Below are 144,179 nucleotides of genomic sequence, written 5' to 3'. Positions count from 1 at the left end.
ACCAAAAATTGCATACAATTGAGAAAATAGTTCTTGAATTGGTGTAATTCTTTTTGGTCAAGGATTCAGTTACTCTGACACTATCTGAGATGGAAAGAATCTGCCTTAAAAGCGAGTGATTGTTGTCTTCTACCTACTTTGTTCATCAACACTGCCTCTCAAATATTGGATAGGGAGGGAGTTCCTTGGGTCAGTGATTGCAAACCATAGACTTATGTGACAATAGCCCTGATCACCACAAAAGCAGCTGGAACCGCCCAACTACATGTCAGGCAGGAGGAAAAGCACAATTAATAAAGAATGGAGCCAACATTCAAAGATAATGTACGATTTCATCAACAATGATTATAAAACAAATTCAGAGAAGTTTTGCATGTCATGTGAAACTGATTTCACACAAATGCCTCTTACGTACAGCTGTAGATTGTCTATAGTGACTCATTCACTTCTGGAGGAAACTATTTTCCCAAAGACAGCAAGTTAGGGTTTTGATTTTTTTTTTTTCATTTTTTTGCTAATGAGGAATTTCTCCTGGCTCCTGTGATTAAATAAAGTAATATTTAGAACAATGTTACAGACATGTTTGTGTGTGCTTATGTTTGCTTGTATGAACAGTTTAATTTTTATTCAAGAGATCTGCACTGTGCAGCTAGTTTAGGTGGGCCAGCATTATTTATCAGGTTTTTGTTATTGTTCTTGTCATTTATGAAAAGAATTGCAGCCTCTAATACATTTATTCTTGAAATACATAAACTGAATGGGAGGTACAGATGATCCTTAGGGCTAGAAAAGGCAACCCAATTCCATTACTATTTCCCTCAGAATTAAATAGAATTGGGTCACTATTCAGCAGAATATTGAAGAGTTACAGCAGCAATACTATACTGAGTTTTTAAAGAATAAAATTTAGCTGTGTTAAATGTCTGGAAGCTTTAAAGCACTGCTTTTTTTGGTAAACCCTTCATAACTTTCCAATTACAGTATGTTACTGTGCCCTATGGTATCCCTGTACCCTTCAGTGGTACAAAACAAGATCACCTATCAGTTACCCAAAAGATTGCCTCTTTGCTTATCAAATCATGAGTAATATTACCTCTGATAAAAGAAGTACCATCCATCTCAGCCAAAGAAACCTACAGGGAATTTGTTTCATTCTCTGTATCAGAGAAGAGACTCCTTCTGATAGTTTGCACCTCCTGACCAACAATTACTACTCATAGTAATGATACAGCGTCTTGCTCAGTGGAAATTATTAGGAGTTGTAACCCCAATTGGGAAGTCTTGCTTATTCTCCTAGCTTCATTCTAAGAGCTAAACAGTATGTAATATGCATCATCCAGCTGCCCACTTTTATTTTTTTACTGAGTAAGTTGGAGAAGGGAAAAACATTCCCAATGACCAAAGAAGAGGGAAGCAGTGTTTAAATGATGGCATGGGGAATCAATGGATGAATGGTTTTATAGCCATCCTCCTCTGATGCTCCCAAATGTGGGATTAGTAGCAGTTTCTCTCTGGTTAAATTGGTTTAGTCCTAGTATTGTGCTTTCACATGATATCAATTTGTTACAAAGTATGGCTTAAAAGAACAAGAAAAGCGTGCAAAGTTTGTTCATGCCCAATGTTGGGGGGGGTGTAGCAGTTGTATTTTATTTATTTATTTATTTATTTACAAATATTTATATGCCGCCCAATCCCAAAGGACTCAGGGCGGCGTACAATGGAAAATCGCTCTCTACAACTATTGCATGTCTCTTTACCCAATTTCACATACCTTTTTTTAAAAAGAAAACATTAATCTAGTTGAGATTACTAAATTACATATAGGGAGTATAGTTTCTTGTTAGCAATTACTAACAATATTTTTAAATACAGGTAATTCTCAACTTACGAGCACAATGGAACCCAAAACTTCTACTAAGACAGTTGTTAAGGGAGTTTTGCCCCATTTTAAGATCTTTCTTGCCACGTTGTTAAATGAATCACTGCACTTGTTAAGTTAGTACACAGTCGTTAAGTGAATCTGGCTTCCCCATTGACTTTGCTTGTCAGAAGGTCTTAAAAGGGGATCACATGATCCTGAGACACTGGAACCATCATAAATATGAACCCGTTGCCAAGTGTCTGAATTTTGTTCACATGACCCTGGGGATGCTGCAGTAGTCATGTGAAAAATGGTCATAAGTCACTTTTTTCAGTGCTTTGAACAGTCACTAAATGAATGGTTGTAAGTCGAGAACAACCTGTATTAGCAACTGTAATTCTTTTGTGAGCATCTACCAAACAATTGAAACCATATACAGCTCTGTGCTGGCAGGGTATCACAGCATGCTTAACTTCAACCAAAGACTGAATGGAAAGCAGGCTGGAAGATCTCCAACACTCACAAGGCCCACTTTCCAAAGGGTCTCCAATTAATTAAAAATAAAAGTGAGCTTTGAATAAGCCTTTTATAGAACAAAATATGTACTTAAAAATAATAAAATATAAGTGAACAAACACAACACAACTGACTTCATGGTTTGTTTTGAGAAAGCCTTTAATGATTTTAGCCATGAAGGAATGCCTTGTTCGAGTCACTTGCATGAATGCATTAAGTTCAGATTACAAAGCAGCACTTTCCATTTCTTATATACACAGTGCTGCTTTATCTGCAGCCAACCAGCTCTACAAAAGCCAGTAATAACATTAGGTTTTAAATATGTATATATTTTGTTCAATTGTGTTTTCAAAGAGTGCATTTACAAAATATAGACATTCAGGAATCATTTAATATTTAATATTAAGAAATGCTCTTCAGAAAAGTGACTATTATTATATAATATTCCTTTTCCAATGGTTAGTTTGAGTGACTGAGTTGTGCAACTGACTTTTAATACTCAAAAGTTTTTTTAATGCTCAAGCTTTAAATCAGAGGTAGAGTCATCCTGAAGTTTTGTTCTAAAGGAAATCATATAATGGCTACATATTAATTGAAAACTGATGGTTCCACTGTTTGGTGAGTGGGTATTTTCCTTTTCCCAGGACACTGTTAGTTTTCTGTAGGAGAATATCTCCAAGTCTTCCCATTCTGAACTGATCACAGTATTCAAGATTCTATTATATATTCTACAGATCTGACCAGGTAGGCTTCAGCTTCTGGGAGAATATGCATAAAAATCTTTTTGTGTTGATTTTAATCTTGCAATTGTCTATGTCTGGGCATTAGAAGATGTCAGGGAATTGCGCAGTCGGTGTCCAAGAGCAGTCAGAGATGCTGACACAAACGTGTAGTTTTATATAAATAAATATATTTTACATTTATATTTATAGCAAACAAGATAGTCAGGCACATCACTACATCATGAGGTAAATCACAGAACAGCATACAGAGCACACAGAAGAAAAAAGGCAGAAAAAAAGGAAACTCCCCCTTTACAGCCAGCAACAAATCATAACGTAGATTGCTTCATGCAGCAGCCTGCACTCTCCAACCAATCACATACAACTTTGTATTCTGGCCCATTATACATTTTACTGTTCCAGCTATTATATTAAATATTTTGACAGAAGGCATCCAAGAAAACTCCTTGTGGTTGGACTAGAATGGTCAAGAAAGTGAGTCCATACATACTAACATCACAGTTGTATTTTATTTATAAAATAATCAATCAATAATAAAATAAATATATAAATAAATACATTCTAGAGACTATAACTCTAGAGTATAGTCTGCCAACTTGCTCCAAAATTACCACTGAACTATATTTCTTAATCTTTACAGTGCAAATAATTATTAAATACATTAGGAGTTATTCTACATAGCCATATTAACCAGATTTCAATTGAATTCATCGAATTAAGTCAACATTTAAAAAAAATTGTACTGACCCCATTCTTTGTTTTGATCCCACCTGTGCTGGAGAATGATCTTGACTGCAAGAAAGTAATACATCCAGTCATTCTAGGCTAAAAATATGACATTAAAGAAAGAGTTTTCAGGATTAGGTCGTATTAAATTATTCCACATAAACACTAGGGAACATTTGAAAATATCTTAAGGCCTCTGACGTAAGAAACCCACATGGCCTGCTGTTACGGTTTAAAAATAAAAACTTTCAATTTTCTTGCTCCAAATTTGCCACTTTTCAATTTTTCAATGGACTTGTGAATTTGGTATGTCTCCTAAATGTGCTGCTTTGTGATTTTGATTGGTGATCTGATCAAAAGAAGCTGGAAAGGTGTTCTTTATTTTCAATTCCTCTGTACAACAAACTTAGTGGATTGTGAATTATTTCAGCAACGTTCCTTGAGAATAGTCACATGTGCACAATCAACTGCAATTTCAAGTGAAGCTTAGTGCAAACTGAAAAACAAACCAGTCTTGAAACAATCCATTCTAAGCATTGTCAGTACAGTTTTTCTGTTCTATAAAAGCACTGAATATAGGTCCAGATTTTGTTACCTTTCCATTTAAATAAATACACCATACTTGTGAACAACCCTTTAATTTCATCCTCTTCACCTTTTGAAGGCATTTGGGGCAATTTTTTCCATGTTCAGTTCGATCTATTCAAGAAGCAATACTCATCTGAAAGTATTTAAAAAGAAAAATCTGTCTTTTTAATTCCCCAAAGCAAGCAGGAACCCCCCCCCTTTTTTTGTCATGCTTTTGCTCAGTAATTCTGGCAATGGCTTCCATAGAAGATGAGGTTTTAGTGTTTGTTGTAAATTCCCCAGTTTGGATATATACAAATAAGTCATAATTTACTGGTATTTGGTAAGCTGCCAGGAGGAGGCGTACACACCAATGCTATTTTTTTTAATGAAAGTATATATCAGTGATGGCGAACCTATAGCATGCGTGCCAGAGGTGGCACTCAGAGCCCTCTCTGTGAGCATGCGCGCCGCCTCTGCCAGCAGCTTGCACAAGTCCATTAGCTGCCACCGCTGCCCAGAGCGGCAGCCCCACCCAGCACAAAGAAGGCGAAGCGGCTAGCTAGCAAGCTCAAGTGGAGGTGGTAGAGCATGCCAAAGGGCACCCCCAAGCAGGGAAAGCCAAATCCCCATCGGTGCTATGGTCCCCCAGTCCCAGCTAGGATTGTGTTCCTCCCCCACATTTATGCTGGGCCTTCTGCCCACCGCCCCATCCACTAGAGCAGTGGTTCTTAACCTGGGCGATATTGCCCCCCAGGGGGCGATTTCATTTTTCAGGGGGGCGATGGAATGAAAATGGGCAACATGGGGGCAAAGGAACGAAAAGGGGGCAATATGGGGGCGATGGAGCAAGAAGTTTTGGGGACACTTTTGAGACTTTTTGGTACAGTGAATTGCTGTATATCTGTCATACAAAAAAATCAGATCGCTCACTATTAGTGGATTCAATTGTGTTTTCAAATGTTCCTCCAGCTAGCTTCAGTACAGAACGCCGTACATATGTGAATACGCATCGCTTATCTTCATGCGCGTTGTACAGCAGCCTCTACCCATACAGTGGTCCACCATTGGCCAGAATATGGGAGATATGGGAAAAAGACTGGAAATAAATTATTTGCATTGATATGTCCTGATGGCAATTTTAAAGAAAACAAAAAAAGTGTTTGCATAAATTGAAGAATTATTTCCTATGTTGTGATTGAGAGGTTATGTTGGGGGAGGGGGGTGATGACAACTTCCTCATTGGCTCAAGGGGGCAATTCGTTCAAAAAGGTTAAGAACCACTGCACTAGAGAACCTCTGGATCTCCCCCAACCCTGCCCGGCCCCCATAGGTGTCCCCCCATGAGCAATATCAAGGTGGCCATGCCCACCCCAGTCACACCCATTCAGGCTGCCGTGACAACTGCAGCCATGCCCACCCAGTGGGCCACGCCTACCCAGTGGGCCATGCCCCCATGCCCCGCCTGAGAGCACCACAATGCTAATGCGGCACTTTGCGATAAATAAGTGGGTTTTGGGTTGTGGTTTGCGTACTCAGTCTCTAAAAGGTTCGCCATCACTGGTATATATTAAACTGTCCTATGTAATTTTTCAAGTAGTACCTATCCTTTAAAAGTAATCTTTTAAACTTCAGTTTTCTTCTGGCCATTCTAATCTCAACTTCTCAACATTCACAAACTAAGAAAAATAACAGTAGTAAGACCACAGATATAGAAACTGGTATAAATAAGGACATTTAAAACAGTGGTTCTCCACCTTTTTAATGCCGTGACCCCCAACCGGTCATAAGTCGAGGACTACCCAACTGGTCATAAGTCGAGGACTACCCAACCGGTCGTAAGTCAAGGACTTTCCCTGCCCGAGAGTGCCGCGCATGCGTGGTGCCGCCCCCTGCGCTGGCCGAGGGGTAGCTGGCAAGGAGCAGCGACGGTGCAGGGCAACCACCGGCTGGGCCACCAGCTGGCCCAGCCCAAGGGAGGTAAGGCACCCGCCGGGCCCCATGCGCTCCAGCAACCCTCCTTGCGCCTGCCGGCCTCCCACCTTCCACCCCTTACATTTTTAGTAGTTGCTCAGCAGGGAGGGGTGGAAACTTCCAGACAGCTCGCCTTCACTGCAGACAATTTGCAGCACCGTTTGCAGACTGGGACTTTTGGTGGGCTCAGCAGGGCATAGACAGCCTGGACAATTCCTATTGGCTTTTGAAAGCCAATAGAATTAGACTCTATTCAAAAAAGTCTATTCTATTGGCTTTCAAAAGCCAATAGAATAAAAGGGAGTAGCACAGCTAAGGAAAAGGGGAAAAAATGGCGGACTGCTTGTTTGGCGACCCCCGTGAAATGGTCATTCGACCCCAAATGGGGTCGCGACCCACAGGTTGAGAACCGCTGATTTAGAAGCATAGCCATAGATTCAGGTGCTTAATTCTTAACTTTTGAGATGTACATGTATTGCTATGAACTTTAACAAAAATGTTATAGAGCTTTGTTTTCATTAGTATGATGCACATTCTTATTTCTGTTCACAGTTGGTTCCAGACATGTAGCATAGCCATCCCCAACCTGGTGCCCTCTGAATGTATTGGAATGACAACTTCTTAGAACTTTTAATTTGCATGGCTTTGACCTTAAGTTCTCATTCCAGCATAGAAAACTCACCAAGCTGAGGCTAGGCTAGATTATATCTAGAGGTTTTTCTAATTATATATATTTTATACTTGTTTAGAGTTATATTCTATGTTCTATATTTAGTTTTATTGTGCTTATTGTATATTTTGAATAATAGCGTAGCAAGCAACATGGAGCACTTCCTTCAATAAAAAGACAAGAAATGTTTTCTTTAAATAAATTAAATTTTCAGGGACACTTTATGCAACGGGTCTTACTTCCAAGTAAATGCCTACAGAATTGAAACCTAAATCTGTATCTGTTTACAGGCTGAATAATCTTCCCTGCTGTGGAAAGCCAAAATGAAAACATTCCTTCAGCCTTCTTTCAACATTTATGAAGAATTGCATGACTCACATATGTAAATATATCCTGTCTTCCTATGGAAATGAGATAGGCCACCCTTGCATGGATTCCTTCTGGTAAAAGGGCTATTAATGTATCCAACAAAATACAAATTATAGTTTGTGGCAAAAAAAATTAAAGCACAATATGCAGAGAAGTTTATTTTAATTTTTCCAGATGTATTTCTTCAGATGTCACAAAACAAATTTTGTTCCAACTTTCCTCCAACTACAATGGTTTTTAAGTAATGAATCAAAAACAGTATTATTTGTGAGTAGGAACAGCAGTCTTTAAATTGAGCATTCCCTTGAGGCTAACCCTGTGACTCAAAAAAACAAAAACAAAAACAAAAAACCCTGGGGGTGATTTTGAAGAAGCATTATTCAACTTTTGGGCAGAATGGACTATAGAAAATTTGGCCTGATACTGACAATATGCACAGATAATTGTAAGGCAATAGTCTTAATAAGCATTTAATTGTTATCTTGATTTGGTTTTCATTGATCACATGCACTGTAATTTAGATTTTGGGTTGTTGTTTTTTCATTCTGGAGTATTTTATTTCCAGACATTTATGCTTCTTAAAAACCCTTGGTTAAAGCAGTATTCATGCTACATACCTATACATATATAAGTATAAACAGGCTTTCAAAATTTTCCACTGCGTTTCTGGACCAAACAATTGGTGAGTGTTTGGTTTCTCCAGAGTCACAGCAATGGCAGCAGCAGAATCTTGAAAAAGTCTAGTGTGTGTGTGGGCTGTGGGGATGGGAGGGGTGGGGTGGGGTGGAGAGTTCCCTCAGGATATCTTCTCTTGGGATTTAATTGAAGTCTGAGAAGGCAGGCAGGATGAAGGCTGGGGAGAAGAGATGTTGATTCAAGGAAAGAGAGGCCTTCACACAGCCTCCTTGACCATCTTATAATTAAACTGTGAAAGAACCACAGTCTACTCCTGAGAATTTCTCTGAAATTCTCTTTTGCCTTGAAAGAAAGTCTAAAGCAAATAAGCTTTTTCTTCCACATCAAACTGACTAAAAACTGGTAGGAAAAAATGGAGAATTTGTCTTCCTAGTAATTATGCATAGCGCTTTACATCAACATTTGCATTAGGTAACAATGCAAATTAAAAAATAAAAAATATGGGTTTAGTAGGTTGCCCAAATAAAGGATAAGCTTTTATGCTTCTTAATACTGTTCTTCAGGCTGGCTATTAAGCAAGAGAGAGAGAAAGAGGCATATAGGAGGAAATAGGTATTTCTGGTCATGGTTAAAAAAAGAACACTATGTGCTAATTAACAATCATTAACAGCTGATTATTTAAAATCATGCCTTCATGTTAATGAGCTAAACCCATACCACTGAAAATAAAAAAAATATTTAAGAAGAATCTGAAATACTGTACATGTGTTATGGGTTGCATTGCCTTAGCCCAGTTACTCACTTTGAAATTTGTTCAGTTTTTTTAAATGTACTTCTCTCATAAATTACAAAAGCTCAGTAACATGAGTTTTCATTCTTGCATATATGCTACTCACTTGCATTGTTTCCTTGTCTCATTCTTACAAGGGGATGGAGAGAATTTTGCTTGGCTCACATTTCTAATTCAGATTTCCCAGATTAACAAACCATAATTATACTTTGGATTTTGTGATCAGTTTTCACTTCAGAATTGTTTAAAAAGAGAAAACCTAAACCACCACTGGTTATAATCCTTGATATCTTGTAGCCTTGATATATGCACCTGAGTTCTCTCCAAAACAACAGTATTGTACAGTTATGAGATCAGTACTCTACACTGATGCAGGCACATATTTTTAAAAGGCTTCCATTATAGAAAAGCAATTTTTAATAGTTAAAGGCAATTCAGCTGAAAATCAGTGATGTTTTCATAAGAAAACTTCACAGAACTCCATATGCTTTCTAAGATCCAGATGATCCTTTGAAATTGTGATACAATCTCAATTTCCCTTAAAATGTGGTACCAAATCCATATGTATCAGGAAAAGGATTCCCAAAGAGATTTGAACAGTTCTTTATCACAGTCTATTAAATAAAGAAATCATATTAGTAATAGGGAAATTTTTATGTTCAGAGCAAGTGCACATCTCAGTACCATAGCTTTAAATTATTTATGCAGAGTTTATATAAGCAAAAAATGAGGGGTTTTGTTTAGGCAGAAACATACTTTTGGTTATTGACAATATTTTTGAAATATTTTATTTATGGTTATTTTTGAAAAGGTTAGATGAAGGATATTTTTAAAAAGAGTTAAAAATGAATTTTAATCACTTTATTCAGAATCTTTTTTTTAAAAAAAAAGTCAAAACTACTGCTTGCAATGATGGAAGATTATTGTATCATTCATTATTTGTGATAGCATAGACAGTGACTAAAATGTGCTAGTGGCCCTCATGCTTCATAATGCATGAAGCAAAGGAATGACTGCTGGAGTGGTGCTGTCACATTTTCTTCGTACAGATTTTGCAATGTAATAGTTGGAAGGAGATCTTGGGACTACTTGGGAAGCACTACATTAGAAACGGTCCAGAGCTGGGGTCCTCTCAGTAGGCAAATAACACTTGGTCACTGCTGGTTTTTTTAAAAAAATCTAACGTTATGTTTATTCTAGTTACTACATTTGGCTAGTTGGCCTATTGTGCTAGAAGCTTTTTAGATACTGCTAATTTTAGATTAACATACATATCAATCAGAATAGAGCTAGAAGGGACCTTGGAGGACTTCTAGTCCAACCCCCTGCTCAAGCAGGAAACCCTATAAAATTTGAGACAAGTGGTTGTCCATTCTCTTCTTAAACACATCCAGTGAGGAAGCCCCCACAACTTCTGAAGCCCCCACAACTTCTGAACTTCATATGACATATAATTATGCCATATGAAAATGATATGCTCTAAATTTTTCAATTAAATACATAAATGACAGTCTTCTACAGCAATTTCACATTTGTGTACTAAACACAAATATGTCTTATATTAGGCCTCATATGAGTTTTTTTCAAAGGACATAAGGCTTTAGCATGTTACATCTGTGTTGGATCAGCAATGTTTACATGCTCTACAGCAGTGGTTCTCAACCTTTTTAATGCCGCAACCCCCAACCAGTCGTAAGTCGAGGACTACTCAACTGGTGCAGCACCGTTTGCAGAATGGGACTTTTGGCGGGCTCAGCAGGGCAGAGACAGCCTGGACAATTCCTATTGGCTTTTGAAAGCCAATAGAATTAGACTCTATTCAAGAGAGTCTATTCTATTGGCTTTCAAAAGCCAATAGAATAAAAGGGAGTAGCACAGCTAAGGAACAGGGGAAAAAATGGCGACCCCCATGAAATGGTCGTTCGACCCCAAATGGGGTCCCGACCCACAGGTTGAGAACCACTGCTCTATAGTGTTCTGATCATGCCTTTGCAAAAGAATGTTCCCTGTAACAAGAAATGTATCAAATGCCAAGGAAAGGGAGTTTCCAATGTTTACAGATTATGGAATCATTCGTGTCATTTCTATATGTGTCACCAATACTACACAACTTTAGATACAGTTCTAAAGTTAGGAGGAAATCTCAAAGAAGCCACACATTTCAGTGCCATATAAAGGCATTCACAGCACTGAGGAAGAAACAGCTAAAAGTTTGCATTTGTAACTGTAGAAGTGAAAATAAAAGAGGTTGCAATTCGCAAGTCTCCCTCTCGAAACAGAATTTTCTTTCACAAAAAAATTCTAGAATATAATCAAATGTATTCTTTTAAAAGTTTTCTGCACTTAATTCAATATTTTAAACAATGTATCTTCTTTATCTAATGTACAGGAATATTTTACAAGATCACTATTTTTTGCAGCTTTTCATTTTATAAGCACTGAGTGGAAATTAAGAAATAGGGATATTTATGCAATAACAGAAGTAGATGCGATTTTTCCAACAAACAGCCACCAATGAACAAAAAAGGCATGCAGTGACTGGAGGGGCACAACCACATTTTCTCCCTTTTTAAAAAAATGGATGTGATATGTTTTCCATAGTAAAATAGATTTATTAAGCTTATTGAAAGAAACAGATTTTCGTGCAAATGTTCAGTTACTCCTAGTCTAGTTATACATTGAATCTCTATGTGAATAGAAGAAGATATAACTTTGGTACAAAGTTAAACATGTATTTCCACAACTTTGAACACATACTTGCGATTTGCAGTATGTGTGGTTGGTTATCCATTAAAAAAATTACTAAATTTGACAGGTGCTAAAGTTTGAAGCTCATTTAGTCAATACTTTGCAAAACCTGTTTTGGCAGAAATAACAGTTTCCAAATGTTTCTTATAGTAAGGAAGTTTTTTGTTTTTGTAACTTTTCCCCCACTCTGTTTCTGGAATCTTAGTTCAGAAATATTCTCAGGTCATTTTGCATGAAACTGTATGTTTCAGATCTTCCCTCAGATTTTTAATAATATTCAAATCAGGGGATTGTGAAGGCCATTTAAATATCTTAACTTTGTTTCTATAAATACATGATAGTTGATTTGGAGGTATGTTTTAGATCATTGTCTTGCTGAAATATAAATTCCATTTCCAGAAAATTTTTATTTAATTTTGTACATTCTAGAGGAGGAGTAAATTTCTTAGGGATTCATTGACACATACAATTCCAAACGGGATTATACATGGCTGATATAATTTTAAACAATATCAGTTAAATATTACATTTTATAATTCAGTGGGATGCCTCAGAACTTTAGTGGCAGATTTTCAAGGGATCTGGGGATTACTTAATAAAGGCAAGAAGCTACTTGACCTATGGGCATGCACTAAATCAAAACAACATGTAGCATATGTTTGCTATATGCTAATAATTGCTATATTTACAAAATGTATATGTTTTGAGTTTTTCCAATCCTTATAATCTCTCTCTCTCTCTCTCTCTCTCTCTCTCTCTCTCTCTCTCTCTCTCCCTCCCTCCCTCCCTCCATCATCCATCCATCCATCCATCCATCCATCCATCCATCCATCCATCCATCCATCTATCTATCTATCTATCTATCTATCTATCTATCTATCTATCTATCTATCTATTTTCCAATCACTTGCAGTTTTGAGCAAAGCAATTGCTACTTCAGTATCCCTGATCCGTAAGTAGGTCTGTTATCTTCATTGTGGGTGTGCTGCTTAGTAGTCCCAGCAGGGATATTTTTCTGTAAACATTATATTACAATGAAACAATTAGGCTGAAGCTCATGAGATTACTGTGTTTAATAACATTTGGGAGAAATTTACAATGTAATAGTTTTAGTGCTAGACACGACTTCAATACCTACAGTATATATATGTGTTGAAATATACATGGTATATTTGTTAATTTGGTTTTGAGAATCATGATATAGAATTAAAAGTTGAAGAAAATTAGGCAGAATGAAATCGAGTCACTAATACCGAGTACAATCACCATCTAGTGGTATCACAGCACATCTGTTGCCCTGAGCCGAAAGCTGAAGAATGGCCCAACTAAACTACAGCTAGATGATGATGAGAGAATTCAGAACTAACAAAATGCTTCAATGAATGAAATATCCTTAAGAATGAAGCTCGGATGAAATGCTAGTGGCACGAAGAAAGATTTTCCAGCAGTGCAGAAGCAGTTTGGGATCTGCCTGATTTCAGTATCAGTTTCAGCAGCTAAGTTAGTTTATTTCTGCTTTTTTTTGAAATTGGAATAGACTTGCAGTACAGGTAGTCCTCAAGTTTTGATCACAACTGAGCCCAAAATTTATGTTGCTAAGTGAAACATTCATTAAGTGAATTTGCCCCATTTTATGACTTTGCTTGCCACAGTTGTTAAGTGAATCATTGCATTTGTTAAGTTAGTAACATGGTTGTTAAGTGAATCTGGATTCCCCATTGACTTTCTTGTTAGAAGGTTGCAAAAGCTGATCACATGACCCCAGGACATGGCAACTGTCATAAATATAAACAGTTGCCAAGCATCTGAATTTTGATCATGTGACCATGGGGATGCTGTAACAGTCATAAGTGTGAAAACTAGTAATAAGTCACTTTTTTCAATGCCATTGTAACTTTGAATGGTCACTAAATGAATTGTTTTAAGTCTTTATTTAAGAACTTAAATAAAACAATTATTTTTATTTTCTCATGCTGCTACCTGGGTAACTGTCATCTCCTTTACTATCATCATAGTAGAGCTTCTGTATGCTTTTCATGGTATCAATCTGAAGTTGTTATTCTGAGAACTGCTGACCCACTTAAATCCTTGCAGCAACATGGGAAAAGTACCTACTTGCAAAATGTTTATATGCTATCATCACGACAATTTACAAGAAGCTTTTAAAGCAGGAAAACAGCATTTTGTAGCCTGTAAGCTTCCCCTTAAAGTAACTACTCAGTTGTGCATGTGAATGCTAATTACCAGGGATATGCTCAAAATATGTACGGAAACTAGGGGTGATTGAACTAGTAGTTTATTTTATGTGTTGTAACTGGATGGGGGATTGTTTGTTTGGATTTTGTTTTATCTTCAGTATCAGCAGTGGCTCAGGGAATGATATTGAGTAAATGATATTCTTTTATTTTGTTGATCAGTTGGGTGGATGTTTCTGGATGTTCTCAATGGTTTGTGACTTGCAGAAATGAAGAAGTTTGCAAGCCAGTCAGAAATTACTTTCTAACAGATTAGGAAGTGGAAATGCTAGACAGTGGAAGTCCCCTTGACTAAGTCATCTATATTCAAATTTTAAAATCCCAAACATGATTTAGCTCTAACATGCAGAAGCATAGATCTCCTTCCAAGAAGCCCATAGTATTTCCCATCCAACAGTATCCTCCTAGGAATCTCCATTTATACCTCAAGGCCAGAGAAGAGCAGTTTTCATAGTTATCACAAGCTTGAAAACACTTGAATCTTTTGTAAAGATTGCATGTTTTTCCATTTCACTTTTGGGGTGTTAGTTAGATTAGCAGGTCTGTTGGGGCTGGGATTTACTATAATTTAGTCTAAGTGAATGTTAATCTATTTTAAGAGAGTATTCTAGTGGAGCTTTTTATATTCTTCTGTGGCCTTTGGACTCTGATGAGTTATGCAATACAACTAAACAAATGGAGCAAATGATATTATAAGATTGGAAATAATGCTTTTTGCTTCTTAAATATCAAAAGTTATAGAAGATTAGCTCTGAGTCATTCCATGTTGACAATTAAGCTTAGTGTATGAATATTATTATTATTTTTATTCACTTTAGATTTTTTCCTAACCCAATTATAATAGAGAGGCAGCATAGTAGGACAAATTAGCTTATGAAAGTAGCTGCTGTGATTATACTGACACAAACCAGACTTTAGACTTATTTCAATAAAACATTACTTTATTTTACTTAGATGAATCACATGACCAAAAGCTACCATTTATTTCCAGAAATAATACTAAATCTGCTATGAAATTTGAATTATGGCTTGACAGTTGCAGGGAGCAAAATTGGGAAAGTTTGTCTTAGCCAGAGATGTCACAATCAATCTATTTGTCCTTAAGACACCATCAAAGGAGTCTGTATAGGGTTTTTTTTTTTACAAGAGAAGAATAAAAATAATCCAGGTAGATTAATAATATGCATAAAGAAAGAGCACTCCAAAATAACAAAACTCAGGGAAGAACTTCAAATTTCTCTTCATACAAAGCCATAGTTCTGTTTTCCTGTTTGCTTCTTGGCAAGTCATATGTGATTTAAGAGATTCATCAAGAAGAATTCTCATGGCAAAGGATTGATTTTATGATATCACATGAGAAATAGATGGGCACCAATGTATTTCTTTAGTGAAGCAAGAAGAATTTCTTCAGCGATAGCTTTCACTAGGCAGACTCAGAGACAGAGTAAAGGCAAGTATGGGCACTCTATCTCTGGATGTCTTCAAGCAAATGGTGAATAAGACATTGCTCTTGGATAATTTTAACTGGATTCCTACACTATGCAGGGGTTGAGCTTCATGATCCATATATGTCCTTCCAAGTCTATGATTTTACCTTCCCACAGAGCCATGACTTCCTGAAATGTTATGGAATTTTCTTATGAAGTAATAGGAAATTCATCAACACCCTACTTAATATACTGGGTTTCTTGTAAGAAGGCAGTTAGATTCTCACAGGCTCAAAATTTAAGAGAAAACTTTTACAAAATGTTCTATAGGTGGCACTTGGATCCTAAAAAGTTATCTTGTATGTATCTTAATGTACAGACCAAATGTTGGAGGTGTGGTAGTTCTGATGCAACTTATTTTCATATTTGGTGGACTTGTAAAAATATTAAGGCAGTGGTTTTCAACCTTTCTAATGCCGCGACCCCATAATACAGTTCCCCATGTTGTGGTGACCCCCAACCATTTATACATCACCTGGTGCCAGGGGCGTGGCCAAAGAAAAGGGTAAAAAATGGCGGACAGCCTTGTTTGGCGACCCCCGTGAAATGGTCGGTTGACCCCAAATGGGGTCCCGACCCACAGGTTGAGAACCACTGTATTAAGGCTTTTTGATTATGATTTGGTGGAACATTCAAAATATTTTTAAAAGGAAAATAAAGTTTACTCCTCAACTATTTTTATTAGGGATTTTTGAGGATTTTGATGTTAAAGATACTGTTTTAATGTTGAATTTAATTACAGCAACAAGGTTATTGATCGGTCAATATTGGAAGAAAGTTTCATTGCCTACATTAGAAGAATGGACATTTAAGGTTTCTAACTTAGCAAAAATAGCAAAAATTTCTGCTTATTTAAAGGATCATACACAAGAAAGATATATTATGGTATGGAGAAGATGGATAGATTATATTAAGATTAAATATGGAACGGAAAAGTTCCACTTATTTTATGATTAAAAATAAGTATTATTAATAATATTTTAATTAATTTTTTTATTATATAATAATTGCTTATAAATTGATTTGTTTATAATGTGTTATTAAGGTTTAAAGGGAGTTAAGGGTTAAGTATGATTTTAATTGTTGTATAAACTGTTAAACTTGTTTAGCTTATGATTAATTTATTAGTTAATTTAATTAGATTATGTTTAATATGTTTGAAATACCCTGTATTTGGCTCAGGAAAGTGGGGGGGTGGGGGTAGGGGGAGGGTAAATGGGTTCATTTTGTAATTCTTAATAAAACTTTTTAAATAAAAAAGAAGAAGGCAGTTAGTTTAGGTTTGTAAATGTTTTGTGCATATAAACACTAATCAAAGTATATTAAGAATACAGAGGAATACTTCGTGTGATCACAACTTTACAGCATGATTCAGCATACAAAGATGACATTATGAGAGGTTTTCTGTATGCTTTGCTCCTCCTAGTAAGTTTTATAATAGCTAAAGCTATCCCCAAAGAGTTTTCTCTAGTTAATTTGTACAGCTGTGACCTATGTTACATTTTTCTTAGGAGAATTTCAATGTGGGGGAATATTGTAGGCCTATTTACTTACTTAAATCATGTTGCTTAATTTCATGCTTCTATCGCTTTCTGGTATAAACAATATATGCCAAATCATTGTGGAATTCAAATAGATCTAGTAGGGAAAAGAAAATGGAGAAGGAAAGTATTTATAATAAATTTTTGAAGTCCAAACAACTCTATTGTAATTCTGCATTCTGTGTGACATTGTACAACTTGAAGCATATTTTTGTCAATTTCAGTAATTTGTGCTATTACAAAATTTTCCAAAAATGTGAAAAAGGTTTACCAGAATAATTAAGCTGTCTGCCATCTGCAAAAGATTAAGCACAGAGGTTTCTGAATTCTTCCCTCCCATCCCATCCAAATATACAGTATTTTACTGAATCTTTTCAACAATTCCCCTTGTAACCAACATCCAAATGACATCCACGATTACAAAACTATGCACAGCTAGGACAACACCCCTTGCCAACTTATTTATTGCCATTGTTAAGACTGCCAGACTCCTGTCAACCAATGCTATTTCTTTGGGTACCCTGCTAGACTTCCAGCCAATGTAGCATAATGTAATGTCTCTGGTTTCTAAGATACATAGAGCAGTAGCTGATAGTATTAAATCCATATCATAATTTAAAAAGGAACGCAGTTATTTCAGATAAGCTTCAATGTTTCTCTCCATTTAGCCCAATTATGTATGGTGAGTTAATGGTACTGCCATTACTTACTTCACACCTTATTATATTTTTTCTATTCTCTGTGTACCTTTTGCAATGTATTCAATGGTAGACACTAAAAACATACTTTATTTTAGAAATGAATTACTAGCTGGAAAAGCATTTTGTGTAACATGGCACTTCAGCTTTGCATACTTATGAAAATAGACATGCAATTATAATAAGGTTAATAATATAGTAACTGTTAATAATTATAATAATTTAATAATTTCTCATGAAATTATGAGCTCATTTCTATTGCTACTGTTTCTTCCAGGAGAGTTTCAGTGACCCCTGGCAAGTACAGCATTGTCTTTTTCCACTTCTAGGTTAAGATAAAACCTAAATATGAGGATACCCTGTTATTACCAGTGTAAATGTTTCTCCCAAAGGCATCTACATGTTGTACAAACTAATAATATTCAGTAAGAAGAAAAAAGCAATCAGGCACAATACAATAAAAATGAAAGTATTAAAACAAAATTCCTTTTTCAAAAGCATTCCAAAAGGCAGACTGGTAATGCAATTTGTAGTTGCCACTCCAGAAATGTCGATGTGAACAGGCAGGTTTTCTAAAAGGTGGCCTTAGTAATTTGGGCATCAACATTGAGGCCTGATTTCTGGCTACCCTTCAATGACCCAAATTCATTATGGGGACCATGAGCAGCTGATTTATTATTATTATTATTATTATTATTATTATTATTATTATTATTATTAATAATTTATATTTGTTTGTTTGTTTGTTTTGAGGCAATTTTAGTAATCAGGAAACTGGTTCTTGGTTTCTTTTCATTTCTGGAGCACAGTTAATATTTTGGGGAGGGACATATTTCTCAAAGCCCTAGGATCAATATACTGGCTGCTTCTCTGCCTGTTGTTGCTATTGTTTTTTCTAATCCATTTTTGCTGTAGCAATGTGACTCCAACTTTATTTTCTTTTGTGAACTGACTCAACCAATCCAGGCTCATATAATGAATCTCATGGTGTCAAGATGCCTTTGGTGACCAAGAAAAACTGCTACTGAAGGCAGAATTAAGGGTCCTGTGTTTGTTTGCGTGTTTGTTTTTACCGTCCATCTCACTGATACAGCGACTCTGGGTGGCTTACAATATAATAAAAGGGTTATAAAGATACAAAGTGATTAAAATTAAAAGAATTAAGTACTAAGCTAAAAACTAAAAAAGTTGGGCAACATGGGCCTGGGGAACTTCTCTCTACCCCGTCAACCGTCCCCAACACGTTGCTCAAGTATGGGGGGCCCCAGGCTAGCCAGCAGAACCAGGATTTCAGGCTCTCCCAGAAGAGGTGTAAGGGGAAGGACCTCACTTCTAGCAGGAAAATATTCCAGAGGGCAATAGACACATCAGAAAAGGCTCTTCTCCTGGACCCCACCAGCTGAAATTATTTAGCACAGGGGTTCCCACCCCCTGGGCTGAAGTCTGTTTGGAACCAGGCTGCACAAGCATCAGGCACATTTGCTCAAGTAGCAGGTACATGCACTTGCATACAAATCTCCATTTGCGCAAGCGGTGGGCGCCCGCCACTGGTGCAAATGGAGCTATGCACACTCACCTGCTTGTCCACCACTCACACAGAGCCATCCCCTCTCCCCTCTCACCTCCACTGCCTGAAGTCTGCAAAGCTGGAATGGTTCAGGACCGCCCTTAGCAGACAGAATCCAAAGAGGCCTTTGTTAGAGTGAGTGAGGTAGGCTAGTTCCATTGGAATGAAATACCTCCTCATAGATTGATCATAGACAAACAGACAGAGTCAATTAAATCAATTTTAGATATTAGAGATGAATTAACTTTTCTTTATATTGGTTACTATCTCAATAAACTGTCAAAAAGAAAAGAAATTGGTAATACTGGTTAGAAAATCATATACACTAATAAAATCTACCATCAGCTTTAGGTATTAATACTTTTTGAATTTGTGAGATCTCATATGATTTCAAACAAAGGTATATTTCTCTCTTTGGAAATATAACTTATCTTTATTATCATATTATTTTATTGGCCCCAATAGGTTATAAAATATGTTGTAGGCTGCAAAACCATTTGACATAATCAGTGGTAATTTTATAAACCACAGTATGTGAAATATAGTTTAGTAAATAAGTACTCATGTGAAAAGTAAGTTTAGTAAGGTCACAGATCATTGAAGGAGGAGGGGGTTAACTTTTTTCACTGCTAAAATCATTTTCAGATAATATTTTAGTTAACATTTCTAAAAAAAAAGTATTGGAAGTTGAGCACCCTTTTGTCATCAGACCATGTATGTACATGTATGTAAGGTACATGTATGTAAACTTTATTCATTAAAGACAATGCTTTATTCTTCTTCAGCATTCATCACATTGCAGGGCCCAAAAAAGTCAGTTACATGAGCTTTTAAAGGTTTAACACAGAAAAAATTAAGTTATTGAAACTAAAGGTATAGTCCTACAACTAAGAGAAATAAAAAAAATCTTGCCTGACCAATATATTTTAAAGTAGACACGACACAGAGCCAAGTAACTTGAGACTCTTCAAATCTGTAATTACCATGTTACTGCAGCCGTTTTATATATCTAAGAAACTAAATACTAAGATTTGGCTCAGTGCCACAGAGTTTACAGTGAACTATAAATTAAAAGAGATGGACTATAACAGGGGTGTCAAACTGCTGGACCGCGGGCCGGTTTCATCATACCGAAGCCACGTCCACCCCATTGCTGGCAATGCAAAAATAGTCGCGATACATCGTGTCATGTGATATGGCGAGTTTGACACCCGTGACACAATGCATATCCTTTAGGATTGTCAGGTATTTATTAACAAGTTACTAATTTATTAGTAATAATTTATTAACAAGTTACTAATTAACTCCCTCTCCCAATAAAAGCAGGTGTGCTGAAGAAATCATGAAGATGTCAGTTATCTCTTTTTGGGTGAAAGAAAATTTTTATCGTAATAGCTTTTTAATATGTAAGATGAATTCTAATAATTAATATTCATCCTAGGAATTGTTGTTTCTGCCATGCCCAGCAAGCTGAAATTTATTTTTTACTCAGTTCACTGTAGACCATGACTTACTTCTCATAACATACTTGCGATATTTAGCTTATGACTTTTATGTCACAAAACCCATGATCTGATCAATGACTTCTGTTCAGATGGAAAACATGCAAGGAGATCTTCAGCGCATCAGCCTGAATACAGTTTAAGATAAGTTTTTTTTCCAGCTTCGTCTGCATAGAGAAATATAACATATGGAGTTAGCACAATGGCTGATTGGATTTTGATTGCTCTGAAACATAGCCAAGTTTAAAGTAGAGAGTGCAGCCTGAAAGGAAATGCAGTAGACACTAGACAATTTATTTGTTTCTGAGAAGGGACCTGGCTAACAGGCTGCTTCGAAGGTGGCTAACAAAACCAATATGTTTCCATCTGGAAGCCATATGGGGAACTCAGTCGCTATCTTGAAAATGCTACAGTAGATACAAGTACTTGGAAAACAGATGTTGCAGTTTTCTCAAACTGGACCAAATCAAGAGCATAATGACTGACCAATAGCCCCAATGAAGGCTTGAAACAGTTAACCTGAAAATAAATATATAATAGAATAGCATCAAATCAATGCATTGAAATTTGCAAAGGCAGGCAACCATTATAAAAAAAACATCAAAAAAGATGGTCTTGGGGACTAGCAAAACACTTGTTCATTTCACACGCATTTCAGTTAATGCATCTTCATTTGATTGCCTGGCAGAAAGAGGGAGGAAGGGAGAACTGATCCGTTTTACCCAACGTTGTAATTGAATACTCTAGGACTGAACCTGACAATCCTAAAGGATATGCATTGTGTCACTTCAATTTAGCTGTCATGTCTGGAAGCATCTTTATCCAAAGCTACTTAAAGAGAGCACTGTTTCCATATGAAAAACATAAAAGTGCCATGCTCACAATTAAGTATTTCTCTTGTTTCTCAGTGCATGTTCATGGGCAATTGCATGTCTCAGTACTAGCAGCAAATGGTCAGTATGTAATACCAGTAAGCAGGATCTCCGATAAAAAAAGGAAAATATTCCTAATTTCCTTTTTTTTTAGTCTTTAAAGTTTATATGACATTGTGAAATGCTGCACAAAAAGTGTCCCAAGAATGTAATGCATAATAATTCTACCTTAGCAATCCTGACATCAAGAGAGGCCAGCTTGGAAAGATGATGGAAAATGTGAAGTTTTCATTGCCTGGTGAAGCAGTAGTTGTGAAGGGACTGGCATAATACTTTGAGAATATTGTCCCAAAATGTATGTGTCACCCACCCAGGCTCTGTAAATTGCACAGGGAGAAACAAAAGGAAGAAGTGTGTGGGAAGATTTTAGCATAGCTTGTGCTCTCTGGGGAAGTCTAAGAGTTGAAGTCCATGTAGATAAAGGATTCTCAGATTGGTAAAGACTGATCCAAAGCGTACCAGAAAAATAAAGCTGCAGAAGACATTGTCAAGTCTTATAATTGATGGAGACAAAGACCTCACAACATTAAATTAGTTCAGGGGAACTTCTTTATAAATGTACCTCCCAGATGTTAGTCAAAATAAAACAGAAAAGAAGACAAATTTTATAAATGTTGTCCATGTGGTTTGTCTAATTTATAAATTATTTACAGGTGCATACTCAAATTTATTATCTGTTGCTACTGCCTGGAAAAAAAAAACAAATAGGAACAAAGTACAGAATGAATTGCCTAGTGGATTTCCTACCAGCTAGTTGGGGGGGGGGGAATCACTTATCTTAAACAACAATGCCCTCTTGTGTTTATTATCCAAAAATGTCACATATTTGCAGTAGAAAATCTAGAGTTCTTTAACACATAATGTCATTTGCTTTTTCAATGGAGTAATGGTTATTTGTTTCAAAAAGAAAAAAAAATGAAATGCAGTAGAATCTTATAACATGCAGTTATTATGTACAAAAATAAAGTGCCATAAAACTCTAGTTTCAATTGTATATTAATCTTTAAACTCTTCTGAATCAGTGTTTATATCTGAATTCAAAATTGTTAACAATTTATATATCCACCAAACATGATAAAATGACCATTAATTTTGTTGTTAACAACATAAACATTCTAGAGAATTTCTCTGGTGACATACCAAGGGTACATTATTTTATAAAAAAAATCTCTTTAAAATTATAACATAGTCTAAATTTTAATCCTTTCATCTACATATTTCCCATTGTTCCATGTGTATATTATAACTAAAAACGTTAGCCCCTTTATCATACATTTTTTCATTTGTTCTTTTTCAAATTTCAATAAAAGTTTATACCTTTTATCAATTACATGTTCATTGTTGTTGTTGTTAGTTGCGAAGTCATGTCCGACCCATCGCGACCCCATGGACAATGTTCCTCCAGGCATTCCTGTCCTCTACCATCTTCTGGAGTCCATTTAAGCTCACGCCTACTGCTTCAGTGACTCTATCCAGCCACCTCATTCTCTGTCGTCCCATTCTTCTATTGCCCTCAATCTTTCCAGCATTAGGCTCTTCTCCAGTGAGTCCTTCCTTCTCATTAGGTGGCCAAAGTACTTGAGTTTCAACTTCAGGATCTGGCCTTCTAAAGAGCAGTCAGGGTTGATCTCCTCCAGGACTGACCAGATTGATCGCAGTCCAGGGGATTTGCAGGAGTCTTCTCCAGCACCATAGTTCAAAAGCCTCAATTCTTTTGCGCTTAGCCTTTCTTATGGTCCAACTTTCACAGCCATACATTGCAACTGGGAAAACCATGGCCTTGACTATATGTACTTTTGTTGGCAGGGTGATGTCTCTACTTTTTAGTATGCTGTCTAGATTTGCCATAGCTTTCCTCCCCAGAAGCAAGCATCTTTTAATTTCTTGGCTGCAATCCCCGTCTGTAGTGATCTTGGAGCCCAGGAAGATAAAATCTGTCACTACCTCCATTTCTTCCCCATCTATTTGCCAGGAATTGAGAGGGCTGGATGCCATGATCTTGGTTTTCTTAATGTTGAGTTTCAAGCCAACTTTTGCACTCTCCTTCTTCACCTGCATCAAGAGCTCTTTAGTTCCTCTTCACTTTCTGCCATTAGAGTGGTATCATCTGCATATCTTAGGTTGTTCATATTTCTCCCAGCAATCTTAATTCCAACTTTTGATTCATCTAGTCCTGCGTTTCTCATGATGTGCTCTGCATATAAGTTAAATAGGCAGGACGACAGAATACAGCCTTGCTGGACTCCTTTCCCAATTTTGAACCAATCAGTGGTTCCGTGTCCAGTTCTCACTGTTGCTTCTTGACCCGCATATAGGTTTCTCAAGAGACAAATAAGATAGTCTGGTACTCCCATGTCTTTAAGAACTTGCCACAATTTGTTATGATCCACACAATAAAGGCTTTAGCATAGTCAATGAAGGAAAAGTAGATGTTTTTCTGGAACTCCCTAGCTTTCTGCATGATCCAGTGTATGTTGGCAATTTGATCTCTAGTTCCTCTGCCTCTTCGAAATCCTGCCTGTACTTCTGGTAGTTCTCGATCCACATACTGCTGGAGTCTAGCTTGTAGGATTTTAAGCATAACTTTACTAGCATGTGAAATGAGTGCAATGGTGCGATAGTTTGAACATTCTTTGGCATTGCCTTTCTTTGGAATTGGAATGTAAACTGACCTTTTCCAATCCTGTGGACACTGTTGAGTTTTCCAAATTTGCTGGCAAATTGAGTGTAGCACTTTTACTGCATCGTCTTTTAAGATTTTGAATAGCTGGAATACTGTCACTTCCACTAGCTTTGTTATTGCTCAGCTTTCTTAGGGCCCATTTCACTTCACATTCTAGGACGTCTGGCTCAAAGTCAGTGACCACCCCATCGTGATTATCAGGGACGCTAAGCTCGTTCTTGTATAGTTCTTCTGTGTAATTTTGCCACTTCTTCTTAATCTCTTCTGCCTCTGTTAGGTCCCTGCCATTTTGGTCCTTTATCATGTCCATCTTAGCATGAAACATTCCCTTCATATCTCTAGTTTTCTTGAAGAGATCTCTGGTTCTCCCTATTCTATTGTTTACTCCTAACAGTTTCTTTGCACTGTTCATTTAAGAGGGCATTCTTATCTCTTTTAGCTATTCTCTGAAATTCTGCATTCAATTGGGTGTATCTTTCTCTTTCTCCCTTGTCTTTCACTTCCCTTCTTTCCTCAGCTATTTGAAAAGCTTCCTCAGACAGCCATTTTGTGTTCTTGCATTTCTTTTTCTTTGGGATGGCTTTAGTTGCTACCTCTTGTATAATGTTGCAAATCTCCGTCCATAGTTCCTCAGGCACTCTGTCTATCAGATCTAATTCCTTAAATCTATTTGTCACCTCTATTGTATATTCATCAGGGATATGATTTAGTTTGTACTTGAGTGGCTTAGTGTATTTCCCTACTTTCTTCAATTTAAGCCTAAATTTTTCAATGAGAAGCTCATGATCTGAGCCACAGTCAGCTCCTGGTCTTGTTTTTACTGACTGTATAGAGCTTCTCCATCTTTGGTTGCAGAGCACATAGTCAATCTGATTTCTGTATTGGTGATGTCCATGTGTAGAGCCGTCTCTTGGGTTGCTGGAAAATAGTGTTTGCTATGACCATCATATTCTCTTGACAAAATTCTGTGCCCTGCTTCATTTTGTACTCCAAGGCCAAACCTGCCTGTTATTCCAGTTATCTTTTGGCTTCCTACTTTAGCATTCCAATCCCCCATGATGATAAGGACATCATTTTTTGGTGTCGATTCTATAAGATGCTGTAGGGCTTCATAGAACTGGTCAATTTCATCCTCTTCAGCACCAGTGGTTGGGGCATAGACTTGGACTACTGTGATATTGAATGGTTTGCCTGGGTTCGCACTGAGATCATTCTGTCATTTGGGGGATTGTATCCCAGTATTGTTTTTCCTACTCTTTTATTGACTATGAAGGCTACTCCATTTCTTCTGAGGGATTCTTGCCCACAGTAGTATACCTGATGGTCCTCTGAATTAAATTCACCCATTCCTGTCCATTTTATTTCGCTGGTTCCTAAGATGTCGATGTTCAGTCTTGTCATCTCTTGTTTGACCACGTCCAGTTTGCCTTGATTCATGGATCTTACATTCCAGGTTCCTATGGACATGTTCATTATTTGTATACAATTCTGTTTCAAACTCAGTCTTACAATGTTCAAAACCATAATTTTTTTGTCTATTTTAAATCTAATAATTGTAAACAATAGAACAATGGACAACTATATTTCGCTGCCATTAGTTTTTCCTTCGATTGTATTTTACATTTCCCTTGACAGATTTTAGTAACTTGTGATAAATTAGCCATTTGTGTTTACCTCTTATTTCTTGTCTATAAAATGTTTTTTGTGCCGAGAGCTACTAAGATGTTTTGGGACACAATCTGAATTCATATCTATTCCGTATTCTCAATATGGCATGTTTAACATAGTGATTTTTAAAGTTCATATTACCCTTGACTACCACAAATATCCATGCCACCCAAATCTGAGGTCATGTCCCTCTAACTCGAAGAGCCTTCTAATTCTCATCAACACCTACTCTTTCATCTTCTAAATCAAACAGCAAGCTTCAAAATACAATTTTTGGATGGGGAAGAAAAGTCTTCAGCTCAAGCCTAGAAAAAACACGTGCTTGTGGGTTTCAGCACTCCTAGAATTTTTTTTTTAATTGTAAGAAATACATTTTGCATTTCTTAACTTTTGAACCCATTGTTTCTCCAAAATTGCTCATTCCAGTTTTTCATTCCACAGTTCATATATATAATTACTATTTCATTTTACCTTTTAATTCCTTTAAAAAAATGGATTTTCATTAGACAGCTAAACACAGTAGTAGATTCTCTTGAAGGAAATGGATCTACAGAATTCCCAGGAGCAGTTCTCAATGCAATGCAGAGGCATTGAAGAGAGAAGATAGTCCAAAGCCTGTATCTGAGAAGAGGTAAAGCACTACAACTACTACTGCAAGGCTTTCAGGTTTCTCAAAGTAAGAACTATTGTGTCAGAATTATCTCCTATAAGGAAGGGTGCAGAGGTACATAAGTCCAATAAGTCGTATAGATATATTTAATACTTAATACTCCAATGAACACAAGGCTGTCAATTGGGGTGTGAATTGAATCAAAGAAAAGGTAAAAATTTTACTGCAATGGGACTAAATATGCAAAATCCAGTGGTAATTGCCAAAAAGTAGGGAATTGCAAGGACTAAGTGAAGGAACCATTCCAGCCCTGGAAATACCATTTGGGACCATATACCTCCTGGGCGTATCTAATCCAATCCAAGATACTAAGTAGGGTGAATCAATATATTCATCCTTGTGAACGATGCCGTGATATGGCCTGAGACAATATCTCTAACGTAAACTGATACTAAAAATAAATCAGACCTTAACTTTTGAACAAGAAAAGGTGACTGCTGACTATCCCGACAAATGCAGTACCTATTTTCTTGTCAGGGTGATGGAAAAGAGGCTGCTCATGGTACAGAACAAGTCAGATAAGCCCCTACCATCATGAAATTAATAGCTCGATGAAGACATCAGTGGAACATGGATGTCATGTTCAGAACAATTATTAAATAATGTATCAACAATATAAGGTTATGCTACTCAATATGGATTTTTTTGTTTTCAAACTTGTACATGGGAGTTATGTCAGAGGGCCACTGGAGCTGATTAGGAGGGAGAGAAAAGTCTTTTGGAACAAGTATCTTGAGCTTAGTGAAACAGGAATAAGAATATCCTGGGACAGTCCCTTGCCCAGCAAAATCTGAGACCAAAGTTGAAAAAGATACCAAACTGGTATAATCTGCATGCAAGCTGAGGAATCAAATCCTCAGACTGGAGAACCTCAAGACCCAAGCAGCCTGGAAAGGTTCTACAGATTAGAAAGATGGCAGACCAACTCAAGTGTCAGAGTTTCCAAGATCTCATTCAAACTTGGTTTGTACTGGGTGACCAGTCTCAAGCCTATTGCTTTAGAGAGTCAGCAGTGTTTAAAATCACTGGCGATGTGCTAGAGAGCATGAGAGTTGCTATTATGTATGTGGGAAACTGTTATAGCAGAGTAAAAAATGTTCTATAGGCTCCTACCATGACAATGGGTTCTAGGCAATTATGCTAGCTCAGGAATAATTTACAGTAGCGGCAGGAATGTCTAACCAGGCCCCTCACACTATAGACATAAGGAAGAATAAGCCAGTACTGTATATCAAAAAGGGTTATTTGTTAAAACACGGGTCCTCAACCTTGGCAACTTTAAGACTTGTGGACTTCAACTCCTAGAATTCTGGGAATTGAAGTCCACAAGTCTTAAAGTTGCCAAGATTGAGGACCCGTGTTAAGAAATCAAGAAGATTCAGGCACTGAAGTTAAACCAACCATCTGGTGGTTGAGTACTTGAGCTATCCACCTATTCTGGTTCCCAATTCCATCTTGAACAAATAATTGACTTACATGGAGATGCTCTAATTAAATAGTATAATTACCATTTACAATAAAATAGTACAAAATTACAATAAACTACAATATAATATTTTAATGTTTAAATGTTGTAACCCAGCTAGAATTGTTTTCAGTGAGATGGGCAGCAAATAAATTTAATAAATAAAATAATAAAAATATGTAAATTAGTCTTAATAAATACCCATTGATAGAAATGATGAAAGATGACAGCTATAGCAGGTCACAGGGGATTGTATTGGAAGGGGCTTCCAAATAAATAAAAGCAATACAGGGAATTCTACCAGGTGATTTTTTTTGGAAATGTTAGAATGGTACCTCGATCAGAAAGGCCATCTTGTTCTACATTGTAATTTTCTCTATTAATCCAATCCATTAGTTTCACACAGTGGTGGCTGGCATAATTTACTATTATATTTAATAAATTGATTAGGTGATAAGTTTGCTGGACTGTCTCCATTTTTAAAAAATGATAGCTGACTTCCACTCATTGGATAGCTACATCAAATGGATTTTATGTGTAAAAGGGGTTGCTAGTAGAGGGTGAAATCCATTTGTGTGGATTAAAGAGGATTAAGTAAGAAAACAGTTTCCCATGTTTGCATGCTGGAGCAGCTAAAGCGAGTCAATAACATTTCCACACTGGAAATAAGTAAAGTCTAACTGCATATGTGCAATGGCAGAACAAGATGTTTATTATGCACAGTGGATTGCTTGAATTTAATGCCCCCCATTAGCTTCACAGTACTTCTGAAGTCTTCCAAAGCTTGATACAGTAAATGGGCTATACAGCAATTTACAAAGACACAGATTTATTATAAAGCCAAGAAATGCAAAACTGGCCTTATCAGGTAGTCCATATGGGCCATTGGATTGTATCATATTGGAAGCCTATAAAGAAAAAATGCAATTGTTCTTGGGGCTAGCCAGCTACTACTAGATGTTTGTGCACAAATGCAGTTACCTGTCAGATCAAACCTGGAACAGGACCAATTAATGTATGTGTTATTTCTATGTTCTGTGTATTAGCATGTAGCATTACTTTAGCATGATTGTATACCTTTCAGGTACTACCAGAAGACAGCACAGTCCAAATACTGTTTTCATTCCCTAGTGCTTTTCAAAAAGTTGTTTTTTCTATAGTTTAGACTACAGTCCAATCACAATACATACATCAAGCCATGTATCTCAGTCCTGCCTCTGATGGAAATAGAAAAGGAATGTAAGAACAGAATTTGGACAAACTCAGTTGAAGTCCTGGCTCTTTATACAGGCTTTTGACTGGAATAACTGAAGCCCTTTCTGAGGACTATGTTATTGTTGCCCAGCACTGACATCTTTTGTTCCTTTTATCTTTATTTTGTTCCTTCTGTTTTACTATTATTTTTCTATGTTGTTAGTTTGTGAACTGCAGAGTTGCTGAGTCAAGTTGTGTACAAATTAGGTAGGTAGGTAAATGCAAGTTGTGCAATTGAGAAAAGTGGAGAACTACCCTCATACCCCACAGCCTTTGATCAAATTTGAGATGTTTTGGAATCTGGAAGAAATTCAATTAAATGAAGTAGAAAAATGTTTCCGTTGGAAATTCTATTACTGCAGACATTGGCAATTAATTCAGCCAATATTCTGTTAGGAATTTTGATTTTTGCTGTGTTACACATCTCCTGTCTTATTTTTCTGCATAACTTATGAACTTGGATGTCTAACTCCACAAGCATTATATTTGTATTTCAGGTTGAGTTCAAATGCATTTTTTCCTTTGGTATCTACTTGTGATTAATAATATTCTGAATTCATTCCCTCTAGTATCTGGCAATTCTTAAGAGAAAATTTATTTCATTTATAGCAGATGCACACCATCTTGTGATGAGACCAGAACAATAGATTTTCTTTTTGAATTTAAAATTGCCATGATTTGGTAAACTCTGTACTTTATATTCACTTATAATTAAATGTTCGTACTTTAATACCCAACATTAGAAGGGACAAGTACATTTTATCTTTTCTTTTTAAAAAAGAAGTTTGATTTTTCTTAATCTCAATTGGTCTGTCTCCCAAGGAGGGAAGGCTCTGCACCACATGCCCTTATATTACACAGCCAGAGGACTAAATTATACATTTTTGACATTCTAATCAGCAGGGGCACAATTCAAGTTGTCTGGGCCCTCCCTCTCAATTTAAGGATACTAGGTAATCCCCCCCATCCTCCGCAAACACAGATGGTTGCAGCGCCAAGCTTCTACCCCAACACACACATAACCAGCTGCCATTTCTTCTCTTTCCCCATTTTTTTTCTTTCTCTAAATTACACTACATGGGGGGAGAGGATAAAACGAGTAACTGTTGTGTGTTATTTTCTACAAAACAGCTATCTGCAATCTTGCTTTCCAGGTATACTAAGCTGTAACTCAAGAATTCCCAATGGAAGCTCACTCTTTTAATCTAAGGCAGGGGTCTTCAGATTGCCATGGTTGAGGACCCCTAATCTAAGGCTTAAATAATTACCTTCTTCCAAAGGTTGGGTGGGTGGGTTTTTTTTTTTTTTGAGTATTGGTTAAATAAACTATGGATACAATTTTAAAAAAACTATATGAACATGAAAAGCAATAATCCTTAATTGCTTACAGCGGTAACATATCAGGTGTGAAAAGAAACTATTCAACCAAATCTAGTATTTCACTAAAGTTACCACAACATGGATTTGTCTTCTAATGTCCACAAACAGCAGTTGAAACAAAAGATCTCCTACTCCTTTGATTTTTTCAAGGTAATTTGCAGCCATTACTACAATAATGATGTCATTTGAGAACAGTCTATTTATTGTATGTCATTGGGCAAATTCAGTATCCATTCTAATACCTTAAATGTTTTTGGGTGAAACTATTTAATGTTGTATAAGTTTTCTATAGTATATATAGAACACAAACAGTTAAAATTCAAGATTATTCCAAAATTGCAAATAAAAGTGCATTTTATGAACAGTGCACTTCAGATAAATTACTGAACTTTGGGATTTCTCGTTATCATTTGTTACTTCAGAAATAAAAATACACTTTCAAAAGTTCCTAAATAAACAAATTTAGTACATTCATTTTCACTTTAAATTCAGAAATGTGCAATTTCTTTCTAAAGCACATTTTAAACTTAACATACAAAAATAAAGAATTCTGAATATTAGAATTTGTAGACAACCATCTTATCTGGATAATTTTATTTTGAGAACTCAAAAAAGTGAAAGACAAAACCAACACTCAGGGTTTTGTTTCATAAAATTTATCACATACATAACCCTGAATAAATAGTTCTCAAAATAAAATTTCAGGAGGTCTAAGAGAAAAATAAAACTGGTGTTCTATAAATGAACATATCTAACAACAGAACATCCCCAGAAACAGGTGGTTTAAAGAGCATGCTCTTCTGCAGAAATTCAGCAATAGAACTTTTGTAAAGAAAGTCACTGACATCTTATCATGTGTACGTTTACATAGCATCATGTACTTCCCATTTTTCATGTGCTACAAGAACTGTAATTATTTTATTATTTCAACAATGTCAACTTAAACACCACCAATATGAAGGTGCTTTATTTAGTTAAATCAAGCGGTGGAGTGGTTCAATTGCACTAACAGTCTGAATTATAAATAATTAAATTTGAAGAACTTTAGTAAATATTAAACTTTATCAATAACACCTTAAATATTAGTATTCTACAGAACAGAAGCTTTAATCATTTTAAAGAAAAAGCACAAAACACAAATTTTCACAAAAAAAAAGTAAACACCTGTATCCTAATGATCTTAAATTTACAGCATGGGTGCCATATATTAAAAGGGATATGACAACAAATTTTAATCCACATATTTATAAAACCAATAAGCATTTTTATTATCAGTTCAAGCTGTTTTTCCTCAAATCAATAGCACTGCTCATTTTTACAAGTTGCTATAATATTTGGTAGCCATTTTTCACATTTTTGTTCTTTAAAATTAATAACTATTAAGATTTGTTTATAATATATACTAGTTAATTCTATTCATTACTGATCAATTAAATATTAAACACCGCGGTAGTCAGATTCATCTGGTTCTGAACACACTAATATAGTATGACATAGGTAGTCTCAATCTGCAGCACCATGCTATTTAATCAAACAGCATTAAAGCTGTTATCTAATGTTTATCCCCTCTTGTCACTTACATTAACAAAATATTATTAAAGACAACAGTTCTGCCTTCATAATGAGGCACATTTTGGCATATGTGCACAGATAGGCAAGTGCAAGTCATATTATCAAAACAGAGCTTCCACGTTTAACTTTTTCATAGAAAAATATAAATATATTCCCTGAATTAGAGGAAGAGAAGTTTCAACATAAGTCTAATATCACTAATAAAAGGAAAGCGGGCTAGATCTTCATGTTTCACAATCCTCTTCATCATCTGCATACCTTACAGTTTGCCTGCCCCTATTTCTAGTTCTGATTTTGGAGCGTCGATTTATTCTTTTGTATTTTGTGTAATGCAATTCATCAGAATCATTCTCTTCATTCACTCTTGGCCGCTTCCTTCTCTGAGGTATTCTGGAAGATTCAGAAAAGCCATTTTTATTTGCTGGAGTGGCTTTCCTCTTACTCTTAGTTGTTTTAACGCCTCTATTATTATTACTGGGTTTGGATTCTGTTTGAGTTTCTGAATCAGAAGAAAAATGGGAACTTCTATCAGGTTCAGATTTTGAGCTCTCTGGAATGCCTAGTTGTCTACTCTTCAACAAAGCACTACTTTGTCCCATTTTCTCTCTTTCTCCATTGCGCCTGGTGTTCCTCACTTTTGTAAAATTATATTTCTTTTCCAGTTCAAAGTCTGCAGCAGAGTCACTTGTTACAGTATCTTGACTTGAACTTTTTTGTTCCTCAGATGTAATGCTGCTGGAAGATTCTTCATCAGAATGTATTACTTTGATTTTTTTACATACAGGTTTGATAGAATCTTGTCTTGAGTCATTGCTATGATTGCTCCTCTGTTTTAACACATTTTCTTCTTCAGCATCTAAATATCTTGCTTTTAGCTCTTTACTAGATTGCCTAGTTGAATAAGAGCAAGTCTGATTATTTTTCCCCTTTATTTTACATTCTTTCAGTTCTGTTCCACTATCTGAGAGTGAAAGTAAATCATCCAGTATTTTTCTAGCTGCAACAGAGGCACTGCGGAGTGGAAGTATTCTGTTCTTTTTTCTACAGTATCCAACTTCTGAGCTTGAGAATTCTTCCTTTGCATTACTAATAAGTTTTATTTTGCTTGCAGCCACAGCAGCACTTCGACGTGGAATTTTCTTTCCATTGAGGGTTATAATATTCATTGACATATTATTCAACTCTGTATAACTTTTGTAAGTATTTCTGTTCCTGAGTACTATTGGACTTTGGTTCATCTCTTGAGAAGCTGATTCTGTAGAGAAAGAATTTATGGATAAAATATTGTTATTTATAAAACAAGTTAAAACAAATGATACAATAATTTGATCATAATTAGTCCAGATTGTTATACATTTTGATTTACTGTTCATGAACACTTGCTTGTGTACTCTGCCTAACAGATTAGCTTGGCTTCTCCCTTCACTGTGAAAACATGCTACACTATACTGAAAACTACAACGAAGTTCTAAAATTCAACTACCATTTAGATATTTTTGGTGCTAATATTCTAAGTGATTTTTTGGAACTTCAGTAACCTTAATATAAGAAACATTTTTTAAAAAAAATTCCTCAGTGTAGTTTGCAATTTCTTGCTCTTCCTATTTCATAGCTTTGTATATGAAAATCATATGTGCATTTTGTATTGTACAAACCTTAACTGCTGGCAACTGGCATGTATTTATGATAGTTTCAGTGTCCCAGGGTCATCTGACCACATTTTGCGACCTTTTGACAAGCAAAGTCAATGGGAAAGCCAGATTCACTTAATAACTGTATTAGAAACTTAACCCAATTATAAAATGGGGCAAAGCTCAATAACTGTTTTGCTTAGCAATGGAAATTTTGGGCTCAATTTGTAATCATAAGTCGAGGACTACCTATAAGTCCACTGGAGTTGGGCAGCCAATAAATTTAAATAAGTTTAAAAAACAAAAATTAAAAGAAGCACAAACCCCAATATACAAAAGAGAAAGTAAAAATTTAAAGAATATTAACTATCTATAGCAAAACAGTTACATACTAAACAATATTTAATAATTTCTAGACAAAAAAGGATATTGTAAAATATCAAGAAATCTGCGTCCAACACACTCGAGTTTTCTAATTCGTAGATAAAATTGTGTTTTCCAAAAACAAATAAATTATACATCCCTTGAATTCAATCCTTAATGTAAGGAATATTATATTTATTTTATATAAAATATCATCTACATTATAATTTACACAACGTAACAAAGATAACTTCACATAATCTAATCCAGGAGGTCCCCGACCTGGGGCACCACACCTCGGGGCGTGAAAATGGGCCACCACTGTTCTTCGGGGTATGAAAACGGGATGCCGCCGAGCCTCGGGGTGCGAAAATGGGCTGCCGCCAGACAAGAATGGGGCAGGTTAGTATCATGCAGGTTCTAGCCCTACCCCGTTTGTCGCGCGCATGCTCATGACCCCGCAAACATGCATGAATGCATGTAAAATGCTTCTCCCTCTCTTTCCCTTCGGTCCGCCAATCAAGAAAAGTTGCTGACCTCTGATTTAATCCTTTGATTATCAAAGAAAGGATATTATCAGTATTATAAAAATTACCTTTCTTAATGTCATCTGATTTTTCTTTCTTTTTCTTGGATTGTGTTGTGACATCGCTGCATTTGCTAGCATTGGAATAAGATTCGATTTCCAAATCAGAAGGGCAACTGGAATCTACTCTGGCTTTAGATTTTGAGTTTTTTGAAGATTCCTTGCTATTTGGCAGAGAATCGGTTCCATATCCTTTATGCTGTATTTCAGATTCATTTTTAGATTTTCCTGAAGAGTCTATGGTCTTCTGAAACATGTGCTCCTGTTTAATATTGTCACTGTATTGATCTAATTCAGAATCTGCCTCAGATTCAGAAGTGACTATAGAATTATGTGCAAATACAGGATGTTTATCAGGACCTCTATTGTTTGAGAGTTGGCTTTTCAGACTTTTCTCTAGAATGACATTTAAACTTTTATCACATGCAGTTCTAGGCTTATGCCTATGAGCTTTTTTAATATGCAATATTTTTCTTTCAGCACCTTCAGAATATGAACTATTTGCAGAGTCACTACCATATATCTTGGCAGCTGTGGAAGACTGAATACATTTTCTTCTACAGTACTGTTTCCTTTTTGCTTCACCAGACTGTTGGCTTCCATCTGCTGAGCTATTTAATTGCTTTCTAGTTGTAGAAATAATACCATGATAGTTCAGTTTTCTCTTGTTGGTACTGGCGGTTCTAGTAGTTTTTGAATTGGTGAAGTCTTCCTCATCACTCACAAGACTTAATTTATTAACAGTCACAGTACCGCTTCTAAGGGGCAATTTTCGATAGATGTATTCTGTTTTACAAACTCCTATCTGACCATCACTTTGGTATGGTCTTTTTCTGGTAGATTTGTTGAGCCCATTTGCTTTGACAAGAGAGTCTACAAAGGCACACAGAATAATTACGTTAAAATTACATAATATAAAAGCATTAAAATCTCACAAAAACTGTTGAAATAAACACAGTTTAAATAAATAACCCAGTTGAAGATAATAAAAGTAAGTAAACATCCTTACAGCTACAGCAAAATTTACTCATCATTATTATCAGCTTCAGAAAGTTTCATGATTTGACTGCAAAAACTGTAACAAGATGTATGATGACATTTCAATATGTCAAAGCATTAAATACTAGATTTAGTAGATGGTCAATCAAGGTTATTTGAAGAAATGCTCATTGCAGCATCAAAACATGGCTGCCAATGATATTCATAGGAAGAAAAACTATTGAAGTCTGGGAAAAAAATAATGGATATAAGGGAGATTTGAGTTTTGAGCTTACCTCTGCCAATTCTGGGACACACGAATAAAGGTAAATATATGTGACCTGAGTCGGTCACTGGGACCAGAGGTTTATTCTTCCAAGCTTGCGGGCTCGTGCTGGAGCCCATCCTCAGGGAATTCCTCTTTTTCCAGATGGGCTCCAGCACAAATCTGAAAGCTTGGAAGAATAAACCTCTGGCCCCGATGACCGACTTATACTGGATACTACAATTCTAGGACACTCCATGTCCCACTCTAAGATTCTTCCATTGAACTTTTTAATGGTGTATTTGTTTTAAGTAAGTTCTACTCACACAAATTACTTGTTCTTTCTTGCAGAATTGGTTTTCTAAGCTAATTCAAGCAATCTTTTTTCTCAGACCACACACAATCCCTTGTAACATAACATGTACCCTGCATATGTTAAATATACATTTTCTAACCTGCCTATTGCTAGTTAGCCCAATTTCTTGGCTTTCCTTCTGAATGCCAGTAACTTTCTTCCAGCTTAATCCCCTCAAATTACTTCCTGCGCTACACTGAATTACACCAATTTTCCCATGTGATGCTCAATAAACATTTGATTTTCCTGCTGTTACCTTCAAGCCTCCTTGAAATTAGGCAGTGGGAAAGTCAGTGTAACTCATGTAGAGCAAATAGTAACTGAAGGGATTGGACTGGAAGTAAGTTACTGGAATATAAAAGGGTCAATCTCTTCCTTGTTTATGGGTTGAAGAAGTGAAGGATAAAGTCAGAATTAGGCTAACCCTAACCCTGCACCAGTAATTGCTTTATCATTTTTTAAAAAAATATGCACATCTCAAACAATACGTTAAAATACTTGTTTGATGTGACTAAGGCTGTATTCCTAAAATAAATTAAGGTGGCTAAATTGCACATAAATCCTTAGATTGAGAATACACTGTTGTGCTAAATGACACTAAAAGAAAAATATGGAGCGTGCATAACATTACACCCTTTTATTTCAATACTTCATATAGTTTAAAATACATCACCTTTCCTGATGTCTTTCCTTTTTTGACTTTTTCTTGAGTAGCTGCTATCAGTTCCAGATTCTAAATTAGATGACTCATTTTGGCCAAGTTCTGAATTTTCAGAAAAGATTCTGATCTTTGAAGAAGGAGTCTCATCATCCCTTCCTGACTCCACTCCTTCTTCTGAATCACTCAAAATTTTAGCTTTCCTGAAGCGAAATGATGCCCTTGTAAAAATACGTCTTGGTAAAATTTTACATTCTTGCTCGGAATCTGTCTCAGAGCTGCTGTTGGCATTAATTTTGTATGAAGATGACAACCGATGAACTGTTTTCTGAATGCTCTCATCATCTGATGTATGGTTTTTGGAGTCATCTTCTGAACATTCTGGGCTGTGTTTCATTTTGGGAGATACACGACAAGCAGTTCTTAATAGTTTTTTACACTCTTTAACAGGGTACCTCTTTGGTGTTTTTTTCATCCCACTCTCGGAATGTGAATTACCACTTTCAGATCCACTACTATGCCTTTTTTTAACAGCACAAGATTCAGTTTTAGGAGCTTTTCTTCTGTCAGACTGTTCTTCCAATTCTTTGTCACTTTCAGAATGCATGGAACTTTCTTCTCCATAATCATTTAATAATAACTTTCTGGCTGCAGCAGAAGCATTGCGATGAGGTAGCTTTCTGTTTTTGCTTCTGGTACCACCACTTTCCGAGCTGAAGAAGTCTTCTTCCACATCACTCATCATTCTTAATTTATTAGCTGCTACAGTAGCACTTCTACGTGGTATTTTTCTATACCTACCAAATCTATTGCTCAAAGTTTCATAATGCTCATTTGAATTATCAGTTTTTCTTTCCCATATCCTTTTCCTTGTAGTCCTTTGGCTATCTGCATTCCTTTGTGAAGCTGGACATACAAAGGAATGAATGAATACACACACACAAGAAACATTTTAAAAAATAGTTTTGTCTATTCCTAAACTCTAAATTATGCAAAGCTTTGGGGTTCTAGCCTTAAGTAAATGCAGGTATGTGTTCTTTCATCTTTTATAAGCCATTTGGAAGAATATTTTCCATAGTTACATTTTACTGACAGAATACATGCAGATAAAGATTTCCAATTTGCATTTATATAAATGAAGGGTGAATGGGCTGAGAGAAAAAAGGAGACTGAGAAAGTTGTCCTTAGAGGCAGTTGATGAAATCCCAAAGAGGTGAAAAGCTTTAAAGACTAAAGGCTAATATGAATGAGATGCACTGATGTGGTGAAAGTAAGCATGGGTTGCAAAGCTAGAAAGAGATGTACAGTGAACACCACTAATGTAAGCTAGGTCAGCAGTTGGTTTTACTATGAAATACATTTCTGATTACCAGCAAGAAAGTTTAATCTCATTTCTAGCCAGAACGCAGGTCTTAAGGCTTATACCTGGAGAAAAGTCCCTCCTCACTTCTAAGTTTGCCTTCCAGGAAGAAGTTATGGCTTTCTCATTGCCACATTTTGAGGGCTTGGGAGTAGCATATGAAAACAATGGCAGCTATACACCAACTAATTCAGGGATCCCCAACCCCTGGGCCGCAGCTTGTTTGGAACCAGGCCGCACAAGCGGCACGCAAGTATGATGCCCAGCTCTATTTGCATAAACAGCAGGTGTGGCCCTGGCACCTGTGTGTGCCGCTCACACGGAACTATCTCCTCTCCCCCTGCCAGTCCGCCAAGACGGAAAGGTTGGGGACTGCTGAACTAATTGATACCTTTAAAAGGGCCAGTGATAGGCTAGAACAACAGATTGGAGTAAGAAACTATATGGAATCACACTAACGACCAATCAAAGGAGGAAAAGAATAATTTTCAAAGGTTGCCTTTTGAGTCATTTCCTGCCTTTAATTTCTTTTCTTATGTCTGCATGTCTTCTGTATTTTGTAGAATGCCCTTACTCTATAAAGGAATAGTGTGTTGAGCATGTGCACATGTTTTATTAATAGACCTCTATTTAGTTTTCAAGTGCCAATTGAAAGTAATTACCTTATTAGCTAACTGTTTGAAGTCCAATTTATCACCAGGAATTCTCTTTTAATAAGACATATCTCACATTACATGGGCATTCAATAATGGATGGTGCCATTACATCAGATGATGTTCTTACATGGGCATAAAAATGCCTTTATGTGCACAAGTACAAGGTTGTATTAAGATGTACTTTCATGTAATTACCCCATGATACCCTAGACGGGGCATTTTGGAAAAAAAAAAGATATACAACAATATTTCAGAAAGCTTTTGGAATAGGAATTATGAAATTCCATTATTTTTGCTTTTTTGCATTATTTAATGTAATCTTTTAACATTTTAAAAATTATCTTAGTACACCACCTCCCATTTGGGCTACTGTAATATGTTCTACCTAAGGCTGCTCCTGAAAACCACCCAGAAGCTGCAACTGATCCATAATGCAGCACTATTATTATTATAGTCAAACCATGACACATGTCAAACCACTACTTCATGAACCACAGTGGCTCCCTATAATTATAGCACCTTGAACTCTCAGTGCAATTCAAGATGCTAGTAATTACCTACGGTGTTAAGTCTTCACTACACCAAGCAGATTATTTGTGGGGCTGCTTCTTTTCAATTAGCTTTTTTTCCTCCCATGGGATCTAACATAGCAAGCTACCAAGATTCCCTTTTATGAGTTGGTAGCCATATAATTCAAATAAATAAAAACTTATAACAATGCTTTCATGTTGGGTTTATCATACTTTTTAACAATTCTGATTGTCATGAAGTTGCTCAGGACTTACAGACATGGCATACATATAATATATACCTATTTGTTTTTGCTGATATACTTTACTTCTAGTAATCCTGAAGATACTTTGTTTTTCTCCAGAAGTCCCATTATGTAGTACCGGAGATGACAGAGCGGTGGAACTCTCTTTGCTCTCCTCTGAACTACTCGAAGATGAAGCAGTTGTTGAATGTTCTAACTCACTTTCTGGAAGAGTTAAATGAGATAAAGCTAATCAGAATTGTAAATATTTCTCTCATGTATTTTAACATAATAAGAAGTTGTAGACAGCGTTTGTGGAGTTTTGTATTCTAAAGGATGCTAGATCTTACTCAATGTATTCTGGCCACAGAATAGCCACCAATACTATACGTGTATGTGTGCTGTGTGTGTTTTGGGAGCGACCAGAAAAGGTTTAAAATGATATAGAATAAGAAAGAAAAAAAGACATCAAATTCTACCACACAAAAATCCAACTGTTTAAGAATGATTGCTGCATAAAAGAGCTTTATAAAACCTAAGGTTAACATCTCTCAGACTTCAATAATCAATGTTAACTATAAAAGTTTCTTAAGTTAACTAGATCCCACTCCAAAGCCATTTTAGAAAAATGTGGAACTTATTTGCTCTTTAGTTACTTACATATGAAACATAGGGCTAATAACATTAGGACTCAAAACAGAAATACTGCAATGTAAAATATAGAACGTATTATCCATAACTTTAGCAGAATAAGATGTTGATAAAGCTGTAATATTTTAAAAATAAAATTATCAGTCTTAAAAACACCCCAATACAGGTGATTGTTTTTTCCTACATTTTATTAACAATTGATAGATCTGGAGCAACTTGATTATTTGGAACATTGGTTTATTTTCCCATAATTTAAAGATAATGGGATACTAAATAAATGCAAAATATTACATTTTATGGACGTATAACAGTCACATTGGAAAATGAGAAACATTTCCATGATTTATTTGACATGTGATACTGGCATAGTTCCAGCGCTAGGAGGATATCCCAAGAGATCCTAGAGGTTTTAGCTTTACCTCTCCAAAGTTGGTAATAATTATTCACATATGGACATAAGAAGATATTATGACTTCTGAAGAAGTTATGGCATCCAGGTTATAGAAGGACTATAGTGGGTTACATGTCCCTACAAATGTTTCTGAAAGCAGGGACAGCACTGCCAGGCATTGAGTTCTGGCAGAAAAAAATTTCTGTGGAAAATGAGAGATTACCCCCCCCCCCCTTGCGTTCTGGATAATTTCTCCTTGCAAAGAGATACAGGAACTGAGTTTCTTATAATTGTGTGATGAGTGGCTTGGGAATCAAAGGATTACCATCATGCTCAAACTCATAATGCAGCCTTGATGGACACTTGACTTGCAAAACCCCCTTTTTGGATCTAATAAATTTACAACTTAACAGAGATCTTCTGACCAGCAGGGAAAAAATGGAGATATTCATTGAGTCACCTAATTTTTAGAATTAAGAAGAAAAAAACCCCTATCTTGAAGATTTTAACTTAAAAGAAAAAGTTTAACAAGTCGATATTTAAGACACTTTTAAAACAGATAAAGGAACAATTATTTTAGAAGACTGATTTTTTTTTTCTTTCACAAAAGTACCTATGAAAATAGTAAAGCCAACTAGAAAATTAGACCAGAACTTCATGGGATTGTTGTTTGTTCATTATTAAGTTGTTAGATATATTTTACAAAATTTTCTGTTACAAATCTTTAAGCTTGTAATTAAAGCATTTTTTTTTTTAAAGGACTGAAGAAAATATCTGATGATGCTCTGGTTTTTAAACTCTTCTATTTTTGATGCTTTTCTTGAGGTTGCCATTGTAATATTTATGGCCCCAAAGTAAAATATAAAAGGCCAAAGGATGTTTGCAGAAACATTTGTAGGGATGTCTAACCTACTGTAGTCCTTTCATGCCCTTGAATATCAATAAGGCCACCCAGAGCCTCCAATCTGTGATGTCCTTGGTGCTCTCTGAGCTTAGTTGTTTTCTTGCAGATATTTCATTACCAAATAAGGTGATGTCATCAACTTTAAAAATGTAAATTCATAAAGGATTTTTTTTTCTGTATCATTTTTTTAAAGAAAAAATCTCTCTTTGAAAGAGGCCCACCAATTCCTTAATCTCATCATAAAGCCAAGCAGAGAAGAAAGCAATGTTAATAAAAACTGGGGAGGGAATTAAAAGCAAGTTTTAATTCAGTTCATTTACCTGTTGATAATGTACAACTGTGCGCTACTGCTGTCTTTCTGGTCCGTGTATTTGATCCAAAATACGATGCAGAGGTAGAGTCAGAAGATATTCCAGCAATACTACGAGTACTAGTCGTATACACTTTATGGCTTGTGACACAGGATTTTTTGCCTGATGTATTTTGATTAGAAGAGTTTTCTGTCTCAGACTGAATTTCTGTTTGAGATTTACACTGCTTCTGTTTTGTGTTTCTTAACATACAGAATGAAAACAATATGTAGTTGATTAATGCAATTTATTTTCTAAATGCCTTTGTATTTAATTACAATTACTGTACTGGTTAAGACTTTGGGGTAAGAATGGGGGAACCCAGGCATTATTTATTTATAGCCCACCTTTATTATTTTTATAAATAATTCAAGGTTGCAAACATACCTAATACTTCTCCTCCTCCTATTTTTCCCCACAACAAGAACCCTATTACATGAGTTGGGCTGAGAGAGAGTGACTGGCCCAGTCACCCAACTGGCTTTCATGCCTAAGGTAAGACTAGAATTCATAGTCTCCTGGATTCAAGCCTGGTGCCTTAACTACTAGACCAAACTGGCTCTACATCTTCACTCTTCTATGCAATTTTCTAGGTGATTTTGAATCATTCATGATTTCTCAGTACAACCACAATAAAAGAGAAGAAAGAAAATTTAGAGGGGGAAGTGCTATGTATGTTGTCTTAAACTTTGGACAACAGATAAGATTACTTGTAATAAATAAAATAAAACACCTCAATGAAAATTATATACCGTATTAGATATTAATAATGAAATCATATTAAAATGATGCAATATAATGCACAATATTCTTAAAAGTATTCATTATTTTTAGTTTAATTAAATTTAAACTTTAGAGTTTAAAGATTAACAAATAAAAAAGGAAAATTAGTTATTAATTAAGGAACCTGTTTGAGGTGAATTACAGTTTACTAAAATTTCTGTGGGGAAAAAAAGTAAAGAAGCAGCAGTTTAATTCTGGCAAATTTTGAAATGGGAAGGAGGTTGGATTGAATTATTTCAGAGATCCTTTCCAACTCCATTTGATGCTTATATTCACTATGGAAAACAAAAAATAGCAACAATTAACAAACATGGAAGAAGTAAGCAACCATCACAACCAGGTATCTGTTTGATATGTATTTGTTATGACTGATTTTCCTTCAGTATCCATTCCAATATCTGCAGACGTATTATTAATGCATCCATGGCTATAATTTTTTCACAAAATATTTATAAAGCAGGAAATAGTTTATGATAAAGTACATTCAAAATGAATAGTAGAGATCAAAACTAACTGAATATAAGAATTTACTCCTGTCAGTTATTGGGATTAATAAATACTGCTTAAATAAGTATCAAATCATCTAGTAATGATTCTAAAAGTAATATACATTGACAAATTTACCTCAGTATTTTGGCAGAATGTTGTGCAGATTTATTCAGACTTTGCAACTTTCTGCTGGATCTCTCACTTCTCCATATTCTTTCATTGTGCTTTTGCCCAGTTCTATAGTCAAAGATAATTCTTCTAATTTTTTCCTCAAATAGTGCAGATAATCTCAGTGTCATACTATATATCTAGATTAGGAAATGCAGACTGAATTAATATACTATGAAGGTTATGCAACTGATAAATTAATGATTTTATTTTTAAAAGTATGAATTAATAATATACAACCTATCACTACTCCTTTTCAGTTAAACAACAATAGCAAACAAAAGAAAAGGAGTAACAAAACAGTAAGACATAAAAATTAAATATATGAAATAAGAAAAATAATGAATTTGATTCTTTTCACTTTTATTTTTTCTATTCATAGGTTGATAGGTTTTTATTTTTAGTTCTCTTCACCTAGTTCAACAATTTATTTTCATCAAAATTGCTTGGTTTATTTCTATCTCATTTCTATCTCATCTACCCGTTCTCTTTGACTACATTCATACTAAAATATGAGTATTTTTTCTTCCTCAATGTTTTTTGCAGCAGTAATTATCTTTTAAACTTTTCTTCATCCATAATCTTTTTCACTTTTACTTTCCAAGCACCCATTTTATATCCTATATTAGCATAACTTCACAGAGTTCTATAGAAGGTAATATAGTTATTTTCACTCTGTTATAAGTAATTCACATCCTCTTTCCTTATGCTCACTTGCTATTCATTCTCTTGAAACAGTAATTTATTTTCTAATACCTTTTATATAGAATTTGCACTTTCTCTTCCTGCAGTCATTCAATTAACATTCTATGCAAATTTACCCAAAAGTATGACCTATTCAATTATAGGACATACTTTAAAGGAACTATGCATATGGTAGCACTGGTTACCATATTGAGCACATTACCATATATACTGACATATAAATTCATACATGGAGAATAATAATTTAAAACCAACCATCACATTTTTATCCAAATTATCATTATCAATGTTTCATCTGTAAGAAGCCCTCAAAATTATTGTATGTTTTATTATTCAGAAGTGTCTTATCTGCTGGTAGTACATTTTTAATTGTATTTTGGTTAAAAATTCAAAGGTTGGCTTATCTACAGATGTACCTATCCACAAGTATATATGGGATATATGGTTACTTTAAAAAGTAGTACTGTATACACTCACAGATAAGCAGAACCCAATTTTAGGACTGTATTTTGGCACATTAAATTCTCCACCTATCTGCAAACATGTACAGTGCTTCTTCAGTAAACTATTCTTGTATTTGGGCATTTTATTTCTCAATTTGGCTATAATGAACATCTGCAACAATTTAACCATAACAAATGAATGTTGCCTAAGAAAACTTAGAAAAGTGAATATACTGGAATCAAGTAGTATTTGAAAATATTATCCAAGACATTTTAATTAACACATTCAGCCACATAGTTGAAAGAAACTGCTTATACATTCAGAGCATGTATTAAGGACTTCTTAAAAGTCTTATGCTTATTCTCCTTTAAACTAAATATGTTTTTAAAGTAAAACTATTTACCAATTGTTCCTTAAGTTCTCATAATAGAGTTTTGATTGATTTCACATTTTCAATTATCTTCCAACATGACTTTTGTTTCCTATCCCTCTAACTTTTGCCTAACTGCTAACAATACTTATTTGGTTATTGCAGTAAATAGTATAGAAATGTTACCTTAGACCTTTTGTTTGGGGTATATGCTTTAGCATTGCTAAATATTAGTCTGACATCTTTGCACAGTTCCACTGGAGTATCATAATTTTCAGCTTCTAGTGTTTCCTTTACTGTGGCTAAGTCCATTGGTGTGTCTATAATTTCTCTGTAGTCCTAAATAAAGATAACCAAATGCCTCCATTATTAAAAGGCTGGGGTGGAGTTTCTCATATACAGGTGAAAGCCTGTAGACAGATAGACAAGACAGACACAGAGAGGAAGTGTGCAGACTAAGTTAACTTTAATACACATTTTTAAGGACTAAAAGCAAGCACAACTAGTAGTCATAGGAGTATGTACCTTGGAATGAAGTCTAAGACTGAAATTAGCATGTCTATTATCTCAAATAGCATTCAAATAACTGTGTTATAAGATATAAAAATATATTACCAAACATTGTTTATTAAACTCTAAAATCTTAGTGGATTTTTGCTAATCCAGTATAATTTGTTTTTCTTATTTATATTTTATCATTCCTTTACAAGACTATTTAATAAGTATCATGCTAAAGAAACCCATTTCCTTAGCCCATAAAAATCCAATTTTTAAAAGTGTAATTCTCCTCTTAACTGTGATGATAAAAAGGGAACAAAAACTACAGCAGTTTCTTTCTGAAGATTGAAAAGGCAGAATAAAAAGTGAAAAAAAGAAGAGAGAAAGACGAGTGAGCAAAAGCATCTTGGATATATTTGCAAAAATTTCCAAGCATTTTAATTTCAGATGGTTTAGAATCATGTTCATTAAAATAGCACTAGTATAGTATACTATACTATAGTATAGTATACCAGCAGAAATACAATATTAATACAATACAATACTAATATAATGAAATATATGGACTGTTTTATATCTAATAGGCCCATAAATGCATTTAACTTATGAAGGAGTAGCTGATAACTGTACTTAGATTCTTCAACTATCTTCCAACCAAGGCTTATCTTGGTTCATCTCCAATGGCCTTCCACCAAACTGTTAAAGTTTTCCTTTTCCAGAACAATTTGGGGAGATTCATGCTTCAGACATTACATAATTTTTAACTTGCTGGAAACTGTAAATTAAATTATTTTCAGCAAGTTTTATTCTGATGCTGATAATATTTGTTTTATTAGGATTGTGCTGGGACTCAGAATCAAACATGGAATGCAAATACTCAGTGTGTCCATCTCCATTTCTATAACAAGCTTTGGGGATCACAACATGAAAAAGGCAGTATTGCTGCATGGCAAAAGTGTATTCTTTTTGTTTAAAGTACCCTTTCTGTGCTTAGGAAATACTAGATTCAAGGTTTAGCAACTAACTTGTCATCAAAACATCTATAACTTCATTTGCTTTTTGGCAATGGCAAGATCATGAGAAATTGCAGAAGAGATTATGCATTATGGCTGTACTATGAACCTTATTTAAAAGAGAAAAAGAGACTGCCCATCATCATGGAATGGTAGGCATTCTGTTTACTTTTCCACTTACGAAATAAAATACTGTATTTTCTCTTAGGTGTACTATGATTGAACTAGGGTGCCTTCCGACTTGCCCACCAGAAATTCCTAACTGAACCAAACGTTTTTCTTGTTTTGAATAAGAAAATACAATGGATAAGAGAATGCTTCAAAATGTGGCATGATTGATGTAACTGACTGTAGTTGATCAAAGAATAATTACTTACGGGATACTGCTCCAGATCAACAGGCTGTCTAAAGGGTTCTGAATCCTCACACTGAAAAATTAGATTAACAAGTTCCATACATTGTTTCTTCCATCTGTTTTCATCATAGTGTGATTTTGTGGTATTTTTTCCCTTCAAGGATTGTCTCTTAATTAAAAAAAAAAAAGTAGAATACCCATAAATATTTATGACTTTTAAAAATACAATTACAACAAATGAATTGCATTCAGCCACTTAAAAATACAAAATTACTACCCATTCATAAAGAAAAAAGTTATGGATAGATAAAATTAACTTACTTTCCTAGAAGATGTCCTTGGTTTATACTCATCATCCTAGGAAATGAACCAGATATATTAACCATAAATTTATTTTGAATTAAGGTACCAAACACCATTTTGCTTAATATGTTTACTTGGTTGAATCCAAATTAATTCTTCAATTGTGGAAGACTAAAGCCTAACAACATAGCAATGAAACAAATATTAATAGTTAACTGCAAAATATACAGAAAGAGAGCTTTATTACCGATTCAGTAGCAGCAATGCTGTCTTCATTGGTTGCAGTACACAACTCAAAAATGTTAGGACAATCTGGATTCCTGAAAAATAGAAATGTATTTCAGACACAAAAATATGACTCTTGACTTTATCAGTGTAAGTTTGAAATCTATTTTTCTGAATGCTAACATTTCATGGCTTTTAAAAATAAATAGAAATTGATGTTTTAAAGTGTAACAAAAATGTATAGGTAGTCCTTGACTTACAATCACAATTGGGACTGGAATCCCAATTACTAAGCAAAGCAATCATTAAATGAGATGTCACGTGACTGCTTTGCTAGCAACCACAATCCTGTCTCCTGAGTGCTGTTATGAAAATTACAGGTCATAAAGTTCAATAAGGAGTGCAGAAGTGCCTCAAGGGGAAGGGGTGGCCTGGAATAGACCATGTGCAAGTTAGGGGATGCTGCAATATGGAAGGCTCAGCTGCCTCAGACTGCAAAGCTGCTACATCACAGAAGGTTCAGCTGCCCACCTAGCTCTACAGTGTTTACAACTGCAGGGGCACTGCAACTTCCTCCACCAGCCTATCTCCCCCACCACTATGTTTTTTTAGCTACCCTGCACTCAGCAGCATTCAGTGGCGGCAATGTTGGGGCTGAAGTAGAGGCCCAGGGCCTCTAGCAATACCAGGCCTCTAGTACTAGGCCTCTACTTCAGCTCTAGCACCACCATTACCACTGAAACATGCTGCCTCAAGGCACAGATCACTGGCCTTGGTTGCTTCATACCATTCTCCAAACCAATGTCATGTTCCTTCCATAAGCCTACCTCCTGTTCTTTCTGGAAGTTGGCCTACCATTCTCAGAAATTTCCTACTCTTCCCCAGGCCTCACAAGAATAGGGCACTGGTTTTTAGAAAAGCAGAAGCCCTGTTCTCATGATTCTTCAATGCCTCATTTCCCAAATCATGTTTGCTATTTTGCAAGCCAATGAGGTATCTGAACGATTGAGAGAATGAGCATGGAGACTGGCATGCAGAAAGAATGGGATATGCAGCCTGGAAATGATGGTACCATATGGACATGGAAGCAAACTGGGTCTCAGAAACATGAAGATAAGTATAGTAAATAGTATTATTTTAAGCTAGATTTAATTGGATTTTGTACATCAGAGACACATACAGCAAACAAACCTGGTATCACTATAAACAACAAGCTCATATTTTGCTGTTCTACGGATATATTGCTTACCTTATAAATTCTAAGAGTTGATCAGTGATTTTCTGAGCAGTTTTAGCAATTTTGCTATTGGGTTCATTGAAGGTCCGAGCATTACTTTCAATACATCTTACTTCCCAAATCAATGCAGAAAGTCTCCTAGATTTTTAGCAAACAAATAGTTAAACTTGCAGTCTCTAAAACTGGATCTTTAAGAACAAAAATCAACAATTCATTCTTTTTATACTGGATAAGTATAAAATGATTTGTAAAAGGGGAGGAAAATTTACTGCTTTATCTTTTTTTGCAGCATCTTGCCAGGCTGGATCCTACATGTTAAATTTATTTGATCACTTTGGCCTCTTTTTTTGCACACTATTTTTTCTTTTTTTGTTGTTGTTAGGACTGAATGTATGCTTTTGTTTTGTTTGTTTTTCTGTTTTGTATCTTACTTTTTATGATAAAACAATAAATGATATCAAAAGAAAAAACACAGTGCTGTACTTCCTAAAGGTTTAATTGTACCATGCAAAACTAGTGTTTCATGTATCAGTTTCCTAAGCAATTATAGAAGTTATTTCTTATTTCATCTCTTATTTATTCCAAACTTATACAATGCAAAATTAGTAACAGCAACGTAGATATAATTTTATATATCAGTCTTCCCCAATTGCCAGAGGACATTGATAACCCATCTATCTTCAAGAACAGATGAAATGAAATATCTGAATCTACTATTCCTATCCTAATCAATAAAATAAAGGTGTCCTTAGTATATGACAGAAACTGCACATCACCAAAAGTACCATACCCATAGTGGAGCATGGTGGCAGTGGCTTTATGTTTAGGGGCTGCTTTTCTTCAGCTGGAACTGTGGCTTTAATCAAGGTAAAGGGAATTATGAACAGTTCCAAATATCAGTCAATTTTGACACAAAATCTTCAGGCCTCTGCTCAAATGCTAAAGAGGAATTTCATCTTTCAACATTGACAATGACCCAAAGCTTATCTTCAAATCAAAAAAAGAATTGCTTCACCAGAAAAAGATCAACATTTGGGAATGGCCCAGCTGGAGTCTGGACCTGAATCCAACTGAATCTGTGGAGTGATCTGAAGAGGGCTGTGCATAGGAGATGCCCTTGCAATCTGACAGATTTAAAGCACTTTTGCAAGGAGGCGTGGGCAAAGATTTCCAAGACAAGATGTGCCATGCTGACAGGCCCCTACCCCAAAAGACTGAATTCTATCATGAAATCAAAAGATGTTTCAACAAAGTATTAGTTTAAGGATGTGTACATTTATGTAATTACATTATTGTCCATTTTTTGTTCTTATCCCCCCCCCCCAAATTTCAGTTTATTTTTCAATTGAATGTACAGCTTATATGTTATGTTAAAGGTGAAAAGAGTTTGTGGGCAGGGCATTTGTTGCTCCTCAGTAGAAATAGATGCCAGAATTTTTCAGACTTGCTGCCCAATGTCTTTTTTTCTTATATTATTTTTATTCTATTTTAAAATAAAAATAAACAGAAAGCTAGTATGATGCAATGTAATCATCAGGCTTTTTATTTAAATTTAAATTCAAATTTAGAATTTTTTTTTTATATGATGAGAAGCTAAAGCTTTTTCTAGTTTTTCAAAAAGTAACAAATAGAATGCAATCAGAGGAGACAGAGTGAACAACTTCACCAGTATACCATCTGGTATTATGATACCATGTTTCACCATTTTATGAATACACAAGTTACTCTTTTACAGCAACCATATTTTAAAGAATGTAAGCTCTGAAAATCACATATGTGTTCATCTCCCCACAAAGATTATCAATCATCTGAAGTTTAACTTCAGAGCAATTTTAGAAGCTAGTTCTGTTAACTGGTTTCTAGTACCAAATCAGACTAACCTGTAGAAACGATTCATCAATCTCAGCCGAATAGTCCAAAGATCGGTTGGATAAGCTACTACTGTACTGTACTTTGGATATGTATTCAGATCAACTGGACTAGCAAAAGCTGCTGAAATATCTGTCAAAATAATTATAAAAATAATAAAATAAAAAATAAAAAAGATAAAAATAATTTTAGCTGGTTGAAATAACTAAATGCATTGTCAGTAAATAATGCAGTATTCAGTAAATTGCAAATTAAGTTTATTTTACAAAACCTGTACTACTTATAATACCTGAGCAACTGAATTTAGTGTAAAATACTATATATATGCCTTTATATTGATCAAAACACAGCTATCAAATGTTTAAAACCTTACCAAGTCTCAAAAGTTGATCAATTCCACAAATAATTCGTTCACACTCTTCACTCTGCGATTTCCCCTGCCATTCTCCCTTTTGAGGTTTATACAGTAGTTTTGCCATTTCTTCAGCAGTAACAGAAACACTTGCTCCCAGTTCTTTAGGTTGATCAACTAATTAAAAAAAACATGTAAAAGAGAACAAAAACAAAATGTAGCAAGGTTAGCAATTCATTTTATGCCAAACTGTTATGTCAGAAATTAGTGTCAGGCACAAAGAATCAGACCATTCATAAAATTGCAGCATCGAAGATTTATTCAAACCTATTGTCAAGGTTCCAACTAATGAAGCCACATTAAGAACTCCTAGAGGCTTGAAGTTTCCTCAAAGCACATGTTTATTGGATACATAATATCAGCACGTCAAAAGTGAAACCAACTCTGAAATTTCCTTAGAGATGTAACTAAAAGTAATACTTCCCTCCCCACTATTATGCTACAGATCATGCTGCCCAATAAAAGCAATTGGCGGGCTTCTCAATTCATTTTCGTTCCTCCTTTCAGCACCTGCGGAAGGAGCTTGGTTCCCACAGGACTGCTCGGTGTTTTGTGTAGCAATATAAATACCAATACTACTTTCCCCCTTCTCCCCATCTATGTGGCAACTTAGAACGAAAAAGATGGCTTCAGCCAGGTTTGTTTCAAAAGTTGACACCTATACACAAGGAATCTAGTCAAGTAACAAGACACCTATACACAAGGAATCTAGTCAAGTAACAATCAGTACTATATGGGCACTAGAACAGAAATCAAGAGGGCCAGGACTTGGATTTCTCATGGCAACACAAGGACTCTAAACCAGTGGTTCTCAACCTTTTTAATGCCGCGACCCCCAACCGGTTGTAAGTCGAGGACTACCCAACTGGTCGTAAGTCGAGGACTACCCAACCGATCGTAAGTCGAGGACTGTCCCTGCCCGGGAGCACCGCGCATGCGTGGTGCTATCCCCTGCGCCGGCCGAAGCGTAGCTGGCAAGCAGCAGAGATGGCGCAGGCCAACCACTGGCTGGGCCTTACCACCCAAGGGAGGTAAGGCACCCGCCGGGCCTCACGTGCGCCAGCAACCCTCCCTGCGCCCGCCGGCCTCCCACCTCCCACCCCTGGCCCTCTTTTACTTACATTTTTAGTAGTTGCTCAGCAGGGAGGGGTGGAAACTTCCAGACAGCTCGCCTTTGCTGCAGGCAACTTGCAGCACCATTTGCAGAATGGGACTTTTGGCGGACTCAGCAGGGCAGAGACAGCCTGGACAATTCCTATTGGCTTTTGAAAGCCAATAGAATTAGACTCTATTCAAGAGAGATTATTCTATTGGCTTTCAAAAGCCAATAGAATAAAAGGGAGTAGCATAGCTAAGGAAAAGGGGAAAAAAATGGCGGACTGCATTGTTTGGCGACCCCTGTGAAATGGTCGTTCGACCCCAAATGGGGTCCCGACCCACAGGTTGAGAACCACTGCTCTAAACTGATGACGCTTGTAACTCTGTCCCCCCCCCCGAGCCCTGCCTGCTCTTTTCCTACAGTTAATATTTTACTAACAAAATCATTTCTATTTTTTGCTATCTAAATATTTATCTTCAGAATTTCCCACACTGATTTCTTCAGAGCTAAAAATGGAAATAGTTAAAGTATATTTTTTAAAAATATAATAGCTGCAACAACTGCTATGAAATTCTTTTTTGTTTCTTTTTTTGCACAAGCTGCTTTTGTTCTCTTAGAAAAAATGCTTTAAGTGCCTACTTACTTTCTCTATCAAAAGAAAAGTGGACAAAAGGAATGATTTTGAGTATACATTTGTAACAGAAAAACTTTTTGAAACACACAGAGCACGAAGTAAAAACCAAACAAATTACATTCAACATATTGTTTTAATTCAGTCACTGTGAATGTTGTTTGTCCCAATATATTATGGTCTATGACTTAGCATGTTTTATAAACTCAGCTATTTATAATGCATTCAGTAACTATGTAGAAGGTTAATTTTATCCAAATGCAATTTATGCTTCAAAATTTTCAGTACATCACTTGAGATCAAGAAAATTATGTGTATCTGAGCAAAGTATTATTCAAGCAACATCAAAAGGAATGTATGTGTGATGCTTTTGCTACTGCCTATAATGAGAACAGCCATTAATATGCTTCAGTTATCTTATTTACATTTCTAAGAACAAACAGTGAATACAGGGGATGGCTTTATTAATCAAGGTCATGAAATTAATTATTCATATAAGGCAGATACTACTGTGAAAAAATATTAACATGCTAATTTTTAAAAAAAAAATAGATGGCAAATATATTGAGCTTAGAAAGACACTCTGGTGTTTGCTTATTACAATTTACATGTGCTACACTACCAGAGATTTTAGGCAGCTTATGTTATTAAGGGGTGAGGGGGAGGGGAGAATGGAACCCCGAAGAAGGTTGAAGCCCAGGGTTCTTAAAGTTGGCATGTCCTCAGTAGTGGGAGCCTCTAAAAGCCCTCTTGTTAAGATTTCATTGGACAAGCAGATTCAACTTCCAGAAGTGTGACACAGATACATCATGATCTGCATCATGTAGGGCAGAGGTGTCAAACTGCCAGCCCGCAGCTGGTTGCATCATGCGGAGGCCACACCACCCCAGCTCCGACAATGCAAAAAAAAAAAAAAAAAAAACAAAGTCGCAATACGTCACGACATTTCACATGACGCGGCAAGTTTGACACCGTGATGTAGGTAACCAATAGCACTCTGAACTGTATCTGGAAGTTAAATGATGCCAACTCCTTAGTAGCTAACTGCTACTTAACTACTACTAGCAGTTTTAAACTACTAGTACTAACTGAATAAAGTGACCACTAGGAAAATTATAAACAAATTAGATTAATATACCATTCTCTGGAATTGGTTCCATGTCCCATGGGCTAAGTCGCTCAGTTTCGCCATTGTCCCATCTATTTAACAAATTAGAAAAAAACAGTGAAGATATTTCTATGTAGAAAACATCACATTCTAGATGTAAAATTGCACTATTGTTACATGTTATATGTATATACTAGGTCAGGGATAGGCAACCTTGGCTCTTTTATGACTCATGGACTTCAACTCCCAGAATTCCTGAGTCAGCATAGCTGACTCATGGACTTCAACTTCTGGGAGTTGAAATCCATGAGTCATAAAAGAGCGGAGGTTGCCTACCCCTATACTAGGTAGAATATTTTCTTGTGGGGACAAAATTATAAAAGGAGTTAAAGGTATTTTCATTAATATAAGCATACATCATACCCCTCACTTATATTCTTCACAGGAACCCTGGTGATGCAGTGGTTAGAATGCAGTATTGCAGGCTAACTCTGCTCACGATCTGGAGTTCTATCCTGACAGGCTTAGGGTTGACTCAGCCTTCCATCCTTTCAAAGTCAGCAAAATGAGGACGCAGATTGTTGGGGATTATATGCTGACATTGTAAACCGCTCAGAGTGTGATATAAAGCACTATGAAGTAGTATATACATCTAAGTGCTATTGCTATAGTGCTATTGCTATCAATGGTCCCCAACTCCAATGTGCATGACTCTGATTTGGGTCTAGCAAAAGTTGCATTTTCCCCCACTAACTTTTATTATCTATTTAACATTTTTCAGCATCACATTCTGAAAATCTAAGCCAAGGAGTTTCTTTACAGTTATAATAGACATTATGATCTCTTTAGAGCTACAATGGTCTAACTACAATGGTCTAACTACAATGGTCTAATTATGATCTCATTACATTTTCTGATGTGAGGTAGTCACATCACTGTCATAATCATAGTAGTCACTATATTAAAGAAACTATGAAACTCACTTTCTAGTAAGTGTTTAGAATCAAAACCAAGATTACAAACGTCTGCATAATTCATCCACGGAAACTAGAACTCCTATGTTTATCTTATCTGGCCATCTTTTTTTCTCTCTTTCTAAATATATTCAAAACTTTCTAAAATTTATTTTGCTTTATGTATGGTCATGCAATTTTTTTTGTCTTCAATTCAATTAGGCAAAAAGTAAAAAAAAGCTTCAAGATAGCCAATTTGGTGTAGTGATACCAGGCTAGAATCTAGAAGTGAGTTCTAGTCCTGCCTTAGGCATAGGTCAGCTAAGTAATCTTGGCCCAGTCTCAGCTGTAGAAAACAGGCAATGGCAAACATGTCCAAAAAAAGATAGCAAAAAAGACCCTGCAGGAACTTGTCCAAGCACTCATCAAGAGAGAGCACTGATTCAAAGGCACCTGCAACCCCTCCCCTTTTTTTCATTATAAAAACTAACATGCTTTCATAAAATTATAATTTGCAGTTAAAAGAGACACAAAGTTTTTAAAGTTATCATTAAAACGACCATCCTGAAGCAAACATGTACGTACTTAACACTGTAACACTGAAAAGGGCTATCTGGATATTGTGGTTGATATGGCTCTTGGCTCAAAACAGTTCCAAACCACCAGGCATCATCAATAATTGAACGAAATCGATCATCTGTAAAGAAAAAAATCCCCACAAATATACTGTACTAAAAGTTATCCGACCTCTTCTGTAACAATTTCTATAGTCATTCTAGAATATCTAAAATACTATGCTAAGGAAGACACCATATTTGGTCCTCAGATATTTTTGGAATAGTTTCCATCATCCCTAATCAGGATAGCTAATGATCACTGTAGTTACAGTCTATATTGTACTTCAAGTTGATGCTTCAAATATAATCATAGCAACATAATTTATTTAGTAATCATTAAGCAAAATTGGATAGGTTTAAAGCTGTAAATTATTCGACTATATTATTGGACTATATATCTGTGAGAAGCCTGAGAAACTTTAGTATCTTCTATTTATAGAAAATTGTCATGTTCAAGTATATTTCCTGCATTTTATAAAGTGGGAGCATCCTCAAAAAAAAAAAAAAAAAAAGCTCCAGTTGTTTGATTTGGTTAACAATCCAGTTTTAATACCCCCACTACATCTTTGTCTGGTTAGCAGAAAAGTTTAAAGGCAGATTAGACTGAAACTTTCAGTTTAATTTTTAAAATGAATATACAATGAAACTATAAATAACTAAGTAAGATTTTCAATATGATTATTTCCATAGTAGGGCAAAACCTAACTTACAAGGTTGCCAGTTCCTTTGCCGTGCTTCATCATAGAATTGACGCAACACCAGGAAATCAATAACATCTGGCATATCATGGTATCTAGAAAGATTAAATTTTAGTCAAATGCACAATGACTAGACTGTGGATACAATCATAAAAATAGAATAAGGAAAAAGATACATACTTGAGAGAAAATGATTTGTCTTGAAGCTGTCCTGTAACATGATCCATGAGAGTAAGTTTAAGACAGCATAGTGTAGGAGGTCCAACTTCATAACGTATCCCAACAATTTTTACCAATTCTTGATCCTAACAAATTCACAAACATTTTTGTTAGTATTAATACAAACATTAGCTAAATTATTATAGTTCTTTATATGATAGGTAACTTATGGCATTCCAAATCACACTGAACTTCCTTTCAACGTGCCTGAGGAAGAAACTCCGAAAAATGCTAGTTGTAGTTTAGCAACATTTGAGTGCCATATGTTCTGTGCGAAAGCATGTAAATGATAGGATAAATTGGGCAAAAATGAGCAACAACAAAACATTGCACAATATTAGGACACTATGCAAAGAATGAATTGTGCGCCAATATATGGCATTCACCAGCATTGGCAAGTGACTAGACTTGTCCATGTCAATCGGACAAATTGTTTCTCTTTTAAGTCTTCAATCTTGAATGACTCTGGAGTATTACACATATAGTACATATTGGAGTTTGGCAAGCACTATATGCATTACTCCAGCTAGATCCTCAGCTTGGAAAGCAGCCCAAACTGCCTTGTGTTTTCTATTCTATTCTGGAGCCTTATTCAGGAAAGCCAGAACTTCTTGCAGGGGAAATGTGCAAATGAAAATTTATTTAATTTATTTTTTAAAGAAATGGAATGCAATTTGTGGAGATGTTAGACCATTACTAAGGTGGTAAAATCTAACACAAATGTGCACAGAAGATATACTGTTTTTTCACTGCAGCAACGACTTGCTAAAATCACTGCTGTAGGATCTTTTCCTGAATAATTTGACTTGTTTTTTTACCAAGATTTTCAACATTAGCTGGTTATTTTACAGTATTTATATGAATTTGTTTTATTCTTCTCAGAATTTTCAAACTGGGGTGGATTATCAAAACTTCAGAAATATAATTAATTCTTCCAAGTACAGACTCATGGTGGCATCATCTTACATATTAACATATGCATGCTCACTTTTATCAGTATGACAAATGTGGCATTCAGAGTGGGAAGTGAATGCTGGGTTCTAGGACAAAAAAGAAACCCCATCCATGTATTGTTCGTTTATTTAAAATTAATTATAGTTTAAGAAATAAATAGTAATATTGGTTTATAAGAGGGATAAATGGAAAAATAAAAGTAGACTAAAATATTACGTTTTTTAAACAAAGTAAAAAAATCTGACATGCAATGTGAAAACCATTTAAAGAAAACATGTTTTGAAAAAAGCTAATTTATTGCTTTTTAAGTCATACTTGAGAAATCTACAAACTTAAAAAAGCAACATGGAATGAGAGTAAAACCGGTATGGATCAACTTTGGTGACTCTGTGGATTAATGGAAACCATCCCAACTTCTTGGTAATAATAACTCATAACTCTTCCAAAAACATTTCAGTAACAATCACTTTGATCTCTTGTATCCACTTTATTTGTTGTCTTCCTCTACAGGTAGTCCTTGACTTATGACCACAATTGAGCCCAGAATTTACGTTGCTGAGAAATTTGTTAAGTGAATTTTGCCCTATTTACGACTTTTCTTGCCACATTTGTTAAGTGAATCACTGTAGTTGTTAAATTAGTAACACAACTCTTAAGTGAATCTGGCTTCCTCATTGACTTTGTTGGTCAGAAGGTCACAAAATGGGATCACATGACCCAGGACACTGCAATCATCATAAATATGAACCACTTGTTAAGCATCCAAATGTAAATCATGACATGGGGATGCTGCAATGGTAAATGTAAAAAATGGTCATAAGTCACTTTTTTCAGTACTGTTGTAATTTCAAATGAAATTATGAACTATTATAAGTCGTGGACTACCTGTACTTTCTTTTTCTTCAACCTTGTTTTTCTAATCCACCTTCTACTTTTATCACATGTGCAGAGCATAACTGCTTGGTGACAGAACAGGACTCACTGATTGGTTTTTTCTCAATTTGTGGTACTCTTCATAACTCTTTAATTCTGTACTTCAAATGTTTTTATCTTTTTTTCTCTTGCTCTTTCTCGATGCCCAGCTTTCATAGCAAACTATTACTAATGAAAAGACAACTATTTAACTATTCTGATCTTTGTTGTCACAGAATTGTCCTTATGCATCTGTTCTTTCTGGCTTCTATTGTTGATACTTGAACTTTGCACTACAGGCAGAGATTTAAAGCCAATTCAGATTCAGCACTTCCATATTTTATGTTTATTATTATAACCACCTCTTTTAGTCTCCAAAATGCCGATCAAAGCTATATACCTCCTTAATTTATTCACTGCCAACTGTAAGCTCACTAAACATGGAGGTTAACATTACTATGTTTTCTTAAGATTTAACAAAACCCCACATTTTTCATTTTCCATTTTCGAAGCTATTAGAGAATCTTAAATATGGCATCTTAATCATCTTTCTGGTTTTGAAACCAGCAGCTCCTCATTTACACTTCCCTTCTTTAACATCTATATACTGATTTACTATACAATCAATTCATGACTTTAGAGTGTGTATTGCTGACATTTTGGCCACAATATTTTTCTTATACCTAAATGCCACAAATCCATTCTCACAAGGTATTTTGAGTTCTAAAAATATACTCCTCCAGGGATAACCAGAGCATTTCCAAAATTTATCAAGAGAATTTCCCACCTTAAACATGAAATAAACTTAGTCTGTTCCATAAGGAAATGATAATTTGGAATAATTTTTATTTAAACATCACAAGCAATTTTTTTTCCTGGTAAATAAGGACTGAAATGGAATTGTTACTTTTGATCAGCTAACTGTGAATGTTGCTTTTAAAACTTCTAAAAAGTTACAAAGAATTATAATTTGTCAAAAATAGCAGAAAGACTACATTTAGATAAAATATTTATTATATTCTCTGTTCGGAAAAGGTGCATTGTCTTGAAAAACTTTACAATTTTATACAGGCTAGACTCTGCTTTTTCAGAGACGAAACCAACAATTCAGTTCTAATGAAAACATGATCATCTAACCTTTTGGCTTGTCTGCACTGTATTGAGTGAAGAGGAATTGTCTTGGGCTGCATATAAAATGTATAACATCTTACACTGCTAATGCTGGGATAGGGAAGACTAATAACTAGCAAGGAAAGGAAAACCAAGAGGATTTCTTCTTACTAGTGGTACCCTTCCCTCCACCAGCATTAGCTGCAATACACTGCTAATGCTGGAAGAAGGAAGTCTAGTGACTAACAAATAAAGGAAAATCAAGACCTTTGTCGGCATCTCAGGGAAAGAGGCTGCTTGTGGGATTCTGCCATGTGGTCCAGCAACAGAATGCCCTATCCTCCTTCCATACCCCAACCTTCTGTGCTCTCAAGATCTTTGAAAGGTAAGTAAGTGATCAGTGACCGGGTGGAGAAGCGTGTGGAATTGAGTGAGCTGGCCAAACAGGCCCAGTGAGTATGGGGAACCCATGAGGCAGGATGGGGGAAAAACAGGTGGGGAGCATGCTGCAGATCTTTGCAGAACCCACAGGGGCGCTGCAACAAGATATAATTTTGGGACTGGTTCTTAAGTATCTTTGGGAGGTTTGTCTTAACCATTGCTAAGTAACCTGTCATAAGTCAAGGATTACCCATAGTAATTTTCACTCAGCCATAATTATTAGATTTCACTTTTTTCTGCCTAGTTTATTCTGTTTCAATCATTTACCCTTATTTTTTAACTTGTATTCCCTTGCTTTTATTCTTCTATACTGCTATTAAAGAAATGTGTTAAAAAAATAAGTATTTGATAGAAACAACCAGTACTAAGCTTACCCTAAGCACCATTTTTCTCCAAGGTTCTTTCTGAGGATTCAATTCATAAGTATTGTTCTTTCTTACTGCTTCAACATAAGCTTCATGGCCTTGTCGAAAATAAATTGCCTAATGTAAAGAAGAATGTAAATCAAAAAATGAAAGACATCCGTATATTTATTTTAAGTGAAACATTAGGATGAATTCTGAATAACTGCAATCTAACCCTTTTTATCTGATGTGAGATGGGTATCCTGCAATAGATAATTTTCCATTATTAGGGAGAGTTATTACATGGCCTCGTCTGTAGTTTTAGCTTTTGAATTTAAACCAGATAAACCCATTACAACAACAAAAAAATAAACAGAGGAATTCCTTAACAGGGCCTATCACAAACCCAAGTAAATGCTTTTTTTAAGGTTCTTGGCAATCAATGATTAGCGGTGGGGTTGGGATCACTGTGTCACAACAAAGGAGAATGAATTTTCATAATAAATTTAAATGTTTAGTTCTCAGCGCGATGTGAGATGGAACGTGCACAAACCCATTCTACGGGAAAAGTGGTTGACTCTACTCAGAAAGATCATGCGATAGCTTTCTTCTCCAAAACGCTACTTTTGCAATGGAAATTATATCCAATTTGTAACACTGAGTCAAAATATTTAATGTAATCCATGTAGCAATCTTGCTTCAGAAAGCAGAAAATATGCATGCCACCCACTATAGAATGAATTGTGACAGAAACCCTGGATATCTACCATGATGGTTACTTCTCATTTGCTTTGAAGGCACCCACAAATAAGAGGAAGTCCCCCTATGGCCCAGACAGGCATTGACTCAGTTCTGCATCCTATCATTCCTTCCATGGCAAAACTTTAACCATGTCTTGCTAGCACAGACATCATCCCTCTTTTCAAATTCCATGTCTCATTGAAATTACTTCCAAATGATGATTACTGGTTTAAAATGGAATTACTTCAGCATCACATCTCAGACCTGCAAATTCCTTGCACATTAAGCTTTCTCTTTGATTTTTTTTGCTTTATATTATTTTATATTTGCTTTTATCTTCCTTCTTAAAAATATTTAATAAAATTATATATATTAAAAATATGTGTAGCACTTGGATAACATAATTCTGAGCTCCTGTCAGATGATCTCATCTCAAGAATTCTTAATTGTTTGTGATAACTTGCTGTCCATAAATAGCAGAGTGACAGACAAAGATACTTTGTATCTCTTTCAATCATACACTTTCACTTCCATTATTGGGCTGGGCTGACAAGAGAGTGACTGGGCCAAAATCATTCAGTTGGCTTTTGTTCTTAAGGGAGGCCTAGAACTTAGTTTCTAGGCAATACCTTAACCACTACACCAAATTGGCTCTTATTATGTTTATTATTATCCTATTATTACATTTATGTACTACCCAGAAATGAATCCACTAATATTTCAGATTCAGTTGTTTTTTTATTAAATGCTTCCATAGGTAATGGATGTTTCACAGGTGATTTCATTGTTTGCTTTTTTAAAACATTAATTAAAAATTGTCTCAGCAATTTGTAGATTGTGTTGTAGGTTAATACTCAACATAGTTAATACTAAACAGAAGAATTTTATGGCTTCTTCCCCCACATGTATACATAAAATTGGTTGTTATGCTACTGAATTGATAGCTAAAATACATTCACTATCTGTAGTATATATTAGTATTTTGCCACTGTTTTAGTTCATAAATAAAATGCCAGATTTGATTAAAATATAAAGGTTTTCATGTGTTATTTAGAATTGATCCATTTGACATTTATGTTCCAATTTGAGCATTAATTTTTATTTCTCTCATTATAACATTTAAAAAGGACTGCATTATAAATTAACTAATCCCAACTTTGTATTTTTAAATCTGATTGTAAATGTTGTGGCTTTAAAGCAACACAAATTCTATAAGGTAATAAGAGTACACTAATATAGTATAGCTTGCCACCTATGGACAAACTAAAATTACAAAGCCAAGTTTAAATATTCTACTTTAAAGAAATATACAGTACAATTTTCTCACCTCATCACCCATTTGTGGGACAAAAGGAGATCTTCGGAGTCTGATGTTTGTTATCCAGTCAGAAGATTGAAAATCAGATGACAATGTTTGGTCTGCTGACTGTTGAGAATGAGAAGCATTTATTTGTTGTTATAAAAAATTACTCAAAATAACATTGTGATTGCATACAAACCATTGATTTAAAGATTTATAGCAAAAAATGTTTATTTTCCCAGGTTTACAATGATCAATTCAATAAAATTATGTCTAATCTAGGCTGACTATATGAAGAAAAATATGTTCTACTACACAAAAGATAACACAATTAAGTTCTATTAATTGCATCTACAAATTTTAAGAATATGTGCAAATTTAGTTAACAATATTTATAACATGATACATTTTTACACATTGTTATCCTTCCTTAAAATTTAACTTTATATATAATTTGTGCAAAATATGTACTTTTGCACATACTAGCCTTTAATAAGAATGTGTTAGTTAATATAGATAAAGAAATATAAAGGAATTCAAGTTGAAACTTTTAACTGCCAAAGGTCATCACTAGGGAAAATATATCAATACTCGTGTGTGCTATGTGTGTACAAAATTTAGAGCACTGGTGTAACAGAATAGGTGAAATGCCATTTCTGCATTGTTATGACACCTACATATTTTTAGGGAACCTGGTTGTTAGCTGTAGCCTCCCCATCTGTAATATTGAAACTAATAATTGTTTATCTTATGTTCAGTATCCTTAATCACTGACCTTTCAATGATCATTCAAAGGCACAATGCTTAAAACGAAGACTTACAACTAGTTCTTGAAATTTCAGCCATCGCATGATTTGGGCGCTTGGCAACTGGCATTCATTTTCAACAGGTGTTGTGTTCCATAGTCACTAAATCACCATTTGCAAACTTCAGTGCCAACTGCGAAATCACTTGGGAAGTTGGCAAAAAGTTGCACGTCATTGCCCCATGATGCCATGCTTAACCAGGAGTGATTCACTTAACAAACACAGCCAAAATTGATATCACAGGTCGGTGAGTCATGTGACAGTTCATTTTATGAACAGATTGCTTTAGCAACAGGATTGCTACTGTGTTTCCCGAAAATAAGTACTAGCTTGACTTTTACGTTTGTGCCTAATATAAGCCCTACCCTCAAAATAAGTCTTAGATTGGGGGCAAGGCATACGTGTAAAAATCAAGCTAGGGCAGGGGTGGGGGAGGGAGCTGCCCCACATGCCCCGCACCCGTTTACCTTAAGACTGCTGCAGTCAGGCCTCCCACGCTCTGACACCTGTTGCACTGTTGCCCATGTTCTTCTGTGGCCGCTTGCGGTCAAATGCATTGCACTAGTGTTGCCACTCGCGGCATAGGTGGCGCCGCTCGCATGCAGCACGGTACAACACACCACATAGCCGCCTTCTTTGAGTGGCAGCACTGGCACGATTGGTGTGATAAGCCATATGGCCTCTTGCTGTGAGCAGCAGCACGAGTGCAATGAGCCACACGGCCTCCTGCCATGAGTGGTGGAACCTGCGAGATGCGCCACGTGGCATGCGGCCACAGAAGAACTGACAGTAGTGCAACAGGTGTTGGGGCCTGGGAAACCTGGCTACGGCAGTCCTAAGGTAAGTGGGTAAGACATCCCCCAAAATAAGACCTGGTGCCTCTTTTGGAGGAAAAAAATATATAAAATCAGGTCTTATTTTCAGGGAAACACGGTAGGTCTGCAGTCAGTAATGAGGGCTACTTGTAGTTGCTATAAAAATTAGATAATATACCTGAAATATTTTGAACACATGAAGATGTTGTAGAATTATCAGTTATTTAAATTTCCTGAGTTAAGTTTTAAGACATTTCATTTGCAGGTGTATACTGCTTGTATTAATACCTATATATTAGTTGCAATAAAAACTATTTCTGCATATTTTTAATTATTCAATAGTTGAACTAAGAACAATTAAGTGTTGACTAAATACTGAAAAAAGTCAAATCTCCAAAAAACTGTACAGGTTATCCTTGACTTACAACCACAATTGGGACCAAAATTTCCTTTATAAGTCACTGCAGTTGTAAAGCAAGGCATCACATGACTGGACTGGATTTTATTACCATTTTTTTCCATGGTTGTTAAGCAAACCAACATGATTATTAAATGAATCACATAGTTCCCTATTGACTTTTTTTGTCAGAAACTGGCTAAGATGGTTGCAAACCCTGATTGCTCAACTGGTTGAAAATCTGAGCAGGCTGCCAAGAGTCTGAATTGAGATCATGTGACTGCAAGGTGGGTCATAAATCAGTTTTTCCGAGGCTGTTGTAACTTTGAACTGTAATTAAATGAATGGCCATAAATCGAGAACTACCTGGTATTCCTAAAAATAGGCAAAAATAGATAAAATTCAATACCTCATGTTTTTTCGGTTTATATTTTTTCCGTCTTTTTCTCCTTCTTTTGGGCGGAGAAATTTTTTCTATTGATACTTCATCTTCAGAAGAACTACAATATCTAATGATTTTGCGCTGAGACTTTCTCACAGGAGGATGTAGATTAATTCCTGCATCAGCAATCCAATCAGAATACTGACTTGAGGAATCACTATGAGATAACAACATAATACAGTACAAGTTAAAAACCAAAATATTTATATTGTATTTTCAAATTTTCTGTATTTAGACTAATAATTTAAATTCTGTTATTTGCCATTCAAAGATAAATTGTTTGAAGCTAAGCCTAAATTCTGGGAAATTTTAAACAAAAAGATGTTACAAAATCTATTGTCCTACCGGTAAACTGTATTGTTACATATATGGAATTAGAAGTGAAAAAGCCACAATACTGAACTTTCTACAGGTGAAAAAGTTCTACAAGTAAACTTTCTAAACTCAACTTCACAGTACATTTTAGGCATACTTAGCATACTGAAAACTTAGAAAGGCACCTTGCATTTTCTATTATTGCACTACAGAAACAAATTAGTTTGGAGCTATATAAGACATTTCATTAATGTTGTTGCTAGTTAATAAATACATACACACACACTCACACACTCAAATGAACTAATACCTTTCAACTATTTTAGACTATTATTCCAAAGAGCTGGACAGGATTACTGAGCTGTAGGCAAAGCATTCAGTAGATGCAAGTCTGCGTCAACAGCAGCAGTCAGTAGCAAGTCATGCAAACAACAACACAGCATCTTTTGTAGTTATAAAGATGATATAAATGTTATGTATATAAATTCAAAATTATTCTATTTAAAAAGTCACCACAGAAATTAAAATGCAATACTCCCAAGTTTCAAGTATATGACATATGTATACCTGACAGTGATTTTACCTGGAACTATTACTGTTGGATTTTTTGTCACTCTTCCATTCTTCCTCGTGGGAAGACAAACTCAATCCATCACTTTCTTCTCGTTCCTAGATTAACAAATAGTTTGAGTACTATATCCTAATTTAAATATTCCTTATTACACTGCTAATTTATCACACTATTTATCATTCACTAATGAAATAGAATGGTTTATCATTTTGCTAGCATCTCTTGCCATCCTGAAAACCTCATGTATAATTGAAAAACATAAAATTGTATCATAAAATCATTTAAAAACATCACAACACAAAAATTTTCTATATTCTATTCTATATATATTTTGAAGAGAATATGTATAGAGTATTCATTTTTATATAATTCTTAGGCCAAATTAGAATCACTGAAAAAAATTGGAAGTGACCTTTTAGGCCTTCAAATGCAGGTATTCAGATTAATTTCCACTGAATATACTTAATAAGCCATCTCCTTAAATAACTGATTTCAGAGTCAAACTGTTCTTAGAGTTAGGAATTGTTTCCTAATTAAATAGAATTTTCTTAAGATTGGAAGTAAAAGTATAGACAACATAAAGTCTATTTCTGGTCACTGAGGATGACCCAAAGGGTTAACTCCACTTTACAAATCAGAAGACAGGATTAAGACTTCTTATCCCATGGAGGCATTTCCATCCAAGGAAATCTTAGCTCTGCCTTCTGCTGAGGAAGAGCTTTTCTGTCCTTTCAACTGAGAAGCAATACGTATAGTCCTTGACTTACAAACATTCATTTAGTGGCTGTTTGAAGTTACAATGGCACTGAAAAAAGTGACTTATGATTGTTTTTCACAGTTATGACTGTTGCATACTATTTCCCTAATACCCTATAATGGACAATACATTGCATTTATTTGAATACGTTCTTTTCTCTTATTAAAAATTTATTTGTATTTGTATTTAATTTTATTTATATGCCGCCCAATCCCAAAGGACTCAGGGCGGCGTACAGAGTTAAAACAATCATAAAACAATAAAATAATACAGTCATACCGCGAGTCCGATCATATCCCGCCCCCCCCCCCCGGGGACATCAGCCCCAGGCCTGCCAGAACAGGAGAGTTTTAATGGCTTTCTTAAAGGCCGGCAGGGTGGGAGTAGTTCGAACCTCGGGGGGAAGTTGATTCCACCAGGTCGGAGCTACCACAGAAAAGGCCCTTCCCCAAGGGCCTGCCAGCCGACACTGTCTGGCCGACGGGACCTGAAGGAGGCCCAATCTATGGGACCTCACTGGTCTCTGGGAACTGTGCGGCAGAATGCAGTCCTGTAAGTAACCTGGCCCTATGCCATGAAGGGCTTTAAAGGTGATAACCAACACCTTGAATTGCGTCCGGAGACCCACAGGAAGCCAGTGCAGCTCACGGAGGATAGGTGACATGTGGGCATACCTTGGCGCGCCCACAATCGCTCTCGCGGCTGCGTTCTGAACCAACTGCAGCCTCCGAACGCCCTTCAAGGGTAGCCCCATGTAGAGCGCGTTACAGTAATCCAGTCTTGAGGTGACAAGGGCATGAGTGACTGTGAGTAAAGCCTCTCGGTCCAAATAAGGCCGCAACTGGTGCACTAGGCGAACCTGTGCAAAGGTCCCCCTGGCCACAGCCGATAGATGTTGTTCCAAATTTAGCTGTGAGTCCAGGAGGACACCCAAGTTGCGTGCCTGCACTGAGGGAGGTAAATTTGCCCCCCCCCAGGACTAATGATGGACCATCCAGTTGGCCTTTGGGAGGCAAGACCCAGAGCCACTCGGTCTTGTCAGGTTGAGTCTAAGCCTGTTCACCCCCATCCAGACCCTCACATCTTCCAGGCACCGGCACATCACGTCGACTGCTTCACTGAAAGGACACGGGGTGGAGATATATAATTGGGTATCATCTGCGTACTGATGATACCTCACCCCGTGTCGCTGAATGATCTCACCCAGCGGTTTCATGTAGATGTTAAAAAGGAGGGGGGACAGGACCGAGCCCTGAGGCACCCCATAATCGAGGCGCCTAGGGGTCAATCTCTGTCCGCCCGCCAACACCAACTGCGACCTGTCAGAGAGGTAGGAGGAGAACCACCACAATACGGTGCCGCCCACCCCCACCTCTCCGAGACGACGCAGAAGGATACCATGGTCGATGGTATCGAAAGCCGCTGAGAGGTCAAGAAGCACCAGGATAGAGGAATAACCCCTATCCCGCGCTCGCCAGAGGTCATCGGTCAGTGCAACCAAAGCAGTCTCAGTGCTGTAGCTGGGCCTGAAACCAGATTGAAAAGGGTCCAGATAATTAGTTTCATCCAAGGATCGCAAGAGTTGGGACGCCACCACCTTCTGTACAACCTTCCCCACAAAGGGGAGGTTGGAGATGGGACGAAAGTTCTTCAAAACTGCTGGGTCCAGGGAAGGCTTCTTGAGGAGGGGCCTCATCACCGCTTCCTTTAAAGGTTGCGGGAAAGACCCCTCCATCAATGAGGCATTGATTATCGCCTGGAGCCAGCCTCGTGTCACCTCCCTACTGGCAGAAACCAGCCAGGAGGGGCATGGGTCCAATAAACAGGTGGCGGCATTCATTGCCCTCACGGCCTTGTCCACTTCATCAGGGGTCACAGGCTCAAACTCGCTCCAGATAACATGACTAAGACCAGCCCCTGGCAACTCGGCTGGCACTGCCCAGTCGGAGTCCAGGTCTCTCTGAATCTGAGCGATTTTGTCCGAAAGAAACTGAACAAACTCCTCAGCTCTCCCCTGCAAGGGTTCCTCCGCCTCCTCCACTTTAACAAGGGAGCGGGTCACCCTAAACAAGGCGGCCGGGCGAGATTCTGCGGATGCAATAAGTGCGGAAAAGTGAACACGCTTTGCCACCCTTATCGCCACTAAATAAGTCCTAAGATAGGCTCTTAATAGTGATCGGTCAGATTCAGAGTTACTGGCCCTCCAATGTCGTTCTAGACGTCTCTTGTGGCGCTTCATCTTCTGGAGCTCCTCAGTAAACCAAGGCGCCCTCCGGGGACCACCACCACAGAGAGGTCGCAAAGGCGCAATTCGATCCAGGGCCCCGGATGCCGCCTCATTCCAGGCCGCAACCAGGGACCCGGACGAGTTGTGGACAAGGGAGTCAGGTATTTCCCCAAGCTCCTCCTGGAACCGATCTGGGTCCATTAGGCGCCTGGGGCGGAACCACCTAGTCGGCTCCCTCTCCCTGCGATGGGGGAGTGATGCTCTGAAGTCCAGCCTCAATAGGAAATGATCTGTCCATGACAAGGGCGAGATCTCTATTCCCCTTAATTCCAGATCATGTCTCCATTGCCCCGAGAGAAACACAAGGTCGAGTGTGTGACCACTCCTATGAGTCGGATCCTGAATTACCTGGGTCAGGTCCATGGTTGCCATGGAAGCCATGAACTCCTGAGCCGCCTCTGAGCGATCGCCGAGTGATGGTAGGTTAAAGTCCCCCAGTACTATAAATTTGGGGAACTCCACCGCCAACCCGGCTACTGACTCCAGCAACGCAGGCAGGGCTGTTGCAACGCAGCTGGGAGGTAGGTACGTCAGCAGCAAGCCCAATTGAACCTGTGAACCCAACTTCAATAGGAGGGACTCACACCCAACAACCTCCGGGGCAGGAATCCCACGAGGACTCAAGGACTTCCGAGCGATGACTGCCACTCCCCCACCCCTGCCCTGATGTCGAGGCTGATGAAGCACCACAAACCCATCCGGGCACATCTCCGAGAGGGAAATACCCCCCTCAGGGCCCAGCCAGGTTTCGGTTATACATGCCAGGTCCGCCCCGCTGTTCAATATTAAATCACGGACAAGGGGGGCTTTGCTGACAGCGGACCTGGCATTAAGCAACAGCAGCCTACAATTAGGGCCCTGTACTCCCCTGTCACCAGTACTACAGGATGAGCCTTTTGAGGGGCCGGAACAAGGAATCACTCTAACATAGAGAGTCCTCGTTCCCCAAAGATGGCCTGCCCCTCGGCTCCCGCCATATCTGCCCATCCCAGTCATAACCGGGATGCTCCGACCTTCTCCCCTCCCCGGAATACCCCCACCCTCACCAGCCTTCTCCCTTCCTGACCGGACTAGCTTTCCATACAGACCAAGCCCAAGGGTAAGTCCTGCCCCCCCCCGTACTTTTGCTATTGCACTCAGCAGAGGAGGTACCAGGCTCCGCCCCCGACTCCACCATTCTCATACCCCAAACACTCAATACACATTCACACTCAATTAATATACATAAAAATAAAAATATTCACATTCATACGCCCTAAATACAATAATAAAATTTATATATAACAGGGCCACCATTCATCTACATGCATACACACACCCACAACAAACATTCTCTAAAAAAAATAATATTGCCCCAATGTGGCCGGCTAGGTGATCATTAGGTACTTGTCTTGGGGCAGACCAAAAAGATTGCAAGAATCATTCTACACTCAACACTGGAGGCATAAGTACACTAGTGGGATCCCTTAAAGATGATATTGATATCACTCATGCATTAGACAGATACAAGACTAAAGAGACCAAGATTACGGACATCAGGGACTGGTTTCTTTGGGAAACACAAAGCTTGGTATTAATGAATAGGAAGCTATATTTAAAAGAGACTTTTTGCTGCTGTATTCAAACTACAAACAGCTTTTACTTTCTCTTAATTATACTTCTTTGGATTATTGGAGATTTGATTCTTAAGGAAGGAAAAGTAAGAGTAAATGTGCCATGATAATTGAATGGGTGGTCTAAGAAACTGAAATAATAAACAAATGGGTTTGATGGTAATCAAATGATAATAGAGTTGAGAAAACCTTTTGCTCCCCGTTCAGTTTAATCAAATCTGTCATACCCAATATTTGAGCAAACTTAACAAGCTATATTTACTGGTATCTTATTGTTACTCATGGTCCCAAAGAAAAACAGGATGTGGAGAGCTGTTATGAACTTCAAAGCACTGAACTAATTCATCAGAGTTTGGATGTTAAAAATTAAGATACTGGCATTTAGAACAGAGACTGTTCTTTCCAACTATTTCCTGGCATTAATACGCCTGTCTGATGATACAAGTCTTCACATTCTCATCAGATCATTGCACTCCAAATTTCTCAGGTTTACTTAAAGATTACAATTCAGAAAATCCTGGCATCAAGGAAATGGTTTGTCATAATCTTGGCAAAATTACAAGACATGATAATTGCAGCTCAAGATTTCTGCTGTATTTACAGAGGCAGTTTAATAGTAACTCACTTGAGCCTGATGATCAGCTGTCTATGATGGCGACTGGTGTCAACTAATCTGTTTCAAGAAAATGCTCTTAATAAAAGTCTGCAAGGACCAAATCACCACAGATATCAGCCTTATGGAATGGGGAACTCAGTTCCTTAGAAAATCATCTTGGGTTAGGGAATATGGTCCAAAAAAGAATCATGGCTTCCCTTCATTCAGATGAAGAAAGTATGGCTGTCATTTGAAGTGTTTGTGTCCTTACTATAACACATTTGGTGCATACAATGTTTCCACAAAAATGTACCTAAACAGACAAAGGAAGGGAGAGAGGGAGAAGAGAGTCAAAGAGGCTCCAATTAGAGGTACCTTGTCGCCTTATAGGTGGACACAAATTATATCTGCAGACTGGCTCAGCACATAATTTCTCAAGCAGAATACTAAATCTAGGGATGTTTCAGAAAAGTATGGATAGATGGGAAGGTTCACATTTTACATGGAGGGAGAACAGGAAAGTGACTAAGTTCTTCTCTTAGTTTCAGCAATGTTCTGATGACCTCTTGACCAGAGTCTGCTGCATGAATTGCCATTTGTTTCAATTTTAGCAAGAATGATGTACAACAGAGAATACTAGCCACAAACGATGTTGATCATTCCTCCTTTTTAGCCCAGAAAACTCTATAATTAACATTAGTATAGGTGAAGAGAGTAAGGAAGATGACCTTGCCAGAGTTATACAGGCTCTATTATCTAGTCTAAAGAGGCTAAACCATTTTTAATATCCAGAACATCCAGATGATATTCAGAAACAGCTCTAATACCTCCTTAATTCACTGAAACATAAGTAGAAGGTAGTACAGCATAATCAGATTTGCAAGATTCGATTATTATAGCCAGCCTTAATATGAAGAATTTTAGCCATCCTATGGAGTTGATTTCTTAGTCTGGTCTACCTAGTGAGGCTAATAAGAACCATAGTACCTTCCAGTATGGCCAAATCTTGAACCAGGACCAATTCTGCATTCAAACCAGATGGCAAACCAGATTTCCGGTGATCAAAAAAAACAATTGCATTTATTCTATCTTGCCTTTTCCAACACCAGAAGGTAGACCTGATAGGTCCCATCTACGGAATTTCTAAAGTAGGGAATGGTTACTTATAGAAATCTTAATTCTGCCTTGACTGATTTAACCCTTTCCTGATGGGTCCATTGCCTGGTGACCAGAATGGCACTTTATGTTAAGTCCAACTGCCGCTGAGATACACCATGTATAAAAGTGGTAGTATTATAAAATATCACATTCAAGTATGTCTCTACTAGTCTACAACTTTCAGCCTATTTGAATTTAGTACATCTAAATTAGTTATCAATTGGATTACCTCTACAACAAATTTATCAATACATTTAAATGGCTATGTAATAACTATGATGCATTATCATAAAGTGAATATATAGTTCAACACAGCAAAATGCCTAGTTAAACAATCTATCCTATCTTTAAAGGTAATAGCCTGAACTTCTAGAAATCAAAGTCAAAATTTTTGGTTGTATGAGTCATTAAGGTAAACCAAAATTGCTTACCTGTTCAGTGAATCCAAAACAATCAACCACATCTTCACTGGAAGAATCAGATTGTTCAATGTTGTTCCGTGATTGATATGATGCATATTTACGTCTGAAAAGTCTTCTCTTAGATTGCACCAATGAATCTTCAGAGTCACTCTGAATTAATAACATTTTGAAAAAAAAAAAAATCTCAGGAGTTGAAATAACCATCACTGAAATAATGGATTCAGTTCAATCAGAAAGGAGACATTCTTTGGACACTTGCTTCAAAAATAGTATAATAGACTTAGCTACTGGAAAAGCCAATTATTCACATTATTTGCCATCTTCATGGTTTATGCTGGTTCAGTAAAGTACAGCTCATGGCACGTATTCTTGTTTTCATAACATTTTATTTAAATCTATTTATTCTTAGCTGCAATGACACATAATTTAATATTGCTTAAAGCAGCCAAGCAAGAGATAGATTTGTCTGGGCTTTTAACTGCCATACTTTTCCACATTTAACAAGCTAGGCTTTTTAAATTACATGTGTGTAATTATGCATCTCAAAAGTCAGGGATTTCTTACCTTTTCTGAGGACTGAAACAGCTTCCTTTTCTGCTCTATTGTATACAGCCATTTTTCTTCTTCTCCTTTTGCAATCCTATATTCTTCCTGATTTCTAACAAATTATTTTGAAAACTTGTCAGAAAAAACCCTCAAACATGAAAGGTTACTACTTTATTGCTAAAGTGTATTTCTAAGAGAACTAAGAGAACTTATACAAAAATGGTTCTTTAGTTAATGCTTACCTTAGAGTCATAGTTTATTTGACTAAAAAAAGATGAAAGAAAATCCAACTCCAGAACTTTTCAATTGAGATCATAAAAGATGTTTTTCCTTTTACTGAAAAAACTAGAAAGTGTATCTACAGTAATACAAGTGTTATTACAAAATGTTATCTAAATCAGTCCAAGAGATAAATAAAGCCTAAGAACAACAATATTGTTGTGCCTGTGGTACAAACTAAAATAAAGTAAATGAGCAAAAGTGCTTGTAGTTAATTTCAACAGGTTTTTAGCTTAATGAGTCTGCTCACCTAAATATACTGGATGTTATTTCTGGAACAACTACTCTTCGTCTCCAAGCCTGAATATCTCTTTCTGTAGCAATTTGACTTCTTGGAGCATTTTGGTGCATCTGACGTACACCCTCAACTTGACCACTGCGTCTCAGACCAATATTAGGAGGTGACTGGATATCTGAGCTTAACCTACGGAAATCTTCAAAAAGATGCATGAAAAATAAGTGAACATATATTCTTGGAACAAAAACTTTAGTATCTTCTGCTGGATGATATACCTATTACCACACTCCAGCATTTATTTAATTTTTTTTTTGAAGTTTGTAAACACAAAGATTAAAAAAGCTAATAAAAACTAATACAAATATTTAAAAAGTACAGAGAAAAAGAAGAAATAATAACAAAGACATACAAAGAATAAACTTCTACATTTTTCATCAAGACAAGTACAAACAATTTCAGTAACTTATCTCCTTTTCTAATATTTCAACAAAAATAAGATATGGAAAGAAGAGATCTTATCTATTAAGAGCGTCATTATTCAGTCCTAGTCAAGATCCACATTTGAATCAGCCTCAGTTTCTATTTTATCCTCCCCCAAAAAATTCTTCCTCTTCAATAATCCTTTTTTTTTATTTTTTATAATGAAAGGTAATTTTAAAAGTAATTTTTGAGAATATTGTTCCCAAATAATCTTGAATTCTTCCAGCTATTTTTGCTTCATTCAATGTTAATGCATATCTTCTCCTTTAATTGCAATCTTATTCTTTCCAGTGTCTTCTAGGATCAACCTTCAAAATCTTGTCATGTTTTTTTTCTCCAAATCATCAATATTTTCACACAGGAAGGGTTCATAAAGTTAGTTTCAAAATCATATATTGGGCAGGGGGTTGGACTAGAAAACCTGTGAGGTCCTTTCCAGTCTTATGATTCTGTTATTTCAAGTCTCTCTGGCCCTTTAACCCATTTATAGCTTTCCAAAATCAACTCTATAATCACTTTTTTGCTTTTATTGAAAAATAAGAAATGTTTAAGTCCTTAAACTTCCATAAAACTTTCATCAAGGATAGAATCAGTGCAAATTCATCTAGTATAATGAAACTTGCCTTTCTAAAGGTTCTTGATATCCAAAAAGCTATTAACAAGCAATTTCCAAAAGTGACTAAGAAAGGAAATATGCGAAAACAGTATCCTTTTGAAGGCTTTGAACCTCAACCTGAGCAGATATGTTTTCTCTCAGATCCCAGAGTCTAAAACCCACCAGAGACCATTGTCTTATGGTCTCCTTATGGGGAGTCACTATATGGAGCACTGACAATACTGATTCTTTCTTGCTCTAGAGAAGAATTATGGGGAGCTGATCAATTCAGAATTCATATATTAGCAATTGTTCTGGATAACCTAACATAACCCTCCAGACTTTGCAGTGCCTCATCTAAAAAAGATAAAATGGATTACATTTTATGTGGTATTAGTTAGGATTGCCAGACAGCTATCTGAACAGTATCTGAACATTTGGAGATAATTAAGTATTGTGTACTCAAGTCCAAAAGGCTCTTTTTTCATATGGATGATTTTTTTTTAACTTGCACTATGAATTTTCCCCATATTATTAGTTTAGTATTGAGCTGAGTCTTTGGAATATAACCAGAGCTTAAACAATTCCAGAGAAAAGATTTAAGAAAAAAAGAAAATTTCCAAGAAGTGTAAAGCAATGTTTGAAATACATATATTTTAGTTGCAGAGAGTTTGGATATAACAAGAATATAGTCGGATGATAAAATACATTTAAATAATGAATTAGGATGAAAATAACAAATACAACAAATAATTCATAAAAACCATGCACATAGAACATCTAGAGAACCACTGAAAAAATACCAAGTACAGGGAGTAGTAAAAAGCACACCACAGAATACTATATAAAAGACTGCTATAATAGTTACAACATAAATGTTAAAATTATATAACAAAATACTGCATGAATTAATATGTAGTCCAGTTATTTGGATTAGGAAATAATAAGATCTTAAGATAATAGTCTATAAAGAAAATTTTAAAAAAATGAATTTTGACATTTTAGGATAAAATTTATCATGAAGTGTTTCAAATAAAAAATAAACCCAAAGATCAGAAGGCAAAGAGAAATGCATTGTATAGTGAATCCAACAAATCTGTTCCCCCAAAAAACGAAGTTTTTGAGACAGTTGTGAAATGTCCCCACTCAAATATAATATACTTCCTCTAAATATATCAGCATTAATATTTCTCCCTAAATCTGAGCTATGCTTGAAGACTGGAACAGTCTTTTTATATTTCCTCATAAATATAAAAAATTTCTTTAGCATACTATGTAAATTATGTGCTTTTAAGAATCTACAACATTCTAAAAGTCTTAGATTCATCAAAATGCAAACTGTGCCCCTACTTCTGTTGTTAACCACCATGAATCTCTCAAGATTATTGCAGCCTTGCATTAGCATTATAGCACTTAGATTTATATATCGCTCCATAATGCTTTACAGCACTGAGTAGTTTACAAATGTCAGCATATTGCCCCCAATAATCTGGGTCATTTTATCGATCTCAGAAGATTGAGTCAACTTTCAGCCAGTCACGATCGAACTCCTAGCTGTGAGCAGAGTTAGCATGCAATACTGCATTCTAACCATTGCACCACCATAGCATACAAAACATTGGCGGTTAACAATAGAAATAAATATTCAAAATACTAGCAAATACTCAAGAACCTAGGAAACAGCAAAAAATAATACTTTATTCAAAACTTCAACAAAGTACCAACCTCTTCTAGGTGTTTCTGGTCCATAGTGTGGATTAGCTGAAACAATATCCTGGTCTATGCCAATTCTTTGATCCTGCAATTGTTGTAATTGTCTAATCATGCCATCAAGTATGCTGGGCTCCAAACTCTGCTCATCCTGCTCAGCAGTCTGTTGTCCTATTACTTGTTCTATAACCTCTCCATCACCTTGCAAAAATTAAAAGGAAATATTTATTTCAGCATGAAAAATTTAAATATTGGTCCCATTCTCAATAAAACCTGCCAGTGGTATTACAGACCCATGCAATTAAAAGGGCTCATTTATAGTCTTGAGAAAAGAATTCATCCCTTTTGGATTTTCTGAGCAAGCATCAAATTTTGATACTATTTGTTCATTTATACCCCACTTCCTTTATATATTAGAACTACACAGAATTATAATAATATTCAAATGAATTTTCAATCATCCTGGTCATGATTCTCCCAAAGGTACTTTTTCAAAAGGCAACTGGACTTTCTGGGTTTTTTCTTTGAAAACATTTTGCTTCTTATCCAAGAACTTTCTTCATAATTGGGGCATTGAAATGATATGCCAAAAATTTAAAAAAAAACGGAAAGAAGATGCATTCTTCTTCAAAGAACAAAGAAGCCCAATCTCCTACCCAATACAAAATTTCAAATTAAGACATCCTGCACAAATTACTACATTTGGATGGTAATATATCTGATAGCATGTATCAGATATATAATATCTGGAGGTATACAATTCTCCATAGTGTCAACAAGTACAGCTAATTATAATGGAGCTTGACAACTGTACTTTAGAACAGAGGTCCCCAATCCTTTGGGCACCAGGGACCGGTTCCATGGAGAGGTTTTTCTGAGGACCGGAAGGGGCGTGGTTTTGTGTGCTGCCTGCATCCCACAGATGGGGCTTTGCTTGTTTGTGTGGACTGGTCGCTGGCATGCCGCAGCCTAGTACTGATCCACAGACCGGGGATTGGGGACCCCAGAACTCTCCCTTCATATAAACATTTATTCTGAAAGTTATTCTTGCCTACTGTTAGGAGATAATAATTCAATGTTACTTTCCTCCACCCCTAAGAAAATTGGAAATCTTCAGTGTATAAAGGCTTCTCCATTCTTCTTTCCATAAAAAAATATATATTGGGCAAACGTAGAAAAATATCCTTTTCAAGGCTGGGCAAAAACCATTGAGAAAGTGCAAAGGAAGGTAGGCCAGGAATCAAAACCTTTTTGTTGCCTATGGATATATCTAGAATCTTCATTCTTTTCAATTAATGTTCTCACAAAATGGCTACTTTGGGGAATATGGCAAGACATAAACACAGCCATTTTGCTAAAATGAAAAATGATTAAGTTGCGCCCTTGTCTAAATGAATTTCCTTTAAGAGTAACAGTCTTCATTTTTGTCAAGAGGTAACCAGGCAAATCTTACTACAAAAACAGAATTACCCAAGTAGCTAAAAAAAAACATTGTTAAAAGACACACCTATGAGAGAAATAGTTTTTAATGTGAAAGCAAATTTAAATGAAATTTAATGGAACACAGAAAGTGAGAACTGAACGTTCTTTTGAGATGTACTTCCTTCCTCAAGTAATTTTTTTTAAGCCTCAACTATAATTCCAGCAAAGGAGACAAAATGATAGATATAGAGTGTGCAAAATGTTTCAAGTTAAAATTTTGTGGAATTTCCATCTCATAATTTTGTTGGCTGTTTTACATATTCAGTTTCAAAGTTGGGGCACCACTGGAATCTTCAAACAGCAGTCTGAACATTTAAAATGTAACATTCCACATTTCAGTTTAACAACTGAAACTTAAAAATAAAAGATTTTTCATATCGCTTATTGTACAAAGGAGCTCTAAATTCTGGGGAAATCGATCTTCATTTTTAGAATATGAAATATATATCATAAAGTATAATCAATAGCATCTTTATTGAAAATTCCAAGACTGTCTCAGTAAAAGTATGTTGGTATCTTTCATGCTGGCATAAACATCACAGGAAAAACAATTTTCTAAGTAAATGGAATGATATTATTCCACAGAAGTTTGAAGATAACTTTTGTAAAAATTTTAGAAATTAAGCATAGATTCCAGCTTGTAAAAAAAAAATGAGGGATATAAGGTAGCTTTCCTTTAGCAAACCTATTATGGTGATAGGGAAAACAAAGACAGATTTGCAAATCTAGATAGGGTTTTTCAACCTTTTCACCCATTGTACCACTTTTAGGATATGGCAATATCCGACTACCACCAGTCGCCTAGCAAGGTGTCAAAAACTTGATGACACCCCCCCCAAAAAAGGAAAAAAGTGATAAAGTACAGGTAGTCCTCGACTTACAACAGTTCGCTCAGTGATTGTTCGAAGTTACAATGGCACTGAAAAAAGTGCCCCCCAAGCCACAGCCAAGCAAGACACCTGCCTGCCCACCCGCAGTGCTCTTCCTCCTGTCCGAGGATTTCATTGTTGTGAGCATTTCTGTTGAGGATTGGCAGCGGGGGTGGGGGTGGGGGGTGTCTGATTTTTATTCCCCCCCCTCCGTCTGCTGGATGGTTGCAGCAGGTTTTGGTCACTTCACATGACCCTGGGACACTGTGACCATCATAAATATGAATCAGTTGTCAAGCATCTGAATTTAAATCACAAGACTCTGGAGATGCTGCAACATTCCAGCTGATCCACACTTCTTCTGGGCTTGGCGGAAGTGCCAGGATCAGCGCTGAGCTCCAGCTGGAGCCTGGCGCTGATCCTAGTGCTTCCGCTGAGCCCTGACAGCCCTGCAGCTCCAGCCATCTCTCGCTCAGGCTTGTGTGGTGCTGCCACCGGTTCAGCTCATTCCCCTCCCCCGCTACCACTTTTCTAGGATGATCGCGTACCATCTGCCAGGTGCAAATGTACCACAGGTGGTACCCGTACCACTGGTTGAAAAGCCCTGATCTAGATAAGGCAAATGAAAGTCGTCCTATTTGAACTATCCAAACACAAGTGCAAAATTGTGAGCACTTTAATCCCTGTGCATTTGAAGACCATGGCTTACACCAGTGGTCTCTTCTTTTAGATCTCTATCGTGAGTAAAGATTAATCTAGTTAACTGGCCCTAATCCAATGAAAGCACTAATATTTTATAGCTTGAATATACTAGTACAACTACATTGTGAATGTAATACAAGTACAATTTGAAAACAATATATTTATATAACATTTTATCAGGTTTTACCAATCCCAAAGATAGGATTTGCCATAGATTTAATTATTCATTTCATACTTGTTGCTATATATCCCAGTTGAGGAATCAAATGTTCATCTGCACAATTCTCTCTTCCTGGTACCAATCGCTGGTATTTTGTCGGATGGGGATTTCCATCCACATCTACCAAGAATGGAGGAGGCATGAGGTGGGGTGCCTGCTGTGTCTGTTCATCTAGGACATAATTGTTAGAATCTCGAATCAATGGTCGATAGTCAGTGTGGAAGAACATCTGATCAGGAATCTAGAAAACAATGAAGCTTATATATAATTAACTTTATTAACTATATCTAAACTAGATGTTACAGTGATCACAAAAAAGGTAAACTTTAGGAAAGCTATAAACTTATAAACTATAAACTATAAATATCTTATGCGAAATATTTAATGAATTTCAATCATTGAAATTGTTGTTATATGACTTATTTTGATCTAGCACAATCACTCATTCAAACTATTTTTAATTATTCCTTTTGCAGAGGATGCTTCTCTATTTCTCTTAAATTGATCCCCAAGAAAGGCAATATTTTACTATAATTCCATTTAATTTTTTCCTCACTCTTCAGTGCAATAGTTGAAAACTTTCAAGGCAAATATTTTGTTTTGCAAAACAACAGATTGGGCATCTAAGATTAAGAAATGTTTAATCAGTGTTTACCCAAAGTATAACTGAATTGTTGTGTTTTACACAAAGGGAAATTGGTGAAATAGTTACTTTTCATAAATTAAATTTTTACATTTAAATATTAACATAAAAGATTAAAGAGTTTAGCAACAATGTCAATAATTTCAATAATTTAAAAATTAGGTATACAAATAGTTTCTAAATTAAAATATCTAGGGATAGTCATTTCAGCACGTTGCTTATCAATTAAAGAAGATAACTATGGCAAATTGGTAAAGAATATAACAATAGATTTAGACTGCTGGAAAAATTTACTTCTCTCATTTCTCGGGAGAATTGCAGCAGTGAAGATGAACATTCTACCTAAAATGATATTCCTGTTTCAGAACATTCCAATTCAATTAGACAAGAAATTCTTCAAGGAGTTGAATAAATTAAGTTTAGAATTTGTGTGGTTAGGAAAGAAGGCAAGAATAAAATTAAAGGCATTACAGGATGCCAAAGAGAGAGGAGGTTTAGGTTTCCCAGATTGGGAGCTATACTACCAAGCAGAGGCCCTGATGTGGATCAGAGACTGGATTACTTTAGAAAATAAAAAATGTCTACATTTAGAGGGTTACGATCTCCAGCAGGGTTGGCATGCTCATATATGGACAGGGCAAAGTAGAAACCACCAGTATTTTTTGAGACATAAGGTTCGGCAAGAACTAATAAAAAGCTGGAATATAGTCAAATGCCAACACTATACAAAGATTCCAACTTGGTTATTGCCATTAGAGGCAGTCACATATCCCAATTTGTATAGGAAAGACAAGGTTATTATATATAAAGACATCTTGACAGAAGAAGGTCACTTAAAACAAAAACAAGAGCTAAGACAACAAGGAATAGCCTTGGAATGGTGGTCATATCTCCAGATACAAGCAAGATACATGAAGGATAAGCAAGAGTGGGGTATTAACAGACAAGACACAGGGTTAGATAAAATACAGCTAGGCCTGAAGAAAAAACAAATTAAGAATATTTATAAATACTTGTTGGAATATAAGCTATATGAGGAGCAGGTTAAAGAAACAATGGTGACATGGGCAATGGATTTAGGATATAATATAAATATGGATCAATGGCAGCAAATATGGGAACGAAATAACAAAATTACAGTGGCAACATCATATAAAGAAAACCTGTATAAGATGGTTTACAGATGGCATCTCCCTCCGGCCAGATTAGCCAAAATGTATAACGAATACTCACCTATGTGCTAGAAATGCAAAAAAGAAAAGGGCACATTTTTTCATGTATGGTGGACATGTAGAGAAGCACAGGTGTACTGGCTTATGATCTGGGAATGGGTAATAGAAATGACTAGGCAAAGCATCCAATATAAACCTGAGACATTATTAGGGATATTAGGAAAAAACGTAAATAAAGGTGACACACATCTAATCATACATGTAGTAATGGCGGCAAGGATACTATTTGCTCAAAAGTAGAAAGCAATGGAAGCACCGAGTGGGGAAGCACTAAAAAAGAAAATTATGTTTTGCGCAGAACTAGACAAGATAACTAAAAGATTAAAAAATCAGGAAGAAACAGAATTTTATCAAATCTGGAATAAATTTTATAAATGGAGGGAAAAAAGAATGGGGTCAACAGCAAAGATGTAAGTAGAGGCAGATACTAGAAATGTACAGTTGTATATAGATAATGTACAATATGGACTGACAAGACGGAGATGTATGTCAAAGACGATTTACCATGTTCAATGTTTTTAATCTTTTTTCTTTCTTTGTACACAATAAATTTTTTAAAAAAATAATTTCAATAATTTAGAAAAAAAGAAAGCCCATCTTTTGAGATTAGAGACGGTAACTATTTGCAGTGATGTGTATGTATATATATGTTTGTGTGCGTATATGTATATATATATGTATATATGTGTGCGTATATATATATATATATATATATATATATATATATATATATATATATATATATATATATATAAGACAATATGATGTTCAGTTCTCAATCATTCTATGGACTGAGGTCTAACGTCACCAATTTACTAATTAAAGCTTTTGTTGACTTATATATTTTTAACAGCTAAAAACATCTAAAGCTGAAAGAATACCTTTTCATATGATTTGTTACAACCAAACCCAAATATCAAGAGATGTCCATGAGAATCTGTACAGGTAAAATGCTGGCCATCTGATGAAAACTTGCAGTCAAACACAGCACCATGTCCTTGACCTTCAATCTAAATAAAAATCAAAACAAAAACTTTCCAGAACTGCTTATAGCTTTTCAGATGAGGTCTTATCCATCTGTAACTGATGCCCTCTGTCCCATTAGCACAAAATGTGCATCAAGCAGCTTAGTAAAAAGGAATCAGTCTAGTTACGAATGTAGCACGTCAGATGATACCATATTGGCTAATTACAACTGTCTAATTAGGGTATTTCAGCTTTGTTAACTATGCCGCAATCCACTATAACTAGACAATATAATTGCATGTTATCCATGGTTCAATTATGAATGCTAGGAATGAATAATTAAAAAATAATTTTAAAAAATGAATAAAGAATGAATGTTACGAAGCTAAGTTTCTGGACCACTATTTTAAGCTGTACAAAGAGAATCTTGCTTCCTGCTCAAACTTTGAGTGATTAAATTGAAAAATAACTAATGTAAAAAGATACATCTGAACTATGGCTGCCCAGAGTCATTAACTGAAGGGCAGCCATAGAAATTGAGCAAATAAAAAAATACAAAATATCAATTGTGCATTTTTTAAATGCCAATTGTGCATTTCACAACAGAGCCAGTATCCTTCTTCAACATGTGTTCCATTAAAGCAGAGCTAAGATAACTGTGGCCTTCACTGAAGCCTAATTTCAAAACCTTTTAAATGTAATCATACCAATAGCAAGAACAGTATTTTCTCTCTTACAGCAACCCTCTGACAAAGAGGAAAAGAAAGAGGAGATATGAATTCTAATCTTAATTTATATGGGCATATATACTCTTTACAAAGTATCTCCAACAGAAAATAACTTTTATTAGGTAATAGCTTCACAGTCTAGAATAATAAAACTTGACTTTTTAAATAATCATTGCTAGTCTATACAATTGACTTAATTATTATTGATTAAAGTATTAATACTTTAAATCTGATATGCACTTAGAAATATAATTGGGAAATTGAATGGCCAAAGTGAATTATAAGATTTAACTTTTTTTAACAGAAAATTTTACATTTTATATTGAAATTGTGAACACTATAGACCAGGGGTGTCAAACTGCCGGCCCGTAGGCTGGATGCATCATAGCGAAACCACGCTCACCCATTGCTGGCAATGGCAAAAAAGTCGTGATACATCACGACACATCACGTGACATTGTGAGTTTCAAACCCCCTGCTTTAGATTTTTCAAAAATCCTCCTTCCTAGATTCAATTAGCTGCCTGGTGTTTCTAATAAATAATTATTTAAGTGGCAATAAAGCTGAAGGTAAAAATTAAAAAAATGCATGCTTTGCTAAAACGATACTTTTAGAAATAATATTTACCATATTAAAGTAATGTTTCATTTGAATGCCTTTTTCTATATCCCAGATGAAGATATTGCCATCATGGCCTGCGGACAACATAATCCTGGAATCAAATGGATGAGGCTCCAAGACAAATACTTCATCCGCATGTCCCTTTTGAATAGAAATTAATGTATTAGTCATGAGAAAAGTGGATTTTCATTATTACTGTGTTTCCCTGAAAATAAGACCTGGTCTTTTTTTTTTTTTGTCTCCAAAAGAGACATCAGATCTTATTTTCAGGAGGTGTCTTTTCCACTCACCTTGCGCAGAGGCACTGACAGCCCTGCCCAGATGGCTTACTTCTTTTGCAGCTCAAGGAAATGCCTCTGCAGCTAAGAATGGAGCTCCGGCCTGCATTTCGTTGTCAGAGGCTTTTCTGGAAGAGCCCTGCAGCCGAGAATCAAGCTATGGATTCAATCCATAGCTTGGTTCTCAGCTGCAGAGGCTTTCCGGAAAGGCCTGTCGACAAAATACAGGCCAGGGGATGCCGCAGAACAAGTGGGCATTAGGCAGCTCCACTCCACCCAGCTTGATTTTAGGTGTGTATCTCACCCCAAAACTAGGGCTTATACTAGGCCCACCCCCCAAAATCAAGCTACGGCTTGTTCTCGGGATAGGTCTTACTTTCAGGAAAACACAGTAATGGTTAAATTGCAAATAAATATCTATGGAGATTTTTAGTCATCAAGGTCATGGTTGTCCGAAAGGTGCTTTTTCAAAAGGCAAGTGGACTTTTTCTGTTTTTCCTTGAAGATGTTTCATTTTTCATTCAAAAAGCTTCTTTAGTCCTGACTTCTTTTGTCTTTGGGGACAACCATGACCTGGATGACTGAGAATTTATTTATCCATTTATTTCTCCATTTATCCAAATTTAATATCCAAAAAGATTCTGAAAACCCCATCTTTTTGAGGCATAGGTATTAACGATCACTGAAATTTTGCTCTATTACATATTATAGTGTAAATAAAAGTTCCAAAGTTGTCCGAATCTTGCCTTTCCCTACCTTCAAGTAAGCATTGTGTTACTTTGCTTATTAGAGCCATGTCTCATTTTTCTTTAAAGTTATTATCTAACTTCTATTTGGTGCTATCATTTCTAGTCTCATTTTACTGGTTACTAGCCACTCAACTGCATTCATGTTTTTCAGCTTTTTAAAAAAAAATGTTGAAAAATATAAAAGATCCCTTATTATAAACAAAATTGAATTAACAAACCATTAACACTCAGTGTCTTCTGAATATATATTTTAAGAAAATATATCTAGTAATATTTAATCTGAAGAAAAAATATAGAAAATACTTTTTACTTACTTTGAGATCATGCAGAAGCTGTCCAGAATAAGAATTCCATACTTTGAGCAGATGATTGTTCACAGCAGTAACTACTACATTATCGTTTCGACTCCAAGCTATCATAGTCACTTTGGGTTTCATAAATTTATCCTCCTCTGAACACAGATCACTACTTTGAATGAATTGATTTATTTTAATACTATGAAACAGAACAAAGCAACTAATCCACTTATCTAATAAAGGTTAAGAATAGAACAATATGAAAACAAAAACTAATTCAAGTAAACATTTAAGTACAGTATTCTGCATTTCAAATATGCAGTTTAATTCATATGGGGAAAAACAGCTGATTGTCTCCTATTGAGGGCCAAGGCTTATTTCTCTATTGTTGGCCCAGCCCTCTAGAATGGCCTCCCACCAGAATTGTACTTGGTCCCAACTGTGGTCGTCTTCTGGAAGTTTCTTAAATTGGAGCTTTTCTGGAGGGCGTTTGGGCATTGACTTAACAAGTTTATCTATTTTGATTGTTGGTTTTATTCTATAAAAACTGTTCTATTTTTCTTTTATGTTTGTTAGCTACCAAGAGTCAGTGTACAATTGTGAATGGGCTATAAATATGATGAATAAAGTTTAAAATATTAATATAGAAGTCACTCTGTATTGGGAACATCTTTACAAAAAAGGGCATACCAAACTTTTCTACAAATATCAAGCTATATAAACTATTTTAAACTAAAATGGCTTTCCACCAAACTATATCCTTTTTGAAAAAAAAACCATTTCTCCCAAGTATTTAGAAGGTTCCTCCAAATTACAATAATACAATCTTTTTCAAATTCATTTAATGCTGATAATGTCAACCTCCAGCTTGAGTATTCACAAATAAGGTGTACCTACGTTGGTAATTTGTCAGCCATATCCAATAAAATGCTCTTCCACTCTGCTTGCTGAAATTGCCAGATTCGGGCTGTTCCATCTCTGCTGCCACTTATGAACCTTAACATAAATTTAAAAAAGACTATGTGATATACAAAATAGAAATCAATTGTTCATATTATAAATAGCATATTTCTGAAATGCTGAATCCATGCATATTGCATATATAAAATGTAACTAGAGTAATAGCTCCCACAAATTTGGCCTCCAATATTATTTAAATGTTTCTTATGAGCATAGAAATCTTTGGGACATAAATATATACCGCTCACCAAATCGTACAGTACGGGCCCACCAATATTTTGTCTCTTATAAGAAATGTTCTCAACCCCAGTCTACATATTCCTACATCAAAAGAGAGTAGATAGTCTCCTGAGCCATCGTTTCTCTCTCAATATATTTATTTCTATTTTGTCCACAGGGTGGCAGCTGCAACTCTGAAGTAAGACAGGGACAAATAAATTCCTCTGCCATTAAAGTACAACAACCTTGCTATGTGAGATCCAAGCATGTGGGCATCTCATTCCTATACTTTCTTAAATAATAAGCACATCTTCTAAAACTAGGATGTCCGACAACTGCCATTGTAGAGGCACATACAGTCCACACATTTTTTTTCAACTCACAAATATAAACTGTAATGTATGTATTAGGGCTTATTATTCCCATTTTTCATGTATTCTCCTCCCTAACCATACCACATTTGTATGGCTTTGTTACTTTGAAATATAGATTACTGCTCCAAATAATATACTTTAAATAGTAACAGATAGGTTTCTTTGATAGATTTTACTACTACAAATGAATAACCTTCTGACTTTAATAAAGTTTCTCCTCCCAAACTACTATTCCAGCATGATATTCAATAAATTCTAATAATTCAATTGTGAGTCATATGTACATCAAGCTTTTTTTCTGGACAAATGAATATCTGTAATCATTGGATTTCATGTACATGCTACTTTCTGTTCCCAAAAAAATCCAGAGAACATTTATCTTCTATGAATGTTAAAACAATGCTGGCTTACTTTAACACAGTTCATTTAACAAAACAATCTTTATAAACATACCTGTCATCTCTGTTTGAAAACTGAATACTGTCAACTTTATCCTGAAACAAGAAACACACGTTAAAATAAAATTCAAATGATATGTGTTCAAATTTGTAAATAGTCCAATTTTTATTTAATGAAAGCAAAAAAAGATCATGGTCCAAACAGCAGAATTTGAACCAACTGCTTTCCACCTATCCAGAGGCAAAGGGCTAAATCAAAATCCCACTCTATTATCTCTTTCAAGGGCCTCTCTAAGAACACAAAAACATTTAAGTTTTGTTTCAGCAGCAATCCCAGTATAAATATCTTGTTTATGAGAAGCTTTTGAAACTGCAAGAGCATTCAGAATTTCAATGATCACCCAGAGGCCTTGAGAGTTGGACAGCGTACGAGTTTAATAAATAATTATGAGTGAAACTGCACTAATTTCTTCACAAAATGTCCTTCTGAATAATTATTCAGTTTTTAGATGCCTGATTCCATCCCTTTCCAGTGGGTCAAAGGTTCCCTATCTTGCTTTAAGAAATATTTTTAGAAGACATCCTTCTAGGCCAATGCAAAGGGAAAAAAGGCACCAGAAGCAAAATCAAATAGGAGAAAAACTGTGAAGATGCATAAAATATCAAGATTACTACTATTATTGAAACTTATTGATCACCCAACTTCAAAGGACTCTAGTTATTATTTAGTTATTTGCTGGACTAATGCATCTTATCACAAATTTTTCTAAAAAAGCTAATTTTTCTACTTTCGAACATTTTGCAGTTCAGTTGCCCTTAACAGTAATTAAACTACAAACTTACAAGGAACGCAAATGAACTTAACTCTTTAACATTTCAGATATCCTCTATCTCCCATTCTGTTGTCTATATGAAAGCAAGTCCTATTAACCATAGGCTATTTTCAAGTTGAGTACATTATGATCATGGCTGTATGATTAAACTTCTTTATAAGAAATAAAGAAATCCTACTTGTTCTACATCCAATTATAGTGAGGGAAAAAAATTATTTGATCCCCTGCTGATTTTGTACATTTGCCCATTGACAAAGAAATGATCAGTCTATCATTTTAATGGTAGGTTTATTTTAACAGTGAGAGAGAATAGCAAGTTATAAACTGATTTGCATTTGAATGAGTGAAATAAGTATTAGACCCCTTCACAAAACTTACTTAGTACTTAGTGGCAAAACCCTTGTTGGCAAGCACAGAAGTCAGATGTTTCTTGTAGTTGACCACCAGATTTGCACACATCTCAGGAGGTATTTTGTCCCACTCCTCTTTGCAGAACCTCTGTCATTCAGGTTTCAAGGCTGACATTAGGTAGCTCAAACTGTCAGCTCCCTCCACAAATTTTCTATGGGATTAAGGTCTGGAGACTGACTAGGCAACTCCAGGACCTTAATGTGCTGCTTCTTGAGCCACTCCTTTGTTGCCTTGGCCATGTGTTTTGGGTCATTGTCATGCTGGAATACCATCCACAACCCATTTTCAATGCCCCAGCTGAGGGAAGGAGGTTCTCACCCAAGATTTGACGATATACGGCCCCATCCATCGTCCCTTTGATGTAATGAAGTTGTCCTGTCCCATTAGCAGAAAAACACCCCCAAAGCATAATATTTCCACCTGCATGTTTGACGGTGGGGATAGTGTTCTTGCAGTCATAGGCAGCATTCCTCCTCCTCCAAACATGGCATGTTGTGTTGATGCCAAAGAGCTCGATTTTGGTCTCATCTGACCACAACTTTCACCCAGTTCTCCTCTGAATCATTCAGATGTTCATTGGCAAACTTCAGACGGGCCTGTAAATGTGCTTTCTTGAGCAGGGGGACCTTGCGGGCACTGCAGGATTTCAGTCCTACACGGTGTAGGTGTTACCAATTGGTTTCTTGGCGACTATGGTCCCAGCTGCCTTGAGATCACTGACAAGAACCTCCCGTGTAGTTCTGGGCTGATTCCTCACCGTTCTCATGATCACTGAAATGCCACGAGGTGAGATCTTGCATGGAGCCCGAGACCGAGGGAGATTGGCAGTTATTTTGTGTTTCTTCCATTTTCGCACCAATTGTTGTCGCCTTCTCACCAAGCTGCTTGGCGATAGTCTTGGAGCCCATTCCAGCCTTGTGTAGGTCTACAATCTTGTCCCTGACATCCTTGGACAGCTCTTTGGTCTTGGCCATGGTGGAGAGTTTGGAATTTGATTGATTGCTTTTGTGGACAGGTGTCTTTTATACAGATAACAAGCTGAGATTAAGAGCACTCCCTTTAAGAGAGTGCTCCTAATCTCAGCTTGTTACCTGTATAAAAGACACCTGGGAGCCAGAAATCTTGCTGATTGATAGGGGATCAAACACTTATTTCACTCATTCAAATGCAAATAAATTTATAACTTTTTCGAAAGGCGTTTTTCTGGATTTTTTGTTGTTATTCTGTCTCTCACTGTTAAAATAAACTTACCATTAAAATTATAGACTGATCATTTCTTTGTCAATGGGCAAACGTGCAAAATCAGCAGGGGATCAATTTTTTTTTTCCTTCACTGTATCAATTACTTCAATCTGGATTGTGAGATAAAATGTTTCCTTCATTTAGAGTAGAGACCATCAACATTTGGGCATCAGGGCTAATTCCATGGAGAATGGTTTTTCTGTGGACCTGATTTAGACTATAAACAGTCATAAATCTTTCTTTTATATAAAAATGTGAATTTATGGCAAACTTTAATATTACATTACTTACAGCATGGCTCTCTAGTTCTGCAATTTTTTCAGGAGTTTCAGAACCAAAATAATATATTCTGATAACATGGTCAGTACTTCCAGTTACTAAAAACATTCCACCTAAAAAAAAAATAAGAAATTGCTTAAAACAATGAAAGGAAACAAATGCAAATTATGGACTGGAACCAGAATAAATTGGATTATTTCTAAGGAAGTTGATGGGTTCATTAACCAATCTATCCTGATTGTAATAGGTCCTCTTAAGCCAGTGGTTCTCAACCTGTGGATCGGGACCCCATTTGGGGTCGAATGACCATTTCACGGAGGTCGCCAAACAATGCAGTACGGCATTTTTTCCCCCTTTTCCTTAGCTGTGCTACTCCCTTTTATTCTATTGGTTTTTGAAAGCCAATAGAATAGACTCTCTGAGCCAATAGGAATTGTCCAGGCTGTCTCTGCCCTGCTGAGCCCGCCAAAAGTCCCATTCTGCAAACGGTGCTGCACCAGTTGAGTAGTCCTCGACTTACGACCGGTTGAGTAGTCCTCAACTTACCACTGGTTGGGGGTCGCGGCATTAAAAAGGTTGAGAACCACTGTCTTAAGCTAACTTGAATTGTATCTAATCTATTTCTACAGATTTGAAAATATTTTTTCAAGTCTTTAGTGAAAAACTGTCAGTTATTCTAAGAACACCTGGACTATTCATTATCCAATTTGCATATATCTACACAAAGTCTACAGAGTTCAAACAATTTAATTACAATATTAAGGAAAATAGTACCTAATTTGGGCACAGAAAATAATTGATTCCTTTAATAGTATTTTCTGAGATTGGATAAGTATAAAAGTGACTAGTACAAACACATTCAGCTTTAGTAGTTCATATACTTACCAACACTAAAAGAAGAACAAAGCATCTGAACTCCAGGTCTAGGTTTTTCTATGAATTTCAATGGCCTGTTACTTCAAAGACAACAAGAATTACTTGCATGTATGTAGCACTATAAATTGTACAGAGATTTTATATTAACAGTTCATAAAAATAAATTCCTATTTCCAATGTATTCAGACATCTCTATATTACAAAAAATAGCTTTTCTTTACTTCCTTTTGTAGCAATAAAGTTCTCTTTTTATATTCTGTAATAAAAATTACAGAGTATTCATTTTCTTATTGAAAAGTAAAGTAAATCTGACAAACCAAACATGCTATTTATCACAAAAGTTAACATAGATACATACTTAAATTTCATGGATGTGGTATCCCACTGCCAAAAGCACACTGTTCCATCTACACCTGTGGATGCCATATATCTCATTGAACCTTTGACTAATGGGCTGAACTGTAAAATAACCAGTCATAGCATGTGTTATAGACAGACAGAAAAAATGTTTTGAATTAATGTTAGAAATTCCAGCATTTCTATCAGTGTACAAATTTCCATGTTCTATTCCTTAGCTAAATATAATTTATATACTCCATCTCTAAAAACACTCAAAAGTAAAAAATAAAATAGTGATATAATTTATTAACACACTACAGCAAATAAGATCTACAATCACACATATGCTCAGTAGGCTCACATATTCTGCCACTGTCACAATGGAGCTGGTCTTAGTTTCATGTGATACTACACATTTAAATTTGGAGTTCTATCTTATGACACTCTGTAATACTGTAGCTGCTTCATTTGTCCAAAACTATGTAAAATGTTCTTATTTAACAGTGAAATCAATGCTTACTTTCTAATGATACGATGGTTTCTATCAGCCTATCTAAGGACTAGGAAATGGTTTCCTTCTTATCCTATGAAGACTCTCAAAATCTATTCAAGAGAATTGAATATTCTAGAGCAGGGGTGTCAAACTGTGGGCCGGTTGCATCATGTGGAGGCTGCACCACCACAGCTCCGGCAATGTGAAAAAAGTTGCAATACGTTGCGACACATCACATGACATGGCAAGTTTGACACCCGTATTCTAGAGCATTACTGAGGTATCACAACAGAGGTGCAGTAAGAGGATAGAAACTTCATCACCAGTATTTTCAATAAGCAGATCTTTATTCTAAAAAAGTAATGTTCAGCACAAAATCAGCCAATAGTTCTATTCAGATGTTCCAAACTGGTATTTATTTTTTTTATATCCTGCCTTTATTATTTTTTCATAAATAATGCAAGGCAGCAAACATACCTATTTCTCCTTCTATTTTCTCCACAACCACCATCTTATGAGATGAATTGGGCTGAGAGTGAGTGACTGATGACACCAGAACTCACGGTCTCCTGGTTTCTAACTTGGTACCTTAACCACTAGACCAAATTTTCTGTCTTATTTTAATGGATTTAGTGGTCTATAAATATAATTTTAAAAATTTGTAAATACCATGATTTCAGTCAAATTAAACATGCAACAAGGAAAACACATCATTTTCACAGACGTCATTAATTATACAACTGCAACTTCTGATAATTACAAATTAGAAACACGCAAAGTAAAGATCCAAAATGTACTATAAAAAGCAATTTTAAAAAATAGTTTTTCAATATGTGTTAACAAGCATATATAACTAAATGAAGAATTTACTTGCAAAGATGTAATTGATCCTGTGTGTCCTTGCAAAACGGCAATTGGGGCACATGTTCTAAGACACCAAATTCTGATAATTTTATCACAACTACCAGCTGCAATCATTGTGTTCTCAAAGTTCACAGCCATATCAGAGATCTCTGCTGAATGGCCCCTTAGGGTAGCTAATAACCGACCATTATGTGTGGACCAAATTTTTACCAAGCAGTCATCTGATCCCTGAATAAAAATAAAAGTTAATTAGCATTTAATCATCACTTCAATTTACATGTGTCATAGGAATATATATAAATTTATTCTCAAATGCAGTTTAATATAATGATTTGTAATATTCTACATATAAGACTGTCTTGAAATAAGAAAATACATTTGAGTAACAGATAAAACGAACATCTACTGATTTGGCCACACATTGTGCTAAGCCATAAATGTGGTCTTTCAAGTTCAGGATGTTTGTGAATACATCACTATAGTTTGTACATTACAGTTTATAATTTAGCTTTATTTAAATGACAGTATAGATTTTTCATGATATACTTCAAAATGTAAACTTAACGATTTGTAATTGGTTATCCTAATTACAATTTAAGTTTAATAGGCTGATATACTAAATAAATAGACACAAAGGGTAACTAATGGATCAATATATTGCCATTGTGATATTTAATTTAGCACAAACTAATATATTTCCTGATATATATTTTTAACATTTCTACAATTATTCTCAGTGCTATTGTTTCCTTAGCTCTGCCTTATCTTGATTTCTTAGAGAATGTAAAAGTAAAGCATTTCTTAACAGAAGAGAAGCTTGCAACAATAAAATGTTCTATTCACAGCTACCTCTGTTTTACAGCCATACAATCCAAATTAATTATCAGTTTCAGAATGAGCTATAAAAATAAACACAGAAAATATGTTTTTAAATGGGACTTGGTGAAATTAACAATTAAATTTTGAATCCTATGCCTCTCGAGCAGCTTAGGTTTGAGAATGGACATAAAGAATTATCATACAATATTATTTGCTTCTTATACCAGGTATTGCACATGCAGTAAAACCTCCCTTTAATGGATCATTTCAGGAAAAGCGGAACTGTCCAATAAAGCTGAATGTTTGTTAAATCTGAAATTGCACAATTGATGTAATTAATAAAATTACAAAATTGATATTTTTGTAATTTGTATTAACAAAATTACAGAAATATGCACATGGACATAAATGCATCCATTACATTATTGAACAAATTACATTCACTGATGTAAATTGCATCAATTGTCTGGACAGACTTCAAAATTGTTTTTTGAACCACTATTTCAGAGCTGAAGCCTAAATTCAAATCTGGTTCATTGTACCCAAACTTGGTTAAACAGAAACACATTTAAATCAAGATTTCACAATATTAATAAAAATGTTCCTGTCTCAATATCCACCAATACAAATTCTGATATCTGGCATACTTCCTGTTTCACTGAAATCTTCTAGTCATTAACATATTTTTTTAAGTCACTTTACCAGAAAATGTATATTTCACCTTAGTCTGTATTAAATTAAATACCAAATCCCAATTAGGCCAGAATTTCAATTTCAGTAATTACCTAATATGAATTGCTAGAGTTCACTTTTCCCCATTTTCTATTAAATTCCAAACATACAACTTTAACAACAAACTTATCTCCACCTGTTTCCAATGATCTCTGCTCATCCTATGAGGTCCAATAAGGCTTCCTCTATGAAACAATGCTATCCAATGGGATCCAGGAGAAAATCAGAACCCCCCAAGAGTTGGATAATATTGATTTTGCTGGCCTTTCAAAAGGCATTAAAGACCCAGCTTTTTCATCAAGTATAGGATCCAGATATTGGATGAGCTCATTTTGCTCTGTGTACATATGTATGTTTTTGATTGCTTTTAATAATTATTTTATTGTATTTGTTAGTCATCAATAACTCTATATCTATCAGGCAATCATATATGTTTATCAAATAAATAAATAAACTCACAGTGAATATCCTATGTCCAGTCCTATCAAATGCTACACAATAGACTGCAGAAAGATGACCAAGAATCCGTCTATGCATCTTTATATGTTGGTACATATTTTCTGGGAATGAACAACTGTATCGTGTACATCCAGTCAACTGTTTTGCATAATTTAATTCCACTAAAACAGGAAAAAATTATGTAAGTTTTTTTTAAAAAGGGAAAAGGTAATGCTCAGATTATGTTATATTTAGGACATCTGATCAATGGTTATATAGGCTGCAATAACTAATACGGAAAAAACAAACTTCCCTTGTAACAGGTTACATCTTCATCTATCTAGCTCAGTGGTTCTCAACCTATGGGTCGGGACCCCATTTGGGGTCGAATGACCATTTCACGGGGGTCACCAAACCATGCTGTCCGCCATTTTTTTCCCTTTCCCTAGCTGTCCTACTCCCTCTTATTGGTGGCCACACCCACTTGGGGGGTCACCACAACATGGGGAACTGTATTATGGGGTCACGGCATTAGAAAGGTTGAGAATCACTGATCTAGCTTGACACTGGTTATTCTGAATGACATTATGTCTCATTTTTATTTGAATTGTATAAACAGATCTCCTGCATACGAAGCATGTATACAACCACTGAGCAATAGCCTTGTCTCAAAAAGCTGCTTAGCGAGAAATCAAGTCAAAGCAATTATAAGTTCTTCAATTGGACAAGGGGAATTCTTGAGTTTGGCAGCTACTTTCTCTCCTAGGTTGTTATAACAACTCTAAGATGAAAATATGTTTGTTTTAAAGGTGGGGGAATTAATTAAGTAGAAAATTTTGCTGGTTCTGGTTTCAGGTTTTGGAGCAAGGAGTAACAGAGAAGTTAACAGATAATGTGGAAGTACAAAATGTGCAGCTTTCTGTAAATTTTTCCAATAATTTTTAACTTAAATTATTCATATCAAGTGTACCTTTCTAATATTTTGAAATCTAATCATTGTAATTACATTATTTAATAACACATTTCAATAAGATAAATAGCATGAATTTTTAGCAGAAGTAAAAAAAAAACCAGTGTGAGCATGGAATATTAATTAAAAAAAATCACTTACTTAGACTTGGTTTTCTGCCACAGTTAATAGGTATTTCAGGTGGTCTTCCTCTGTGAAGGGCAGCAATACCTGAGCCTTTCCAATTTGTATATTTGCAATCTGCAAAAATGTATTTTAATTGTACAAAACCTGTTAAAAAAACTGTTCAAGTGCAGTTACCAAAGAGACACCAAAGCTCACAATAATATACCTTTTCACATATAAAATATTCTATATATCGTATGAGGATTTTATGAATTTAAAAATGTGTGTAACCTACAGGCTAAATGTAAAAAGTATTTCAAATTCAATCTTCTTTAAAAATAGCCTACTTAACACGGTACTTTCACATTTGAATTAACAACCCCTATTGATGACTAAAAGACTGCTAGGCTCATGGGAAAAATATTTTATGGTAATCATTATAATTATGCCTAATAAATCTGTCAAGACATTACACTAAGACTGCAAATATTTACAAGATTTAAGTCAATTCCAAGATTTAACTCAATCCTGGTTACCAGCAATATCCACTGGAGTAATCTTATGTCTTTTAATGCTCTATCTCAATTTTAAACCATATTTACTCTGTTACACATAAACATTTTCCATTGTATGAAAACAACTCTGTCAGTCGTTAAATGCATCTAAGGAGACAGACATGCATGTGAAAATGAACTGAAAGAGAATTTTGGGACTGATAGCTATATTACCTTTCTGCTTAAAAGAGGCTCAGGAAAGATAGGATGTTTGTAATAGGAATAGCAGCAACAATGGAAAGAAACACTCTTATATAATATCATCAAAGTTTTGTTTAACTATAAATTAACTTGGTTATTGGAGAAAGACTGTTCAAGCCAAGGGGAGGAATCAAAAGGGAAAATAGTCTGGAATGCCTATGTGGGCACAAGAGGGCAAAGTTTTGAAGGCTGTTGAACCCTATCTATTCTTTGCATATTGGTGCAAATTGTCAATCTGAGAAGATTCCTGTGTACTAGACTTGAGCAATAAAACAGCTAATTGAACTCTTCATCTGTGGATTTGGTTGTTTGCATCTGACATCTCAGACACATCACCTTTTCCACCAGAGAACAACAACTATGGGATGGCAACTGAGGCCCAAGTGGGAGCAGCAGCACACCAAGGAATAATGGATGCTGTGCTATGGAGACAGAATAGAACAGAGAATAAAGTATACAATTTGAGAGCAACAATACTTCAGCTAGTGCAACAGGTGCAAAAACCTGAGTGGCAGAACCTTCAACTGACTCTCAAGGGTATCCTTAATCTTGAATCTGCTCAAGAGTGTCAGCAGCTGCCAATCAACAAAAACAGTGACCCAATTATGGATAATTATCAAACCTTCATGGACAACTTCAGAGGTCATTTTGGAGATCCAATAATAGTGACAGCTACCCTCCAGATCCACCAGCTTAAACAGAGTAACAGATGGGTCAGGCTGTATGTAGCTGAATTCAAATTAAATCCACAGATCTGGAATAGAATGAAGTAGCCCTAACTGCTTGGTATAGACAAGAGCTAAACATTAAAATCACCACCAAATTGGTAAGACAAGGAGTTCCCCAGAATTTAGACCAGCTTAATCAGCATTGTGTGATCATCAACACATGCCTGGAAGAAATTTGATGCCTGGAAGAAATTCAGAAAGAACTGAGATCAAAAACTCACTATTCAGTCTTCTCTCCACTCATGCTGACAGGGACAGAGTTGGGGAAAGAGGAAGCCATGCAAATAAGGGTAGCAAAGAGAACAGCAGCTGAAGAAAGACAGGTGTGGAGACCTAGCACTCTGCTTTTATTGCAGAGAACCTGGATATACAGTAAGAACCTGCCCAACCAAAAACTCTCAAAGAGAAGAAAGGTCATCCAGCCAGGGTGTGTGAGAACACTGCCCTGAGTGCAGAGTTCAGGCCTGGGGAAATGACAACATGCGAGAGGCTAAATAGGGCTTGACTCCATTTGAATCAAGCTATGTTGTTGAAAATTTCTGTTACTTTGATTCTGTTACTTTTACCCCATGGGTGAGAAGAAATTAGCAACAACTGAAGCTTTGCAAATCCTTATAGTAAGTCTTGCTGCTCCTGTGCAAGTTGAAACAACAGATGGGAATCCTTAAGAGCAGGTCCAATCTCACAGATTACAGTGGCCCCGCAACTAACAATAGCAAAGAATTGCCCCTTTATATCATGCACTATCTTCACATCCCAATCATATTAGGATCAGTGTGGCTGAGGTTTGACAACCCCGCAATAGATTTAGAGGAATTCTGTCTCTTCCCACTCCACCTTGCCAATTCCATCATGTACAAGCAACTTCCCCTTTGAGACAGAGGAAAGAAAATTCCAAGGACGAAGAGGCAAAGTTACCAACTAAGTACACAGACTTTGTAGATGGGGAAAAAGGCATCAGTCCTTTCCCCACATAAAGACTGTGATTGTGCAACTGATTTGGTCCCAGGGATTAAAATCTCTGCTAAGAACATCCCATGTTAGAAAAAGAATTATCAGTTTTGAAACAGTATTTGGATTCTAATCTGCAAAAAAGGTTTTATTACATCTTCAAAATTGCCTACCCTCTTTGTCCCAAAGAAATAAGACCTAAGTTCTCCAAGCTCAACCAATGAGGTTCCAATCAGTACCATGCATGACTACAAAGCTCTTAATTCAATTACAATAAGAGATCATTGCAAATTGTGTGCATATTTACCCAGCTGGACCTCCGAAATACATATAACCTTATCAGAGTCAAGGGGCATGGATTTTTGAGTGTTCAAAACAGGTATGGCAAATTTGAATATGTGGTATTTGAGTTAGTAAATTGTAGGGCTGTGCTTTCTACATTCATGAACCATTTTTTTCTGAAAAAACTGACATTTTTGTAGCAATTTACATGGCTGATATCCTAATGCAGAGTTCCCCAATCTTTCCGGCTTTGCAGACTGGGGGGGGGGGGAGAGAAGGGATCATTCCACCTGAGCAGCTGGCAACATACAGTTCCATTTGCACAAATGGAGCATGCGTGCACACCCTCGTCCACTGCTTGTGCACATGGGGATGTGAATGCATGCACTCGCCCATTTCCATGGCCCAGTTGCAAACAGCTCACAGCCTGATAGTGGGCCATGGCCCAGAAGTTGGGGACTCCTGTCCTAATCTATTCAGAAGATGAGAACATGTATGACCATCATGTGTGTGAAGTCTTAAGTAAACTGAGGAAATAGCACTTCTTTGCTAAATTAGAGAAGTGTGTGCTTGACTTGCAGCTGTTAGATTTCTTCAGTTACTACATTTCCACAGATGGAATCCAGTGCTCTCATGTAAGGCTCCCCATAATACAAACAACATAGAGGTTTTTTTGGCCTTGCAAACTTTTACAGAAAGTTTATTCCTAGTTTTGCTCATAAGATTAAAACCTTATGCTGTTAAAAAAAAGGGGGAGTGTAATTTGCTTGGATGAGAACACAGCAGGCGGCATTGAAATTAAAACAATTCTTTGCACATCGGCCCCTGCTTCAACACTGATATAGCAAAGACATTTATTGTATTCCCCTCACAGAATTTTCATAGAATAATGCTCTGCACGCACCGATTGCTATGACTCCCTTTCAAACTTTGTATGGCAGACACCTGAGTGCATTGTGGGAGGAAGGCTCTGTTCCAGATTTTTTCAAGGACAACTGGCTGCCCAGACCCTATTGAAACAGAAAATTGAGCTATCTAAACAGTCTTACAAGAAGGTTACAGACGTCCATCAGCAGGAAGGACTTGATTGCTGAAGAGAACAAAGTCTGACTTGCTATCAAATTCGTTTTCTGCTAGGCCTTCTAAAAAACTTGATGCAAAATTCACAAGGCCCTTTAAGGTCCTACAGCAGATTAATCCTGTAGCCTTTCATTTGCAATTATTACCATCTGTACAAGTCCACCCAATTTTTCATCGCTGCTAGTCAAAGAAAACCCTCTTAGCCTTATTTGCCCCCAGCACCCATTGGCTCGGCCAGTTATGGTGCATAGTAAGGAAGTCAAAGAAATTTTGGACTCTAGACAAAGGGAAATAGATATCATTTGATCCACTGGAAAGGCCACCTAGAAAATCTTTCTAGAAAATGCCAGATGTGAACACCGAACTTGGTGTGGCAATTCCATTAGCATTTTCCCAGAAAAGCCACAGCCTTCCAGGCCTGCACCAGAACCAGCAAAGGAATCTGTAAATGAAAAGGTTAATCAAACAGAGTGGACAGGAAGACTAATGGTTGATGAGGCCCAACCATCCATTTCTGGTATTTACTTCTGGCCTTCACTTCCCAAGGGAGATGAGGGAAGAACAGGCTAATCATCTAGATATTTTCCAGATAACAGCACCTGCTCTAGTGGATATTCAGACACGGCGATGAAGGATTCCTTTCAACTGGCTTTGCTTCCACCCTCCCAAGTTCCTCAGAACTCAATGAGGACAACACAGAAGGAGAGAGCTACTTTGAGGAGGGATGTCAAGTAGGAGAGAGATTGGCCGAACTAGGGAAGGACTCAAGAGGGAAAGACTGAGAATATTACATGGAAATAGTCTCTATATTAATATGTTCGATTCTCTTACATGTTTTATACATACATATTACTTTTGTATGCTCTTTCTGCTGGCTCTGTCAACTCTACAATGAGCACGGCTGCAGCCATTTTTTTTCTTCTCATTCTAGGTCTGTCGGAACCATGACAGGCTCTTCTCATGAATGGCTTTTAATTTTGGATAAGGAGACATTCCAGTGATTATGTTAATGTTCACTGAGATCCAACCAAGCCAGGCAGCTGAATATCTGCATGAATGTGCTGCTATTTTCAACCTAACCATGGTTAAAAGTCACACTTCACTGTGCCTTAAAGGGTAATAATTTACAAGAAAGCAAAATAATATATTTGATACATTTTTTTATACTGCTCAAGTGATTCAACTACTACAACTGATTTTTTTCATGATACATAAATTGAGATGAATGTGTAATTAAAAATATAAGGTTTTATCAAAAAGCCCTAGTATGGCAGAATGAGATGTAGCAAAATGGCCTCAAAATTTAAGGTTGTTTTTTCATTCTTTTCAGTACCAGGATAGTTATCATGTAGACACCTGCAGACTTCCTCCCTAATTAAGACGTGAAAAGATGGATCTGCTTTTTGATGGAAATACATAAAAGCGCAAAAGTGTTAGTCAATGAAGGAGGTCATTGGTGTACGCTGGATATTTCTGCTGTTGTCCTTGGGCTGTGTAGACTGGACATACTATGGACAAGGACTAAAAAGTAACAAAAAAGATTAAAAGATAGATGAAAAGTAGAGGGGCTGGTGAAAAATACCAGCATTTGGAAAGATAACCAGATATCAGCAATGACTGGTGCTAGAATTCCAAGAAGCTCTGGGAAAAAAGTTATTGTACCCTTTCTGCTCAGTCTTCTCTCTAAGCTAAAAACAAGCCAAGAAGATAACCTCTAAAGGAGAGAGGTTATTCAAGTTAGGATAAGGAACACTTGTGTGAATCACCAACAGCAGGAGAGAAGCAGTTAAGAAACTGAAAAATTCTATGTCATGGTGTCAAACAGCTGGCCCGCGGGCTGGATGCATCATAGCAAAACCCCACCACCCCATTGCCAGCAATGGAAAAAGTTGCGATACGTCATGTCACATGACGTTGCGAGTTTGACACCCCTGCTCTATGTGGAATGTCTTTACAGTTTGTTAAGCTAAGACTATATATTAAAAAATAAGTAAGTATATATTAAATAAGCATATATTAAAAATAAACACAAATTACTTTTCAAAAAGCATTATAACAAGTAACTATTGCAACAACTTAGAGAACTCTGTGGCTATATGGTCTGTCACTTTTTCTATGCTTCAACATTATGAAATGTTATAAAGAAATGTACTGTATCTTCAGAAGTGTAACACTTCAAGCTGTGTAACACTAATAGTTTTGATTAAATTGGTAAGGACATTCATCCTAATTTTGAAAACTAAGATGTGTACTTTTGCATATACTAAGCTCAGACATATTTGATTAGAATTTAATGAAGAATGCATTATATAAAAATCTTAATATACCTTTTGCTGTTCGCAGCAGGGACTGTTTCCCAGCACCCAACAATGAATTCACTCTTGGAATGCTGGGTGGAATCTCCTTATCCAGTATAGGACCAATTCGCTTGCAAATTTGTAACAAATGATCTGGAGCGACATGTTTGTTAGATAATACCTACCATGAAAACAAGATTAAAAATTAAAGTTAATATAACTCAATTAGGATATTGTTTATATAATCTAAATATTTTAGAAACAATTATTTATCCCTTATTGGAAACACTTGACACCACATATTTTAGCCTTTTAAAAAAGCAACACCATTTCACTATTTACATTATTTCACCCTCTCCCCAAAAGATACTTTAAATTAGATTGCCTATAATAAAATAACTTCAAATTAATTACACAGTTAATTGCCTTCTATCAGAAATACTCAGAATACATAATAGTAACATAATACCAAAAGCCAACAATGGCTGTTTTTCACAATCATATCTACATAAAATCAAGACCAATCATACCTCTATAATTTGCCCTAAATCTGAAACATCCCAGAGGGATAACTCTTCAAGGGCAGAAAACTTTTTTTTTGCTGTGCCACCCTATCTATTAAATCTCTGTCATCACTTCTTTTAATACCTTTCTGACCAAAACTATTTTATTTTTAAAAACTTTTCAATTTCATAATTTTTACTTCATATGAATGTTTTCCTGATCTGGCACTACCATGTTTTCCTGATCTGGCACTGCTGCAATGTGCATCTTATTTTGCTTTTCATATCAACATGAAGTTAAGTATACTGATCTGGTTTTGAAATAATTTAAGTGTAAAATACCTAATCTCAAGAGAATCTTTTGTGATCAACTACTGAATTGATTATTCTAGAAACATTTATCTACTAGAATAATGTCAGAGGGAGATACAAGAAGAAAATTCAGAATTAAGAAGCTATTACATTAATGTAGCGCAATTATTTATTTGATATTTCTAATTATAAATTACTAAAACCTGACAGTTCAGTTTTTATGTACTGTATTTTTCATTGGAAATCCTATAAAGACAAAAAAATCTTTAAATTCTAATATTTTTAAAGTTTCATCATTTTTAAAAAGTCTCATAACTTCAAGAAAAAAAATGAAACCATCGCTAAACCACAGCATACAATAACTGTATTAGCCTCAATATATTACATGAATGCTCAATACAATCAGTGGCATTTCCTTTAAAAACATGGATTTCATAAGAGAATATACTGTGTAGGAGAATTTAATATTTAAACTGTGTATCATTTGGAGGAAAGAAATGGAGAGATAGAAAATGATAAGGATCTTAGGCTCCAAACAACTCACTAAGTAAGAATCCCTTTCTCCCTGAAAGCTCTAAAATCAGTGCACAAATATTCAGCAAGACTACTAAGCAGCACTTTTTTAAAAACAAAGAAACAAAGATCAACTTCTTCAGTACAAAATACAAAATGATCCAGGTTATGAGTGAAAATAAATACATCTTCAAAAGTGAAGAAATTTAAATTAACCATAAATAATAACAATCCCTAAATGTCTATGCAGGGATAGGCAACCTTGGCTCTTTTATGACTCGTGGGTCTGGGAGTTGAAGTCCACGAGTCATAAAAGAACCAAGGTTGCCTACCGCTGGTCTATGGAGATTCTCAGTCATCCAGATCATGGTTGTCCCAAAGGTGCTTTTCCAGGAGGCAACTGGACTTTGTTTTTCTTTGAAGACATTTCACTTCTCATCCAAGAAGCTTCTTTAGCAATGACGATTCATTCCCCACCATCCAATCAGAGCTGAAGAAGCTTCTTGGATGAGAAGCAAAATGTCTTCAAAGAAAAACAATAAATTTGTTTTTGCAATAGTAATCCCTGTTAAACTAAAATTATTTAAGAAATTTCTGAACAAATCAGGAAAAAAGTCTCTTTTCATATTTTCTCATTTTGAAAGACAGAGAGGCAAAAGCATCAAGGATATTTTTTCACAACTCATCCACTGTGCGAGTCTCACAAATTCCATCTCCTTTGTGATGACATTTTCAGTTTGCAGTCCCTTTATGGTTTTTGTTGTCTAGCAATATAACACATCAAAGTAGGATGATTAATAGAGTAATGGTTTTCTTAATAAATGTCCTTTTATAGTTCATTTCTAAACTAACTATATCTCACCAGGTCTTCATAACGTCTGTAATGCTCTTTTCCTTCCCAATCCAATCGTTTAGGAAGCAACTAAAGTTCAAAGGGAAAAAGGGGGACATGAAAAAGACGTTAAAGTTATGATGGATGCCTGCACTAATATCTTTAAAAGGACATGTCTATAAATAAAATCAAGAACTATGAGCAAAAGTTGAGGGTCACGAAAGAAAAATAGAATTTTAAAAAGTGAAGCAGACCTGGTATTGTTCCAGTTCTTGCACCAGTACCTGTAGGGAAAGGAAGAACCACATCTTTAAAATCAAAAAACGCGGCTGCTGGCCAAATCAAGGGGGCCACTCTTAATTTTTATTGGGGGTAGCCGAGAAGTAGGGCGCCGATTTAGAACTCACCTCGGCTGCTTTTCTACAAGGCCCAGCGCCCAAGAAGCGAGCTATGAGGAAATACAGTTCTGCGGGGGAGAGAGAGAGAGAGAGAGATGAATTCAGAGCTGAGCTCAGTCGGAGGAGGGTGAGAGAGGGGAGGGGGTGGGAGATCCCCTTAGGTGACTGTAATTCATAATCAGGAGCACGAGTATAAGATGGCGGCGTTGGAGGTGCAGGGAACTGAGACGTTGGGTTCGTCCGCCTCGCAGATTTATTTCCCCGTCCCCTTTCGCGACGGCGCTCACTAGTTATTTTACCTGATTCAATCAGCGACACAGAGAGACCGCCAGCGGCCAAGGCAGAATTGGAGGCCTTCGACAATTCGGCCATTTCCGTAGCGGCCGCTGTCGCCAAATCGAGATTAAAATTCAGTGCTGTCTGGCGCTGCGGCCCAGGCCTGGCTCGACATAAACCTGCTAGCGCTCCCCTCCCCCTCAGTTCTTATGTCTATGTATATCTAAGGAGAGACAGCGATCCGGCGGGCACGCGCGCGCTTTCCTGCGCGCGCCACCCTAGCCGCTGCGTCTCGGATTCATCTGTTCCAGCCCCGTTGCTGCCATTATTGCTGAGAAACTGCACACGATTGTGACATCAGCTGACCAAGGAGAGGCGGGGAAGACTGACGGGGATAGCAGGAGGGAGCTGAGAAAAGTAGTCCATCTTCTGCAACAAATGAAAACGTTGCCTTAGAAAGATAACAATCCTATCCGGGATTGATTGGCTTTTCTTTGCTTACAGGGTGTAGTGGGATGATCTACTTTGCATAAAGGGACAAACTGAAAATTAATGAACGCGTGTGGCCTAAACCCGGAAGGAGATATAGTTGGTTGCACCACAGTAAACCACTTCAAAGAGGAAGGGAGAGAGCAAAACGAATTGTAAAATGAATTGGTGGTGAAACTCATTGTGGCTCGGGAAGGGAGATAGTGGTAATAAAACGCATTTAAACGTTTGAGATGCGTATTGAAAACATTTGGAAATAAGCTTTGTTATGTATAGCTTTATTTCCAGCAATGCAGGAACTGTTCTTTTTTTAAAAAAAAAAACCAAGTTTTATTAGTTTTTTCATTTTACAAAACAGTGCTTAAGAATCACTGTGATGGCAGGGCAATCAATTGTCCAAATACAAAATCATACTCGTAAAGATCAAATTAAGTCATTTAAAAAAAATGCACTCCTCTCTATTCCCTTTAGTAGTATATTATATTCAAGTTAATATATTTCAGTACAACTAAGTCAGTCAAAACAGTCATCAAAAAGATTTCATCTAAATAAATCCAAATCCTATATTAAGCTTTACTACTTCAATTGCTATATTCCATATTGGTAACATAAATACATAATTAACACTTCAAATGTCTCTCCATACCTTTTTTTCCCCATTAACACAATCAATATTCATTTATTAATAACATTCCTTTTTTTTCTTAATCAGTAACATTTCATCTAAATAGGTCCAAATCCTGTATAAAGCTTTACTATTTCAGTTACTATCTTCCATATTGTTACTCTAAATACATAATTAACACTTCGGGTGTCTCCCCATTCCCTTTTTCCATAACATAATCAATAAACATTTGTTAATATCATCTTTTTTTTCTTATTCTTCTTCCATTACAAAATAGTAATGGTACTATTAATAGTAAAAATATTAATTCAAAAAAGAAAAGAGAAAAAGAAAAAAAACTATCACTCCCTCAATATCTGTGTCAAACTCCTTTAACCTCCTCCCAAAATTACTATTACCACAACAAACCTATTAATATATAGACAAACATCTTATTAAATTCAAATCTTAAATTAATTTTTATTCAATCTAACATCTTATTTAACCATCTTAAGCCATAAATCAATCCATATCTAGTAAGCCTTAAAATCCAATATATAGAGCCTTAGATCAAAACTCGTAAATCTTATTCTAGGTTTCCTTTTATGCCAAACAGGTTTCCATAACACCGCCTCTATATCACTGAATAATGCCTTGTAGTATCCTTTGAATCAAACAAGAGCGTCTCCTTTTCTGTTTTAAAGACCTAGCTCGTTTGTAAGTAATCCCTTGCTGTTTTAAAAAGTCAAGTCTCCACATTTGAAACTGTTGAATAACAGGCTCACCTATGTCCAATTTTGTAGTTAATAGATGCTTATCCAAGCTGCCATAGTTTTCAGTTAGTTGAGCTTATCTGTTCATTTCTGTTAATTTTAAAGTTGTAAGTGGTTCAGTTACAGTTCTTTTTGGTTCCTCGGAGATCTCATCAGCAAGCATATAAAATAAGGTAGAATCTTCTTTGATCTTAGTTGATTCTGCTTCTGTTGTTTTTTAATCTATAAAATACTCAGATGTAGTCTGGGGGTCAGTTTGTAAGTTCAAAGCAAAATGTCTGTTTTCTATTGCCATAGTACACTCTTTTATTTGGAAACGTATTTGGTCAGTAGCTTCATAAAGTTTTTCCAGTATAAGTTTATAGTCAAGTTGAACATTAGATTTCTCCATTTCAAGGAAAGTTAGAAACAATCTGTATCTTTAGTAGAGGCTGTGTTCAAAGAACATTTAATCCAGTGGTTCTCAACCTTTCTAATGCCGCGACCCCATAATACAGTTCCCCATGTTGTGGTGACCCCCAACCACTTATACATCACTGGGTACCAGGGGCGTGGCCAAAGAGAAGGGGGAAAAATGGCAGACAGCCTTGTTTGACGATCCCCATGAAATGGTTGTTCGACCCCAAATGGGGTCCCGACCCACAGGTTGAGAACCACTGAAATCAGTATCCACCCCCACAAATACAGCTGTTGAATTTCTTTGTCTTTTCCTTTTTATGGTAGTCTGAAGGTCAAAGCCAATCTCACCAACAGAAAAAGAAATAGTGCAACTTTAACTTTATCCACAGGTGCAACTTTAACTTTATCCTCAGTAAAATATAAAATCTCCTCCCAGACACCAGAAATATCATTAACAAGATCAGAAAACGTAGAAAAAATAGAATTCTTCAGATGTAGACAAAATCCAATAGTAAATAATATTCAATATTAAAAAGATTTTCCAAAACCCCAAAGTGAATAAAAAATAAAGTAAAAATAGAGAGAAAAAAAGTCAGTTTAAATTAATTCAATCCATAAGCTTCTTTTTCCCACACTCACTAACGCCACCTTCTCAGAGCAGGGAAATGATTTCAAAAGTGCTTTTTGCAGGCGCACACACACACACACACACACACACACACACAGGAGAACCAAGAGAGGAAGAAAAAAAAGTCTCACCCGGCTCAGCCACTGTGGTTCCTGTGCTTAGATGTTCTTCTGACTTCTGGTTTCAGCGGCTAGGTGAGCGGCCATTTTACTGGCCACTCTTTCCGTCGGCCCAAAGGAGTAATCTCGGTCCTTGGAAGAAGCTGCCACTCTCCCAAGGACAACGAGGACCTCCTCACTGGTAGCCGCCCTTCCAAGGTGGCTTTTCGACCCGATTAAGGGTCTACTGGCAGCGGAGAATCAGCTGGCGAGGAGAGCAGTCTCCTCGCACAGCTGCGCCGCGATCTGGAACCGGAAGTCCAGGAACTGTTCTGATGGTGCGACACTTATTCAAGTTGTCTCATTTCTAATAAACTGGTTTATACCAAAATTACCTGCCATCACATATTTCAACAATCCCAAAATAACCTGCCATACATTATAGCCTAGTTATGCGAAAGTGATGATTCATCCAGCCCAGCATTTCGCATGATGTACTATGCATGTAAGTTAAATTAGCGGGATGACAATATACAGCCTTGTCACATCTCTTTCCTTATTTTGAACAAATCGATTGTTTATGTCCAGTTCTAACTGTTATTTATTGATCTGCATACAGGTGTCTCGAGACAGGTATGGTGGTCTGATACTCCCATATTTTTAAGAACGTGCCATAATCTGCTGGATCTACACAATCAAAGGCTTTAGTATAAGTCAATGAAGCAGAAATTGATGTTTTTCTAGAACTCCCTTGCTTTCTCTATAATCCAGCAAATGTTGGTAATTTAATCTCTAGTTCCTCTGCCTCTTCAACACCTAGCTTGTACCTCTAGTAGTTCTCAGTTCACATATTGCTGAAGCCTAGTTTATAGGATATTGAGCATGACCTTTCTAGCATGTGGATTTGCTGAGTGGATGCATTTTGCACTTTTAGAGTTACAACTGAGCAATGTTAACTATATTTCATTAGTGTGTGCTCTACCCTGTTATAAAACATTCAACTGGGTATGGCTGCTATGCTCTGTGACTGTATTTCAACAGACAGAAGCTTCATATGGAAACAGTTGTAATACCCCAACTGTAAAACATGTAGCCTTAAAATATTCACATGTGAACTTTAGTGAAAATCACGTTTTGATTAAATAAAGTAGGACAAATGGATATTTACAGATGGGACTTAGTTGCATTGTAGCATTATTGACAAGATTAATGACTTTTAAATTTTTAGGTTCCAAAGTCATGCATAATAAATTTTGGCTCGTTATAAATCATGCCTCTTAATCAAAGTCAGACAATTCCGCAGGGTCAAATAGAGATTTATCCAACAGAACAAAATGCTTTCTCTAGACAGAAATGGAAGAATACAAATAACGACACATAAATGATATTTTTCTGAAGAATATTGAGTTCTATGTTCTATACTTGGCCATGTATTACATATTTTAGTCATAAAATTAATTTTATTTTTAGCTATAAACAAAGTTGTACTAAACAAATTTCACTTCCCCACCTATTCATGTAGCTATATTAATCTCGGAGATTTTATATTTTACATTTGTACACTTTTTTCATGCCCTCTGCATTCCAATAATATTGATAAAAAACTATGAAAAGTTCTTTTACCAAAATGCATTTAAGCACCAGGATTAAAATTCTACTCTTAACTACCACTGCTGCTATTCCAAAACAATCTTGCAATGACTGGCCTTAGATCATCATTCAAAGCATTGTAATGCAGGGTACTTTCTCCCCTTTTATATTCCAGATGAAAGGGTGATCTGGGAGAGAGGGATATGGGAAGTATAGATAGGACAGGACTGAGGGAAACTTCAAATGCAAAGACAGGAAAATCTCAAATCTATCAGTGATAAGAATGTATATTTAATTCCAGGAAAGGCAAAGATTGATAGCTTGCTGAAAAATCTAAGATACTAGGAGTCAGCTTATAGTATAAGCAAACGGCCTACTTTAACAAAATAAACCTAAACCATAATACTAAGGAAACCACATTATGACTCATTATATTCTCTAAAAGCTATTTTAATTCCTTTTTAAATAAATAAGGAATTAATTTCTAAACATATACAGTAATAGTTGTAGTTTCCTTAACACAATTCAGTTAACTGTGTTATCTTCCCCATGTTCCATCAAGTCCACCATGTTAATAGGGATGTATTTGTTTTGGAGGGAGAAATAATAATAAGTCTCAAGAAATGCTCTTGAAAACAACAAAGATGAAGACCGATTATAAAAAAAAAGCATTGAAAACCAATATGCTAACTGAAAGAACAAAACAATGCATGGTCAATATTTGAAGGATTTAGAAGGAAAAGTCAATAAAAAACCCACACGGAGTTAGTTAAGATCAAGAGGGTTAAATAAATTAAAGGTTTTATTTTAGTGGCTCAATAGGTTTTGCCAACTAATTGTATGAAGGCAAAAATTAAACATCTAACAATAAATGTCACCTTTGTAGTAAAAAGGATAAAACAATTGACCATTTAATTTCACAAACTGACTACAAGTAGTGAGTGTTATGACTGAGTTGCCAGAATTATTGAAAATTTTTCTAGGTTTGGATTTGAATGTAATAAAACTATTGGGATCATCAAGTTGAGTTTTGGGGAAATGAGTGGATTAACATCTTATGGAACTTTTACATCCAGAGAGGCATCTTGTAACATGTCTGATATAACAGCTGTTGAAAGAAAGTCTGGATCATTGATGTTGTTATTCCAGGTGATAACAGGGTTGAGAAAAAACAATTGGGAAAAAAATACATAATACTTGCAGATCGAAGTCAAATGCTTATGGAAAAAGAAATCCTCTGTTGTACCAATCATGACTGGAACCCTTGGAACAATACCTAAAGAACTTCCTCGATATCTGGAAATATTGATCAGACCTGAACGCCCTAATTTTATAAAATACCACCCTGACTAGAACTGCCTATATTCTTAAATGGTACCTTAATTGGGTATCATCAACATGCTGATGATACCAAACCCCAAACTGGCAGATGACTCACCCAGTGGTTTCATGTACAATAGATATTGAAAATGAAGAGAATAAAGCCCTGCAGCACATCACCTGATGTGATTGGGAAACAATCTCTCACCATCAATCAACAAAGAATGAACATTAGCACATATTATCAGAGAATATATGCCTTCATTCTTTTTATATTTTCATTGTCAACAAAACCAATATATTAAATTGAAACATTAACGTTATTTCATAAGTTTGGTCTAGCTGAGGGGTAGACAACCTTGGCTCTTTTATGACTCATGGACTTCAACAGCCATGCTGGCTCAGGAATTCTGGGAGTTGAAGTCCACGAGTCATAAAAGAGCCAAAGTTGCCTACCCCTGGTTTAGCTGATATAAGGCACCACGCTAGAAAGTGAGAAACCATGAGTTTAAATCCTGCCTTACCCATTAAAGCCAGTTGGGAGACTGTGGGCCAGTCACTTTCTCAACCCAACCCACCTCAGAGTTGTTTCATGGGGAAAACAGGAGAAAAGTGTGTTGGATATGTTCACTGCCTTGAGTTATTTATAAAAATAATAAAAGTAGCATACAAATAAATGCATTAAAAATATTGATTCAATAATCAGCATCTTAATGTAAGATGAATGTCTTGATCCTATGAAACCACACTTACTGGTATTTTAAACCCCAGATTTCTCATCAATTTTTTTTTAGAGAACTGTGATTATTCCAATTACTTAGGAATAGCCAATGAGACCAATTAAAAAACATATTTCAATTGATTTTGGTAAACTAATCAATAATCAAAGAGAATGTTTTTTTTAAAGGCAATGATTGTGGGGAGAAGAAAAATGGAATACGAATACCATTTGTTTTGTTTTCTAATTGTCAACTCAGAACCAGGACTAATGAGTTCTCTTCCAAGAGCAGAATAGGAGATCTTTGTCCTGGTCTTTCTCCTAGAAGTTAAATTTGTCTGGTGACTCTGTTCCTATAATTGAGAATAGAGCTTTCACTACCATTCTTCTTGCTAGATTGCAGAAGTCAAAATCATCAGCATAATTCACTAAAAAGACTACTAAAAGTAGTAACAGTAAGCACTTGTGATCTCACATTAACAGAAGTAAACTTCTGGTAGCAATTTACAGGCTTGGGGAAAAAATAATTCTTACCACTTTCCTATTATTGTATTAAAACAAGACATAATTGAATTTTGTAGACTATTATATAAAAGCTGATTTAGAGTCAAGTTGAAATTCTAAAATTATTGTCAATATTTTATTAGATCATAGGATGAATCACAGACATTAAGTATAGAGCTTTTTCTTCCAATAATTGAATGTAAACCCCATGTTATCATAATTTCTTAGATAAAATATTCAAATTAGAAAAGTACCAGTGTCTCAAATACTGCCATCTCAAGCCATATCTTGTTAAATCAAAAATTTGTACAGTACACACACTACATACCCAGATCTCCAATCTTTCACAATGTATTAGAAAACCTGAAAAAATAAACTACAGCTGTACTACAAAAAATAACTGTCATAGACTAACTTGAAAGCAAGATCAACCATCAAGGAATCAAATCAAGAATTGTGAATTCCCCCACCCACCCGCACTTAATCTACTTGAGGCAATGCTTCTCTTAAAAGTTCATCAAACTATCTTTCAGGCTACAGAAGAAATAAGCAACTTATTTTCTACTGGCATATATTAAGCATTGTTTTCAATTAAGAGCTAGAAATTTAAAGAAGTAATCCTATATTCATTAAAACTAAAGTCCTATATAGAAGATATACTGTAAGTTGCCCACCTGGGCTTCTGGAATGTTAAACCTACAATCCTATGTATGCTTAGTGCCTCTAAACAGACATCCAAAAGATAGCTCTGTAAAGCAGTAAAAATTTGAAAATATTCCTTCATCTAACATTCCATTAAATTACTGGTTGTACAGAAAACCTATAACCAGTACATGATTTTTAGTTTCATTAAAACAAGGCATATACATTCAATTACATTAAAAGAGATATAGAAGATATCCTATTTTAAAAATGTATTTGCTAAAATCACTAAAAAAAACTTGCATTTAAAAATAGTTGATAAAAATATTCCTCTGGATTATACAAGGCAGCGGTGAGAGAACCACTGATCAAAAACTGTTACTCGGATTTTTCTTCTTTTTCCCCTGGTGTATCAGATACTGGGTCCTGAAAAAAAGAGAAAACTTAGTAGGGGTAATACCTTATTTCCAAGTTCAAACTTAAAAGCACTTAAAACGTGTCAAATTTGATATATAGGCCAGCAAAACATTTATACCGTGAGCCAAGATGTATTAAATCATTTCAATCAGTTTAAAATTTCTGCTTCAGTGTAGCCATTATAGATTAACATGTTCAATCCTCAAGAGAAAAATATTTGGAATAAACTATGAAACACAATGAATATAAACAATTTATTTAAGGTATACAATATTGTTCCATAACTAAGAGTTATAGTGTGAATTATATCACATTTGCATTTTCTGCAATCCTATTCTCTCATTAAGGAAACCTAGCAATTACTGAATAATTAAGCTAGAAAATTAACTTTACTTTATTATACTCAAATTAAACATAATATAAAAATGATACATGGTTGAAATTTGTTGAATTGATTTATATGCCCTCAATATTCAGGCTGAAAATTGTCTAGTTCTCTGTGCACTTAAGTAGGAATATTTACAGTGGACATTGTCAAATCTATTTTTTCCATTAGATACTTAATAAAAAGGAAACAGCAGAGGACTAAATTACCAAAACCTGGAACAAGCCCCCATTTTTTTGAATCGAGAATAAAAGTTGAATTCCAGTGCCATCTCCCAAATTTTGAACCCTGTTCTACCTCTTTCCTGCTGCCCTTTCACCCCTTAAGTAAGTATTATGACACTAAATTTTTAAGGTGTCCTCACATAAATTCATACAGCAAGCTGCAAGGGTCTGGTAAGATGCATCTACATACAACTCTCTACTGAGGTGAAGCCTATTTTTCGAAACATACAAATTAACTAAAAGAAACTCCAGGTATCTATGAAGGTTTGACAGAATTACCTCCTCACTTTTTGTTTCTCCATTTTCTGCAGGCAAGTTATCCTTTATTTCTTCTTTGTTATTATCTTCAGTTTGTTTCTCTTTCAGTCCTTTTTTCCCTTTTGTTGAAGCTCTCTTTTCCTCAGACTTAACCTATAGTAACTCAGAATAGATAATTTATAAAGGCAATTGTCAACCATCGATAACTTTACTTCTAAACCACTGGGCAAAAAAAAAAGTATACAATATTTACCCAAATAAAGCTATTCTGTGTAAGTTACCACGTTTCCCCAAAAGTAAGATCTACCCCGAAAATAAGCCCTAGCTTGATTTTGGGGGGTAGGATTAATATAAGCCCTACCCCCCAAAATAAGCCCTGGTTTTGTGGAGAGGCATATGCCTAAAAATCAAGCTAGGGTGGGGGTGGAGCTGCCCCACGCACCCCGTGCCTACTTACCAGGCCTCCCATGAATCAAAATCTGCCTCTCCTCACCAGCCCACTTCTTCTGTAGGGTCCCCTCGCCTGCATTTCGCAATCAGAGGCTTTTCAGGAAGGCCTCTACAGCTGAGAACTGAGCTTGGTTCTTGGCTGCAGATGCCTTCCGGAAAGGCCTCTGACTGCAAAATACAGGCAGGAGCTCTATTCTTAGCTGCAGAATGAAGCTGTTCCTTCAGCTGGGTGGGGCCGCCACTATGAGGTGAGTGGAAAAGACACCCCCCGAAAATAAGACCTGGTGCCTCTTTTGGAGGGAAAAAAATAAGATCAGGTCTTATTTTGGGAAAAACACGGTAGCTACATACAAGTCGTCCTCAATTTACAACCAAAATTGAGCCCATATTTCCATTGCTAAGCAAGGCAGTTGTTAGTGAGTTTTGCCTGTTATAACCTTTTTTGCCAGTTGTTAAGTGAATCATGTAGTCGTTAAGCAAAATCTGGCTTCCCCTATTGACTTTGTTTGTCAGAAGCCAGCTGGGAAGGTTACAAATAGTAATCACATTACCCCCAGGACAGTGCAACAGGCACAAATACATTCCAGTTGCAAAGCATCCAAATTCTGATTATGTGACCATGGGGTTACTGTTCTAAGTGTGAATAGGTATCATGTCACTTTTTTCAGTTCAGTTGAACAATCACTAAACAAATGGTTGTAAGACGGGACAACCTGTATACTATAGTATTACATTTCTGTTGAAAATAGTTTTACAATTTGAAAAGTTCTACAAAGCTAAGACATGAGATGGTAAATTATAATAGAGATTATGATCGTTAAAATGCATATTTTTAAATTATCAGCCAAGTTTCCAAAGCAGATTTCAAGTAACTGAATAAACTTCTTACAAAAAAACCAAATCCTTACCTTTGAAGTGGGTTTTTTTGGTTTTGCCTCTACTTTGGTGATGGCAGGTTTCTGAAAGGAACAAAAATACGTATTTATTATGCCTCACTCTTTGCACAAATTACAGTTGTAAGTCAACTAAAATTTCTACTCACAGCCGATAATCGTGCGGATCGCCTCTTCGGCTGTCGCAAAACAAGAACAAAATCCTGAAGTTAATAGCCTACTCAGTACTGCCTACATAAACCCTTTCCCTCCGTTTCTATTACTCTTCCAGCCAAGCAGCACTTACCTCTTCTTCAGCAGGATTCACCTGTAACGAAAGAGTTAAATAGTATTAAAAACCGCGGGAGGTGACATCGCATGCGCGTAACAGACTGAAACCAGACCAAGAGCCGCGCGCACGCCCCCTTTCCCACCGCCGTATCGGGATCGCTAGGCTGGGGCCGAGTTGCGCCAAAGGCCACGCAAAATTTAGGAGCTGGGAGTACGCTCGGAACGATCTGACTTTCGAACTACTTCGAAGGGAGGCCAACTCATGGCCAGTAATACTCGCTACGTCCCCCACCCCCTCTTGGCTCCCTCCATGAGCACCGAAATACTGGGCCTCGCGCCGAAGTCGCCACATAAAACTATTACAATTTAAAAACAACGCCCTCCCAGTCTTATTTTTTAAATAAAATGTATCAATCATAAAAGAAACGGCAAGATGAGGTAATGATGAGTTAGAGAAGAGACTGTGCGTCCTGGACGCGCTTTATTGTGTGCGCCCGCCCGTCGCCAACCTTTCTCTTCGGCATGGCTGAGTAAGCTGCCCTCGCCTTTTCTTGTGCTTTATATTTTGCCCTTAGCGTCAGGCAGCGTGGGCGCTTGTTCTTACAGCCGGAGCGGTAACGATTGCCAGCTCTTACTCCAGCCTACGGGAGCCGGATTCTCACTGCTGCGCACAAACTGTCTCTTGCCTACTGATTTCCACACACCCTTCCCCCCCCCATCCCAGCAGCGCCAGCGGCACTGCAACAAGATCCAGCCGGATTGAGAGAAGGGTGGGCGTGCGCGCGCCCTCTATCGACTGGACGCGCTCGTTCCTATTGGCCGCCGGACTTGTAGGACAGCTAATAAACCTCAACAGCCGGCCCCATCTGCAAACTGTCCCTTTGAATTTGGTCTTACCTCGGAGACATGGATGCTTCTAGGCGGATCTAACCGGGGTTCTGCCCACTTTGTACACGTCACAGTAGAAGTGTGACAGATGGCCACCGCTTCTGCGCAGTATTGCTGAACGGCTTCTGTGAGGCACCGCCGCGCCGCAAAGATGCGCTTGCGCATTTTTGACAAGTGGGCGCCCGCTTCAAGTGTTTGCCCGCTCGAATAATTATGTTTCTGAGAACCGCGGTTCTTTTTCTCCCTTTTCTTTGCACATCTCTAGCCCAAGACATGACTGAACTACGTGTAGAAGCGAAACATTTGACAACGCATGGTGGCGCATGGCTTCTCGTCCTGAGCTCCGTGTTCTTATGCAACCTCCTCAAAATCCTTCTACCCTCCTGTTCTTCCATTGTAAGTGTCATCGCTCCACCGGGTTTCCATGGCGACCGCATTTGATGTACTTTTCGCTCTTCTTTTATTTCTCAGTAGAAGAAATAAAAAAATTATTTTATTTTCTTCTTATTTATTTTTTCCTTGGCAACACTTCCCAACCTAGTATCCTGCTGCAAGTCCAAGATTTGCTAGCTTGCATGGATACAGCGAGTTATACTCCCTACACATGTTCATTCAGAGATGTTTGCTTGCCAGATTCCTCAGATGCCTTCAACAGTGACAGAGCTTCTAATGTACTGCCTTCACTGGAAAAGTTCTTTAGAATTCTGGGAGATATTTGGAGATGTATCTTGAAAATAACCTGTTGATCTGTATAACACAGTTAAAAATGGAAATGGTTTGTGACACTTTGTATTATGTCATAAAATGGTTTATGATCATTTTATGTCATAAAATGGTTTATAACAATTTGCCAGATTTCAGTTTTGTAGGAATCATGGGTTCCATGTTTTGAATACATTATGTAAGCTAGCCTATTTGAGCTACTTTGGTTCAAAAATGGTTTCCCTATGATGCACTGTTTTGCCCAGTTAAAATTATACACACGCACACAGTTTTTACTATATAGAATTGATTCACAAGGAAATTTCCAGTGGATGCTGGTATCAAAGCTGAATAATCATTTGAAGTTTTTAAATGTTCCTATAGTAGTTTGAGGAAACTAGTTTTGCTATGGAGCCCATCCTTATATAAGAATAAAATTAAGGCACTCCTCAAGGCTAAATTGTCTAGCTTTGATTAAAAAAAAGTGCAAAAGGGAATCCATGACTCCTAATTAGAACCACATGTGAATTTCTCTTAGTGTTAGAAAGTTGTCTTCCTGACATTTCCTTGGACTCTGCCCTTCTGTAATTTTTATTTATTATCATTTCAGTTTGTAGGCAAAGGCTCCAAAGGGCTTATAAAATATTTTACAGAATAGGATTAAAGCCTCCCAGGCCCCGACATCTGCCTCGCCAGCCCACTTCTGCAGCCACTCGCCACCGCTTGCATATGTCGCCCCCAGCCTCCATTTTGACAGCAAATGCCTTCAGGAAAGGCCTCTGCAGTTGAGAAATGAGCTTTGCATTGACACATGCAGCACTCCCCGGCCTCTGTTTTGCCATCAGAGGCCTTGGCTTCTGACAGAGAAATGGAGGCTGGGGGCGCCATGCGTGTCAATCATTTCTTGGCTGCAGATGCCTTTCCTGAAAGTCTCTGCCAGCAAAACGGAGCCCAGGGGAACACGTGCAAGCGGCAGCAAGCAGTCACAGAAGAAGTGGGCTGGCAAGGTAAGGCAGGTGTTGGTGCATAGGAGGCCTGGCTGCAGGTGTCCTGAGGTAAGAGGGTGCGGGGTGCGTGGGGCAGTTCCACCCCTCCATCTCCACACTAGCTTGATTTTTACCCGTGTGCCTCGCCTTACCTCGTGCAACCAGGTGCTATGGAGTGGGTGGGGTCTTAAGTAGGACTTATTTTCAGTGTAAGTCTTATTTTCCAGGAAACACTATAGAAAAGCAACAACAAGCTGTCTGATGTACCAACATTTGGGATAGTATATTTTCTGTTGCTCTTGAGTGCTTTCTTGAAGAACCATGTAAATAGCTCTCCAAAAATACAATAGGTAGAATGTGGCCCTCAGCAACCTTTGCTCCCAGATTTTACTAGACAAGCTGATTCAGTTTGGAGGAAGACTCTTACAGTTCAAGTGTGATGAAATTCTAATTCTGAAAATAAAATCATTTTTTTTCAAACATTGCAGACCAAGAACAGAAGAATATTTCTTATGAATGTTGTGATTATTTTGTGTAATAACCATATGTTAGACACTGATTTAAAATTATGAAATTGTTTAAATAGACTTCTTTTTCTCTTTATCAGATATCTAGGTTGCTACAAAAGGATGCTGAGCAGGAATCTGAAATGCGATCTGATATTCAGAGCATGAAGCAAGAACTTTCTACCATTAGTATGATGGATGAATTTGCCAGATATGCTCGATTAGAAAGGAAAATTAATAAAATGACTGATAAGCTTAAGACACATGGTACATTAGCACCTTATGACTTCTTAGTTACAAAACAAAATGTGGCAATATCAAAATGCATTTTGTCTGGGGATTAAGCCATATGCTGGCTCATCATATTTTCTTATGTGAACACTTCAGCTTTTTAAAGAAAATAAAACTTATATGTGCACTTTTAATTCAAATTAATTGTAGATTTATTTTAAAAAACAATGCATTTTTATTTAATTAATTAAATTGCTTAAAGGGTTTTTTATAAGTTTCTGTGTGTATATGTATATGTTTGTGCCAAGATTCAATTTATTTCACGTGTCACATTCTTCAGTTTATCAAAACTCAGCATAGATTTCTGAAAGAATCTGATTTTGGTGTGTGTGTGTGTGTGTGTGTGTGTGTGTGTGTGTGTGTGTGTGTGTGTGTATATATATATATATATATATATATATATATATATAAAGTCAATCAGATAAAAATAAAGAGCTCTGGGATGTAAGATAAAAGGCTTTTTTATTAATTGCTGAGCTTTCATTAACAACCTGTCAACATCATCAGAGCAAAGGGCTAAATGAGAAGGGGGAGTTTGCTTTGATGATGTTAACAGGTTGTTAACGAAAGCTCAGCAATTAATAAAAAAAGCCTTTTATCTTACATCCCAGAGCTCTTTATTTTTATCTGATGGACTTTAAATGTTCATACCTGGGATTCCAATATTCAAAATTATTAAACTGTTATGTAAATTTACGCACATACTCCCCCTTCTCATTTAGCCCTTTGCTCTGATGATATTAACAGGTTGTTAACGAAAGCTCAGCAATTAATAAAAAAGCCTTTTATCTTACATCCCAGAGCTCTTTATTTTTATCTGATTGACTTTAAATGTCCATACCTGGAATTCCAATATTCAATATATATATATATATGCATATAGGTTAGGCCTATATTGGGTTTGACACCCCTGATATAGGTATAGAGGGCTGTGTGTGTTTGTGTGTGTATAGTATATGTATTTATACAGGTAGTCCTTGCCTTACAGCCACCATTCAGCCTAAAATTTATGTTGGTAAGCAAGATAGTTAAGTGAGTTTTGCCCCATTTTATGACCTTTCTTTCCACAGTTGTTAATTGAATCATTGCTGCTGTTAAGTTAGTAACATGGTTGTTAAGTGAATCTGGCTTCCCCATTGACTTTGCTTATCAGAAGGTTGCTAAAAGTGATCACATGGCCCCCGGACATGTAGCTGTCATAAATATGAGTCACTTTCCAAGCATCCAAATTTTGATCACATGAACATGGGAAGTACTACAACAGTTGTAAGCGTGAAAAATGGTCATAAGTCACCATTTTCAATGCTGTTGTAACTTTGAACAGTCACTAACAAATAGTTGAAGTCAAGGACTACCTATACATGTGTATGTGTGTGCCTGTGCGTACCCCCCCACATACACACACACAGTGTTCTATGTTCTTTTTAAAATTTCTGTTTTGATTGTTTGAAAAAAAGTGAAATAGATAAAATAGATACAAATAAGTAAAAACAAGTAAATGGGAATGAAATAAAATCTGCCATAAAAATATTACTTCTGTTTATATAAATCACACATTATTATTATTTTCTATTAACAGTGAAAACGCGAACTGCTCAACTAGCCAAAATAAAGTGGGTAATAAATATTGTGTTCTACATTTTGCAAGTAAGTAAATTTGAATTATATACACTAAAGATACATGTTGTAAAAATAAATTCTATATATAGTAGCTTAAAATTATTAATTAGTAATTAAAAATAACTACATAGAAAATAAGATTAGAACTTTTTTTCCATATGCCGTTAGTGTTAGCTTTGTGTATGAATGGTACTGTTTCATACAAAGAATCATTCATTTGTCTGAAATAATTGCAATTTACAATCAGATCAGACAGATTTGTGAATTAAGCCATATGATTTTTCCTTTTTCCTGCCTCTCTTTTAAGCAATTAATCATATGCTGTTGGGTTTAGTAATGTGGCTGGGGAAGAATGCCTCAGTCCCTTTTCTTGCAAAGCAGGGCAAGATCAAGAGTGAGGCAAAAAATAATAGTGTTTCTGATATTTTTTGAAATAAAAGTATCATATGAAATAGAGCAGGGGTGTCAAACTGCCGGCCCGCAGACCGGATTCATCATACAGGAGCCGCGCCCACCCCATTGCCAGCAATGGCAAAATAGTCCCAATATGTCTCGCGACGTCATGTGATGTCGCGAGTTTGACATGTCTGAAATAGAGGGACCTGGATTCATGCAAATATCATTTTCACAAAATAGTATTGTTATATAACAGTAGGCTTCAGAAACATATAGTTACTATAGTAAAAAAATGTAACAGCTTTGTACCTTTCACACATATCTGAATAATAACTTTTTTATTTCAGGGTGCCTTAATGATATCATTAATTTGGAAATATTACTCTGAACCAGTTACTGTGCTCCCAAGCAAATGGCTAGCCCCTTTGGAACGCTTAGTAGCTTTTCCAACAGGAGTGGCAGGTAAGGCTATTGCATATAAAATACTTTCTGCTCTTTTGTATGAATCTAATACTTCTTTCTTTCTTGATTTTAAATACATTACTCTATTTGAGTTTCTTCAGAAACTTTACCCCATAATCTAGATCTCTGTATCTGGATCCTATATATATTTAACAAATAAAAGCATATATTTAACAAATAAAAGCATACAGGTTAACAATTTTTTCAGTATTAATTTTTCATAGAGCTGGAAATGTTTCAAATGTAATGATCATTTGCCTATTATTATAAACAATATAGGGCTAAATAAATCTGTGTTTTGATTCCAGGACAGTTGTCTGCATCTAACAGCATGCCTACAAGATAAAGCTACCATAGTTCATATATTTAAGGGAAACTTGCATATTAAAGAGCCATAATTATGGCTAAATATTTAAGATTAGTAGTGTATTTCACCTATTAATCATATTTGGTTTATTCCTTAATGCATCTGAATATTTCTCATTGGGAGCTAGTTATATATTTCTTTAAAATGAAAAGTTAATGTTCTAAAAGCAGTTTGTTGAGCAATTTCCATTCATTCTAATGAAAATTACAGTAAAGCAGATAATTCTGGGCAATAGCCAATGTACATAAAATTTCCAGATTTTATATTTTACTTGTACTGTGTAATCACCTGATAATTACTCTTTTTTCCTAAACTCTCAAGGGCAGATTTAACTACTTACTCAGTTTTGCTATGCATGAGCTACTGATACTTGATATTTACAGCATACCTTTTAATCTTTTTTAGGTGGTGTCGGAATTACATGTTGGTTGGTGGTTTGCAACAAAGTTGTTGCCATTATGTTATACCCATTCAATTGAGAAGGAAACATGTCTCACTTTCAGCAATATTTGAACTCCTGTCATTTTTTCAGTATTCTGCTACGATAGGAGATAAATCTCAAGAATGTGAAAGACTAGAAGGATGCAGCTTTTAAAATAAAATAAAAAAAAAACTATTTAAAATTTTCTTCACTCTTATGGAAGTTACAATATTTGAAAACGTGCAACTCCTTAATTCTTGTTCACTTCATAGTTTAATATTCAATTATTGAAATATAACTTCTACCACAATCAATGACTTTCGCTTGATATATAGTTATTTCCTTTCATTGTTAGATGATGTATAGGATATATGCTGAATATGAAATATTACTGTGTGTGATGCTATATTTGTTCTAAGTATCTAAAATCTATTAATATCTACTAATTCTAATGCTAATATGTACTATCACATGGTTCTATCTAATAATTACTAATTCTAATACTATCTAATATCTACTAACATATTCTAATTCTAAATACTAATATCTAGTATGTAATATCTATTACCGTGTTTCCCTGAAAGTAAACCCACCCTGGAAAGTAAGCCCCAGCTGATTTTTGGGGGTGGGCTTAATATAAGACACAAGGTAAGGGTGGGGATCTGCCAGTGCCTCTGCGATGAAGCAAAGCTGATGGGGGACAGAGGAATCTGACCCATGTGCTGGTATACCGGTTCCTCCACCTCGGCGCCCTTCCTGTCGCTGCCCAGAATGGCCGCTCTGGGGCTGCAGGGGCTGGCCTGGCATGGGAAGGACAGATGTCCCACCTGCACCAGTACCATACCTGGTCCACCACCACGCTCTTGCCGCCGTGTTGCTTCTCCACCCCATGAACAGGCCCCACCCCACCCCCGCGCGCTCACTACCTACTAGTACCGGCAAAAAGTAAGCCCTCCCCGAAAGTAAATCCTAGTGCTTACTTCAGAGCCCAAAAGAAAGTAAGACTAGGTCTTACTTTTAAGGAAACACAGTACTTCTAATATTTACACTCATATCTACTATCAGTAGTTAAAAATACTGGATATGGGGTAAAAAAAAAACAATTGTCAAAGAAGACAATTTTCTGAAAAAAACATGTTTAGGGGTTTGACTGGAATCATCACTGCAAGCTATCATTTGTGTATCAAAACTCATCATAGAGTTTTTTACTCTGCAAAGTTTTTTTTTTCCTTACACGCCATGCTTAAATTAGTATTTCGACCATTGCTATTTAAAATGTGGTTTGGATCAAACAGTTTTTCCAAAAGAAGCCTTTTCTTTTCTGGAGGTATGTTCAGACTGTTTTCTTCACCAGCAGTTGAAGGGCTGTCTTTTTGACCATCTTTGGAAAATTTGACAAATGGGGGCTCATAATTAGTGATTGAATCACCTATAAAATCAGCTATTTCACCCTGTTTCCATTTCTTCAGTCTTCTACTGCATGCTATCTTTGGGTTGCCTAAGGGACCTGTGGAAAATATCCGTGATGCAAATTTTCAATGGCCTCTGAAAATACATATTTTTTTACATGTAGATGGTGTTCTATGACTTCGTATTACTGTTATTAATTTGTCACAAACGGCTTCTTTTGCCTCTTTATCTTCTTTGTTTTCATGTTTGTCAACTGCAACATCTTCCAAATTGTTTTCTTTTGACTGAACATGATGTGTAGGAAGAAATGATGGTTCTGTCTTTAATTTATCAAACTTTTCTTTCAATAAGTTCAGCCATTGCCTTTCTCTCCTGTTCTTCCTTTTTATATTTTCATATTGGATATTTTTTTCTACCTTTGGGCAGATATCTTCACTTTGTAACTGTTATTTCGACATTAACTATTTAGGAATATGCATTATTTGTTAGACTAAACAACAGTAACAAAAGAACATTATTCTGACTAGTATTACTTAAAATGACACCTTCAGTTTAAATAAACGGTCCAAGAAACATGCCAAATTCTGTATTTCTTCTGAAGAGTAGACATTGTTCACAGTAACAGAGCAGTTATAAAATAAAGCATTATACCTCTATGTTTGAATCCTTAAACAAAAGGTATACCTTATGATTTTTAGGGTTCAATATTTATAATAATTTATGGTTTTTAACCATGAATGTCCTATTTGAAATGCTGTGCATTGGTAATATTTCAGGGAGATGAACTCTTGTTTCATGTTCAATCTTTTTATTCATTTTACATAATTATTCTGCATCTATATTGTCTTTCAATTCCTAAAATGTCACAGAAAAAAGTATATATAAGTGCATGTTACCTTTTACCTGTGTAAGTGATAACATGTCATTAAATCTCCGTTAATAGCCTCCTTTCCACATCAATTGCAGACTTATCTATTGTCATAATCCTTTGTTTCATTTTACTTTGTCTAATAAAGTATCTCTCTAAACTCTCCCAATATATATTAACATAGATTTAAATTATAATCCAAGTTAGGAAAACATAAATAAATAAACACTTTATTTTATTTGTTAGATTAATATCTCACTTTTTCTCCTAGACTTATATATTCTCTCCAATATTGCTTTACAATAGAAACTCCAGGTTATTTGATTGATAGTCACTAAAGCAAAGTTTCCTAAGATATTGTGAATGAAAGTGGACTTGAACCTAGAACTCCCTTGTCCTATTCAGCATTTTAATTAATATCAGAGAACCACAACCCATTGAGTCATTGTTTCAGAAATATCACCTTACCAGGTTCCTCAATGCCTTCAACAATAACAGAACTTTTAATGTACTGTCTTCACTCGAAGAATTCTTAAAAATTCAGGGAGACATTCAGAGATGTATCTGCCTTGAAAATTGGCATTTTGAACTGTAAAGCATGGTCAAAGATCAGCAGTTGACGACAGGAAATATTTTGTGACATGTTGCATTATGTCCTAAGATGTCTTATGATGATTTTATGTCATAAAATGCTTCATAAAATTTACCCAATTCAATTCCACAGAAGCCATAGGTTCCGGATTTTTGATTGTAAGTAAACCTATTTCAGGTATCTTGGATCAAAAATTATTGCCCTACAATGCATTCTTTTGCCCACTTAAATTTTACACGGAAACAAGAGCTTTAATAGTGTACAGGTAACCCTCGAGTTATGAATGTAATGAAGCCTACCTATGCTATTCGTAACTCGAGGATTCGTACCTTGAATGCCATCACTCCCTGCTTTTGCCCACGCATTCACTAATTGAATGTGTGGCTCGTTAAATGCACATGAGGTATCTCAGGGTGGGGAAGACCATGGGGGGGGCTAGTGATGGGGACAGGGCACCTGCTTCAGACCACCCAAGACCTCCCCTGATCTGTTAAGATACCTCCCTCCCTTGTGGTCCCCACAATTGCTCTATCATGGTTCTGATAGATAAAACCAATTAAAAGAACCTTAAGGCAAGATTTCTTCCTTAAAGAACATTTCATTAGGAAACAAAGTATCGGCACTTACATAGTTGAACCCAAGAATGAGATTCCCTCCTCCCAGATATAAAGTAACAAATTGCAATTCCCACCCTGCAAGAACTGTCATAAATCACATTCCCCAATTAGCACAAAACGGGGCGTTTCTCTCCAGCCTCTCAACCTACGAAAAGCTTATCAGAACAGTCCTTGAGTTCCCACACTTCTACATTGTTATGGCTATCACAGGAGTGATAAACCACAACCACTCCTATATTTTATTCAAGATACATAGATAGACAAAGGGGTGAAACATGGCTATATGCACTGTCTTTATTAAGTGTGGCTCATTTGGAGGAAGAAATAATGTGATCTTGAGCTATATATAGCTCTAATGAATATATAAGTTTGCCTCATATTAACACTTTTTGCTTCAAAATACATGATTTTTAACTCATTTGTATAGAGGCACCATGGCATGAGGGAACAAGGCAGTTTCATTTCCACAGCCAGACTTATATCCCGTGGGAAATCAGCCTCCCAGAGAAGGAAATATTAAAAGGGCAGAAAAATATATTTCCTCAAAGAATCTTGAAGAGGCAGAAAAACATGCCCAGTTTTTCTTCTTAATATCCCCAAGTCTCCCTCCCCCAAGTAGAAACCAGCTCTGTAGAAATGCAGATGTAAACCATTCAGGAAGATTGAAGCTAGAAGATTAAGAAGACAAACCTAAAATCTACATACCCCACCCAAACTCTAAGAAAAGGACATCATAGGATTAACCCACAGATGCCAAAGGGGCATACTCAGACTCGGGTCAAAATACATAATACAGGAAATACAAAGCCTCAAACAGGAAGAGGAAACAACTTCAAGAGCCCCAGAGGGTATAAAACCCCACTCCCTACATGTGCTCTCTCTCTTTTCTTCCAGAACCATCTTTCTGTCTGGCTCGTCTCTTCAATAAATTGGAACCTTCTTTCTAAAGCAGTCACCATGTTGTTTATTCCCGGCTTGGACTGAACCATGATGAAGACTTTTCCTTCAACAATCCCAAATTAAAAAGGTCTAGAACAATGGTTCTCAACCTTCCTAATGCCATGACCCTTTAATACAGTTCCTCATGTTGTGGTGACCCCCAATCATAAAATTATTTCCGTTGCTATTTCATAACTGTAATTTTGCTACTGTTATTAATTGTAATGTAAATATCTGATATGCAGGATGTATTTTCATTGTTACAAATTGAACATAATTAAAGCATAGTGATTAATACAAAAACAATATGTAATTATATATTGTGAAATATTTATTTCTAATTACAAATAAATAAAATTTTGAAGCATGGGTGCTCCACCTATGGCTCTGAAGGGAGACCTGACCTTTTCTCTTCTTTAAATGAGCCCTTGAAGTTGCCTGATTAGGTTAAGCATGACCTGTGAAAAATTAATATGATTGTGTATGGGGGGGGGGGAATGCTTATGGGGTGGGAGAAAATAAGGATTAGTTGAGGTGATACTCAAGGGGAGCTATACTTGTAGACATTTGTTGTCCATGTGTGTGATGTGGCCCACACAATTTGCCTCTTCAGCCTTAGCCACTGTCCATTTTTCTACCTCCACCTGAAATTCACTGAGTGTGTGGAAGAGGACCCCTGTCCTTTCAGGACAATTGATCCTAATGACCTTCAGAGCTTCTCTCTCTGAAGAAGGCAGAAGGAAAACCTTGGCTCTTTTATGACTTGTGGACTTCAACTCCCAGAATTCTTGAGCCAGCATAGCTCAATTCTGGAGCTGTGCCTGCCAGAATCTTAGAGATTTTTGGAAGGAGGTCCACTGAGGCAGAGGCAGCAGAAGGGAAATCCATTCCTTCCTCCCACCCCACTGCTGGTTCCACTGAGCAACAATCAACTGCTTTTGGTGCAGCAGCCAGGGCAGGAAGAATGGGGAGCATTACTGCAGCAACTGCAAGAAAAGGCCCCTTGGAGCTTCTTGATTCCACACTAGGAGCAGATTCATTTTGCCCCCCCCCCTTCCCGGCTTTCCAGAGGCACACACTTTCCAGAGGCACACTAGGAAACAGAGCAGGCAGGAGGAGAAAGGGAAACACATGCTGCAGACCAAAACATCCACCCAAAGCAGCTTTCATCTCCAAAGCCCCCCCCCCCTTGATCTCTTCCCTTTTCACTGCCTGGACCAGTTTTCCTTCTCCCACCTGTAGTGAAATGGCGCTCCCTTCCCCCGCATCCCACAAGTAGGAAGCCATCAAGGGGGGGGGAGGGATCGAGCAGCAGGAATCAAAAAGTATGTGCTGTCTTGAGGAGGGCTGCAGGGATCTCAGAGGAGGGGGGAATCAGCTGCCGTGGGAAAAGAGGAAAAAGCTACTATACTTTTATGCCCACCACATAAGTAGGAACAAAGCTCCCACATTTATCATTAGTGTGATCTATGACTGGGAATTTAGGGGATCTAATGCAAACTTCCAATTGTGTGAGGATGGGCTATCTGGGAGCTCAGTTAACTCCTGTGCAGCAACTGCCATCAACTTACTTCTCAGAGTTGTGATAAGAGTAATAAAAACAGCTACGCTCTTCATTAGGTTTTGCATTATCATGGGTGGACTGTTTTTGCATGGGGATTGTGTTTTGTTTTTTTCCTAACGTAGGACACCTTCGGCATCATAGGAAAGCAAGGGTGTTATCTTTTAGCAATGGAGATGGCCCGAGAAGCTTTTTCAGGGACGTGAACAAACATACCACCATCTCTCCCCCACTCCAGAGCATGAGGAGACTGCTCCTTCCTTTTATAAACCGCCTGCCTCAATGTAAAGCTTGCCGGGCTTGTTGCAAGCTCAGTCGCGTCTGCGCGCCTGCTCGCGAGATCTCAAAGCTCGGTTTTCTTACTCCACAGCAGAAGAGTCGGGGAACTTTCCTAGCCGTCCAGCTATCCTTCCGCCCACGGAGGAGCAGTGGCTTCGTAGGGCCACCCATCCCGCCTTTGAGCCGAGCGTCAGTTTTATAACCTGCCATCTGCCTCAAAACACTTCTCCGTCGCGAGGAGGCAGAGGTAGCAGCCTGCTGGGCAGATGCCTTCTTCTTCTTCTTCCTCTCCCTCCTCCCTGAAACGATGAGAGTAGGACGCTGCTGGCTGGGTCACCCTGCAGGGGAAAGCAGGGCTCTTTCTCTGAAAGGTGCTTTAGCCAGCTAAGACTCCCAGCGGCAACACAGCAAACAGCCTCTACCCTGAAGCACGCCAGAGCCAGGCCAGCATCCATGAGCTCCAGAAGCAGCGCCCGAACGCGGCTCCACCCTCGCTGGGCCAGATCCTTCCCTGCTCAGGCTTTCCTCTGCCTCCTGCTCCCCTTGCTTGGAGACGGATAGAGGAGCAGTGTCTTGGTTCCTAAGACCATCGGAAATATGTGTTTTCCAATGGTCTTAGGTGACCCCTGTGAAATGGTCATTCGACCCCAAATGGGGTCACAACCCACAGGTTGAGAACCGCTGATATAGAAAAAAGCTGCGCATGCGCAAAGAGGAAGGAAGCAGGAACAGCTCTGCATGCCACCTGTGACTCTTTCAAAAGCCAATAAGAGGGAGTAGCACAGCTAAGGAAAAGGGGGAAAAATGGCGGACTGCGTTGTTTGGCGACCCCCATGAAATGGTCATTCAACCCCAAATGGGGTCACGACCCACAGGTTGAGAACCGCTGGTGTAGTCATACAGATGATGCGCTTAATTTGGGGAAGGTTTAAATGTGTGCATACTGCCTGTTCTCAGTTAACACAATAAATATGAATTTATACATTATTATATTTCATTCCGTTATAATCAGGCTCATACAAGTTCCCTTTCCCTTTGAATGTTCCACTCTGATCTGTTTGGCTAGATTTCCCAATTAAATTAGACTATCTGAAACAAACAAACAATGGTTTCATACTTTGATTAGCAAATAATGATTCATCACCACCTCTTCCTTTTATTACTGTTATTTATAGTTTCTTTAGGTCCCAACATGGTTTTAGGATAACATCAATAAGTTTGAAAACCAACAATATTGTTACAAGAGAAGATGATGGCATGTTGCCCTAAGAAAGAATGAGTATGGACAGCAGTAGTCAAGGAAATCGCTACCTTATTCCCCTGCTTCCTTTCCCTCTTGGTTTTCTTTCAAGAGGACAGTTGTTGCATAGTGGAAGTTGACTCAATAGGCAACTTCTAGGCAGCTTAGAGTGAGTTCAACAGCCATAGAAACTTTCATAAATATATAAGACCACAGGAAATGCAAAATTAATACCATAGTGATTATGATCCACTATGTAAATCAGCGAGGTTAAATTTTGCCGCCTACCTGGTTGGCTCTGTGCCACCCAGTTTATTTATTCCTTTATTTTATAGGTGAAAACATAAAACTCTGGGCTTCAGATGCTCCCAATTTTCATTTTCTAAACTTTCATTTGTTCCACTCTATCCTTTATCTGTTTAATATCTCCAGTTAAGAGTTGTATCTCCTCATGGAGTTCCTTTGTGCAAGGTTTAGCAATAGCACTTAGACCTATGTACTGCTATATAGTACTTTACAGTCCTCTCTAATCGGTTTAACAGGTGTCCCCAACTCCCGCTTCTTGGGCCAGTACCGGGCCACAGCATGCCAGCAACCAGTTCGCACAAAGTCCCATCCGCAAGATGCAGGCAGCACACAAAACCATGCACCCTCTAGTCCATGGAAAAACCTCTCTCCAAGGAACTGGTCCTTGGTGCCCAAAAGGTTGGGGACCTCTGGTTTAGTATATTTAGTATGTTGCCACCAACAATCTGGGTTCTTCTATTACTGACTTCAGAAGGCTTAGGCAACCTTGAGGCCTGTTAGGATTGAACTCCTGGCTGTGGACAGAGTTAGCCTTGTTACTGCATTCTAACCACTGTGCCACCATGGCTCAGTGGTTAGAATGCAGCTCAAGCTTTATTCGCAATGCCTGAATTACTTCATGAGTTTTTGCTGTATAGTCATCCAAAAAAGCTCTTGAACAGTCAGCTTCTCCTGATAATCTTCTTTCAGTTCTATCAGTTCTCTTATGTGTAATCATTATCCCAAAACATAACTAAAATTTAAAAATTAAAAGTTTATAACATTAATTCCAATTGGTCCAGTAAATATAATTAGATTACAGTCCTTTGCTCCCTCATATGGTGAAACAACATCACTGAATATAAGCTGCAAAGAAATATTCTTTATTCGTTTCAAGTAGGAAAGAAGGACTCTTCAAGGAAATCTTATTTAGAGGTAGAAATTGATAAGCATAAGTAATAAAACATCTTTTTCAACATTCCTTTAATATATATTTTATAAAAAATGTGCAAAATGTTCACAAAAGTTTTTGTGATGTTTATTACAATAGTAATTACAGAAACTATTAATACCTCCTAGTTCTCATACTAATATCTACTATCTAATATCACTTAGTTCTAATGCTAATATCTACTATCTAATATTTCCTAGTTCTAATACTATCCACTATCTACACTCTAATATGCCCTAGTTCTAATACTAATATCCACTACCTACTATCTAATATGTCCTAGTTCTCATACTATCTGAAATCTATCAGTTTTTCCAAAAGGAGCCTTTTCTTTTCCAGCAATATCTTGGGAGTGTTTTCTTCACCAGGAGTTGAAGGGTTGTCTTTTTGTCTTTCCTTGAGAAATCTGGCAAATTAGGGCGCATAATTGGTGACAGAATCTCCTAAAAAGTGGGCTATTTCAGCCTGTTACCGGTTCCTTGGTCTTCCATTGCATGGCATCTTTGGGTTCACCTGTTGAAGAATATCCCTGATGTAAATTATCAATGGCCTCTGAAAATACATACTATTTTTTAAACGTAGATGATCTATACCAGACATGTCAAATACAAGGCCCAGGGGCCAGATGCGGCCTGTAAAGTGGTTTCATATGGCCCGCGAAGCCATCCTGGAAACAGTGAGGGAACGGCCCTGACCCAGGCCAGCTGAGAGCCAATGTAGAATTTTGTGGTGGCCATCTATGCTGAAACTTATTCAGTCTTAGTTCCACAAGGCCATCTGGAAACAGCAAGGAACCAGCCCCTGCCGGGTCAGCCCCACCCCCTGGGTGCATGCTGGGGAGGTGTCACCCTTTGTGAGGAATGAAGAATGCACCATCGCTTGGAAGTGGCCAGCAAATGGCCCTCACCTATTTCACATATCCAGCTTGATGGGCTCCGGGGGAGGGGTTTTGGCAGGCAGCGGGGCGCTCTACTCAAAGCGCTAGGAGGCTGAGCCGGGCAGCACAAATCCAAAAAGAAGTGCAAGGCCGCCCAGCTCCCAGCCTGCCCAGTTTCGACAGGCCGCAGAGTGCTCTCCTCACAGTGGCAAGAGCTGAGTTGGTTGGCACACTCCTCACAGCGCCAAGAGCTGAGCTGGTTGGCACGAATCTGATGAGAAGTGCAATGCTGCCTAGCTCCCAGCCTGCCCAGTTTCAGCAAAGAGCAAGATGCAAAGCTGGTGAGCTTGGCACCTCCCGGCTCAACCTCTTGGCGCTGAGGAAAGCGCCCCACTGCCTGCTGAGACCAGGCAGGCTGGGCGGCATCGCGCTTTTTGGATTTGAGGGTGACATCTCCCCAGCTGCGTTTCTTGCCTGTTTTTCTCCCCCCCCCATCTCAAATATTTTCACCACCACTCTATACTTAGGAAGAAGGAAAGGAGAGGGAGGGTCTGAGGGAAGTCTTGCCTTAGTCCCGCTGCCCTTTCCCTTGCCCCCTCCTCCTGGCCTATCTTGCCCCCTCCTCCTGGCCTATCCTATTGCTAAGGAAGCTTTGGATACAAAGCCGGATCCCCCCCATGGGGAGGGAATGGACTTCCCTCTGACTTTCCCCCCATACCCATCACGAGCAACTTGGCTAAGGAGAGTACAGCAGTAGCAGCCTTGAGAAGGTAAGTGCAGCTGGGCGCCCCCTTGGGGAAGTGGGGCTGGGCTTGGCGCCGCAGGTGCTCGAGGCACAGGCAGGGCATTTGACCTCTGCTGCCCAGGGGTCTGGGCAGCACATGCCACCATCCAGCCCCCCCCCCACATGGCGTGAGAGGAACAGTGAGGCTCCTCCAGTGGACCATGCCTTGGCACTTGACCTGGTCCCACCCCCTTCTGCCAGAGACTGTCCCACTCTTGCCCAGGCCCCCACAGGCACCCTTGACGTGAATGATGTGAAGCTGGCCACGTCCACCCAGTAGGCCACACCCATTCCATCCACGCCCACCCAGTAGGCCGCACCCACCCTGTCCCACACACCCCTGCTCCGAGGGCAACCGCAATGCTGATGCGGCCCTTAATGAAATTGAGTTTGACACCCCTGATCTTTACCTTTGTATTCCTATTATTAATTTGTCACAAACAGCTTTTTTTGCCTCTTTATCTTCTTGTTTTCATGTTTGTCAACTTTAACATTGTCAAAATTGTTTTCTTTTGGCTAAACATTATTTATTTATTTATTTATGAGACTTATATACCGCTTTAAGTGCAAGCACTCTCTAAGCGGTGTACACCAGTAAGCAATGTATATATATATTTACATTGCCCCCAACCATCTGGGTCCTCATTTTACCTACCTCGGAAGGATGGAAGGCTGAGTCAACCTTGAGCCAGTGAGATTGGAACTGCTGACCTGCTGAACACAGTCAGCTAAAGTGGCCTGCAGTACTGCACTCTAACTGCTGCGCCACCTGATATATAGGAAGAAATGATGGTTCTGTCTTTAATTTATCAAAGTCTTCTTTCAGTAACTCCAACCCCTGCCTTTTCTCCTGTTCTTCTGTCTTTGTATATTTTCAAACTGGATATTTTTTTTTCTCCCCTGGAGCAGATCTCTCCATTTTGTAATTCTGCAAAAAATATTATTTCACCAGTAATTATTTATGAATATGCATTATTTGTTAGAGAAAACAACAGTGACAAAAGCACATTATTCTATATAGTGTTACAAATTATTTAAACTGGCACCTTCAGTTTAAATAAACAGACCAAGAAACATGCCAAATTCTGTATTTCTTCTGAGTAGATATTATTCACAGTAACACAGAGCAATCATAAAAAAGCATTATACGACTGTGTTTGAATCCTTAAGCAAAAGGTATGTCTTGTGATTTTTACGGTTCAATATTTATAGTCACTTATGGTTTTTACCCATGAATGTCCTGTTTAAAATGTTGTGCACTGGTAATATTTCAGGGAGATAAACTCATGTTTCAGGTTCAAATATTATCCATATTACTTTATTTTTCCTCATCTCTGTTGGCTTTCAATTCCTAAAACATCCAGAAAAAAACATATATCTATAAGTGCATGTTACCTTTTACCATGTAAGTGATAAAGTGTCTTTCAATCTCCATTAATAGCATCCCTTCCAAATCAATTGCAGACTTATCTGTCAGCATCCTTTGCTTCATTTTACTTTGTATCACTTTTATTGCATTTTATTCGTTATTAATGCGAATAACCAGTTTGATTTGGTGAATAAGCCATCAGACTTTGGCAGAGAATCAAACTAGGGGATGTGGGGCTAGTCACCCTCTGTCTACTCTAGGAAGAAGGCATGTGGTAGTAGAAAGGCTGTTCCTGGGGGGGGGGGGAATAGGTGAAAAACCCCAAGAGTCTCTATTTCCAGCAAGGTCACCTAAGGCAGGAAGATCACTTCAGTTGGTCAGTGAAAACAAGTAGGAACCCTCGTAGCCACGGAAGATTGCCACACGCAAACCAATTTCAACTGAACACTGAGACACAAACGGCTCTTTAAAACACACAGAGACCCAGTGAATTTAAAATAACAGCAGACTTTTACTGATTATGAAGTACATCTATTTGTTCTTACACACACAAACACAGTCATCCACAACTTACCCAATGTCCACAACTAGGCTGCCAGGCACTAGCCTGAGGGACAGAAGCCACCAAGTCTGGGATCCCAAAGCAACACCAAAGGCTGGGCAGACTTCAGCATCCCTGTTGATCCCCCAGAGTGTTCGTGGGAGGGACTTCCCATGCACACCCAACTCCTTGGTTGCTAGACGTGGGGAGGGGCTTGCTATGTGCTCAGGCCAAACTTTTGTTCTTTTCTTTCCTTCTTGCCTTGGTTCTTTTTGCTGGCTTTTCTCCACCTTGCTTGCATGCGTTCATCACTGTTAGTTCTGGTGGCTTCGCTTTAGGCTGACATATTTCTCGCTTAACAAACAGTTGCTTTGCATTCAGAGTTACCATAGCACCACCCCACTGTCAAATGATTCTCTTTATAGGCAATTGACGTATTTTTTTTTAGTAACCAGACTTTTTGGGTGGTTTCTGGCAAAAAACAAAAACAAAATGCCCCTAAGAATTCATTGACTTGCTTAACAACCAAGTATTGCTTAATGATCTTTTTATTCTTAATCATCATTTCTTTTAGTCATCAGTTAGCAGTTGCAAAGAAAAAGACGATTGAAGCTCACTCAATCACCACAAATTTACAAATGGAAATCAAGTCGTTGAAGCTAAGGAATGATTGATGTCTTCTTTATTAAAGGCTCTGTTGTCTGATTTTCATTGGTTAACTAAGTTTATAAAGCAATGCTACCAACTTTCTAAGGTGTGGCACTTCTGGACTTAACTCTGCCAGTGTTCCAGATTATTGGCCACCCAGCTGCTTAATTTGATCAAATAAAGTGCTGCTTGATCAAGAAGTCTCTGCTTGATCAAGAAGTCTCTGCTTGGGTTATCTGATTAGACTGATATGATCTCTCAAGTTCACGTAAGGGATGGGGACCTTAAAAAGTCATTCAGTTCCCAGCTGGACAAGCTAGACTGTGTCAGGAAATTAAACATAGATTGGTTATTGCCTATCACTATTATGTTTTATAGGTAAAGCTTGGGAAATAGTATTCTACCAAAGACATTTGAAATTATTATCTCTTCCAGCAAATAACAAACTCCCACAGAACTGAAGTGGGAAACCAAATGCAGCACATCTATGTCTCTAATTGCTGGATAACAATACAAGAATCAGAATATTAATAGATTTCCTTGTAAAATAGAACTTTGAGGAAGCTGTTTGTGTTTCTAAATTTTGTATGTGCAAAATTGATGTTCCCGCTTGAGCAGGTTTTCTGTTAATTTCAATATCAAAGGAATCTTGGTGACTTGAGGATGGTGCCTGTAGGAAATGGTCCCTACTGCATGCTGAAGCAAGTCAGTTTAAAGCATTTCTTTACAGGGGTCTCACATAGCCTTGCTATGTTGTTCTAAGCAATGTAAGTTGCACGCTACTTGGATTCTCTTATCACTGGCATCCAATTTTTGGGTAACTGATGTTAATTTACGCTTAAGTTCTCCTCTCTCTCCAAGTTTCTTGTCTTCAGAAAGTTTCTGCAATGCCTGCAAGGCGTCCATTGTTTTTAAAAGTTCTGCTTGAACTTCTCTCAGCTTCTTGGAAGCCCTGCGCTCTTCTGCCTGAGAGTCCTTAGAAGTGCTCTCTGAATCAGCACTTCATTAGACTGCTTGGCCAAAAGATCAGGCAGGTTAATCTCTGCATTTTCATATTGATTGCTTTTAAATGTTGAGACTGAAGACGCTTCAAGATTTTATTTTCAATAGTAAATGTCTCCAATTTATTCCGCAGAACAGCCACTTTATTTTTCAATTCTTTAATGTTGTGGTCTGTTGTGACAATAGACGGCAACTATGCTATTTTTCTCCTAAGCATTGATAGCATGGTTAGTCGTAAATGTGGTCTTCTGCTGAGGTTTCTTTTTAGGCAATGTTTTACCTCCTACATTAAAAAAATATCAAGATGAAATATAAGATCGAGCAAAGTAATTATTACATAATTTTACATAAGTCTCCAAACCAAATGCTGAAATATGTATTCATTGCATGGATTCACTTCCTTTTATATAATTTATTGAGTCAATCTCTGATTCAACTATTTGTTGATCAACCTATTGTGAAAAATCATACCTGAACTCTCATAATGTAATCTTTTGTAAGGCATAACTGCTATGTTCACATACTATGCTAAGACAGTGTTTAGACAAGTTTAAGATGCATGGACTTCAACTCCTAGAATTCCTCAGCCAGTCATTCCTAAAGCATGATTGCTAGGCCAGCACCCTAACCACTATACAAAACAGCCTAGACAGACACCATGTCTGAATGACGATAAAATAGTGAAAGTAATGGACTCAAAAAGAATGGAAGAGTGACCATTCAAAGCTGCAAAGTCCTTTTTTTCTGGACCCTATTCCTAGTCCCTTAGTTTATTTATTGAACTCATGAGACCCTGACATCAGTATGACCACGACAATGGTGAACTATTCCTGTCACCAATAACTGGTGAATTGCACCCATCAACACAACCCCTATAAGAGGGAAGAATTACTGACCGAGAGCGTTCAAAGCAATACAGTTTAAATATTTTTAACAACATTCGTGTGACTTCCAAAAATATAGTATACTTTCTACAGTATAGCTATGTCAGAGTAGCTCAGCAAAAGTGCAGTAATAGCACAACTGCTTCTTTTTCAGCAAAGGCTTAGTTGCCATTAGTTTGGTTGAATCTCCCAAACATAATGAATGCAGTAGTGTTCTGTATGACCAATGGCCTTCTTACCTTTTGCCTGGAGATGACTTTCCTTTTTCTTCTCTGGTAAGTTCTGGCTGCTGGAGCAATGGGATGATGAAGCTTCCTCCCTCTTCACGTATGGAGGTTTCAGAGGAATTTGAGGGAAAATATTCACAATAATAGTTCTGAGAAGTTCCACAGTTGTTCTCTTTGCAACAAGTGCTGTTATTGCTGCCATTGACAGACGTTCTTGAAGCATGATCACAAAAGTCATTGGAACAGTCAAGTTGAGCACTTCCAGACCAGCTGGAACTTTTGCTACAGTTATTGTCTTTACTGGTTTTGCTGCTCTTACTAAGCCTACCTGGAGAATCATTTGAGCTTCCACTTTTTCTACATTTTCCACATGCCTTATCCTCTTGGATGGTATGATGAAGTGATATATCATGAGAAGCCATTATTCCACCAATGGTAGGGAAGATGGTCAATTACACTTTAATTTTCCCAAAGGAAATGGCACTGTAGTCAGACAAAGAAACAATGTATGATGTCAACATTTACTTAAGGCTTCATCTAATATTTTTAAAAGTTGTTTGCTCTGATTCTGTACCAAAAAAGATCACCACAATTTTGGTCCCTAGCATTATATTATTCACTTCTTAAAGAACTGATATGTTCATTAATCAATATGCTATTTTCTTAGCATCTCATTCACAGAATGCAATGCCTCCAGAGCCCTGAGTTCTTTCAAGGAGCTAAAAAGATTAAAATAATAGTATTACATTTCACAGAATACCTAGACTGACATTTGAATAACAGAATAACGGAGTTGGAAGGGACCTTAGATGTCTTCCAGTCCAACCCCCTGCTGAAGCAGGGATGCAACATTATTTTTTTCACCCAGTTACTTATGGAAGATATCGTACAGAAAAAATATTTTCCTGATAAATCAAAGTAAAAAAAGTAGCAAGTTATTCCTTTCTAGTTCAGAAACCCTTCAACTTTCAAGATTGGCCTTATTAATACACATTTTAAAAACACGTACATTTTAAAATGTGTTAAGGAAAAATGAAAATAGGTGAACAATGCCTTTTGATTAGCCCTCCCTACTTGGAACCTCTTATTTCAGATATGTTTGGGTTCCTTTGATCTGGGAACTGAACCGGGCTTTGCATATGCTTTTCTGAATAAAAAGACAAATAAGAGAAGCAATCCAAAAATGAGCAGGGCCTATTTTTAAAAGGAATTTCACTTTGAAAGATAGTTCCTTAAGCCCTACAAGGTTTATAACACTTGTTGGAAGTCATTCCTCCTAGAGAAGGAAATATTTTGGGAAATATTAAAAAGGCCGAATATTATATTTCCCCAAATGAATATAGGAGAAGATCTTTAAAAAGGCAAAAACATCTCCCTCCCCCTGACCAGAAATTCAGCAGAAACCAGGTCTGTTGAAATGCAGATGTGATAATCCTTTCAGAAAGGCTGGAGCCAGGAAGCTTGGAGCTGATGGGATTAGAAAGATAAAGATCCCTAGAATCAACAACCCCTCACGCCAAAAAATCTAACAAAGGACATAATCATCAGCCACAGCCCCAGGGAAGCAGAATATGACCTTTGGGACATAATAGGATTAACCCACCACCATTAGAATACCAGAAAGGCACACTGAACCTCAAGTCAAAATTCATGGCACAGGAACAACTTCAAACACAAAAGCCCAAGAAGATATAAAAACCCACCACTCCCTGCTCCATGGGGTCAGCTTTCCCAGTGCTATCTTTCTGTCTGGTTCTGCTCTTCAATAAACTACAACCTTCTTTTTAAAGCAGTCTCCATTTTGTTTAATCCCGGCTTGGACTGGACACTGGAGAAGAATTTTCTTTCAACACACTCATTTTATCCCCAAGCCCCCACTCTAAAAATAAAAAATGAAGACTCTGTTTTTCTTACTTCATTCACTGGGGAGGAGATGGTGCAAAAAAGCTTCTGGAAAGCTACATATAGCTGAAGATCACATTTTTTAATCTGGAGCAACAAATGTGAGATCTGCTAACATGAATATTGACAAGGGGTGTGTGCAGAAGGGCAAATGATTAAACATGTGTTGCAGTGTAAGTTTTGCCTTTATATATGCACCATTGCGTTGCAAACAGGCATGTGCTTTATATAGGAGGAGCAATTTCCATTGTGACATGACATGTATGTTTCAAGATTTTGAAAAACTTCCAAACTCAGTGGGCACCTTGCTTAAGCAATCTTAACTGTCAGAATTTGAGAGGAACACTTACAGTCTATGGATCTTTTCAAAAGAAGCCCTATAGGATTTGGAGAGATTAGTTTCCCTGTCTTGTTACGCACTTGACCTGGAATAAGCCCATCAATGATTAGAAGAATTTAAGGAGAGAAAAGCTGCATGATATATATGACTGCATAAAAATATGACTCCTGGGCATATTTATGATACAAATAAAAATACGATCACCAGGAGAATATAGGTATAAAAATATACTTTACTAAAACCACCAAGCTTTCGTTGGGGAGGCTCCCAACATCATCAGGGCTGAGAAGCCAGTAAGCAATGATGACTTATGTCAGCCAAACCCATTTAAGTTTGGGTTTGGCTGACATATATATATGTTTTCTGAGGTTTTCGCGGGTGTTTGTATGTAGGTCTTTGGTTGTTTGGGTTTTCTCCCACGTAAAATTGGAAGTGTCTTGGCGACGTTTCGACGAAGTCCCATTCGTCATCTTCAGGCTGGTGTTTTCAGCTTTGTGCTTCGAGGAGCAATGTGTGGTCTTAGCTGTTTCTTCCTTTTAACTGCCAGTGGGGGTATGAACTGATTGGGTGGGAGCTTGGCTGTGTTCTGATTGGGTGGAGGTGTGTTCTGATTGGTTAGGGGCTTGGCTGTGCTCTGATTGGCTGGGGGGTTGGCTGTGCTCTGATTGGCTGGGGGGTTGGCTGTGCTCTGATTGGCTGGAGGAGTTTCTGTTTGGTTGTGCTCAGGTTAGTCTGAGTTGCAGGGGGGTTTAAGATTTTGGGCTGCCTTGCTATTTTTTGGCTTCGCGTTCGTGGTTGTGCCTCATCTTCATGGAGGGTGTCAGTTTGCTTCATGTATGGATTGGAGGGGTTTAAAGTGGCTAATGATGCAGCTGTGGTCTGGCTTCTGGTTTGTGGTCGTGCCTCATCATCGGTGTGGCTTTGGGTTTGCTTTTTGCGTGGATGTGTGGTGGTGACATCCTGTGTGGTTTTTGTGAGTGTGGGTCTGGTATCATTTTTTGTGTTAGGGAGTCGTTTGTCAATAAGGGCGGGTTTCCAAATGGCTGGTAGGCGGGAGGTATCATCTCGCTTGTTCATGCTGTGTGGGTGTTTTTCTATCTCGATGGCTTCTCTGATTATTCTGTTATTAAAATGTTCACTTTTGGCAATGGTTCTGGTATTTTTAAAGTCAATTTCATGTCCTGTGGCTTTAAGGTGTTGGACCAGGGAAGATGTTGGTTCCTCTTTTTTTGACTGAGTTCTTATGTTCAATGCGTGCACTTATTCTTCTGTTGGTTTGTCCGATGTATGTGTGGGACAAGCAGTGCATGGGATTTCATATACTCCTTGATTTTCTAACTCAATTTTATCTTTGGGGTTTCTAAGGATGGTGGATATTTTTCTGTTTGTGCAGAATGCTGTCTTACTGATTCTGTCTGTGGTGCCTTTTATGTATGGGAGGAGGGCTTTGCCGTTTTCTTGTTCTTGTCTTGGATTTTAGTGGGGGTTTCTTTTTGGATTAGGTTTGTAATCTTATTTCTTTGGAATCCATTGGATGTTAGTACATTGGTGAGAGTGTGTAGTTCGGTTTTTAGGTGTTGTTCGTCAGCTAAGCGTTTTGTTCTGGAGATGAGTGTCTTGCTACGGAGAGTTGATCTGGCTGGATGGTGGTGTGAGAGAGCATGCAGATAGCGGGTTTGTGTGTGTTTTCTTCTGGTAGATGGTGTGTCCTAGGGAGCCATTGGATTTCTTGTAGACTAAGACATCCAGGAAGGGAAGTTGGTTTTTAGCTTCTGTTTCCATGGTGAACTGTATTTTGGGGTGTAGGCTGTTGAGGTGTGTGAGGAAGTTGTCCAGTTTTTCTTTCCCATGTGGCCAGATTATGAAGGTGTCGTCTACGTATCTGAGCCAGAGTTTGGGTTTGTGATCAGATTTTTCTAGAGCTTGGGTTTCAAAGTGTTCCATGTAGAGGTTTGCAATGACAGGTGAGAGGGGTGATCCCATGGGTGCTCCTTCTGTTTGTTTGTATTTTTGTCCATTATAGATGAAGTATGTGTTGGATAGGCAGTGGTTGGTCAGATCTAAGATGTGTTTGGGGGGGTTATATTTGTTTTGAATAGCTGTCAAGGCTTCTTTGATAGGCACTTGGGTGAAGAGGGATATGACATCGAAGCTCACTAGTAGGTCGCTGGGCTGTAAGTTTTGTTTCTTTATGATCTCTATAAACTGGAATGAGTTTTTTACGTGTGAGGTGATGGATTCTGCATAGGGCTGTAGTTGTTTGGCGAGAAATTTGGCTAGGTTTTGTAGAGGTGAGCCTATGGAGCTGACTATAGGTCTGAGTGGGGTTCCTTCTTTGTGTATCTTGGGGAGACCATAGAGTTTGGGGCATCTGGATGATTTCTCTCTGGGAATGATTCTTTGCTGGATCTCTTCGCTAATGGGGGAGGCTTTTATTTTGGATCTGGTGGTTTTTTCCAGGTAGGTGGTGGGATCTGTATTTAGGGGTTTGTATGTGGAGTCTTGGAGTAGGTTGGTTAATTTGGTTTGGTAGTCAGATGTGTTCATAACCACCGTGGCGTTGCCCTTGTCTGCTGGTAGGATTATTATGCTGTTGTCTTCTTTCAGGTTACATAGTGCTGTCTGTTCTCTTTGGGTAAGTTGCTTTTGGGTGGCTTGCTGGTGCAGAGGATGTTGGTGATTTTGAGTCTGATTTCTGTTAGCGTCGTCGGGGTTGATTTTGGTCAGGCTGGTTTGCCAAAAGTGAACATTTTAATAACAGAATAATCAGAGAAGCCATCGAGATAGAAAAACGCCCACACAGCATGAACAAGCGAGATGATACCTCCCGCCTACCAGCCATTTGGAAACCCGCCCTTATTGACAAACGACTCCCTAACACAAAAAATGATACCAGACCCACACTCACAAAAACCACACAGGATGTCACCACCACACATCCACGCAAAAAGCAAACCCAAAGCCACACCGATGATGAGGCACGACCACAAACCAGAAGCCAGACCAGAGCTGCATCATTAGCCACTTTAAACCCCTCCAATCCATACATGAAGCAAACTGACACCCTCCATGAAGATGAGGCACGACCACGAACGCGAAGCCAAAAAATAGCAAGGCAGCCCAAAATCTTAAATCCCCTGCAACTCAGACTAACCTGAGCACAACCCAAACAGAACACTCCCCCAGCCAATCAGAGCACAGCCAACCCCCCAGCCAATCAGAGCACAGCCAAGCCCCTAACCAATCAGAACACACCTCCACCCAATCAGACAACACCCAGCCAAGCTCCCACCCAATCAATTCATACCCCCACTGGCAGTTAAAAGGAAGAAACAGCTAAGACCACACATCAAAGCACGAAGCTGAAAACACCAGCCTGAAGATGACGAATGGGACTTCGTCGAAACGTTGCCAAGACACTTCCAATTTTACGTGGGAGAAAACCCGAACAACCAAAGACACACACCCACACACCCACCCACCCACACACACACACACACATATATATATATATATATATATACACACACACATACATACACACAGCTGGTTGAAGGAAAAGAGGGGCAGAAAAGACAGGTAGTATTGAAAAATGACATTGGATATATATAAAAGTAGGAACAAAAGCAGGGATAAATATAGCAGTTTTAAAATTAAAAAAAAAAATAGTCTGAGGTTTTTTGGGGGGAGGGAATGAAAAAGAAGAAAAAATTAGTCCCCATTGGTGAAATAAATTCACTTGCAAATAAAAAATATGACCAAGAAAATTATGAGAAAGACAAATGATAAAGCAGTTGGAAAGAAAGTTCTGAGCCCAATGTATATTTAAATATATATTTAAAAGAAATTAAAAAGTAAAGGAGTTTCACTTCTTTTAAAAAGAAACAAAAAAGGAATGAACAAACAAATGAATAGAGAAAAGAAAAAAAAATGAGGCAGAGATTGTGCCGTTAGTGCTCAGTTATCATTGATTGCAAATGAACAACCAAAAAAGTATATTAAATTATTTTAACAATATGGAAAAAGATTTGAGTCTCTGAGCTAAGTGCCAAAATCTTCACTGATAATACACACAGAGACAAAACAGAAATAAAAAAAATCCCATAAAAATTAATTTCTAAATATTCCTTTGTTGTACAATATTTATAAACATTAACACTGGGGGTATTTTGGGACTTCTGGTTTTTGCGCCATAGCGCACGGGTGTGGGATTGTGAAAATCCGCATCCTGCGACTGTTTTCGTCCTACCATGGGACCCTAAATGGGTCTGAAGTTGCCCTGGAGAGTGGCAAAGGAAGAGGGGCACCCCGTTGATCATGGAATGGCGTTGGTCATTCCGTTTCGATCCGGGGGAAGCCCTCTGACCTTACAGGAGAAAGGCTAGCGCATGCCAGTGTCTAGCCCAAGCTACCTGTAGCTGAAGTCCAAGAGCACTAGCCAGAACAGTGGTGAACAGCGTGCTTGGAATTGGTGAGAGTATTTGATATTCTCTCGCTTATTTTGCAACTACGTCCCTGGGAAAGATCCCCAAAGCAAGAAAACTTCCGAAAGTGAGGGAGGGGATTACATTCCCATTCCCCCATAGATGGAAGCAGCGAATTAACCTTTACAGAGGAAAGAAACATATTGAAATTAAATTCAAAATACTACAATCTGATCAAATTTAGAAACTAAAACAAACTGCTCAGATTATATTCTAAAGGATTTTGATGAAATTATTAAAAAAAAGAAAAATAATAAGAATAATTTCTTGTCTGAAAGAGCTGACATCTAGTGGACAATTAGAACATAACACATTAAACACAAGGCCCAGAAACAAAGAAATATCTGTTCCCATGAACTCTAATAACCTTTACGAAGATAGTTGCCAGGGAACAAAGAAGTGATATTCACTGGGCCAGCTATAAGACTGGAAAGTGTTTGAAGGAAAAGAAATACTTTGATTGTCTACAGAAAAAGAAAAAACTTTGATCTATGACTAATCTTTGAGAGAGGAAGTTATAGAAAGGATTTAAGTGGCTAAACATATTGAATTGCAATTCTGACTGGTTGACAATTGATTCCTAAAAGAAAGAATTGTTATAAAACATTAATTTACTGAAACCTTGACAGTTGAAAGCTACAGTGGATTATAAAAAGTATATACAAAGAAAAGAACTATACAAAATTGGACAGTTTGGATTTTGAGTTTTGGCCAGCTTGACAAGGCTAATTACAGAGACTATGGCACTTATGATGGATTACTCGAAAGGGGGAGACAACATGGATATGACATATCCATCAAAAAATGATAGA

At 36.9% G+C, this 144,179-nt stretch overlaps 3 protein-coding genes, 2 long non-coding RNA genes and 1 pseudogene across 9 annotated transcripts in view; 2 read left to right on the top strand and 4 right to left on the bottom strand.

The window, feature by feature from the left end:
* Positions 1-7,575, top strand: part of LOC120319259 — a 16,790-nt gene extending 9,215 nt beyond the window's left edge. The window contains exon 3 of the long non-coding RNA XR_005559724.1: positions 7,348-7,575. This is a non-coding gene — a long non-coding RNA (uncharacterized LOC120319259). The remainder of the gene's footprint in view (positions 1-7,347) is intronic.
* A 21,182-nt stretch (positions 7,576-28,757) lies between these two features.
* Positions 28,758-104,641, bottom strand: BRWD1 (bromodomain and WD repeat domain containing 1). The gene is made up of 42 exons (XM_039369705.1): positions 104,289-104,641; positions 103,999-104,057; positions 103,846-103,875; positions 103,622-103,681; positions 101,462-101,612; positions 95,375-95,473; positions 94,285-94,445; positions 92,281-92,502; positions 90,937-91,037; positions 90,588-90,658; positions 89,715-89,815; positions 86,993-87,033; positions 85,884-85,982; positions 85,005-85,158; positions 83,670-83,804; positions 82,230-82,358; positions 79,489-79,714; positions 76,216-76,401; positions 73,428-73,611; positions 72,917-73,010; positions 72,362-72,502; positions 65,533-65,618; positions 64,602-64,791; positions 62,202-62,300; positions 60,164-60,271; positions 56,334-56,458; positions 56,166-56,248; positions 55,424-55,535; positions 53,916-53,977; positions 51,009-51,164; positions 50,647-50,767; positions 48,779-48,904; positions 47,552-47,624; positions 47,323-47,358; positions 47,024-47,170; positions 45,322-45,474; positions 43,584-43,756; positions 42,147-42,379; positions 39,938-40,105; positions 37,126-38,016; positions 34,864-35,727; positions 28,758-33,529 (listed from the first exon to the last, which is right to left on the bottom strand). The coding sequence occupies exons 1-42, from the start codon at positions 104,359-104,361 to the stop codon at positions 32,499-32,501; spliced, it is 7,554 nt and encodes a 2,517-aa protein (XP_039225639.1). The 5' UTR covers positions 104,362-104,641; the 3' UTR covers positions 28,758-32,498.
* Positions 104,642-111,496: 6,855 nt separating this feature from the next.
* HMGN1 (high mobility group nucleosome binding domain 1) lies at positions 111,497-116,014 on the bottom strand. 5 transcript variants are annotated; one of them, XM_039369611.1, is made up of 6 exons: positions 115,825-116,014; positions 114,944-114,964; positions 114,807-114,860; positions 114,673-114,723; positions 113,336-113,467; positions 111,497-112,456 (listed from the first exon to the last, which is right to left on the bottom strand). In XM_039369611.1, exons 1-6 carry the CDS (start codon positions 115,978-115,980, stop codon positions 112,409-112,411), a joined length of 462 nt encoding a protein of 153 aa, XP_039225545.1. In that variant the 5' UTR covers positions 115,981-116,014; the 3' UTR covers positions 111,497-112,408. The 5 variants fall into 5 exon arrangements, with proteins under 5 accessions (XP_039225545.1, XP_039225561.1, XP_039225554.1 ...); XM_039369627.1 differs by having other exon boundaries at positions 113,344-113,467; XM_039369620.1 differs by having other exon boundaries at positions 114,807-114,836.
* Positions 115,997-123,545, top strand: GET1 (guided entry of tail-anchored proteins factor 1). The gene is made up of 5 exons (XM_039369540.1): positions 115,997-116,211; positions 118,111-118,276; positions 119,880-119,947; positions 120,664-120,778; positions 121,551-123,545. Exons 1-5 carry the CDS (start codon positions 116,029-116,031, stop codon positions 121,622-121,624), a joined length of 606 nt encoding a protein of 201 aa, XP_039225474.1. The 5' UTR covers positions 115,997-116,028; the 3' UTR covers positions 121,625-123,545.
* A 9,232-nt stretch (positions 123,546-132,777) lies between these two features.
* On the bottom strand, positions 132,778-134,666 carry LOC120320169. The gene is made up of 3 exons (XR_005559919.1): positions 133,914-134,666; positions 133,200-133,321; positions 132,778-132,898 (listed from the first exon to the last, which is right to left on the bottom strand). It is a non-coding gene; the product is annotated as an uncharacterized LOC120320169 (long non-coding RNA).
* Positions 134,667-134,675: 9 nt separating this feature from the next.
* LOC120319331 lies at positions 134,676-136,952 on the bottom strand (annotated as a pseudogene).
* Between the last annotated feature and the right edge of the window lie 7,227 nt (positions 136,953-144,179).

Source organism: Crotalus tigris, unplaced genomic scaffold (assembly GCF_016545835.1).
Source record: "Crotalus tigris isolate CLP2741 ecotype Arizona unplaced genomic scaffold, ASM1654583v1 scf7180000017601.7605149639:7615979, whole genome shotgun sequence".
Taxonomy (NCBI): domain Eukaryota; kingdom Metazoa; phylum Chordata; class Lepidosauria; order Squamata; family Viperidae; genus Crotalus; species Crotalus tigris.
Note: the sequence above shows the minus strand (reverse complement) of the source record. Positions and strands in the feature narration are given on the sequence as shown.

What these genes read in the sequence shown, in the direction of transcription:
- BRWD1 (XM_039369705.1), bottom strand. Translation starts at nt 104,361, where the DNA reads ATGGCCGAATTGTCGAAGGCCTCCAATTCTGCCTTGGCCGCTGGCGGT. An exon ending in CTGGACATAGGATATTCACT is followed by an intron (nt 92,503 to 94,284) that starts GTGAGTTTATTT and finishes ATTTTTATTCAG; the next exon opens with GGATCAGATGACTGCTTGGT. An exon ending in ACTGGGATATATAGCAACAA is followed by an intron (nt 76,402 to 79,488) that starts GTATGAAATGAA and finishes AATTTTTGCAAG; the next exon opens with GTGATGGAGAGGTTATAGAA.
- GET1 (XM_039369540.1), top strand. Translation starts at nt 116,029, where the DNA reads ATGTTTCTGAGAACCGCGGTTCTTTTTCTCCCTTTTCTTTGCACATCT. An exon ending in TGATAAGCTTAAGACACATG is followed by an intron (nt 118,277 to 119,879) that starts GTACATTAGCAC and finishes TTCTATTAACAG; the next exon opens with TGAAAACGCGAACTGCTCAA. An exon ending in TTTTCCAACAGGAGTGGCAG is followed by an intron (nt 120,779 to 121,550) that starts GTAAGGCTATTG and finishes AATCTTTTTTAG; the next exon opens with GTGGTGTCGGAATTACATGT.
- HMGN1 (XM_039369611.1), bottom strand. Translation starts at nt 115,980, where the DNA reads ATGCGCAAGCGCATCTTTGCGGCGCGGCGGTGCCTCACAGAAGCCGTT. An exon ending in GAAGCATCCATGTCTCCGAG is followed by an intron (nt 114,965 to 115,824) that starts GTAAGACCAAAT and finishes CTTTCGTTACAG; the next exon opens with GTGAATCCTGCTGAAGAAGA. An exon ending in CAAAAAAACCCACTTCAAAG is followed by an intron (nt 113,468 to 114,672) that starts GTAAGGATTTGG and finishes GAGTTACTATAG; the next exon opens with GTTAAGTCTGAGGAAAAGAG.